We start from the raw sequence: 129,288 nt of genomic DNA, 5'->3' as shown, positions 1-129,288 counted from the left end.
AATTAGGATTTAATGATAATAACGTACGTGCGATAATATGTTGGGAGTAGAAGAATGCAATAATTTGGGGGTGATGTGTGATAGTTGATAGATAAAGGATTGAAAAGACCTGAGATGCAATAATTTGGGTGGGTTGTGGTTGATGTGATGGTCAGACGTGATAAGCCTCTCACATTTTTACACCTTTGTAGTACTTTGATTTGTAATTTTATAGATGAAGTGACGTGAGCATCTGTACTCCGTGTGTCTAGACGTTTTTGGATGTCCTTATCTCTTTGTCACAGTGATAATTTATAGTGTTTGGGTATCCTCTCCATTTACCTTACAGCCCCATCCCACTCTCAATTGAGAACATCTTTGGAGCTAAATAGTAATTAATTCCTCCACCGTCTCTATCTTGATCAATAGCTATTCTTTCTCTAACATTATTAACCCATTTTGCAGAATGGGAAGTTGTTGATAGTCTTCTCTCTTACCGGTTGTGAAGGTTGTACTCTTTCGTTTGTCATTGTAAAATAGTAATTAATTCTAATGCGTATTGCTAGCATTATTTCTGATGTAGTGCGATTTGGTCACTGTTAGCTGATATTCACATGATTCCTAGAGGTGCTTGAGATGAAGAAGAAAAAGAATCTCTAAGGAGTTTATCTGACGAGGATATGATGATGCTTAAGTTAGTACTCTGTAGGAGAAGCAAAAAGAGAGACGAAGGCTAAGAGTGCAGATAGCACGTTCTCATTATACTCAAGAGATTAGAGGTTTCAAGAAGAAGTTTCTCTTCTGCCCTGAGGGCTTTTATAAGGACACTTACATCAGGTCGGGCATAATTGCCACTAGGCTCCTGCCACAGCCGTTACCTGCCAGGGCTGCGCAGGTGGCCGTTGTGGCATATGCCTCGCCCGGGTGAGTGACACATTTTCAAAGTGGAAGGCACGCATTTACCTGCTAAGAGACGTGGATGTAGACTGCCAAAAGGACTGGGATTGTGCCATCAATAAGGGATATGGCGCAGTCTAACCGGTACGGTCTGTCAGTTAGAAGCTTCCTGATGAGCGCTTGTGCGGCTCATTCGCGAGCTATTTTGTAGCGAGCTTGGAATACTCCAGGATTACCCTTAGTGGAATTGGTCCTTGAGATGACTTGTCTGCTTGGGAGCTTGGACGAGCTAATAACTTTAGCTCACGAGCTAAAATTGCCTCGGAGTATCTCTTCAAAGGTAGCTCGGGGAGCCCGGGGGTCGCATTGCGGCAAGCTTCTCCTTTCGTGAGCTACAATGTAGCGAGCTGCTTCGTAGGCCTGTCACTTGGTTGTACCAGGCTACAACATTGAATTGTCGCTTACACTAAGTCAGTGTCCATGTATCACCGTTTCATAGGTTGGGTTAAATCGTATTCCATCAATTTCTAAAGCCAATATACTATTGTTTCATGATTTCTCCTTACTAATGAAAACCTAATTAGAAATTAATAACTATACAAATAGATGATCAAACTTCCAAGTGGCTAGATTACAAAGAATTCCATAGAAAGGGTCAGGTCAATGAGGGCCTCCACCATTTCCTTTTGTCTAATTATCATGGTTGAGAGCCACTTGACCCAACAACTACTATCAAGGAAATTAGAGGTCGATGCCACTAAAAAGTAAGAATGATGGTAACAGTTGTTGGTTTCTATGATAATTAATAAAATAAACAAACAGTGATCAATGATAGGTAAGCTTATAAAAGATAAACCACCTTTTCAATTTATTGAATACTTTTTTGGGGGGGATGGGGAGCCATTATGATTTCGGAGCTCACTGTGGCTCTTTTTTAAAAATGAGAAAAAAGAAGGAATGCTCCTTTTCATGATGGATATTAAGAAATTATAAAACTTTTAAAATTTTATGAAAGTTGGGGGACGTGGCTTTGTTATCTGCTGTAGAAAGAGGATTTCGTCCTTTTTAGAACAGAAAAAAGTTTTTTTATTTAAAAAATGCCATGGACAATATGATTTGCTTTTATTTTGGAAAACAAAATCATACAAGTTGGCCAACACCCCACAAATTCTATTATCGTTTGAAGAAGTTTTTTGTATCATTAATTATGTGTTTTTTACTAATGAAGGGCTGTCCTACAACATGAATGCTTTTAATTTTCATTTTTTTTTGAAATTGCCACATCAGGATAAAAGCAAAAAAAAATCATTTACTGTGTTTTTTTTTAAAAGAAAAATATTGGTTTTGTTTCAAAAAAAATGTTTTTGAAACTATCAAAATAATGGGTTTAAAAGTAAAAATAAACTTTAAAATATAAAAATTATATAATCCATGCAAATATAACCTATTCTTGATATTAAATAACCAGATGAAAACATATTCTTTAATCCAGAAATTCAAAAACTATGTTTTAGGTTTTAATACCGGAAAACAAAAAACACATATAATCAGAACATGGTTTTTTTGTGTGTGCTTTTTCGTTTTAAGAATTGATTTATTTTCAAACTGATAACATGAAAAACCATTCACATTGGAGAACACCCCTCCCGAAAGTTTAAGAGTTGTTTTGAAATAAGATGGAAATCCATTCTTTGTATTAGAATGTAAGGGAAAATCTATCCTGTTAGAAAGACATGATACGGGAAGGGTTTTGACTTGTCAAGCCCCATGTGAATTTTGATAAATACCCCCTGATTGGTTACCACATTTATGATGCTGGTTCATCAGTTACAAGGTTTTACAGTATCATATAATTCTGGTATCATAGTCAAACCCAAGAATAAATGAAAACAGTGTTAATGTAGATGAAGAAACTGAAAAAAAAAAGACCGTCAAAAAATCTATATCTATATTATATAGAGGAAGGAGGGTAGGTGAGGGGTCCTCTTGCGTCACACAAGCCTAAAGCCTCATTTTCCCCTCTCTCTCTCTCTCTCCTTAATAGTTAATTTCTTTACAATCTTAGCCTCACCCATTATATCCATCTTTTCCTCTTAAATCTCTCTTCATCCCTTTTGGCTCTCTCTAATAAAGTATGGGTAGTGTAATTAGATGGAATATTGGATTAGGTTAAGGGCCAAACTAAATATGAACCTTAGCTTTCACCCAAATTAATGTCAAAACCCAAAACATGCCCATTAGTGCATGGGGTGAACCAATTTTCTTCTTAGATAAAAGTCTAGAGAAACCATGCATTTCTCCTTCACATGGGTTATTAAGTTTTTCTTGCGATCATTTATTAATAATTTAATGTATATATGTGTGTGTGTGTGTGTGTGTGTGTGTGTGTGTGTTTCGTGGACTGTTCTGGTTGGATAATAGAATACAATAAAAAGCATTTAAATAAGCTTTTGGTTATATTTGTCATTTCAATTTTGAAATTGTTTGTTTTTAACTTGGTTGTTGATCTCATGGTAAGCACATTTTTTGACTTTATGGGGCTACATAACCGAGAGGATGGGTTGCAGCAAGATTTGATCCCAAATCTCCACTACTACTAGCCAAAGAACCTATCAATAACTAAGCCACCATCAGTTGATTCTCACGTTAAGCATTTGATTTATATACTTCTTGATGCTCTATGAATTAACGCTCCCTGCTGGCAGACAGTTTGGACGTCGAATTGAGTAGGTCGCATGGTCGAATTGCAAGAAAATAGATATCAAAGTGTTCGAGTTGCTTGACCCAGGGTGGGCACTTCAATGCTTAAGTTAGCGAAATGGTATTTGATTGCAAGAATGCAAGAAAGCTAGAGTGCTTAGAGAGTTAAATTGCATGTACCTTGTAAGGTTGAAGGAGAGGCCTTTATATAGGCAAGCTGTTGTGAGTCTCATGAAGTGCGTTCGATATCTTTGGCCCATCTGGTTCAGAGGTGGTTTCACGCTTGGAGGTGGACTCCGCGTAAATGGGTATGTTTATCCAGTTGCACCAGAAGTGAGCGAGATGATAACTAGCTCTTCTGATGTGGTGTCGTGATCCCGAAGAAGTTAGAGACGATAGTCCACTTAAGGAGGAGATCGCCCGACACATCAGGCAGGTTGCTAACTGAAGTTGGGTGAAATTGGCGGAAGTAGGTCGCCTCTTACACTGACCCGATGTCTTGCCAAGTCGTTCACAGTTCAGCCTACCGAAGTGGTATTGATGTCGACAAGACGGGTGTGAGGTGTTTGAGGTGCTCCCGAGGTCTGCTTACAAGGCACTAAGATGGTGCTTAGCTGTCATGAGATGCCACGTGTCATCACGTAATTGGTGAGCCAAATCACCCCTCATCAATTGCCCTCACTCCTGAGTCAATGTTGGTTTGACGAAGGGAGTAACTCGTTGCCAATCTCCAATCCGTGGTGACTCGTCCGATCAGTCCACAACTCACCTGACCTATCTGCCCGACACGACTCAAGGGCGGACTAGTGCGCACGACAAGTTAAAATTTTAAATTGAGCACGCAAATTTTAAAATTCAAATTCACCCGTGAGTAGCATAATCCTCTCAACTGTTGATCTTCTGCTGTGAAACTTCATCGATTGATTTTCTGTGCACACAGGGGTCCCATTCATACTATTTTGAGTTTTCTAGCGAGATATTGGAGGTGAATTCTACTATGAGGTTACTGTTAGTTCGGTGGGCTAATTTAGTTCAAGCAAAGTTGGTATCTTTCTCCCTAAAAATCTAGTGAGTCTTTTTCCCTCTTCTTTTAGTCATGTCTTCAAGTGAGTCTGAAGGGGGGTCCTCCTATTCTGCTCGGGCCTAGGAAGGGACTTTGGCGCGAAATTGGCAAGGTTCCAACACAGGGACCTCAACTTATCAACAAGAGCCATAGTCGAGCGCCCAATTTGGTCCCATCGAGCTTAGCGGGGAAGAAGTTGTTGGTCCGGTGTCTTCTTTCCACATCCTAAATGATTTCAACTACATTCTACTTGGCCTGGACCAATTCCCATGGAGCCATGACCAAGGCGAAGTCTGTGTCTTCGAGGAGGCATTGATCATTGCCTCCTATTTCCTCTACATCTATTCATTGTTGAGGTACTCTCTCATTATGGTATTTCTTTGGGGCAACTCCACCCAAATTCCATCTCGACCATTGTGGGACAATCTCTCTTAGCTACCATCTTGACTTCCATCTGGATATAGATATCTTCTCGGGGTTGTACAATATAAAGAGAGTTCCCAACAAGCCTTATTGTTTTTACTTGAGTTATCGTCAAGGTTATAAGCTTTTGGGAGGCTTCCCAACAAAGGTGAGGGACTGGAAGGGTAGGTACTTCTTCCTTTCTCGGGAGGTTGGCTAACCTATGAACACCATTTGGCGACGTAAGGCGAGAAAGGTTTATGAGGTCGAGTTCAATGAAGAGTTGTGCCTTAAGGTCCAACGCCTCATATGTCAACAGTTAATGATAGATCAGTTCTTGGCCGAGCCTATGCTCATTAGGGCTAGCCTAAGTCTTGTAGGTTGGTTGGCCTGATCGTCGCACGTCTTTATATCGAAGGATATCTTTTAGCTAGACTAACTCACTTTTCTTTCTGTGTGCTTCCTCATAAATGGCGAGTTCTACTTTCCACCTCGCGGCGGCCAAGAGGCCCTCAAGAAAGAAGAGAAGGGTGGCTGACTCCTTAGTTCGTTTGTCAATGGAGGGTTCATCAATTGATGCTGAGGAGAAGCCTGCTATGCGTATGCTTGAGGCCGTCAACCTCGAAGGGGACGACAACCTTATGTCTGTAGAGCCCACTCAAGTCATCATAGGTCCAGCCGCCTTATCGCCCTAGAAGTACACACCACTGGCCCCTCACACTCTAACATACCTCAATTCATCCCCAATATTGACGTTTTGGTTACTAACTGTCTAACCGATCCTTTGGTTTCTTTGCGAATGGGGAAAAGGGTCCTTCTTCCTGAGGACTTCCAGTACTACAGTGGGCTCGATCTTGCTGACATCGGCACAAGGATGACTCGGTGCGTCTTGTAGGTGTATGACCTTTATTTTTTATGTTTGCTTTCCTTTCCTTTTGAGCCTTACTGCTATTGATTCTTCTTTGCAGGCAAACTCGATGGGTCAAGTCTTGTTAAATTAGGTCTCCATGTCAAAGCATGAAAGGCAGGAAATGCAAGCAAACATAGAGGCTCTATAAGCCCAACAGGAGGGAGCTCACCTAAGCGTCGAGGTGGCCCACCATAGTGTAGAGGAGGACCGCAAACGCTTCTATAAGTTTAGTGCCGGTAGACAGCATGAGTTGGAGTAGGCCAAAGGGGCCACCGCTACTCTAACTGATGAAGTGCAAACTAGGGATCATCACCTGGAAGAGCGACGAACTAAATATAGTGACGATATTTGCCATGATAAGGTTGCAATAGTCGAGCGTTTATGCCTGTCGCCAGAGAAGATCGATTACGTCCTTCCCTCTATGAAGAGGGGATTCAAGTTATGTTGCCGCTTCCTCAAGTCCCTGCATCCCAACTTCGATTTCGGTACTCTATCGATTAGGTCGGTACTGGATGAGTTAACCATGCAGGTTGGCCAAGAGCCTCTAACTTTGGATGAGGAGGCTGGCAAGGTCGACGATGAGGCAAAGGACATGGGTACCAATGAGGTTGGTGACGGTCAAGAGGGCAATGAAGAAAAGTAGTTGTTGGTGGAGCCTATGTGCTCTTGAATATTTCTTCTTCCTTTACCTTTTCTTCTTGTTTTTTTTTTTAATGAAGAGATCAGTCTTTCTTGTACACACTATGCCTATTTTTGCACCTTTTATTTTCTATTTCTAAAAAATGGGCTAAGTGTAAAATGCTTGTCGAACTGACAAATTGTACACTTCCTCAGCTAAGTCTTGTGATTTCGGCTAAGTCTAAAATGTTGTTGAACTAAGTATCTCCTCGGCTAAGATCGAAGCACGGCCGAGTTGTCGAGCTTCCGACTTCTTCTGAGATCAACATAGGGGGCCTTAGAGCTGAAAAGCGGTTTAGCTTCCCCTTATTTGTTTAACCAGGTCGTCGTAGTGGGTGATCTATACTGCTGTTCTTTGTATCATTCATAATCCACACAGACACAACTCAAAACTCCAAACTCCTCATAAGTACTACCTCTTTAAGTTGTCAACATTCCACGCATGGGGAACCTACCTCCCCTCCAAGGTTTTGAGCTTGTACATGCCTTCACCAATCACCTTGAGAACTCTATGGGGCCATTCTCAATTTGGATCTAGCTTTCCCATGTCGGGCTCAGGTACCATAACCTTCTTGAGTACTAGGTTTCCAAATCAAAATTGGTGTCTCTTAACTCAGGCGTTATAGTACCAAGCTACTCGTTGTTGGTATAACATGGTCCGAATGTAGACTAAGCCACAAACTTCCTCTACTAGGTCAAGGTTAGTCTGTAGCTCATTCTCGTTAGCCTCCTCGTCATACACCTTAAACTACAAGGTCTGCACTTTGGTCGCAGTTGGAATGACAGCCTCCGTCCCGTAGGTCAGGTTGAAAGGAGTCTCGTCGGTCACCATCTTGATGGAAGTTCAGTAAGCCCAGAGAACATAGGGTAGCTCGCCCACCCACAAACCCTTAGCTTGGGAGAGTCAAGCTTTTAGGCCGCAGATGATTTCCCTACTAGTCACCTTGACTTGACCGTTTGCTTGGGGGTGGGCCACGGAGGTGAACTTCTGTTGGATTCCCATCTCGACACACCAGTTCTAAAACTTGATGTCTTCGAACTACTTCCCGTTTTCTGATATCAACACCTTGGGGAGTCCAAATCTACAAACGATGTTCCTCTAGAAAAAATTCTACATGTTTTGAGTTGTGATCGATACCAACGGCTTGGCTTCCACTCACTTTGAAAAGTAATCCGCCGTGACCACCAAGAACCTCCTCTGCCCGATCAATAATGGGAAGGGATCAAGGATATCTATCCCCGACTATGCAAATGGCCACGGACTGCTAAGGTACATCAGGTTTGTTTTAGTAAGAGAAAATCTATTTTCCAAACAAGCGTGCAGGTGCAATTTCCCCTGTAATTTAACAATCAAACCCATTGAATTTAATCTCTAATGAGATTAAAATCCAACAATCTCCCACATTGATTGATCAATTACATAAGTCTCTCTCGATCCAAACTACTATGACGTAGTTATGCATACAAAAGGTTCAGAAACGCCAACGGTTCAGACCGTCGCCTTATATAACTGGTCATTTTTTGGCAAAACCTAAGTCGACGTTCAGATACGTCGGCACAAATGTAAATTTCAATGTAGCTGGCGGTTCATACCACCACCTTAAGTGACTAGCCAATTTGGGCAAAACCTAAGCCAATGTTTCTGAACCACTAGCAAAAATGGCAATTTCAAATCTATCCCGTGGTCTACTTTTATTTGTACCATCGATTTCCAATACCAGTTTAAAAAAATTCTTTTTTTTTTTTACTTTTTCCCAACAGTGTATAACTGCCGATATAGGGAGGGATAAGCCGGCATTTTTGACAAACTGCCGACAATTCTTCAATTCAATGGCCTAAGTTAGTGCCATCTACGCTGGCGGTTTTATGTGGATATTGCAGCGGTCTTTATTTTTTTCGACGGTGGCTATACTGGGAAAGAAAGACCACCGGCTTAAGTCAATGCCGATAGTTTTATGTAGATATTTTGGCAGCCTTTATTTTTGCCAATGGTGGCTATATCGTGAAAGAAAGACTGCCGGCTTAAGTCAATGCCGATAGTTTTATGCAAATATTGTGGCAACCTTTATTTTTGCCAATGGTGGCTATATCGTGAAAGAAAGACCACTGACTTAAGTCAATGCCGACAATTTTATGCAGATATTGTGGTAGCCTTTATTTTTGCCAATGGTGGCTATATCGTGAAAGAAAGACTAGCAGCTTAAGTCAATGCTGACAATAATGATATTTGTGCCGATGAATCAAGACCATCGGCTAAAGCCTGGTTTTTTGTATTGAGTTTTTCAGATATCAATTATTTTCGATATCATAGTTGAAGGCATTATCAATACTAGAGGGTCTTGAGATGAAAATATGAGGATTAACCATCCTGATGGAGGTAAGGATATGATTCGGGGTGCTAGAAATCGAGTTTTGTATAATAGATTGAAATGGTGTAATCCAATATTTTCAAACCACCATTGGCCCGGACGGTCGGACCGTTCGGCCCGAGAACCGTCTAGGCAATCAGTTCCATTTTACCCAAAGCCTGGTCTCTAGCCAAAAACCATTGAATTGGTCAACCACTCATTGACCCAGGCAATTGAACCATCGACCCATTCAACATATTCAATGGTTTTTGGCCTTTTTTATTTTAATTATTATTTTTTATTTTTAAATTTTTTTTTGTCAGAATGAGCTGCTCGTTCAAACCGAACAATCAAAGTTGAAGGCATTATAAATACTAGAGGGTCTTGAGATGAGAAAATGAGGATTAATCGTCTTGATGGAGGTAAGGATATGATTCGGGGTGCTAGAAATCGAGTTTTGTATAATAGATTGAAATGGTGTAATCCAATATTTTCAAACCACCATTGGCCCGGACAGTCGGACCGTTCGGCCCAAGAACCGTCTAGGCAATCAATTCCATTTTACCCTAAGCCTGGTCTCTAGCCAAAAACCATTGAATTGGTCAACCACTCATTGACCCAGGCAGTCGAACCATCAACCCATTCAACCTATTCAACGGTTTTTGGCCATTTTTTTATTTTAACTATTAATTTTTTTTTTGTCAGAATAAATTGCTCGTTTGAACCAAATAATCAAATTGTCAACCCAAAAACCGGTGGCCAGAAGGGTAAAAGATTTAAAGCATTGGTGTAATACTGTAATCCACATTTCGTGATTTAAGGGAATGAGGGATTGATTTGTGAAAGTTTGAGGGTAAAAGATTTAAGCATACCCTGAGTTATTACTGATTCAGTTAAACATACCCTGAGATTTTTAAAAGGACTTAAAACTTAAACATATCTAAAAATTAAAGAGGTCTGAAGATAATTCTTTGCAGTTCCTCGAAAACCAAAGCACATAGAACACAAATTGTAAGAAAATATCAATGCATTGCACGTTGTATTTTCTTGAGAAATTGAGGGGGTTAGTTCTGAATCGTGAAGTCTACTCGTACGTTCAAAACAATCCCAGGCCATGCATTTCCGAATGTGTCACACAATTCTAGGTCGTGGGCAAAATTGCCTTTTTCCCTTTAAACCGTCTTTTTAAAAAACCCAGGACATGTTTAAGTCAATTAATAAAAAGTCAAGGGTATATTTAAGTCGATAACAATAGCTATTATTCTAAATGAAAGCGATTGAAAAAGAGGTGCGAAATCGGCTGGTAACTTTCTAGTTTGTAGTCTAAACCCTTTTTTGGATAAGCACGGCATGTTATAGTCTCCTTTATTTATAACTTTACAAATTTATATACTTTTGCTTTTACAATTACATACACTTTCTTACCATTAGTTAATATTTATGTATTTTTTCTTTTGGAATTTAAGAAAAAGAAGGCTCACAATGTATTTGCACCACAAACAGAGGCTTCTATCCATTTTATTGTATTCATGTATTATGCATAGAAGCGCATCTCAAGTCAGTCAACGTTAATCCTGATTTACTTCAAATTTTACTTTGTAAGAAGTAAAACATGAGGTAAAATGACGTGGCACTCAAAAAGAAATGAAGTGGGTGGAAGGTTGTTATTTCCTACTACACACAATTCGACGAAAGGTAGGAAGCAAATTGACATATGCGACACACAACTGATGTAAGTCGTAAGAGGAGATGGTGCAATTTTTGTATTGCTAATGGATGTAAATGAGACAAAAATACAAATTTTACATTATGTATGACTGCAAATCATAGTCACAAATAATTAAACGGATGCATTGAAATAGGTGCAAATTCAAACTTATATTTGATTGCATTACAAGCAAGCACGGCGTTGGGTTGACTTTGGAAGGAATACAAATACAAATATGTATGATGCAAATACATATAAAATATAAGATTTTGCATTCTACATATTTGTATTTATATTCCTTCCAAACTAAGCCTTAAAAAACAAAATTACATTTTCAGGGTCAAATAAGTCTTGTTTTGGGCTCCTTTCAATTTACATGCATGATAATTTATGTAAAGAAAAAAAAAAAAACTAGTATATATGATATGGGAATGAACTATGAATCATGTGTTCCCCATTGTGGCACCACATCCCACGAAGTGGGAGTTCTCAAGTTTCTCATTTGTTTGTTGACATACAATGGTTTCCACGTGTTAAAAGAACCCAACTAAAAAACTTAATAGCTAGTAGAGTAGAGATTATTTAATTTCATTCTATAAGCCCAACCCCGCTTACAAGAAAAGCCTTTAATTTGTATAATGTGTAGAAGTAGGGGTGTCAATTGGACTGGACTGGATTTGGTCCAATCCGATCCATCCAGTCTAATGTGAGTGGATTATAAATGGATTAGGTCCAACCCAATCCAATGAATATTTTGAATCGTTATGGACTGGTTCAATTTAATGTTTGGATGGTCCAATATGTTCAAATTCACTTTGATTTTTAATCTAAATCCAGTCTATTAACACTTATATACTTATCTTATATCAATGGACCAGATATTGCCTTAATCCAATATATGAAAGAATGGTAGGATCCATCTAATGGACGCCATAAAGGTTGCGGAATGGGTGGGCAAATTTCAAAAATTTCCTACCTTCTCCCAACTGGGAATCATATTCCCTAAATTTAGAATACAATATTCAAGGATCCTACTTGAACCATAATCAAACCAGATCTGTACCAAAAGATAAATGGGAGGAATATACCTGATCCGGAGAAGCAGTATCTCCCAAAGTTGGTATTCACGCCCAAAGAATGCTCCAAGATCCGTTCCTGCTGAAGATGACACAGCTATGGATGGAACAGAACCAGCAGGGTGCGTCCTACACATTGGATCCTTCACAAGAATCCTCTGGAAGTACTAAACACTGAATCTTTTTCAGTCTTTCTTGCAAGACTGATGTTAAGAACAGATTTCTTGACTTTCTTTTCTGCAAAGATCTAATCTTGCAATGGCAGATGGCGGCGGCAGGAGGAGATCTCCAAAACAAAAAAGGCTGAACTGTTTTTTCTCTTTTTCTGGAGAGTATGAGATCTGATCTGAATTCGCAGGAACCTTTCTTGCGATCTTTCTTGGTTCGAAATATGCTGTAATTCTCTCTATCTTGGTTCGTTTTTCTCCTCTTTTCTTCTTGATTAAGGAACCTCCTTATTAGGAGTTATCCCAATCCAAATCAGTATTTGGATAGGGGATAATCTTAATCCTTTCTGCAGATAGAGTTAGCTTACTCCTGATCTTATCAGGAGGTTACCAGATTCAAATCTTATTTGAATTTGGTCTCTAAGAGTGGATAAGGCTAAAGGCCCAATCCTTTTACTAACTTTAATCTTGGATTCGTCCCAAGGATGGGTGATCATATCAGCCCACCTCGAAATGGGCTTCTGGCCCATTAAGTGTTCAGTGTCTAATTACTTTCCAATCTGCTGCCCAGTTGGGCTTCTTTGTATGGCGTGGGACCCAAGCATTGATCTACACACCAGCCACATGGGTTCGGCCCAACCTCTAAAACAAGGCCCATCCGAATTCACTAAAAAACTCAATGAACCCCTTGAGTCCATCATATGGACCCTATGGGCCCAACACTTACATTAAGTGGTCCCTGGGCCAAGCCATCTTATAAAAACCCAGGGACTGTGGGCAGGTGCAAGATTAGCCCATCAGGTATTATCCTCAATGGTCTTACACTTAACCTCTCAGCCCTTAATGATTAAGCACTGCCCGACAAGAGAGGACCTCTCCCTCGGCTGCAAGGAACAGTGCCGCACTCTCCTCTCACATGGATCCCGGGAATTAAAACCATTTGCAAACAATTTGAAACCGTACATATATATATAAATATATTAATTTTTGCAAAACAAAATTCCAACGATTGAAATCAACTGACGGCAGTTTGGTTTCCATCAGAGATAGTGCATTCCCGATCATTACCCTTTGTCCGACAAAGTGGCTGATTCTGTCACTATGATCACCCACTCAGATGAATTCTCAAACTACCCCAACATACCCAGGTTTTGATCCCCGCTAAGGATCTCACTGATTGGCATATCAAAGGCAACCTGATCCAACACCTAGTGAAATGTCATAATCGAGTCTAGGGGTCAGGTGTAACTTTCCAGTTTTGCCCATCTATCTCCAAGGTCCAGAGCAATACTGGAAATCTGGTCCGGTTCAAGGATTCAAGTAATCCCATACTGCATGTGCCTCGGGTCCTACCCTGATGGCTGAGACAGGCCATCCCAACACTTGGTGGCACACCAGCATCAGCCTTGGCAGGATAAATCTCCCCAGACTTATCCAACGGTTGTGAACATTTAAAACTAACACGAATCTCTATAAATGTCCAGTTTTAGGGTTTTACACAGAACTAAACCAAACAACATGAATCAAACATACACTTTATTTATTTCCATTAAATAACAAAAATACATCAAATCAGATTGAAGCTAAGGACATACAAAAACTGTCTAACAATATAAACTTATTATAAACGAACCAGGTACAATCCAACCCAATATGTTTTATTAATCTGTCCAATTCAATCCAATATTTTGGACGCGCGTACAATATGATTAATGAATGTCCTTTGTACCACAACCATGCAGTGGATTGGATCGAATACATTGTACAACCCCTCACGGAGATTCTTCTGCTTCTGTCTGTCTGGCGCAGCATCAGCTGGTTACATACGTATCAATTGGTAACCACCAGTATCTCGTCTTCCTCTTTTTGCTACACATTATCTTTCACTCCCAAGTCCCAAACATCTTTGGATTCTAAGCCTTTTGGTGAAGCTTGGGATTGAGGCTGATTTATTCCAAATTGGCGCCACACCAATAATTGGTCGCAAATCGATTCTTATTTTTATGGATGATGTCATGTGGCATCTAATTACATGGACAGGGGTGATAGTTCCTATAAAAATAAAATCAATGTTAATATTCACTTTTAAATAAATTCAGTCGATTTTTTGAGAAAACGGCTGACATATATAGTAGTAATGATACCAAACAAATAATTTCTCTAATTTTTTAAATCAATAATATGAAAAATCAGTGATTTTTTGTGAAAATTTTCATGAGAAATCATTATCTATCCCAAACACCTCTTTTAACTCTTATTAACTCTTTATGTCTTAACTAGGCTCCATTTGGGAAGAGTGCAAATACAAATACAAAATAGTTTGATTTTGCATTAATAAATTTACTTTCTGGTCAAATGATTTTTAATTGTAATGAACGCAAACATAAATCCCAATATTAAAATATACCTTTTTAACATTGATCAACTTTGAGTTTGAATGCAAACATGTCTTCAAATTTATTGAAATTATCACTTTCAATACATAAATGCATTCTTACCAAATACCAATAAAATTGGACCGAATAGGCATTTGTGCTCTTCCCAAACAGAGCCTTAGCCATAATAGGCATGCTGAAAATGTTAGACTTGCCATCTCTATGCTCTTTGAGTGTCAATATTCTCTACCTCTCATGAAAAGGAGGGCCTTTTTCTCTCTGATCCCCCTCTAGTGTCTCAGGGGAAACAAATTAAGAAACGTTGAGCATCTCTCATCAAAACCATCTTATCTCTTGTCTCTTCCCATTCGTAAAAATGTTATCATCAATTAGACCTCTTCATGGGTCAGGCCTGGCCGGGCTTTTACTTTACATAAACAGGATTTTGTTAGGCCCGAGCCCGAGCCCGACCCAACCAATGGGCCTACAACTTGGGCCCAAATCCAGCCCTGATAAAAAGCATGAAACCCGACCTATAAAGAAGATTGATTCTGGAAATTGTTCGATAGGGTTTTGATCAAACCTAGACCAAACTCTCCACCTAACAAATTTATTCTCTCCACTCTGTTACTTGACCACTTGATGTAATACAACAAAATGGCAAAGAGGATTCATTGCCGGTGACTATGTTTGCTGGAGTTGAGTTGAGATTTTGACAATGAAAAGTGAAGTCAGTTCGTGTCTGAGAGAGAGAGAGAGAGAGAGAGAGAGAGAGAGAGGGGACTCACTGCCACCTCACCGGTGCCTAAGTTCGCGTTTGAGATTTGAGAAAGAAGAAGTGAGAATTGAGAAGAGGAACAAGAGAGAGAGAGAGAGGACTCACGCTAGTCTGTCGGAGTTTATTGGTTGTGCCGATGAGTGTTTGCCTGAGAGTGTGAGGTTGTGAGTCACTATGAAGACTGAGAAGAGGTTCAGCTAACTGGCTTAGACAAGAAACAAATGAATGAGAAGATGGGGGTCGGGTCAGGCCGGGCCAGGCTTTTTTAACAAATCCCGAGCCCGGCCCGCAATATAGTCGGGCTCGGGCTTTTAGGCCCGAGGTCAAGCCCACTGGCTCAAATGTGTGTTCAAGCCCATCCGGGGGCCATCCCAGCCCATCAGGTTACCCAGCCCATGAACAGGTCTACCATCAATACAGGAAGGCTTTTGGGACGTGACTTCTAGTGTTCCTAGATGGACCCCACGTGAGAATGCCAAAAGCTGTGTTTGTAAAGATCTGTTAAAATAGAAAGTTACTGCAGATAGCTTCTCCAGAACACGGGTGTCCAACCACCATGGTTGAATCAACGCACCTTGCCTCCCAAATGCGTTTTTATCTCTTTCTATCTCTCTAAATTCCCCAGTTAACTGATCGAGCACAGAAACATTCAGGTTTAGGTAGTTTTTCCCACCCCCAACATTGGTGCGCCACTTTTAACTCTGTTTTAGCAGTAATCGAACCATTCTCCATTAAATCTGCACGATGCATATATTAATGGAGAACATTAATTGCTGTTCCCCATCTGAATGTTTTCATTCCGAGATGGATACCAAAATCAGTAAGAGGAAGGTAGCTAGGTTCATTTCCTTGGTTTTGTTTGATTTTTCTCTTCTTTATTGTTGTTGATTTTTTTTTTTTGAAAGATTTATTGTTGTTGATGTTGATGTCATTGTATACCGCATATCATAGAATGATGAATCCATATGCTTAGGCTGTGTTTGGGAAGAGTGCAAATGCAAATACGTAGAGTGCATTTTGGTCCATGCAAGTGCAAAGTTGGTTTAATTTTGTATTGATAAATTTACTTTGTTGCCAAATAATTTTTAGTTGTAATGGATGGAAGCACAGATCACGATATTGAAATATACCTTTCTAACTTTGACCACTTTGAGTGCAAATGTTTACATCTTTTTTCAATGCAAAATTACCTCTCATTTTGAGTATAAATATACATTGAAATTTGTATTTTCTATCATTATTACACAAATATATTCTTGCCAAACACTAACAAAACTCAATCAGAATACATATATGCATTTCATTGGCATTGGCACTCTTCCCAAATGTAGCCATAAGATTTGTTACTTAATTAGTACTTACACATTTTATGGAAGATACGTCAAACACTACTTAGGCCTTGGATGGACAGGAACTTCATGGTCGAAGGAACAAAGTGAATCATGCAACCAATAGGACAGAAGGACTCCGTGCGTAGTGGTGATGGCCACAGTACGTGGTGGTTATGGTGGTGCTGATCATGGTGGGTATAGTGGTGACAATTTCATTTTCAGGTGGCGGGTATGGTTATGGTGTTGGAAGTAGCAGTAATGGCAATTATATACGGGGTCCATTTGGTTGGCAGTTGGAATTGGAATCAGAATGGTCTATTCTCAGTCTGTTTGGTTCATAATGGAATGAGAATAGGAATTGGAATCAGTAGGAATGACAATTATATATGGGGGAATGCCATTCCAACAAGAGAATGAGATTCCAATTTCGTTCAACCAAACAACTGAAATCAGAATAGCCTATTCTGATTCTGATTCCAGATCCCTATTCCCGTGAACCAAATGGGCCAATGGTGTTTCTCATGGTGGCGGTGTTGGAACATAGCACAGTGGTGACACCGAAGGTGGCATGGGTGCTGGAGGCTATGGCCAAGAGGATCCACTATACCAACAAGAAAGCTTGATGCTTTTATACAATGTTCAAGAATCAAGATATAAGAAATGGATGTATGATATGAGAAAGGCCAATGGTGCTAATGCTACAGGGAGAATTGGTCCTTGATTGTACATATACCATGAGAAATCGGTTTCAATGCTCACAAGCCATTGCTTACACCATTTGCATGCCTCTTACAGCTGTGCATTGGGAATATCTCTTCATAAAAAAAAGCATGTAAGTGAGAAAATATTCTCAATACACGAGCCTACAGGCTGTGCGAACAGTATAAGTATGGGCTTGTAAGAAAGTTTGGCTTCAATCAGGGCATGCTCTGTACGTGCACCGTTCATGCAAAAGGAAGACGCGCCACACATCCTCCACTTCGTATGACCTGATGACTGAAGCGTGCCATCCAAAGGAAACAGCGTCTCCTATCTATGTCCTTTCCTATTTCGAAAATGTCAAGACATTTGGACACTCCCCGTTCCTCTCTCGCTTGTTCAGCTGTCTCCTAGATCTCTCTCCCCCCCCCCCTTCCAACCAACAACGACCAACAACTATCACCGGTGGCGACCAACAACTATCACCAGTGACTGGGGGTCAACCTCAGGTATTGATTCTTTTCAAGCTTTTTTTTTTTCTTTCTCTTTGCATCGTTTTCATGAAAAAACTAACCCTAACCGGTTTGGATGGTTGTCATCAGTGACTATTTCATCAAATACTAGCGGCAATCAGTTTCAAGTATGTATATCTTCTTTTGTTTTCCCCAAAATCAAAACTTACTAATGTATGTAACAGAAATTGATTGTCGCCAGTATCTTATGAAACATTCACTGATGGCTGCCATCCACTTAAGATTAGATTTTTCATGAAAGAAATGTAAAGAAAAAAAAAATAAAAAGAATTAATACTTGAAATGATCGCCGGTGATGATTGTTGGTCGCCACTAGTCGGAAGGGGGAGGGGAGAGAGAGAGGAGCGGGAGGTGTCGAAATGTCTTGACATTTTCGAAATAGGAAATGGCGTTGATAGGAGACGCCTTTCCTTTGGATGGTACGCTTCAATCAGGTCACACGAAGTGGAGGACGCGTGGGGCGTCCTCCTTTTGCGCGAACGGTGCGCGTATAAAGTGTGCCCTGACTGAAGCCGAAGTCCTCTGAAGCTGATCTCATACGATGCAGTTTGCCAGCGGTCCAATAATATTACGACAGCAAATCCCAACACCATCACATGAGAAAGCCCTCTCAAATGATTTTTTTTTTCTTTTTTTTTTTTTTTTTCCTCACAAAAGGAACAAGAACTTATATTAAACTTAGAAGTTTCTTTTGAAATCGGCTTCCATGCTCAAACAACCGTATTAACACCGTTCGAACAGTACTTGCAGCCTTGCATCCAAAACATCTCTCCATAAAAAAAAGCATATAAGTATATGAAGGTATTCTCAATGCACGGGTATAAAAGACTGTGAGAACGATATAAATGCGGTCTTATGAGCACTGAAGCGGATCTCATTTCTTTTGGGGGTATAGTGAACAGTGAACTGAAGATGCATTTTGGCCCCATAGAGGCAAGGCCCCTTTTGGATACCAATGGTGTTTCAACTTGCAATGTTTTGAGTTGAAACATTGTTAATTTATACTTAGATACAAACACCATTATTTGTACTTGAGTCCTATTAATGAAAAATGCGTGTTTATCATCCATGTCAGCATAACATCAGCGTCACATTTGTCAATAGTGTTGAGATTTGATGGTGCATTTTAGGTACTTACATTTTAAAAATAATAATGTCTACCTGGTGAATTATTTAACTTGCATCCAATTACTTAAATAAATTAATTTAATGAATATCTTAATAAAAAAGTAATAAAATTAATACAAAATTACATTTATAAATTAACTCTTATTAATTTAGAAATTCATTAACATTACATTTAAAATAACAAAAGTTAATAACAATAAAATTTCTTTTACAAAAACAATTTCTACTAGTTTAAATTTCATTTAGTTAGTAAATTAGTTATTTGTTTATGTTAAATTAGTTCAGTTAATATAACTAAAATTAAGTTAAGTTGAAGTTAAATTCATTTTAATTCATTATTCTATGTTTCAGTTACAAAACTATTCTAATACAAACAATAATCCAAATATTAATTAATTAATTAATTAGTTAATGAATGAAAGTGAAAAGTGAAATTAATTGATCTAATTAAATATTAAATGTATTATTAAATGATGTCTAAGTCTAATTAATTTTGTTTATGGCAAGCAAACAATAAATCATTTATTAGTGCATTAAAACAAATTAGTATTTTTTTTTTCTAAACGTGAAAAGCTTATGAACATGAGAGGGCTCCTCATGTTTCAATTTTGTTTATCAAAGCCCATGCATAGAACGAATCTTTGTTTCATGGTTTTGATTGTTAATTAATCAAAAATCAATTTATTAAATTTCAGTTAACATTAGATTCTACATTATTCAATTTACAATTAATATATTAGTAGTAAATTCATTCTACATTATTCAATTAACGATAAATTTATTAAGACTAAATTTACTGTTAATCAACCACAAATTGCTATTAGAAATTTACTGTTAATTTAGGGTGAATGATGTTCATTTAACAGTAATTATATTAAACAGTAAATTATCAATTAACATTATTACATTTTTTGTAGTGAAATTTAATTATAATAAATTTCAATAATTCATCAGAAATTCTATTAAATATATTGAAATTAAAAAAAAATAAGTTTCTATTATTTGATAGTAATTAAAGTTAGATTAAATTTCTGTCATAACTTTAATTATGACAGATGGCCTTTCCGAGTCCCGGTTAAATGACAGTTTTGGCTATTTTTTATGGACTGAATGGGCAAACCGCCCGGTTAGTTATAATTATATTAATTTTCAAATTATTAACAATAAATGTATTAAATAATTTTCTATTATTATCTCATTCTAGTATTCCATGTAGTGTCACATACTAGTGTTTTCAAGTTTCGACAATTTTTGTGGCCCAAAACCCATGAAGACGCTTGGGTTAAGATCAATAGTATATTATTTAGACATCATCATCCTTTATTGTCACTATGAATTATGGATTAAATAGAACTTCGGCCCACTAATGACGGCCCACCATTTGCATATGTACCAGATGGCTTTCTCTTCCTTAGCTGAGTATGTGGTAGTGGTACTACATGCATTTTGATTAATGACAGTGTTTTCGTCTTAACTGCAATCAGTTGTTCCAAGTATATATATAGAGGAAACTGTTCTCTTTAATTTCTTTTCTTCTTTATATTCTGAAGACCATATCATTATTCTACTACCCTGTATCGCATATTCTAAATATGATAGTAATTGGCTCAAAATATTACTTTAGTTACAAAAACAAATGACCCACATGAAACCCAGAGACTATTTCAAATCGATCACAGCCAATACCAATTCTAGTTAGTTAGCCCGAAGCCTCTCTACAAACCCTCAACAGTAATTTGATTCCACGTGTTTAATTCCCTCCTCTTATATTCTATCAAATCTCTAAGGATCCATTTGGTTCAAATTTGGAATTAAAATCAGAATTGGAATGGTCTATTCGTATAGTCTATTTGGTTCAGATAGGAGTGGAGATGAGAATTGAAATCAGCAGGCATGGGAAAATGACATTCCATTAGGATTGGGAATGAAATTTCGATTTTATCCAATCAAACAGTTGAAATCAGAATAACCTATTCCGATTCTGATTCCAGATCGCTATTCCCGCAAATCAAACGGGGCATAAACCTTTCCAAGTTTGTTTATTAGTGATGATCCCCAGAAAACAAAGTAAAGCCCACGTTTTGTTATTTATTTCTCCAGGCAAGGTTGCCAACTATCCAACCTAATCATAGCATTTGAAATTAAGCTTTGGGGTGAAGTAGAAGAAACCCCTCCATGGCAGATCTTGGAACAAAAACAACTCTTTCAGTGTCAAATGCTGCATGATATATACAAAACTAAGAAGCATTACCAGAAGTAACTAAACGATCCATCATCTATTCTCCAACCAAACCACTTTCCTCTGTACCCAAAATATATACAATAAATTAAACCCTAGCTACCCATTTATCAGTCAAGCTCAGAAATGGTGAACCGAATCCTTGGAAACAAGGTGAGATAGAGAGGTGGTCACTGTCAGTCAAAGTCTGGTTGTGTGTTGTGTGCATATCTGCTGATTAAAGTCAGATAAGCGAGTCCAGATTCCCTACTCACTCTCTATTTGCCGTAAATTGCAGCTATATATCTCTCAATTCTAATTGACGCGCCTTGCTACTTGCTAGGTCTGATATCAACCAGTGCCAAAGCCCATTATCTCCTTTGGCTTTGGATGGTTGGGTATCAAATTAAGATGCAAATCATCTTTGAATTTGACAGAATTCATTATATAGTGGATGCTGACTCACCAAATCTCCTTATCCTCCTCCCCTTCATACATATATCATATAATAATCAAAAGAAAGGAGAGACAAAGTAAAATATACTCAATGGTGCTACCAGCAAAACAATTGCAATCATATACAAATAAAAGGCTTTGTCTTGTTAGCATGGATGCTCTAACTGCAACTGATAGAAAAGCTTTAATTTTCATCACCTTTCAATTCAAATTGCAGAGTTTTAACTTTGAAAGAGGATATTGTGGTGATTATATAGAGAATTTTGATCCATTGATTCTCCTTTTGGACGATACTAATAAATTAAAAAGAAAAAAACTCCCCACCTTGACCAGAGTTTATTATTATATTCTGTCTCTTTACTAATAGAAGATTGTTTAGCTTATTTATATAGAGCTATGGTTAATGCATTAATCAGAATTGTGTGATATCATGAGAAGATAAAGTAATAGCCAGTTAAGCTATAATGACAGGGATTTGAAGTTTGGTTGAAATTGAGCTCCCAATTTCTCACGTTTATATCAGAATCCTAATCAACTAATCCCCTAACTGGCCTGTTTTGATATGATTAATTCAGACCTATAAATGGGCCCAAAATGGGCCCTCCAAAAAGACAAATGGGGCTAAAAATTAGCTTGAATGATAATTGCAATTATATACGAGTTTACTTTTGCTCCCTTGAGGGAATGCTGCTTTTAAAGGTGGATATTTAAACCGTGACACCCATCTTATCATCAAAAGTCTAAGAAAAGGTTAAGATTCTATATATGAGACATAGGTGCTAGTAGCTTTGTTATCCACCATGAAAATGGAGAATAATCTCTTAGCATGGGTAATATCCCAAATATGAACCTTCTTCATTCGGGGTCCCAGCCCTCGTAAACATCGGATTGTTGATAGATTCATGGAATTTGGATCTGCTGAACATGATGGCTGTGAAACCAGCTGTGAATGCTAAGTGAGAGAGTGAGTGGTTGTGAGCCATATGCATTTAATGACTGGCATGGGATGTTATTACTGGTTCGGCAATCGGCAGCCTACTACATAGCCATTGTCTTCAGCTAATCTGATCTCAGATTTATAGGGCCCAAAACCATATCCCTTCTTGGAGGCCCAGATTGAAACACTTTAAACTTGCTTTACTGAGGTTGAACCCAAGTTGATAATGGGCTGAGTTTGGTGTGTACTCTAATGCTATGTTTGGTATTGACGAAATAAAAGAAAACAGAAAATTAAAAGAAAGTTCTTGATAACTATCAAAGCAAATATAGCCTAACTGCCACCTTAACCTTGTCCAGAATTGTATGTCTTGGCCTAACAGAAGAGATCATATGCAGAACCATAGTGTCCCAGTTGCAACAGTGCTAATAAATTATAACAAGTAGGAATGGTGGGCCCTAGTTGGTCGGAGCCACATGTTATTGGAATAAGATAATGATCAGTGCAGATTTTTTATTTCCACTGTAGAGTTATAAACATTCAAAATGTCAACAATTCACACTCTATGCACTAATGTCCGCCCGTGAATTGGCTTCAATTCTGAACTGGCATTTATCCCAACAGTATTTTGGGCCTACAAATTCTGACCTTGGGCTGAACCATCGTTCTCCCAAAACTAAATGCACATTACCAATAAGAAAACTTCTAGTTTATTTGGGGCCCGTTTGGTGTGTCTTTCTGTGCAGTTTTTTGACTGTTTACAATCCAGCAGACTGATTTTCGATCTATTTCCGTTTGATTTGTGGAAGATCTAACCGTCAAAAGCCAGAGTGCCAAAAAGATGTGAAAAATCCATTTTGGGCTGACTTCGAGAAGCTCCAAATGAAACTTTTCGTGTCTTTTACGTTTTATTCTTGCACGGAAAAACACACAAAATGACGTGATACTACCAAATTAGCTTCGGGCTGCTCAGATCTTCATGCAAAAGTTCAATGTGTCTTTTGACTGTCAGAATTACCAGAAGATCTTCTCAAAAAGATGCGCTAAATGGGCCCTTAATAGATCATCTCTGTTTCTAACTGCAAAAAGTTGAGATATTGAGCAGTGGAGTGGAAGATCCATTTCATTTAACTTGGACTTAGGGTCTCTTTGGCCAACATTGAGATCTCGGTGTGAGGAAATGTAGTTTGCAATTTGTAAACAAAGCATTTTTTTTTTTATCAACTACCTTAACAACTCTTTAAAGAGAGTTGTTTTGATAGCATGAAAAGAGTACAGATACAAATATGTAGAGCGCAAAACGTTTAATTTTGTATTATTTTATATGTATTTATATTGTACATATTTGTATTTATACTCTTTCAAACTGAGACTTATGTAAATTACACTTTGATTTGATGCTGATAATATTTGAAAAATGCTAAGATACGTATAGGGCTATAACCGAGAAAACTTTGGCTTTTGGGGGCAACAGCCTAGGCTGTTAGTAAAGTTTTTAGGCATGACATGTCAACCCATTCAGTCCCGTATTTTCCCTTTGGTCAACAGAATATTGTGAGCAATTTGTTCTTTTACCCTATCCATGGTAACGTGTCATCTCCAAAAACGTTCTCAACAGACCACCGACAGTCAAATTTTTTTCCCTATAACCTATTCTACAATGGTTGAGAGAAGGAGAAGGAACCTTGTTAAAAAGGGCTTTTCAGTTTCGTAGGATTTTTGGTGGGTTGCAATATTGATAGCCTGGGCTTTTCAGGCAGTCGTTGAGGATATTTAAAAGGGAAAAAGGAGAGTTCAAATCACCTGCCAACACCTTATCACCATCATCTGACACCGCACATCACATATTCATATATATTAGGTTCCACTTTTATAGTGGGTCTCAATTTCATGGTGAGATTTGTAGTGTTAGTTTGTTAAATCAAGTTGGTAGGGGGTTGGAATATGTTTTGTTGACAGGAGATCTCATCTCCGAAAAAGAAACCTGCTTTGGATAGTGATCTATTACCAACAAGATGTTTCCAACACTGTCCCAATACGCCACTGCAGCCACACATTGGGAACATCTCCCTTCTCGTTCATAGGGAGAGATGCTCCCGATATATGGCTGCAATAGCAGGTTGGGACGATGCTATGACTGTATTGGTAGCTGATCTGAATTCACCTGCTTTTGCCTGATAGGGGTACTCATGGTCCAATTTGATGCAGTTCGAAGAAGATCTCAAGCCAAACTAATAAAATACAGTCTGAGAATTTTTCAGACCAAATCAAAACAGTTTGTGTATGGAAATTAAATCAAACAAAACCATTTTATTATGGTTTGGTGTGATTTCTAATTTAGTTTGGACTATTCTATTGGGCTTTAACCCAATTAGAAAGTCCAAACAACATATATGTTTGTTTAAGGCTTAATTTGGAAAGAGTACATATACAAATACAAGATTGTACACTCTATATATTTGTATGTGTACTCCTTTCAAACTGAGCCTTAGTTTGGGAATAGTACAAATGCAGATATGTACATGCAAATACAAGGTTTAGAAATACTGTATGCAAGATTTTGCATTCAAAATTGTATTTCAACTCTTCCCAAACAGAGCCTAAATAATAAATTTGGTTATAATTTTAATCATCAAATATAGTTTCAACTTTCAAGAGTTCTTTACCTATTATTAATTAATATAGTTTGGCTTGGTTTCTTAAATTTCAGAAAGCTGAACTGAAAACAATAAACCAAAATTTTAAAGAATTCCAAACAGAACCAAACCATTTTTATGACCAGACCAAAGATTTGGCGGTCTGGACCGTTAACACCCTAGTACCAGATGCCAGTGTGACTTAAGACAACTTTGCGGAGTTGACATGGCAATTAAATTAAATACTCAACTCGGCAATAATAGACAATAATGGGCCAGGATAAGCTTGGCTACAAAATGGGGTCCCGACCAGAACTGCTCTGAGATGCAATGCGACGAAACGATGTGTCGTCCAGTCCAGTCCAGTCCAGTCCCAGTCCAGCATCAAAAGCAATACGTGTTAAACGTGCCTCAACTCAACTCCCCCAGGGGCCAGGGTCCCAGCGAAAGTTGCTTAAAAAACCGACCAAACTCCAAAACAGACACCTATAATTCATTTTCAATTGATGATGCCATGCATTTTATTCGTGACTCGGAAGCACAAAAAAGTCTTCTTCGCCTCTTCGCGGTGAATTGCCTTTGCCTACCCACCAGAAAAAAACAACCGACGAGTTTCTGTGGTTCTCTAGGGTTATCCCTTTTAGGGTTTATTTCTAAATTGCAATCTATCTTACCCACCCTCTGCGAGGACGTCAATCGATCCTGTCGAACCTAACCAGTCCCCGGTATTTGTCCTTTTAATCTTCTTCTTCTTCTTCTTCTTCTTCTTCTTCTTTTGTCGCATTTTACTATGAAATCTGCTTCGAGGTCTTGACTTTTGGGGAAAAAAAGGATGCTTGACATCTCCATGAATCAAATCATTCTCGGTTTTTCTTGAAATTGTTGAATGCTTGAATTCTTGTTTGGTCCGTCATGAATGCTGGAATTCTTGTTTGGTCCGTCAGGACCTTCGCTAATTTTTTTGTCAACAATTTCTGTTTAATTCATGTTTGCTACTTTAAACTTTCTTAGGTTGAACTTGAAACTTCAATTTGTTTGCCGGACCAGGGGTATAGCTAGTTTGATTTGAACTTTTGTATGGTGATTAGAAAGTTAGAGCATTCTTTTTGTCTGGATGTTGATTGGTTTCATCTATTTAGGTGTGAATATATGTTGTGGTTCCTTGATATATCCGATGTTCTCTATTAGCATTATGCCGATTTTGGGTCCGCTTCAGCTTGAGCTGAAACCGGCATTCTTACTACTTACTGGGTTTTTCATCTCCCAGGTCAATTCGGTGTTTTATCAGAATGAAGCCACTCTTACCTGTTTGGGGTTGACTCGAATCTGTACTGAATCCAATCAGCTACCGTCCCTACAGGGTCCTCTTCTCGTTTAAACAATAGAGGATCTATAGGTAAGCGCATTAGTTATAATTGCCGTGGAGACAAATAATGGACTGTTGTTGCTGTCCGAGGTCTTTGTAATTGACATCTTTGGTTTTGCAAGGACTAGAGTCGAGAAGTGCTACCTATGTTGTATTTAAAATGCTAAATAATATAGTGTCTATACAAGGTGTTCTTTTCTTTCCTATTGTTTTTCTTACCAAATGGTGGATGTTGAGGCTGTAGAGGAGACACCTGGGCTCGAATTCCAGCAGTCACTCCTTAATTTTAGGTTTATAAAGTGAGTAAGCTCTACTATTTGTAGTGAAATGACCTATACTTGCTGTCTTCTTTTCATCAGTACTAAAATTTGCCATGTCTTACACATTCCTCAGAAGGCAAAATGATTCCTTGAAAAAAAATGTTAGCAGTTTGAACAGGAAAAATCTGTCTGCTTATTGTTGGAAACTGCAGAAAGAAATTAGATATTGGATAGCAATTTCAGCAGGGAAAATCTCCATGGTTATTGATGGGGAATATTCAAAACTTTTGGAACCACACTTTTTGACAGACTTATCAAAAAACCATACTTTTTGACAGTAATACACCGTAGTACTTTACCTTTTAAAGAAAAAGGGGGACCCCTTAATTTTTTTTTTTAAAAGGTAAGGTAAATATTATTTAAAAGAACCAGAATACAGAGTACAATTGGCCCCTCAGTATAACTGGGGCCTAAAACCAAGAAAACATTACAAGATATTACCAGCCAAAAGCTGGGCACCCAAGACCCTTGGTTGAACCCCTTTCACAGCAGCAGTCCAAGAGACTAACTTCCCAAAAGTGAAGGAGATTAGTTGATCCACTCCATTATGCTTATTCTTGAAGATTCTGCTGTTTCTTTCCGCAGGAAAAGAGTTAGCAGAGAATACACCAGACTTTATCAGCAGGAAATTCAGCTTGAGAGCCACTTACTAGGTACCCGGCAAAAGAGTTAGCAGAGAATACACCATCAGTACTCCAATTCCAATACCAGGTATCTTCTTCCATCTGGTTCAGGTTCTGGTTGGACAACAACTCCAACAAATTAGAAACAAGGTCCAGTTCCTAATCCTAAAAGTTTCTCCTAAAAGAAGGGAACCATACCTGGATGTTGCCCCGGATCTCACAGAAGTCAGCCACCAAGCTATCTTGATTCTCTGCAATTTGGTACAACTGAGGAAACAACTCAGCTAAAGATTTCCAAAACTTTACCCTCTAACTATTTCCCAGCTTAACCGAAAGACCCCTATTTATCAGGGGGAAGGCTTCCATGGTTGCCTTCCAGATGGAGCACCCCAGAGAGGTCACCGAGGCATTTGTCACCCAATCCCCATAGTCTGTGTTGTATTTGGCTGCAACCAAACTTCTCCACCAACTCCCTCTTTCTTTACCAAATCTCCAGATCCATTTGCCTAGAAGAGCCTTATTAACAACCTTCATTTTCCTAACCCCAAGACGGCGAGACCTCCTTTTCTTTTAGGGGCACAAACCTAATCCCAACTAACTAGGTGAATCTTCTTCTCCTCCTCCTACCCTTTCCCACAGGAAATCTCTCTGCAGTTTTACCACTTTTTGGGCCACTTTCCTTGACATTGGGAAGAGAGACAGGAAGTAGGAGGGCAGATTTGGGCCACCTAAGGATAGGTATTTTGATTTCCATGAAGCCAACTTCTTTTCTGATATCTCCAGCACTGGCTCCCACACTAAAGCTGATGTGCATTTAGCTCCCAACGGAAGCCCCAGGAAAATAGTTGGCAGGAAACCAACTTGAGAGGCGAGAACCTCAGCTAACTCTTGAATATTTTCTACATTTTCCACTGGAATTAGTCTACTTTTGGCCCAGTTGACTTTTAGACTTGGAACTACCTCAAACCAGCAAAGAATCCCAAAGAGCACACCCAACTGTTTGACATCAGCATCAATAAAGCAGAGGATATCATCCGCAAATTGGAGCAATTGGGACCCCCCCCCCCCCCCCCGGTGTAGTTTCAAAGCCTTGCCACAGATGACAGACCCTCATTTCCCACCCGGCCCACAAAGGCTGTTAATAATTCCATCACACAAATAAACAGGAGAGGGGATAGGGGGTCTCCTTGTTGAAGACCTCTAGAGCTCTTAAAGAAACTAGCCGATTGACCATTCACTAGGACTGAAATTTTAGGAGAAGTGATGCATACCTTTAGGCTGTGTTTGATTTTAAGGAAAAAACGTGGAAAGGAAGGGAAAGGTAGGGAATCCTTTACAAGGTTCGTAAAGGTTTCCCTTCCTTTCCATGCCTTTTCCTTCAAAGTTCAAACCAAACATGGCCTTATCCAATTCCTCCATCTTTGCCCAAAATTCTTTCTTTCCAATACAAAGTCCAATCCAATTAATGTGATCGTAGGCCTTTTCCAGGTCCAGTTTACAAATCAGCCTAGGTTTTTCTTTCCTTTTCCTTGATTTGAATCAATCAGCTCATTAGCCACCAAGACACTATCCAACATTTGTCTTCCTGGCACAAAAGCAAACTGATTTTTTGCAATCATTGAGTTCAGGACCTTCTTTATCCTCTCAACTAGGACCCTTGGCTAAGATTTTGTAAAAGCTGTTTAACAGACTTATTGATCTGAAGTCCTTTATATTTGTAGGTTCCTTCACCTTTGGGATTAAAGAAATAGAAGTAGCATTTAGCCTTCTTTCAAGAGTAGCATTCGAATGGAATTCCTGAAAATCTTTCAAGAGATCAACTTTTACCATCTCCCAGCACTTTTTATAGAATAGGTTTGTGAGCCCATCCGGCCCTGGAGATTTATCAACTAACAAGTTTTTTATCACTTGCTAGATCTCTTCCTCTGAGAAGGGAGCTTCTAACTCTCTTTGTTGAACCTCTGAAGTCCTATTCAATTCCAATTCAAGAGGGGAGGGGTTCCCTTAAAATATAAAGTTCAGTAGTTCCAGAGAGGTCTCAATGGTTCTCTAAGTGTACATGCAGCTATGCTGGAGATTCTGTTCAACTGTTTGGTTGTTCTGTTAAGAATACCATAATGAGTATAGACCATCATATGATCTGATTCTTTGTATATATATATATATATTGTTTTATTTAAATTTTTATCTATCTATTCTCAAAGATATATTATTGCTTATGTTGTTCTTTCTGGTCTAAGTGCATCAAAATCTCTATCTATAACTTGTAACATTCTTTCCCCTCCCTTTTCTAGGAAGTTGGCTGGTCCCTTGCAAACATCTCCTAAATAAGCAGGTTCGACTTGAGATAATTATATACTCTTCATTTCTTCTACTGAGAAGAGAAGGTGACCATGGCAGGACACCTGCCAGGGGATCCTTCTCAGCATGGGATTACAAGAGATGGAGCTTATATGATTTCACGGAACACACTTGAAGTGCCTGAGTGCAGTGCGCCTAGATGGTACTTCACCAGACAAGAATTAGAAGACAATTCCCCATCTAGGAAGGATGGTATTGACTTTAAGAAAGAGGCACAGCTAAGGAAACTATACTGTTCATTTATTCATGATTTGGGCAAGAAGCTTAAAGTGTAAGCCCTTTTCTCATATTTACTTTTATTTGAACCATGTCTTTGTGATTGTCTCTATGTATCCTGGCTCAGTATTACATCTTTTGTTGTGCTTGAATATTTTTTCATGGCTCAATTGCATGTTGTAAAATATGATTTTGTTTATGAATAACTATAAGGGGTTTGACTGTGATACTGGAAAGAGATGATACCAGAAAACTTATAACCAATCGACCGGTATCATAAAAATGATATCCAATCAGGTGGTATTCATCAAAATTCACAGTGGGTTGGTCAAAGCTCTTCTGGTATCATACCTTTCTGGCATCATAGGTTTACTCCAAGTCCCTAACTACAAGTTGTAGAAGATGCCTGAGAACTTATTTTCCTGTTTTCAATCGGTTCCCCCAAACCTCAATGCAGGCTGTTCTGAAGATCTAGGCATACTTCTACATGAAATTTAAACTATCAAAGTGGAATTCAAATTTAATAATACTTTTTTTTTATCTGGAACTCAAGAAATTTTATTAAGGCTTAAAGAAAAAAAAGAGAATACAACAAGAAGTTAGGAGAAAACCCCTTTGCCTCCACCCTATTAACATTGAGCCCAAAACAAATGATGTCTATGTATTCCTTGCTTAGCTAATCCATTCGTCAAACCGTTAGCAGACCTCCTAATATTCAAATTTAATAGTACTGGAGTTTCATTTGTAATTAATTATCTTACAATTGTGAGGGAATTCTTTAAGAGCTGAACTGCTTGTTCAAGGCCTCAGTCCTCAAGATAGCATACTTTTTCAGGCTGGAACAATCTTTTCATAGAGGATTATCAAGTGGTAATATGATGGATATCATCTTCTGAGGATGGGCCTTTCTCCAAGATTTCTGCTCAGAGAAGAGAAGTCTTTTAGCTTGTTCCCCAACGATCTCTCTTGCTAGAGATTGTGTGGGTAGATTGGATCTTGTATGGGGCGATCTTGGTCCCCCGATTCAGCTGTTGAGCTTACACATTTTTGTAGCCTCTGTGATGCCATGTCAGCTATATGTTGTCCTTTTGATTGTACTCGGTCTGTTCGCTGCCATTAATCCCTTCTAATAAGAGGGTGGGGTTTATTTTCAACTTGGATTGGTAAAGTTTTACTATTGATTGTCCTAACTTATTGTTCTGGACTACAATCTTTTAAAGAAAGTAATCTAACTTTGATTTAACTAGAAAAAAGGAACAGTGATGCATGGGATTAGATCAACCCGTGTAAATTGAATGTTCCAAGGGAACAGAGAGGAAGAGTGATAGGGCAGGATATTTGATAGAAAAGTAAGTCCAAGAGAGACAATCATGGCTTATGATGGTGGCTACTTTATTTTTGTTCTGGACTATAATATTTTAAAGAAAGTAATCTTACTTTGATTTAACTAAAAAAAAAGGAAAAGTGACACATGGGATTAGATCAACCCATGTAAATTGAATGCTCCAAGAGAAAAGGAGGAAGCCTGAAAGGACAGGATATTTGATAGAAAAGTAGGTCCAAGAGTGACAATCATAGCCAAAGCAAAGAGTCTCCTCATCCAATAGACCTCTATTTTGAAGGAATGCCCACACTTTCGAAGACAAATGTCACCTACTGAGAACTTGTGCAGAAAGTTTGAAAGAACTCTTTTGAACTGAGCCTTGATCAACAATCTCTTTAAGGGTTTCAAATTGAAACATTTCTCGTATCATTGGTTTCCATCGTATTGGATGATAGTTTTTCTTTGTAATGGCTGCTTTTAGTTGTTGTCCCCAGTAGACCGTGGAGGAACCCTCTTCCTCTGCATCTTTATTTTATTTATATTTACATCAGTAATGAATTACAATCACCTTACAAAAAAAAAAAAAAAAGAAAAAAACTTGGATGGCAGTATAGGAGGATTCATGTGACCGAGCAAAAGTAGTTGGTTAAGGCTTAGTTGAGTTGTACTGGCCTACTGGGTTGTGTAATAATGTACCCTTGATTTATTTCATAAAAATTAAAAATTTTGTTGAGCAATGTTTGGTCATCTGCATTCTAGGAATGTAAAATGATGTATTTCTTCCAAGAACACACTGAGCTTTCCAAAAATGTCTAGGGTAATTGTCTACAGCCATCTGACTGTTATTATCTTATGTTACTTGCTCTTTGAAGCAAACATTCTCCATCATACTTGAACTTGTTTCTTAGTTAGTATTCACGCTGTTTATGCAATGAACAAACTGATAAATGTTTCTTTATATTGCAGACCACAGTTAACAATTGCAGCAGCTTTGATGTTGTGCCATCGATTTTATCTGCGCCAGTCTCATGCAAAAAATGAATGGCAGGTTTGTGCTATATTTTTGCTCTTACAATTTCTTGTGCAGTTGTTTGTGGTTAGGACTTAGGACCTTAGGCTCGGTTTGGGAAGAGTACAAATACAAATATGTACAGTGCAAAACCTTATACATTGTATTTCTAAACCTTGTATTTGTACTGTACATATTTGTATTTGCAGTCTTCCTAAACTGAATTTTGTGTTTTTAGGAACAGTCACATTTTACTTCATAAAATAGCTATGATGAATAAATGATTTAGGTATGAACATTCTATTGGTTTCAAACTGAGAAATACCTGTGAGAAAACATAGGCTGTGGAAAATCAGCCAGGCACCTGCATCATAGGATAGTTTTTTTTTTTTTTTAACTCATAGAAAGTTGCTTCACTTGCTCAAAATGTGATGCATAGGTTTAGACAACACTTATTTTGTAACAAATATAGCAATAAAATATATTGAGCGTTTATTCTGTATTATTTGGTAAGCATGGTTTACCTTATACACCAGCAGTACTTAAATCGAAAGGTTACAAGGATAAAATGGATGTTAACATTATTCTTTCTTGAAACTTCTCTCTTAAAGCCATATGAAATGCTCATGAGGAAAGAATATCTGCCTTCGAAACATGCATCGCTTGCTTGTACTTCATTTATGCCTAATTAGCATGGCACACTTTTGGCAATGCCTGGTTTCAAGACACATTGAGGCTTATGCTTCAAATACCTTTGAGATATAATACATCTTCAGAATAGTATGTAAAATTTAGTTTAGATATTGGGGGCAAGGCTTCAGTGATGATGATGAGATCATATTTATGAAAGCTGCTATCTTGATATAACTATCACACCCTTTTCATTGTCATCTTCCTTGTTGCGCGTAAATTGGCTTCAGCATCATGGATTTTTCTTTCTGCAAAATCTTTTCTGTATCAAACTGTTGCTGTCTGTCATGTTCAATGTCCCTATTTATGTTATATGTTATCCAGACTATTAGTTTCTGGCGGATTAGTAGATTTGTATTGTTTAGATGGCTATCCAGATTTTTTTCTGTTTGGACAAGAAATTCATCATATCCAGGAACGAGTCTTTATGAAGTATTTAGGTCTCCTAAATTATGGCTTTTTTCTACTCTATGAATGCCTAGCCTTTTCAAAGTTTTGCAGAGGATCTGAAAATGGCTGTGCTGCTACCCTTCTTTAGGTAAGTTTCTGCAGCAAGTGGAAAATTAGGTCACCATATATTACAAACCTAACACTTGAATATTTTTTAAACTATTAACATAGAAATCTGAGAAACAAAGTGAATAACTATTTTACTTACAATATGTAGCTTTCTCACATCATAAATTTTAATTTCCTTCACTATGAGATTTTATAAGAATTTAGATAAGATTAGAAGATCCTGGGAAAAAAAAATTCCAGATTATGGACCACTGGTTGAATGAAATAGCTAATCTCATACACTAGTGGGTTATTCATCATTTCTCAAATAGTTGAATTAATGATCTAGCAATGCACATTTTTGCAGACAATTGCAACGGTGAGCATGTTTCTTGCTTGCAAAGTGGAAGAAACACCACGTTTACTGAAGGAAGTTGTTATTGTGGCTTATGAAACCATGTATAGAAGGGATCCTGCAGCGGCACAAAGAATTAAACAAAAAGTATGGCATATGAGTGTTTTTCTATATTGTTGGATGCCTCTCTAATGAAATTTGAGATTGGCTTATAGTCCCCCTTATAATTATTATTATAGGAAGTTTATGAGAAGCAGAAAGAATTGATTTTAATAGGGGAGAGACTTTTGCTTGCTACTATCGCATATGATCTTGACATCCCACTTCCATACAAGCCACTTGTTGCAGCTTTAAAGAGATTGAAGATTTCTCATAATGATCTTGCCAAAGTGGCATGGAATTTTGTGAATGATTGGTAAGCTTTCTCTTTTCCTTGCCCATTGAATTTCTTGTTCTTTACTTTTTGCCTAGCCTTAAATTCAGCTTGTATGCTTCTTCATCATTTTTTATCTCTGAAAATTCATTTGTTGGGATGTGTAGGCTTTGGACAACTTTATGTTTGCAGTACAAAGTCCATTATATTGCAGCTGGTTCAATGTTCCTTGCTGCTAAATTTAGCCAAGTGAAGTTGCCCTCAGAAAAGGGTAAAGTTTGGTGGTTGGAGTTTGATGTTTCCCCTCAACGATTAGAAGGTTCTTTTCCACTTCTAACTTCACAAGTTTATAAAATAACATCATATTTGTCATTATGTAGATGATGCTTGATGTGCCCAAATTGATCCATCAACTCAAAATTCTAGTCAAATTTATGTAGTCTTAAGAGGACATCCTCCATTATAAATGTTTCATTTGTAATGTCTTTCTGATTTGTCAAAGGGAAAAATTTGATAACTAGAAATTCCTCATGATTTTTTTTGTCCTTTCAGAGGTTATCCAGCAGATGCTTGTGTTGCTGGAACAGAACAAACGACCAATAATGCCTTCTGTTCATGGGAAAGAGACCCAAACTACTGTTGTCATGGAAAAAGCAGTATCGGATAGTCCACAATCATGTGTTTTAAGTGGGTCTGTCATAGCTTCAGCTTCAAGCAATGGCTCAGATAGAGAGGCTGGTGGAGATGCTAACCTTGATGGCCAGAAAGGCACCTGTGTTGCTGGTAAAGAAGAGGCATTACAATGGCGGACAAGTGATTGTGGAAGCATGAACAGTGTTGTTGAGGATGGAAGTATGTCTGATGGAGAGGTTCAGGCAAAGATAGAGGAATCCAATAAGACTTTGAGTTGTCAGATTGTTTCGGTTAATAGGGGCCTTGGTAAATTTGACAAGGATAGGATCAGAGAGGCAATAAAGAAGAGGAAATCTGAAAGAGCTGCAAATAAGGTTGCAGTTGCTGTAGATGATGATAAAAATGAAGATGCCTGGATAGTGAGAGAGCTGGAAAGGGGGATAGAGCTCGAGTCTGCACCCATGGAGAAGAGACAAAGGTCGGTGTGATATGTGGGCTGCACCATTTCCTTCGCCTCGCTTTTGTTTAGTGACTATCGACTGGAAAAATCTAGTCATATGGTATACTAAGGTCAGAAACGGAGCCGATTCTTATTCTTATTCATCATTTCTACTGCTCGTTTAGTTTCAATTGTTGTATGTATGTAGGTTTGGTACAATGCTATGTAATTTGCCTTTGGCCCTCAATTTATTCAAGTCGGGAAAAATTTCCCTTTGTAATTGTTTGGATATCATTCGATCTACTGGAAATCCCTCGTTCTTTGTTCCACTGCTTTGCACTTTCCTTGTGCGTTTGGTGCTCGTTGGTTTGTGCTTGTATGTTCATTGCATCTGTTTTACAGGGTTTACGTAGAGAAAATTGTCAAAAGAGAATCTGATCTATGATGCAGGAAAGGTTTTGACCAATCAAAACAAAATCCACCTGATTGTTCACCACGTAAATGGTTTAGTTTTTCCGGTACGGCATCATAGTCAAATTGTTCGGTACAGCTTCAATGCTGGCGTTTTGCCATGCCTATAAAATGATTAATATTAATCCTTTCTCAGTCTCTTATTCTCTACGTGGTAAGAAGACACTACATCTCGGAAAAGAGAAACCTTTTATCTGTCCAGTCTCTCTCCATGTGATACGTTGGTCTGCAAAGCCATGCTTCCAGCACTGGTACTGTTGCATCCAGTCCGAAATCCGAAATACAGAAACTAACATTGTAGACAGCACAGGCTGTTGAAGGAGATTTCTTCCACGGCATCTGAAGTCCTCACCCCTTAGGGTGAGCACTATTCCGTTAACATCGAAAAATCGAACTGAAAATTTTGGTTTTAATTTTTTAGTTAAATCGGTTCAGTTAATTTGGTTTTTGGTTTCAATTTTTATAATTAAAAATTTGGTTAACCAAATTAAACAAACTTTCTACTATTATTAGATAATATATAATATGTAATATATTATATATTTATATATAATCAAATAAAATTTGATTTCATAATATATATATATATATATGTAATAGAGTGTATATTATTAAAATTCGGTTTTAACTGAAATAATCGAAAATCAAATCAAAATTTTTGGTTTTTCTATAATTCAGTTTCAGTTTGATTTTTATTTTTTTTAGTTTGGTTTTTAAAATTTTGATTTCTAACTGAATAAACCAAATGTTCACCCCTACCCACCCCGCAGAGTCGAGTCTATACGTGAATTGATGAATTGGTTACCAATTTGTGACATCTTGTCGAGTCCATAAATATTTATAATTGCTATGATACTTCACATCAAACAAGGCAGGGGCTCACCTTAGAATGTTCATGATTACTTGGGTATTATTTTCATTTATCGGTATGTTTTGGGGAGTTTGTTGAATGGGAAAATTGTCAAGTTTTCTGTATTCTTTTTTTTTTTTTTTCTTTTTTGATTAATGTTGGATCCAGGTAAAACAACTTTCCCTCAAACAAGTTTTTGGCAATTACCCGTGCAGTCTTACCCTCCTTCCCACATGGAGGAAAAATTGTTAAAATATAATTGGACAATAATGTCTATCAAACAGACACTATAAACAAAAAAAACTAAAGGGATAAAAATGGAACCAAGAAAAGCTTACGTGGACGGAAAAGAACACAGGTAGAAACAAACGGGCCTAAGAGGAAATGCAGTACCTTTGTTTTGTAACTTTTTAATATACGAAAAGGTTTGAAAAACATAGGTTACAGAATGCACCATTTTCCTTTCTTTATTCTCAATGTTCAATTTGCCTTCTCGATGAATCAGAATCAAATTAATAACATTAAACACGAAAGGCTCAGTAAGTTCACAGACTTTTTTAAATTAATTCAATCGTATAATTTTTTACCCGACTGTGTATTGTAATGTTACAGAGGAAACTGTTTAATTCAATCCTAGCTCTATAAAATGGACACATATACAATGGATTGATCTCAAAAGGAAAAGAATTGGGTTAGAGACCTCCAAGGCTTGGTAAATTCACTAATCCTTCTTGCAAGACCTAGGAAAACAGGCAAAATTGATGCATAATTCCTCAACTCGGCATACAGCTTTATAAATAAACAGAAAAGCTCAGACCCCTGACCCTGTCCTGAAGCAGCAGCATAATCAGGTACAATGAATCCTGACAGGGATGTCAGATTGGTGCTTATCGTTCAATCACATATACGTGTGACTGGACAAAGTAAATACCAGGACAAGGCCCCCCAACCTTCCTCTATCTGGTCAGATCTGAAACAATCGTTAGTGCCAAGAATTGCAAAATCAACAAGACTATCGCTGAAGATGGATTAGTCACTTGCACTACTCCTTGATGGTCTTTTTCCTTCCATGGCTTCTTTCTTTGCTTGGCAGCTTTCACAGAGGAAGGGACCATCCCATGGACGCAATTTTCCTGGATTTGATGAACTTCCGTGCACTGAAATACCTTCTCCAGGTTTCATCTCTAGCTGACAAACTGCACATATGAACAACTTGAACAAGTTGCACAGCGGATATTCAATATCCAACCTGCAATCCATACAAACACATCCCAGGTAAGAACCCAAGCCTTTGATGGTTACATTTGTCTATACTGTAGCCAAACCATCCAGAATGGGTTCAAAGAAAAATATATGAATCAACAAAGGAAAGAGATCCATATAAGAAAAACAATAAATGAACAAGTAAACAAAAAAAAAAAAAAAGAGCATGCAATACAAACCTAGACCATATTTTTTATGCATTGGGGTAAAAAAGGATCATCACCCAAATATTGGTCCCAGCAATCCCTCTTGGGAGGGGTGGACTGTATATGGACTCAACCTTTGTTGTTATTGTTTCTTTTTTCTTTCTTTTTGTTTCTTTAATTTCTTTTTTGTACGAGATAGCTACTCTCAGACTAGATACCACATTCTCATGCATGTCAGCCTGATTTTTTTTTCATTGCACCTACTAATGGCTTTTGTACCTGAACGTTAACATCAAATTAAGTTAGTTACAATACCCTACTGAGTACAAACCTTTCTGCAAGCATAGCAGATCCTTCCTCAAATATTTCCTCCACAATATCTGGTTCTAAACAAGAAGTTGACTCAGCTGACTTTCTGCGGAACATGGACTTGAAGACTCCTTTCCCCTGCTTCTTGTGTGGTGGAAGAGATGTTTGCTTCTCCTGTGGCAGTATATCAACCACAATGCATGTTGTATCATCCCGAAGCCCCTTTAATTGTATTGCCTCCTAAAAAAAGAAAGACTAGTTAAATGCTAATTTCAATAAAATGGAAAAATCATCAGCACATGAGAGAGAGAGAGATGTACTTTGACAATTTGGGCAGCTGCAGCATCTGCTGGCATCCCACGGGAACAATTGAGAGCCATTTCTGATGACAAAGCATCCCAAACACCATCACTTGAGATGATAAGCCTACCTCCAGCTGTAGAAAGCTGCAGAAATAATGATAATACACCATTTAATATATGAAAGCCAGTGTTTAGTACCAACAAATACATGCATAGTTTTTAATTGACATAGACCACAAATTATAACTGAGGTTATCTCAAGACCAGAATCAATGTCTGGTGCCAAAAACTGATCAGTGAAAAAACTGGAAATTGCAATCATTTCAAAGCCTGAACTTATATATAAAATTAGTCAAATTCCATCATTTAGAGATCCTTATCCCCATGCAAAACAGTTGCGGAGCAGCTTTTTTGGTTATGCACAGAATGTGAAGGTTTTCAAGATATCTTGAACTGTCTGTAACAAAGAAGTAACAACTTTTTCTTTTCTTTTTTCATTCAGTATAGGATGATACTGAGAGAGAAAAACATATGGCACAGAAAATATAAGTAGAGACTAAATAAATTATGTATAAAATGTAGGAACTATGTATAAAATGTAGCAACCTTGCCTTCTCAATATCATTCATTAGTAGATAAAAAAAATGACATTCATTAGTAAAGGAATACTGGAATACTGATCCCACTCTCTAGAGTAGGACAACAGATCTATTCTTATCCTTTGCTTTACATGTGCCCATATAAGGATATGTAATTATTAAAATCCATCCATCAACTGCATATAAAAGAACATCATCGCCCTAGACATGGACCTGTGTATAAAGAGTAAGAATTTATCTATTCTTATTTTGTGGAGTAGGAAAAGCACTCACTCTAATCAGTATGTTTTTAATTGTAAGAATAGAAGGAACATGAGAAGGTAATAAGAGATCGCCCAGGAGGAAAAGTAAACAATATAAAAAACAAAAAAATAAAAAATAAAACATCCAATAGAAGGCAGCGAAAGAGCCCAACCTCAAACCAAACCAATAAAACCAACACCCTTCCAAAAAACACAACAAAAAATCCAAACCAAAAAGGTCTTCTTTGGCCACACAACTTTCTGCAGCTAAACAACAACTTCAACCTCCCCCATACTCGCAACACAATCCTCTTTGCTAAGCACAGACACATGAAGTTAGAGGCTTATGCAGATGCTAATTGGGTTGGTAGAATAGATGGCAAGAAATCCACATCTAGTTATTGTGCTACGGTAGCAGGAAATTTTGTCTTTTGGAGAACTAATAAGCAGTCTATGGTAGCTGGATCTTTAGTTGAGGCGAAGTAAAACTATACAAGACCATGGCCCATGGAGTTTTGGAGTTGTTATGGCCCAGGTCTCTCCTAGAGGAGATGGGCAATGTTTATGATAAACACTTGGTGTTATATTGTGACAATTAGGCTGTCATTAACATTGCTTATAACCCAATTCAGCATGACAGAACGAAGCGCATTGATGTAGACAAACATTTCATAAGGGAGAGAGGAGCAGTTAGCAGATGTTTTGACCAAGAGTGTTCCTAAGGCAAAGTTGCAACACTATGTAAGCAAGTTAGGCATGATTGACATCTATGCTTAACTTGAGGGGGAATATAGAGACACTGGTCGAATGGACCTTAATTCTTTTCTCCTTATTTGTCCTTTTAGTACTCTTTATTTTAGGGCTAGTGGGCCTTAGTTATGGGCCTGCTATTTGTTTTATTCATTATACTACTGAGTCATCTGCCCTACTGAGGGTATCCTTGTAATTATGCTAAAAGGGAAGCACAACGCACAATGCTCCTGCCAATGAGGGTCTAGAGAGGGGCAGGTGCACACAACCTTACCCCTGCACATACAAAGAGATTGTTTCCAAAATTTGGACCCTGGTCACCTAGGTTGCAATGGAGCAACCCAACCGTTGCACCAAGGCCCACCCTCATGCACTAGGCTTGAGAGAGGAATGAACAACTGTCTTATCTTCCCTTCTTCTATTCTTTCCTTTCTTCTGAGTTTTCAACTTCAACTAAAGAGAACAGTCCCCTATAGAAAACCAACAGAGCTCCACAACCACAAAATCCAAATAATTAGAACAAGCATAAAAGATCACCCTTCAATTCCTATCAACTTAACCCTCAACCTTGATGGAAAGAATTAACAATCAACTTTCAATAAAGCTCTTAGTTAGACATTAAAACTCTGAACCCTAACCCTTTTTGTAGTATTTGTCCTTTTTCCCATCCCCTTGTAGACCCTTCATTCATGATCTTATGGCTTCAGCTTGAATCTCCAATTGGTACTCATAAACAGGGAAAAAGAAACAATACAATCCTATAAATACATGCCTTGTTTAATACTAGAAAATAGGTTCAGATGGTTCTTAGGGATAACAAGTGTCTATTTTCCTTTTCGAAACTTTGCAAATAGCATCATTCTACTGTTAATATTTCTGTCTCTGCCCCTTCTTTTGGAGTAATCCATTTGCCCTATAATGGGCCTGTATCAACCTTGCCTACCCCAGCCACCAGAATGTTAGCACATATGTGTGTATATGTGAGTGAAGTGTTTGTGTGTGTGTGCGGATGTGCGCACGTGAGAGAGAGAGAGGAAGCAATTCAGTCCAATGAAATGTGGATAAGAATAGAGTACATTAAAAATAATATTATCAATTTAATGTGCATGTAGAACATGTTGACAAACCTTCACTTGTTTCACATAGGGGACAGGGACAATAAACTCGCCAACATCCATATCTCCAATAGATCTTGAGAGACATAAGCCACCTGGCCAACATCTCAGAGGGCCAATCTGAAAATTTAGAGTTGAAGCATAATCAAATATCTTTCTTTGATCAACAATATTGAGTCAAACATGATCGTTCTTAAAGGTAGGGAAATAAAGTACATCTATAAAACATTGGATCCTTCAAAAGAAAATATTAGAAAGATGAGCTAGTAAAGGACAGAAAACAGTTGCAGGGGATTAGCAACAATTCCATCTCTTTGTTTATGCATATGCAATTCCAAGATGAGTCTATAGACATACTGACAACATAACCTTCAAAGCATCCATAAAAACATTTCCAACTTCTATTGCAATGCAATAGGTGGTAATGATAGTCCTAAAAGTATTATTAATGTTGCAATAATGTCTGATGTCTAAAAGCCTCTGAAACCACAAGAGACCATGGGACCTTCAACAGTAATTGTAAACTAGGTAAATAGTCTAGAATAGATCTCTGGCATCTATGGCACTTGAAATGAAAATTTTCTTTGTCTTTTATCTTCGATGGTTTAATCTCATTTTTATTTCTGATCATTACAGGTTGGATTCAAATAGGATATACCTAGATCCAAGTTGGAAATGAAAAATTCTATAGCTATTTGAGTAAATAAGGTGGTGAGCCCATAGCAATTTGGAAATGAAAAACCTTCCCATTTTTCAAAGGTCGAATTTCTCCATGGTCAAATTCCATAGAAATTTGAGTTTTGGTTTCCAATAAGAATGATCAAGGCCAAGTTGATGGTTGTAGAAGAGGGTGAGGCCAAAATGACAAGAGTTGAGGTAGTAAGAAATGTTCTTAGGTCTCACAATTTGACAAAGTAAACTAGGAAAGATTTGGTTGGACTCTTCCAATTTTCTCATCTCCAGATTCAATGATTCTCCCAACCCAAGTTCAAGTCTTACAAGGATAATCGTGAAGAACTAGACATACTAGTAGTTGGAAATGAAAAATGAGTCAACAATATCAGGGAAGAAAGAATGTCTAGAGTCTACAGCTGCTTGGAAAAAAATATTAAATCAACAAACTGACATTTTGCACAATATGTTAGTATTCAATTACTTAAAAACAATATCTTTTTATAAGCCAATTAAAAACAATAATTAAGTAGTACGTGTTATTTGCAAAGAAGCATACCTCAGCACCACTACCAGTACTAAGTCTACTAACCTCACCACCACTTGCAGTTATACGCTCCCTCCTGTTAAAGTGTACCAAGTAAAACTTCAAGGAAATAACCAAATTTGGGGTAAGACATCAAAAATATAAAATTTACACTTACTCTTCTTCATTGCATTCTAGCCTATGATCTGCTGACAAAGAATATATGTCACCTTCAGCAGATTCAAGTATGCAACGAGAATCACCAACTGATGCTACAGTTATGACCCATCCATCTATTATTACAAAAGTGACAGTTGTTCCTGAGGTTTCTGCTGAAAATGTAATCAAGTGATCATTTTACATTAGCAGATATCACTCACAACTGTAATGCAAATAAAAGCTAATATTGCTGAAATCAAAGCAAGCTCACAATATTCTGGAACACCTTGCATGCAGGATAATATAAAAATCATACGACTATTATCCACACAATCCCTGACAAATAGGAAATATAAAAAGGAAGGAGATCCAGAAGCGTGTGACCCCTCTCAATGTAACTATTTTCCAGCCAGATTTGATCAAGGCCAAAAAAGACCATGAAGGGTAACAAACTAACTATTGCCCAAAATGTATTCTCTATGCCTTTAAAAAGAAAAAGAAATGCAACAGCAGGTGATTTTTTCAGCTAGGAAGTCACACAAAAAGCATATGTTTGTTATAATCCTCCATGGGATTAGACGATTTATGGTTGGTCGTAAGAGAACCTCAATCCATATTAAAAGAAAGTAATTTTTTGGGGGACATATGGTGATGATTGATATTCAGTTTCAACTTAAGGAATCATGCTCATTATGGTAAGCCAACTAAACCCTGTCTCCATTCCTCGAAGTGATATTGGAATGGTCTAGTTGGAAAGAAGTTGAACAAGGCTGTCCACCTCCTGTCCATTAACTATTCAGAAGAATCTAGGATGCAAAATTACATCATTTACCAATGCTTCATTAAACAGTTCCCTTAGTTTTAGCCATCATATCGTAGGAAATTAGATAAATCAGTTTGGAGTGCTTGTACTAATCCAATGCATCCCCTTGAATGGACCATAACCCACCTACCTTCTCACTATTTTTTTTATCAATAACAGAACCTTTTATTAATGAAGTAGGGACAGAGTACAAAGGAAGCTAGGAGACGGGTAAACTCTCTTAACCCTCCCCTAGAAAAACAAAACTCAAAACCCACCTCACTATTACCAAAAAAAAAAAAAAAAATCTCACCATGGTTCTCCCTGTATTATCCTCACTACTATGGTCTAGAACCATCCTAAACTCAAATCTAGCAAGATGCCTTGTTAAAATGAATTTGTCCTACACAAACACCAATGAAACTAGGTTACCCAGATATGGAAAGGATATGGCTGAACACAGTGTTGGAATGTAATTTATGCTACAATTAGAGTATCTGACATTATATAGAACCTAGTACAGGTATCGGGGTATCATAGCAGTGTATGTGCACCATTTATAGCAATTTCCTTTTCTTCTACATGTCAAACCTGCAAAGATAATTACATGAAGGTGGATGACATTATATGAACATGAAAACTTCCTCAAGATGGTGATTGTAACTTCACTACCAATGCAGTTAATGACACTGTCTATGAGTTCATCAAATAAAAAGACAAAAATATAATTGCACTTTGGTTACTGGCAAGTAGTGGTAATAGAATAATACAGTAAATACAGTAATGCACTAGTGGTACCTTTCTCTTGAAAACCTTTATCCGTTTTAACAAATCCTGCAACCAAGGCCCTTGGCAATGTTGCTAACCATTCATCTCTGCTTATATCTGAAGGAATTGCACCCAAAACATTGTTTAGTAAATTCTCCCTAGCATATATAGCAGCTTCAGACCCATTGTGACCATCAAATATCTGCAAATAATATGTGGCAGTTTGATCAATGTACAAAAATATAAAAAAGGTGAATGGTATAATTGCAACAGGAGGCACTTGCAGTTTAAACTCTTATACAAGATAAGATGCAATGAAATACACGTCAAAAGAAATTTAAGCAATAGACCAACAGTTGACACTTCGATGCACAGTGCCCAAAGAAATCCAGAAGGAAGGCATGGAGGACAAAGAACTGAAAACAACAACAGTTTGATCTTTTTTTTCAATTAGTAGAAATTTAAAACTACAGAGTTAATGTCAACCTTTCCTTTCACAAATTTCTTATGATACTAAAACATAAATCGCTGTGTTTGAGAGATGGATAACAGATGCACCATAACCATACAAACCAACAGATAAACAGAAGTTGCAAAATCGGTAAAGTAAATTCACTAATCCAGTACATAAAACTGCCTCTAAACTCCTGGAATATTCTCCTTGATAGTTGACCATGAACACATGAGATCTTATTCCCCCCCCCCCCCCCCCCAACCTCATCCCCCCAAAAAAAGATCCTTTTGGAGTCAAAGATAGGAGGTTTACGCTCATCACTTCAAAAATACACCTACAAACAAAGGCATCTTTGTATTTGAATACATCCACCACAACTTTGAAATTGGCTGCTTCTAATTCTACCAACTTCCTCATTAAATTTTCAGTAAATGTCAACTGTAATATTTTACTCCTTTCGTTGTCTTGAAATAACTCAATGCATGTAAGGCTTCGGAGAGATGAATATCGTATTTCTTTGTGTGTGTCAAGCAAAACAGAACCAGGTAATGTGGTTGAAACAACCAACAGATGTGCGACAGTAACAGATGATAGTATAAAGTAAATAGGGAAGTCTTCGATAAAGAAATAGAGAATCTAAACATGCAGAGTAATGGTGGATCAATTCTTTTGAGTGACCCAGGGAAAGTAGCTCCCCTACATTACAGCGCCCATGACCTTTCAAAGACATTCTAATTAATTTGTAAATGCTCAATTTTTCCAGTCTAAATGACACAGATGTGCACAATGTGTTCAGCAATAATTAATTAATTAAAAATACATCATAATCAGGTGACGGGGTTTGTCAAGCATCCCGAAATAAACAGATTAGATGCTTTGCGGTTCCTAAACCTGTACTATATTTGTCCTGCAGTGGACCCATTATAGTCCAAACCACCTTTTCATGGAAGCACCGAACTAAATCCCAACCTCACAACTCTAGTGTCCCTTCCAAAATGCATTCATCTCTCAACTGCTACTTGGAACCTCCCAAGACATAAAGATGTTTGTGGATGCTGGTACTGAAGGGGATAAGCAATACAGACAATAAAGCAAGGAAATTAAACAATAAATAAAAATAAACTGAAAGGAAAGAGATGGGTAAAGCGAAAAAGCAGATATATAGACAATAAACATACCGCGAAGACTGAGAATGTGGTAACCTCGTCTCCTGGCACTCTTTCGCATTCCGTCTTCAATAACGTAAAGTCCTCCCCCTTCTTACTTTGATTGGCCTCACCGTGTATGATATCTGGCTTTCCGATCTTCTCATTCGACAATTCACGCTTGAGCAGCACCGCTAGCGGAACCATTTGATGTTCCTGTTTCGTGGGCATCGTTTCCTCCCGAAATTCACGCTTGAGCAGCACCGCTAGCGGAACCATTTTGATGTTCCTTTTTCTTGCACAAGTTGTTCACCTTTAGTCCTCCATGCCTCGCAATTCCATTAAACTAGATTCAATAGAGGCCTGAAGCAAAAAGTAAGCAAGTATAAGATATGAAACGATCAAACGACCAAGACCTCTTATGTCTTCTTTTCCTTACTTTCTTGTCCTCTTCAATTCTCACTTCTCACATTCAAAAGGAAGAAAAGTAGATTGACTGACCGAGTCAACAATGAGAAAAAGAATCTAACAAAAATACCAGTAACGGACCCAGAATTATCAAAATTTCTGCCGTGATAACAGAAACCAGAAAAATAATATATAAGAAACAAAAATCCAAACACGACAGGAATTCAACGCGAAAAAATCACACGATCAACTACGAGCTCAAGATCCAAACTGCAACCCAATCTAAAACCGTAGAATGTTAAAAAAAAATCAAGACAAATTATGAATAATCAAGTCAATGTCAACAAAACCAAATCCGTGGAACCGAATTTCGTAATCGAAGTAATCAATGACCGATAAGACAAACAGCTGAATAACTAGGTGAAATTATAAATTATACTTTACACAAGACAAGCAATGAGAAAAAAAAGAAAGGAAGGTATTGAATTTCTCACAGGACTAGAGATTCGTTGCGATGATTGCTAACCGCGAGAGAGAGGTGAGATTATAAATAGATTTTGTTGCAGAAATCAAGAGACGCGGATCCCGGCGCCCTGCAAAAATTCCATTGGAGAGAGAGAAGCTGGACTCTGGAGGTAGGAAGAGAAGAGAGCTGTTCGTCTTCGTCCCCTCTTTTTCTTTCATCTGCTGTCTGCTGTGCTGACATGCCAACGACGAATCCATTTGAAGCTGAAAAAGGGCCGGATTCTAGCGTGCGCCTCGGGTCCACTATTTCTATTTTAAAATAAAGGGAGGCGAGTGGTGGGCCCACAGAAGAAGCTAAAGTCTGGAGTATGGACTGGACTCATCTGGAGTTGGGTGGGCCCAGTGAAGAAGCTAAAGTCTGGAGTCTTAACTGGACTCATCTGGAGTTTGGTAGGTCCAATGAAGAAGCTAATGTCTTCTTAGACGTTTACGTGAACGTCCCGTATCCGTCTTCCTCCAAAAGGAATCTCAATGTTATGTGATTTGAGTGTTGCTATGAATCTACGTTTTGCAATCTGTACACGGTAAATCAACACAACACCCATGGGCCATTGCCATGGCCCATCATGGCCCATGGTCGTGAATAAAATAATCCTAAACCATTCATTCATTCATTTTTTTTTTGTGCTTATATAAACGCCAGCAGTTGCTTCAGTCAATATACCCTTTTTTGGTTGCCTGTTTCCCGGCTTTAGTGGACTGTACCTTGCAAAGATGAAATGAAACGTGGAGATGCTGATGGGTGCCGGTTAAGAGAATCAAACAAGGATGCTCACGCTAGCGCCTAGCGGTGCCGGTGCGCTTTGAATATACACAATAACGCAATTGTTTTGTTAATTTGTTCCGTTCGTATATTGGCATGGCATTGCAGAGAAAGGAACCGCGTCAACTCCTCCTCCACGCTCATGCAAGTTGGAAATTGGAAGTTGTAAGGAAATTTGAGAAAGATCCATTAATTAATGTTATAAAAAAAATGATGCAAGCATCGGGTACGGAGCTCCGAGAGCCAGTATATTGGAATAAAAGTCTATATTGGATCCCACTTCCCAGCACTGATTGGGTTATCTCAAGCGATTGATGAAAAAGAAAGCCGATCACAAAAAAAAATAAACAAAAACAAAAAAGAAAAAAGAAAAGAAAAATGATGCGGTACTTATGACAACAATTAAATAATGTGGTAAATGTGGACCCCAGTTATCCAGCGCGTCTCTCTCTCAATATCTCTGTATATCTAGCTGGTCTACCTTTCCACCCACCTCGTTCCATTGACTTCCACCTGGACCAGCGGTGAGTCACCCGAAGTTCTCGGCGCCAGTTAATTCTTTTTTCTCTGTGAGTTGTGCTGTTGTGACTTGTGATTGCATGCGATATGCCTCAAAGGCTGCAACTTGGTCCGGCTTGGCCCAAATCCAATCCGAAAAGATCGGGTTGTGTTGGGTCGGGTTGATGCTCGGGTAAAGGTTAGGGTTAAAATTTATTACTTTGGGCTAGGTTAGAGTTGACCACTTACATAACCTAAATCCAACTCTATAATACATATCATATATACATACATGTTATATATGATATGTCATACATTGACTTGGTTAGATGCATGATAGTTGTATAGCCCCTACCACATACTATCGTTTATTTCTTTTAAAATAACCACTTCACTTAATCTTAATTAGAAATACTAAAACCTTAATAACATATTTTATGTTTTTTGAATATTTTATTCTTTCTCCTCTATGTTGATTGCCACCCTTTGTTGCCCATAAAAGATCTATTATAAGGCATAATTCATAATAAACTATAGTCATTTAAAACACATTTTTTTTCTCTAAATTTTGTACTTAAGGATCCGTTTGTTTGCAATACAAATGTCAAACCGGGGTATTTATGTATTGTTGTTCGTGTTTGCGAGCATTGGTTTGACATGTAAAAAAATAATAATTATTAGATCAAAAATGTATTCTCGGTCATTTTTGTACTCTAAAAGAGAGCATTATTGTACCTTTTTTTTGGATACAAATTTGTATTCTTTTGATAATCAACTTTTTAACCAAAGTTAAGGCATTGGAGGATAAGGTAGTTCGAGGATTTAATGATGGCGCCCACACTTAGCACCGATTTCAAACAAACAAGATGAATGCAAAAACGGTTTAAAATTTTGTATTCTTTTGATAATCAACTTTTTAACTAAAGTTAAGACATTGGAGCATAAGGTAGTTCGAGCATTTAATGATGGGGCCCACACATAGCACCGATTTCAAACAAACAAGATGAATGCAAAAATGGTTTCAAATTTGAACCGTGTTTGCATTCATGAACTGAAAGGAGGGTAAATATGCAACGTACATATTTGCATTTGCATTGCAATCAAACGCAACCTAAGGCTTAGTTCGGAAGGAGTACAAACACAAATATGTAAAGTGCTAAACAAGGTTTTTAAAACCGACCCAGAGAACGAACCGGTCAGGGGTCCGATTCTCAAGTCATTTTGACAAAAAATAAAAAAAAAGTAAAATGGTCAAAACCGGTGAACGGTTTGAACGGTTCAAACGTCCAATCAGCGATTTGCTGACCAAACCAACATTTTTTTGCAAATGTCCGGTTTTGAGGAAAATTGGAACCTGTCACCTAACCGGTTCCCGGTTTTTCTAGTTTGACTACCCGAGCCGGTCTGGTTTTGAAAACCATGGTGCAAAACCTTGTATTTTGTACTATTTTGTATGCATTTGCACTGTACATATTTGCATTGTACTCCTTCCAAACCAAGCCTAAAGAACCAATAAAAGCATCAACAAACAAATACTAATAAGACGTAGGATTAATATATGTAGTGAAAGTTGAGTTAAGATATGAGATTAAGAAGCTTGTATGATATTTTAAGGGATGGGAAGAAGGTTGTGTTGGGCCCAACCCAAAGTCTAGGGTTGAAGGAATTTAGTTAGGGTTAGGGTTAGGGTTAGGGTTGGGTAGGTCAGGTTGGGTTAGGGGTTTAGAACTTATGGTTGGGCTAGGGTTGGCCTCAACCAAGTCTACACTTCACTAACATCCCCAACTAATACAAAGATGAGGGCGGATTCAGTGGCCAAACAATTCTGCTCACATTGTTTCCACAACCACTTTTAGTTGTGCATTGGGAACATCTCCAAATTTGCATCCTTTTATTTATAGGGAGATGTTTCAATGTACGGCTGAAAAGGCTATAAGAACATTGTGAGCATAATTTTATAAGCACAAAATCTGATTTCTACAAAGATTGCCCATAAAAAAAAATCTCACTCAAAGATGAATCTATATATTAGTGGGGACCCATGCAATGCACGGGCTTTTATTAAGAGAAGGTGAAACAATAAAAACACATAAGATTAAACAACTTTTTTTTTTATATTTTAACTTTTGAAATAATTAATAATTATATATATTTTATATACTATTTTTAATAATTCTTTATAAAACAGAAATAGCAATAATTAACTCAGCTAAATTAATAGTCTATTCTCTAATAAATAATGTTTAATCTCCAATAACTATTTTATAGCGAACTCTAAAATTATTGAAGATAAATTTATAACAAAAAATACAATAAATAACTAATAAAAATACAACAAATCCAACAATTACAAAATACAATAAAAATATATTAAATTAATCAATAGATAGTGTAATATGCAATAATAGTTTAATCTTCAATAATTATTGAAAATTTACTATTAAATAACAAAATGAAAGAATATTTGTACATAACTATTTAAAATATATTTATCACAAAAATACAATAAATATTAATTTTAGTATATACAAATATATAATAGATATAGATAAAGATTTTAAAACTATTTTTAATAAGTATTATTTTTCTGAAAATTATTCTCTAGTATTAATTGATATAATTGAAATCATGGTTTTATTATTAGTACAATAATCATAATTATTATTCTATTTTTTAATATCTATTACAAAAATATTTTGAAATTAATTACATATTTTTGTTCAGGGGTGTTCACGGGTTGGGTTGGGTCAGTTTATGTCATTTTGTTCAACCAACCTGACCTAGTCAGGTTACTTAATCACCAAACTAAAACCGACTGAACTTGAAGCAAAACTAACCCAAACATGAAGGTTTGGGTCGGTTTATCAATATTTATTTACTAAATGTTTATTTCTAATATTACCATATTAGTTCAAGATTCATGATGAATGAGTTGTAATAAGAAATAATGAAAAACAATGAGCACCAACCTCACAGAGCATTTCTACCGAAAAAACCCTCACACAGCATAAAGAGAGGATATGTAGACTCTCATTCTTTCACACAAGTCTATACTCTATAGATTTTAAACACATTTAACATGCATTCAAAAATATTAAATAAAATAAAATGCTAACGTGTGAATGTGATGCTTGAGACTTGAGAAGAGAGTTGCGCAGACTTGCAAACATGCAGCTTGAGGTGGTAGAGACTAGAAAGTGGAGAGTAGAAAAGTAGAATGATGAAAATGAAGATGGGAAGAGAATCAAAACTTCAAGACTCGAATCCAATGTGTGTTTACTGTTTTCTATTCGGTGTAAAGCAAGCCTTAAAGAGTAAAACCTCTCTAACGTGTCCACTGTCCAAGACTCCATGAAAGCAATTTTCTCTAAGTTTGGTAAGTTTAAAGGTTTAGGGATCTTGTGTGCAATGCTTGCTGATCCCAAAAAGGTAATAAAGAAAGGGCAAATAAAGTGTGGGTTTTATACTATTATTTTTAATTAGTTTTTGAAATTGACTCAAAGTATGACTTCCCCCCATATCTCGTGTTTCCTATTTGGTATAAAGTTTTCAACTCAAAAAAGAAAATCAATCCCAAAGCAAAACCAATTCCCCATTTAGTTAATGTTTTTTCATGTTACTTAAACTTAAAGCTAACTAGAAACTAGGATAGGGATTAGGGAAAGACTAAGGAGTAGGGACTAATTACTTAAACTTACATGTTCAATTCGGTTTTCATGTGTGAAAATCCAAACCGAACCAAAATGTCAGTTTATTTACTTACACAAGCCGAAACCGACCAGTGGTGTTGAAAAAAGAAACCAAATCGGGTTGGGTCGAGACAATTTTGTTAGTTTGATCGGCTTGACATTAAATATGAACACCCCCTATTTTTGTTATTTGAAAGTTTCAATACCTCTAAATTATTTAGTCTATTTTTCATTATTTTAATAATATTTAATTTTTTTAATATTCTATATTCTTATTATCAAATATTATAAAATCTATTATAATTATTTCATGTTTTTAATAAAATTTTAAACTTATTACTTAATTTCATTATTTAATCTATTTTTGTTATTTAAATAATATTTAAAATATTATTTAGTTATTTAAATAATTTATTTATTTAAATTTTAAAAATAATAATTATTTATCAAATTGAATAGTTTGTAAAATTATAATTTATATTTTTATTACATAATTTTTTATTAAAATTTTAAAATATAAAATTATTATTAATTCAAATACTATGAAATCTATTTTAAATATTTTTTCTATTTTATAAATTTTTAATTTATTACTTAATTTTATTATTTTAAATATTTGAATAATATTTAAAATGTTTAGTTATTTAAGTTTTATTTGTTTTAAAGTTACAACATTATATTAAGTATGTTGTTATATAATTATTTATCTAATTTTAATATTTTTATTGAAAATAATAATATTTTAATTTTTAAAAATTTTGTAAAAGTATTATTATTTCAGTAAAACTTAGATAATTTTTTTATTTAAATTGAACAATCTATAAAATTATAATTTATATCGTTATTACATAATTTTGTTATGAATTTTGTAAAAATAAAAATTATTAATAATCTAAATATTATTAAATCTATTATAATTACCATTATGTTTTTAATAAATATCTTTAAGTTGGTACATAATTTCATTATAATATTTAAATCGTTCTTAATTTTTTTAATTCAAACTTTCTTTAACATAAATATAGATGAGAAAGTGGGAAAGAGGATAAATAGGAATTAGATGTAATTTAGGAGAGAGTAATGAGTGTGTTGGGAAAATGGAAGGGAATTGGAATGGACCTCTAGTGAAGGGGATAGTGTTGCCATGTGCTAGACATAAGAATAGCAACTCTCTCTTTCTTTATATACTAGTGGTGACCTGTGCAATGCACATGCATGGGCTTTTTTTTTTTTTTGCTTCATGGGGCTACACAACAAGGGGTAGCCCATCCCCCTCCCTTAACCCCCAACCTTGGTGGCAACGGGATTTGATCCCAGGTCTCTACTTCGATGAGTCAAAGAACCTACCAACTAAGCCACCATCAGTTGGTGCACAGGCTGCTATTTTAAAATAAGAAAAAAGATAAATTTCTTTTCCTTCTTAGTTATTAAGTTTTAAATTTATACCTTTATATATAACTTATATATTATGAAAAGTACATAAATCAATTACTTAGCATGGGAACCAATTGATGTTGGTTTAGTTGATAGGTTTTGTGGGGGTTTAAGGACTTGGGGGATGGTTTCCCCTTGTTGTATAACCCTATAAAGCCAAGAAAAAATGTGCTTAGCATGAGATCAATAGCCAAGTTAAAAAAAAAAAAAAAAGAAATAACAATTTCAAATTGAACAAATGAAAATAACCAAAAGCTCACATTAAATAATTTCTTTGCATTTTATTATTTAATCTGAACAATCCATGAAACAAGTATACATTAAATTAATGAAAAATAGAGAAAAAAACACAATATGCCATGGAAAGGAGCAATGGTTTCTTTAAACTTTTATATAAGAATATTGGTTCACCCCATGTACTCGTGGGAAAATTTGGGTTTTGACATTAATTTGGGTCCAAGCTAGGGTTTATATTTAGGTTACTCTTAACCTAATACAATTCATCGAATTTACACCCTTATTTTATTAAAGAGAACAGAAAGGGATTAAGAGAGATTTAGGCTCAGTTTGGGAAAAGTACAAATACAAATACAATTATGTATTATACATATTTGTTTATACTCATATGAAACTAAGCCTTAGGAGATGTTATAAACATTGACTATTAAGTGTGTGTGTGTGTGTGTGTGTGTGTGTGTGTGTGTGTGTGTGAGAGAGAGAGAGAGAGAGAGAGAGAGAGAGAGAGATGAGTGAGTGAGTTAAGAATGCTTTTATCAAAGAGTAAATATGGATTTTTTGAGAAACAATTAAGACCCATAAGAGCTTTAATAGGAGAGGAGAAAGAGATACGTGTGAGCTTTGTGGTGTGAGGATCCCTCCCTTCCCCTCCTCTCTCTCTCTCTCTCTCTCTCTCTTATATATATATATATATATATATATATATATATGTATATATGTATGTATGTATGTACGTATGTATGTATGTATGTATACATATAGATTGGTTGTTAATTTGTAAAAGTGACATGGAATAAAATAAATTAAAAAATGAGAAAAAATATAGACTTCCTTGTTTTAGTTTCATAAGTTATTGAAGGAGAGAATTAATGACATATATGTGGGAAATTTTCTTAAAGGGAAAATTCCCGATTAATACCCTATACTTTGGGCCTAGTGCCGTTTTGGTCCCTGGACTTTAAAATGCGACAATTCAGTACCTAAACTTTCAAAACTAAAACAATTGTTAGTTTTAAGACAATATATAAATAGTAAGGATAGAGTTAGTCGATTAGGTAAACCATAAGGGTAGTTTAAGAAATTTGCTATTTCTGATCATTTTTTGAGAATCACTTATCTTTTTTTGGTTGTTTTTTAGAACAATTTATCTTTTTTCCTAATATATATATTTTTTATTTTTTTATTTTAAAATTGAATAGAATAACTAAAGTGGCCAATAAACTTTAAGACTTTTATGTCCTCTCATTAACTCATCATTAAGTCCCTCTCATCTTTCTCATTAACTCTTTTAATCATCTATTATCAATAATTATGTCATAAACTCTCTTGTTTAATAGCCCATGCCATTAATTCTCTCTCCTCTTCATTACTTCATTAAATTTCATAAAATGCATTAACTTTATCTATATCTATATCCATTCCAATTGAACTATAATTCTATATACATTAGATATATTTATATTAAATTATAATTATTAATAAAAATAATTATATTGAAGTATAGATATTCAATGATATATTATTAGGCCAAATAATCTACTTGAATTTAAAAGTTAATTAATTAAGTAATTTATATTTTAGAATAAATATTGTTTAATTCAATCAACAAATTAAACATGTTTTTTTTTTTAAACCGACTTGGAGGTTAAATAGTTTTTGCCTCTAGGTCACGGATCAATGGTTCAACTATCACATTGAAACATATTCAATTTGTAGTTTTTATTTTCCCTTTCAATTTTTTTTTTTATAAATTAAAGAGACAAAAATTTATATTTGAGACCACAAAATTAGTTTTTTTTTTTTGTATTGTGTGGTTGCAAAGATGTGAAAAGTTGTCCAAAAAAAAAAAACCATCCCAATCATACAACTAAGCACAAAGTTAAATCTTCTAGAAGTTTTCAATACATTGTATACCATAACCCGATGACCTAACTAGATCAAAAGGGTCAATGGTTCAATTGCCTAGGTTGATTGTGTTTTAACCAAATCAAGAGTTTTTAACTAAATAGTAGGCTTTAGGAAACCTAAAATTAGGAATAGGGCTGAGAATGGTTTAACCATCTAAGTCAAAAATGAGTTGAAAATATTGAAGAAAACATCATAAAAATTATAATCCATTTATATTCCATTTAAAATAATAAAAAATTAGTTAAACACTGTAAAAATACTTTATTAAACTACTTAAATAAGATAAAAATAATCATTCATTATTATTATTGATAAAAATAATTTTATTAATATATTAAAAAACAAATAAATGTAATAAAGATAAATTAAAAACTATTGTCCATTTAAATTTTATATAAAAGTAATACAAAATTATCTAACAATTATTAGTTTTATAATTAATTTTTACTAACGAACTTAAATTCTATTGAAAAAAAAAGTTTAATATAATTAATTAAATTTAATAAGGATTAGTAAAGAAAAATTAATAAAAAAATTATCAACCTTAAATGTAGTTTTAATTAATTCTATTTTAAAAATAAGAAAAATTATAAAAATATCCTTGGATTTTCTAACAATCCTATGAACCTCCTCCATATATGTTTTGACCTTAACAAAAACCTCCCAGGTTGTTTGAAAAAGGTGCAGATATTTTCCTTATGTTAGCATTCCAAATAGAAAATGTTGATTAATGCATTAGTTTTCTTTAAATACTCAATTTACCCTTAACCAACTTTATTCAGAAATAATTATAAACCAAAAATGTTTTGATAAAAAAAATTATTTTACCTAAAAATAATTACAAATATAAAATTTTTAAAAGTAATAAAAAATTAGCATTAATATACAAAAAGTAATACAAATTTATCGTGAGCATAGAAAATAAGCCATTGTCACTAAAGTGCAATTTGAATTGTGATCAAATAAATTAGACATAACCCAAAAATGCTTAAATTGGATTCAAATAATCATGACAAACGTAACCGCCATAATATTTATGCTAAATACTAAGTCCTCTCCTCTCTTTTTAAAATGGGCTACAACCTCCCTTATTGCATGATGTCATTGGGAAAAGAATTCCCCTCCGTTAATAATCTGTCATTATCCAATTGCATGTGAGGTCATGTGGCTGAATTTTTTGAAAAACCCAATTTTACCCCTTAATGTACCACCACCTTCAACAGTGTCAAAATTGTAGTCACAGGCTTTTTTTCCTCACTCCTCTCCATTTTTTTCCTTTTATTTTCTCTTCTTTTTCCATTGCACTGTTGCAATGAAAACAGAGATCAGCTTCAGTGCTCACGAAATCGTGCTCACACTGTTTGTACAGCCTTTAAAGGAATATCTCCCTACTTGTATACTTTTTTTCATGGGGAGATATTCCCAATGCAAGACTGCAAAGAATTGTGGGAACAATGAGAGCATGGTCTTATGAGCACTGAAGCCGATTTCATTAAAGGGAAAATCTATGATGCAGAAGAAATATATTATGGAAAGAATTTTAACCAATCAAAATCCATCCATGAATTTTGATAAATAACACTTTATTTGCTACCATGTTTGTGATTTCAGTTTATTGGTCAATTGTTTTTCGATATCATATCTTTTCCATATCATAGTTGAACCCTTAAAACAGGGCGGTATATAATTCTAATCACCGGCTTTCCATTCTTCTCTCCTCTCTGCCCCAGATCCTGCAGCTCACAAACCAGAATGGTTCAGTCATCAGCAAGCCGAAGTACACAACTTCTTTGTCTATACCTGTGTATTAAGGCTTGTTTGTTGTCCTTTTCATCCTTGGGGTTGACAATAGGAACAACCTGCAAATTGAGCCCATTCAAGTTTGCCTTAGGTCACTCATTTTTACATTGCATTTATTTCATTGTCTTTGTCTTTCTATTTTGTGGACCAATGAAGACGAGATTGAAATGCTAGAATTCTTTATCAAACACACGATGCGGCTTGAATGTCCTCTTAGATGTCTTTGTGTCTGTTCTCAGAACATAAATGGAGCGAGAAATGGGAAGATAGAGAGCAGAGTTGGGAAACGCTTTGACAGAACTAAACCATGGCTATTGGTGGTTTCTAACGAGCCTGGATCTATTTATTTGGTTTGTTGGTCTAAATTACATAAGAAATTCAATTAAATGTTGTTTTCGGTATCTTATATAATTTTTCTTTTTCAATTAAGCAACCGACCTTTCTGGGGCCTAGCTGCCTGATTTCCACCATTGGCCTTTTACAACTTTTATCAAATCAAAATCTTTGATAAAGTTGAAAGAAAAAGTAAGATTGATCATAATTTATTTTCTGTGCATATGTTGCCTTTTGGCCCAGATGATCCACTGTAACTCTACAATGCAAGACCGATAAGCCCTTATAAGGAAGAGTTGGGATTAGCTACCAACACACCTATGAATGATATAGGAGATCGTTACCTATAGATAGGAAGAGTTTGGATCAATTATAGCACCATGCGGTTCCAACAAGCTATTGCAGCAGCTGTATAGGGGGAACATCTCTGATCTCCCCATGAGTGATATATATCCAATGTACGGCAGCAATAGCATGTTGGACCAGAGTTGGGAGCATTTTATTGGAAGCATTTTAGGAGAAATCGTATTTAGGGATGTCAATGGGTTGGGTTCAGCATGGATTTGCCTCAACTCTAACCCACCCGACCCAATCCTATAGGGGCCTAATCTAATACCAACTTGACGCAACCTGTACCAATTCAACTGTACTATTTTAATACATTTTGAAAACCAAAATTCCATTAATCTAAGTTAATAAATTGTTTTATAGATTCTAAGGTGTCATTTTTCTCATTTAAAAAAAAATCAAAATTAACATATAAAAAAATGTTAAACTTTAAGGTTACAGTGTTAGAAATCACTGAAGAATAAAAAACCTTAATCCGATCCTAAAGCCGAATATATCCGACTCTAACCCGACGGGTCAAATCGAATTTACCATTTAAACGACCCCTTCGAGCATTCCAGTATTTGGTCCTCTCACACGGTGGATGTGCCGGCGAAGCGCCCATGCGTTAGGAGCAGATCCCGTTCCCCAACTCTCTAGAGACCCCGTGTCAGGACTCAGGATACCACCAGCTTGGTGCATTTTTAGCGCCAAGTTCAATAAAAGAAGCAAGGTGGGTGGGGAACGGGATCTGCTTCTCACATGCACATCACCGTGGATTGAGAACATCTCCCGTGAATAAATACGGAAGCATGGTACGATATGCGTGTGAGGCGCGAATGAGGCGCCCTGTGTATGTCAGGATCCGGTCTCGGTGAGTGGTGGGCTCTGAGCTGATCCGTGGGCCACGAATGGGGGAATTTTGCGTATTGCATTGTAAATTGCAGTGTCGGGTACGACTTTGAGCAATAAACCGCTGCATCCGCTCTGGCAAATTTGTTATGATAAATATGAGGATTGGGGGCTGCCAGAAAATCTCCTGCCTGTTGTCGTTCACCGACCACGAGTATGCAGCTGGATCATGGATGCCCCAAAACTAAAACTGCCTTTTGTTTAGTTTTGGTCAATGGGGGAAATGCTACGTGTTAAGATGATGCTTAGGCTACAACAATGAATTAGGATATAGGATTTTGGATTCGACTTTGGAGTTTGGAGTGGCAGTGGGTATAATAATAAATTGTTTTAGGTATCTGATTGTGGTCCTTCGTTATCAACGTAACACAATCCATCTTTAACACCGTGGATAAGGAATAAGGAATAAGGAATCCCTCTGTTCTGAAAGGTCAAATTTGGCATAGTCTTCCCTACACTGCCCTCACGCATGATATCATTGGGTTTGACTATGGAACTAGTTACCAACAATGAATTATGACGAAGCATTGTGGATATGGCGGGGTGCAAGCAACTGTTGCAAGGTGGCAGGTGGCGGGGTGCAACCTTGCCCAGCAAGCAAGCAATACCAATTTTTTTATTTTGTTTAATTTAATTAATAAATGGTTTTAAAATAAAATGGAGAATAAGCTCTCTTTACGTGAGAAGTGAGAACTGACAAGGAACTGGTCCTACCACAAGATTGGAATAAACGAAAGGTGTGTGGGTCCAACCAGTCTTCCAATAGTTAAATTGCTGCGTAAGGGTCAGCCACATCGAATCACAATTACTTTCACTCCCACTCCCACTCCCAATCCCAATCCCAAGGTCTTTGTTTGTTTTCTCCACCGAGAGAAGATAGGATAATATCAGGAGGATACTGTATTGCTGACACAGACAGATTATGGTAAATGGAAGCTAAAGTCTGGAAAACACGACTCCCCAGCTGGCAGTTACCAATCTCCCTTCTTCCCAACTTCATCCGTCTTTTTGCCTTTTAAATTGGTTTGCTTTGGTTTAGACTTTTTGTTGTCATCTTGGTTACTTCATCCGTCTTTTTGCCTTTTTTTTAAATTGGTTTGCGTTGGTTTAGACTTTTTGTTGTCATCTTGGTTAACGTTGTACTTGTATCACAACACCGCACCCCCCCCCTCCTTCTCTCTCTCTCTCTCTCGTTATGTTTTGCCCGGTCTCTGTGACCGTTGTGTTGCTAATCTTGCTCAAGGCCTCTTTCATGGTTCTTCATTTCTTCTTTGCCTCCTCTGTTTCTCTCATCTTCCTTGCGTCCGCATGTCAAACTCTCTGAAACAATGGTTGAACATCATCTACGTGGTCTTTGCCTTCTGCTCTGCACTCTTTCTGGGAGCTCTCAAAGGTTGTTCCTTTCTCACTCTTTTTATCCTTTAGCACTTCTGCATTCAGTTTTTGCTTTCTAAACGTTTCCTACCTGTTTTACATGTAAGCTCGGCTATGGCCATGGTTGATTCGACTTTATGGTTTATGTATATAATGTGTATGCTCTTCTTTTTTTCCCATATTTCAGGTATATTAGTGGGTCCGGTTGCTGGGTTAGTGGTGATAATTGGGAATGTTGGGGGTAATCCTGGGGCTCTTCCCTGCTCATGTTGCCTGGACCATCTATACCCTTATTAAGTCAGTGCCTCTGACCTCTCATCCTTTCATTTCTAGCATGATTTCATTTTTCTGGAGCTGTATTTCCAAATGGATCTTCAACTTCAGAACCAGATTTTCAATTGACTGATTTTGAAATGCAGGACCAATCGGTTGGATGCACCCCTTAAAGTCGCTTTGCTGTTTGCTATGCCTGCTCTGTTTTCCATTTGGTTGGGTCTCGGAATTGTTGGAAGCGTTCTTGTAGGAGTGGGTTATGGGTTCTTCACTCCATGGGTATCGGCTTTCGAGGCCTTCAGAAAAGACACTGAATGTAGGAAGTTTGTGCATTGCATTGTGGTAAATTTTCAATTTGCCTTTACTGTTTTCTCCTCATTTGTTGATTCTACACCCATGTACACAAGTAGCTAGCGGTGACAAAAGAATTCTCTGTGTGAAAAACACTAGGATGGAACCTGGGGAACCATTAAAGGGAGCTGCACTGTGGTCCGAGATTTTGCAGACATATGCTACCATTCCTACCCAATCTACTTAAAGGAGTTATGTGAAAGCTCTGAGTGTTCAGATGAACCTCAAACTCTGAGGTATGGTGTTCTACTTGGTAAACAAGACCACTGTGCACCAAATATTTTATATTTGCTCTCCCATCTGAGGAAGCAGAGAGCTTCCATGGTTAAATACCACTCCACTCTCAGCTCTCAAGGTAATCCATAAAATATAGAATATGAATTATTAATGCTATTAGATAATAAATAGGTGATTCTGTAATGTGATTTCTTCTGTGACATATCGTGTTGTAAGAACATCTATTGAGGGAAGAACATCGAACTTTCAAATAGAAGCTTCCCATTGAGAGGTAGAGCCTTAATATGTCTTTATGAAATATTAGTAGGATTCCTATTCCTGAATCTCATCATTGTTATGCATGAACTAATGGAGAAAATTACTAGCTTTGGAAGATACTTGTCTCTCATGAACTGGGCAATGGGATAAGACAGTCACAGAAACATTACTAGCTTGCTTTCTACTAAAAATAACAGCTTCATGTTTTTTCTAATTATCAGCAACAGAAAACAATGCCATGTTAAAAGGATAGGTGAAAGTGGTACCAAACAGGTATCGTGCCTAACAAATTCATAACCAATCAAAGGGTATTTTCATTTAAATTCATGTGAAATTTTTATTGGTTAAAATGTTTTAGGTAAGGCATCTTTTCTATGTAATAGAAATTACTTCTACTATTAGCACATATGGAATGATTTTGTCTATTCCCATCCAACTCTTGTGCACTGTATTTTGGTTTTCAACCAAACTCTTGGATGCTTATGAAGAACCAACATTCTTAAGAAAGTGAATAAAGAATAATGAGAACGAAAATACAAAGAAATCAAACAGGGATGACTAACATATATTGAACAGTTTTCTTTATTTCCATATCTCTTATGAACCGGAGCTTGGTCTTCAATCAACCTCTCGGATATTTCTGAAGAACTAACATTCTTCCTAAAGAAGTTAAAGAAGCATAACATGAAAAAAATACAGAAGCAAATGGAGATGACTGCCATATCTAGAATAATTGTCTATTTTCTGATCCAGCTTTTGGATATTTTTAAGAACTAACATTCTTGACTTCTCTTCAAAAGCAGGGAGACAATATGAGAGTCCTAATCCAAGATATGTAAAAATGACTATAAAAAATGTATGACTTTAATTCCTACAGGGTGACAGTCTTAGTTCCATTATGTGGGTGAAATAGGGGCAACATATATAAAGTAAAAAGGGAGGATGGGTTACTGGTTTGTTATGGGAAAACAAAGATGTCTCAATCTCAAAACTGTTCTGCAAATTCCTGCATGTGTCATTTTGGGGACAATGAAAACCAAAAATGCTACTTATGCCAGAGAAAAAAAGAGATAATGCGAATCTCAAATCTGTTCTGCAGGTTGGTGCACATGCCTGCTTGTATCATTGCAGGGCTGCTAGGACTAATTGTGGATATTCCTCTTTACACTGTCATTGCAATAGTGAAGAGTCCATACATGCTTTTCAAGGGCTGGTACCGGTTGTTACATGATGTAGTAAGCCGAGAAGGTCCATTTTTAGAAACTGCTTGTATCCCAATTGCTGGTTTCACAATCCTTCTATGGCCAATTTTTGTCATTGGGAGCATCTTGTTAGCTATTTTCTCCAGCTTCTTCATTGGGTTGTATGGCGCTGTTATAGTATACCAGGTGACCCGACTTTCAGATTTTTATTCAACTCTCACAAACTTTCTTCCAAAAATAACTGAAGATTCAGTTTTCACATTGAGGCAGGAAAAATCTTTCCAGAGAGGTGTAGCTTATGTAATTGCCATGGTGGCAGAATTTGATGAACACACAAATGACTGGCTCTATCTGAGAGAAGGGTCTATCCTACCAAAGTAATATTCTTTCACTCATCTAATTATCTTAGTTTCATTCCCAAATGTGCTAGTTCAAGCCTATTCAGTAATACTTGTTCAGCTGTCATTTCTTGGTTCTTCCTTGATGTTATACATCGTATTGCTCACAGCCAGGCCCCAGTATAGAAGGAAGAGGGTCTCTCACTCGGCAGAATTTTCCATTAGAGGAAATCAAGCAGCAGGAGGCAAATTTAGCTCTGCTTCTGTTGAAGCACCTGCAATGCACATGCCAAGTTTGGCCCCATCAAGATCCGTTAGAGAGGCAATACAGGAAGTGAAAATGGTGCAGGTCTGTTTTACATTCTGAGTATAGATGGATGTTCTTCCTAATTTTTGCATACCAAACATTTTCTATTACAGTTGCAATTGTTGTGTGATGTACATGAGCACTTTTCTTTCTAAGAGATTAATTACATTTTGGTTCCCCCCCCCCCTCCCCCCAAAAAAAACTATAATAAATAGACATAACTACACAGATAAATTAAAATTGGCATGAAATATGTCACATTTAATGGGCAAATAAGTTACTCAAAAATTGAAAAGTTAAAATGCAAAATACCATGGCAGAACCTCTGCAGTCCATATTCTGTAAATAAAGAAGAGAACTTCATCATTGAAAAAGCCCACAAGAATGAAATATTTAAGACTTACAAGAAGGTAAGCAATGTATATGTTGTATTAGGTTAATGAAGCACAATTCAAACTTTGGCTTCTAAGCCTACAGTTTCCATGATTTTTCTCATGAAAAAGAAATCAAGGCAAAGAAAGAAATGGTTTTTAAGATATGGAGAACAGTAGATGTTGTACCAGTACTGTTAGTTTCTGTTGTAAACAACTTTACATTAACATTTAGCAAGGTAACAATCTGTGATACTACATGAATCTTTTAGGAACCAAGTTGGTTCCACAGTGCAAGACGTATCATCAGCTAAGCCTTGTCCCAACTATATGGGCTTGTCTACATGAATCCAATTCTTCCATTTCATAAGTGCCATATCCATTGTTAAATATTTTTTACTACTTCAAACCATGTCCTATTTGGTCTGCCCCTATCTCTTCTAGCGCTTTGAACATGTAACAGATTTCGGATCAATTTTTCTTACTGGTACTGTAGATGGCCTTCTCTGCACATGCCCAAGACATCTTATGCTACTTCCCCTCATTTCACCACTTGTTAGAGCTACACATAGATTCCTTAAAATAAGTTGATTTCTGATCCTATCCTTTCTATTTTTCTCACTTATCCATCTAAATATTTTGCATGTCCACCATGCTTACTTTTGGGACATGCATGTTTCTTTCCTGCCAAACACACTACTTAATACAGCATTACTAGCCTTATAAACAGTGCACAAAATTTTCTTTTAGCCTAGGTGGTATTCTCCTCTTACATAATACTCTAGATGCACCCCTCCATTTTCTCCATCTTGCTCTAGTTTTATGGGTGACATCCTCAATCTCTCCCTTGATATGGATACGCTCGATACCAACAATTGGGTATCAATGTGTATCAATAAGACCAATACGCTTGTTTTTTATTTTATTTTTAATTTTTATATCATCAGCATGAGAAAGGTTTCTTCTATCATCCCAAAATTTCAAACCCCCCATTCCTATGTGAATTGGTGTATCCATGTGTCTCCAATGTAGTGATACGGGCACAATACACCTGATACGGGGCGTATTGTATCAATATTTTGATCCTTGTTATTAAATTAAGGTAACAGAAGTGTACCTTGATATCCACAATTATTATTATCAAATTTTCATTGCACATTATTAGTTTATGAAAAAGTTGTATGCACACTAATATTAATGTATATTGTGTTATAAGCCATTTATGAGTCACAATAGCTTAATTGGAAACTTGCATGCCTCACTGTGGATGCCCCCATAACAGAAGGAAACTTATACTATATCTGAGATAAGAAATCCTACTTAGTTCCCTTTCTCTGAGAAGGTGACGCTTATATCTTATCTTCTTTTAATTGAAAACAAATAGAAGACTAATTAGTCATATTTATTAATAATTTTCTCTTATACCTATTGAAAGTAAATTTTCTGAAGATTATAACTTGAGCTAAAATGAAACTATACATCCTTTGAAGAGCAACACCATAAAACTCATGGGTTCTAATATTCCTCCTCCAGCTGGAGTCCTTAATAGAATCTTTTGCAGCTTGACAATAAACAATCCAAGCTTTGTATTTCCTCAAGGAGTTAATACAAATATTCACAATTTTATACCCTTCTTTTGGCACAACCAACATAAGTTCCAGTTATTAAACTATAAGTCATACAACCAACATAAGAGAATCAAACTGTAAAAGAAATGATTTGGCTTAATAAACATCATATATTTTAAGATACAATGAAAGTGGGAGCCGCCTCTTTCATGGCAGCATCAACATCTAACCTCTTAGACTAGACAGGTTAACTTAAAATTCCAAAAAATAAGAATGTCTAACTTAAAACGCAGATTTTCTTACAGAAGAAAATTACAGTTCTTTCATTGTCGTCTCCTGAGTTTTTTCTTTAGATTAATTACCAGTCAAAATGTCATCTTCTTTTCACATGAACTAGAAAGAAAATAAAGGGCAAATAGTCATAAAGATTCTTATATCTAATTGAACATACAACAGATATGGGGAAACATGATGAAGTCTTGCGAGTTAAGAGGCAAGGAGCTCATAGATGCAAATATCATAACAACAGCTGACCTCAACGAATGGTCCAAGGCAAAGTGTAGCAGTGAAGCAACCATGGTTGGTGTTGGTTTGCCTTCTTACTCATTCTTGCGTAGTCTGCTTTACTCCATTAAAGCTGGATCAGATGGTTTGTTGCTTCTTGATGGAATTGAAGTCACCCATCTGAACCGACCACAAGACCGGTTATTAGACTGGTTTTTCCATCCTATAATGGTTTTAAGGGAGCAAATAAAGGTCATAAATATGGGAGAATGCGAAATGAGATTTCCGGAGAAGATTGTCCTCTTTGGTGGTGATACCCAGCGCATGAAGGCTAGGGAGCATGGCTCCACAGTTCCCCAAGATGCTCTCAGAGCTGTTCAAATTCAGGGAATTGGCAGAAGGTGTGGGCTTCATCCCTTTTGTACAAGTTTGTGTATTGTGTTTTGAATCTCACTAGTCTCTAGAGTAGAATACATATGCTTTCATCAAGGACTACAAGCCTCAGATTTTTCTAAAACAATAGCAGAAAACTTCCAAAGCATTCTCTGAAAGTATGGTATTTTTTATTCTCTTGTAGACAATGATAATACATTCTGAAAAGCCTCTGTCCCATGCCACAAGAAGAATGTTGAGCTAATCTGACCAATCTGGGGTATCAAAGAATTGGTACCACCGGATCTTGGCTACTTATATCTGACCTAAACAAGTATTTGAATTGGTACCACTGAATCTTGGCTACTAAAAGAATTACTCGTTCTCTTTTTTTAACATATTAATAAAATTTGAACAATTACCAATCAAAACAAATTGCCCCAATACCTGTTCTTCTTCAATAAGCAATAAAGTAGGTCTTCAGTTGTTGGAATGCTGAATGGCACACTTTTAAATTTGAAGTCTTTTAAGAAATATGCTTTCAGCTCCTATTTCAGTAATTAGCAAGCTTTACAAAGTCTGGGATGTGGATATTAAGATTTTGTATATTGCCCAGTGTAGGATTTCTGTTTGATCAAAGCTCAGAAAGAACACGACTTTTTTTTCCTATTTCTTGATAAAGAATAGAATAATCCTTCTGAAAATACTACATGATTCTTTTTCCAGGCTAATAGGAATGACAAGGTGTATATCAAAGTTTCCAACTTACAGAAGGAGATTTTGCCAAGTTGTGAAGGCTTTAATCTTATATTCCATTGAGGAGGAGGGTTCAACAAGATTGAGTTCGATCAGATCAGTTACTTCCATTGAAATTGTATAGGGTGAAGGTTAAGTTCAGTCTTTTCTATTCATGTTTGTGCTAATTCTTGTTTTTTGCTTGCTTGTAAAGTTTATTCTCTTCTAGTTGCACATCAAGCAAATTTTCATAGCATGTTTGATGTAGAACCAGCTCAGTTCTAGTCCTTAGAGAATGTTGAATGGTCTTATTGAACAGAGTTTTATGGCTGTCAATGGCTGTAATGGCTTCTCGAAGGAATAAGAGAGAAAATAGGAGAGAGAAAGAAGAGAGAAAATACCTGGAATCACTCACAAGGTGCCTAGAATCACTCTAGGGCATTGGAATCACTCATCATGGCTAGCATAAGCTGAAGAAAACTCAATAAACTTCATTGCCTTTGTGTAAAACGTCCATACATATTTATAGACTCTAAACTCATAATAATCCTAGGAGTAAAACGTCCATACATATTTATAGACTCTAAACTCATAATAATCCTAGGAGTCAAACTGTTAGACTCAATAATCCTAGTATGACTCAAACTAAGCTGTTATATCCTATTTCAATTCAAAGAAGACTCAATAACTCTAATCCTACTTATGCAGTGACTCTAGAGTCTGAAATTTCAAATATAAACAAACTATAACTAGACAATCAAACCTATTATTGGACCTTATAGAAAAATTACAAAATGGCAAAAATACCCTTGGTGTTCAATTCAGTCCAAATCACAAGTACCATCACTATGTCACTATGCCATATCAGGACCTGTTGTAAGGCCTTCTTCTTTCTAGAATAAGTCTTCAAGTGTGTTGATCAATTCCTATCATCTCTCCCCAACTTGAAAGAACTCGGCCTCGACGAGTTAAAAGCATTGTACCTTTCATAAAGATCTGGGTTGAGATGATGAAGGTCTTCAGAAGTGATCCAAGAACTCTCAGACATAGGCTTGCCTTTCCACTTGACAAGGAATTTCTGATACCCTCTTTTAGCAATAGATATTATTTCCTCAATGATCAACGACGAATTCCTAAAGTTAGCAGTGAGGTTGTGCACCTCCCAAGCCACCCACGCTTCAACAATGCTTATTGACGAGCATCCCATTGAGTAACCCTTGAAATCCACAATGTAACCAAAATGATCTCTGGCCATAGTAGCAACCGCACACATCCCATTTGACGTTTAGATTCCTTAGGGGGCGTCCAGATTATATTCTTCCACTATTTAATCTCAGATTGACGTTTAGATTCCTCAGTTAGTTCAAGATATTCCAAGAAACCTTTTGTTTCTTTTTCAATAATAGAAATTGGGGGTTGATTTATTGGAAAGAATTTTGGAATTCCTATTTTTCCAAACTTGCCATAGAATATAAACACTTCTTTCCTTCATCTTAGTGTTAAATTTCACGTCAGCCTCATGAACTCCATAACACCACTCACTCAAACTATCACATTCAAGGGAAGACACTATGCTTGTTGTTCACAGTCATCCAAACTTGTTTAACCATTTTGCATTTTTTAAAAATGTGGTCAATGTCCTCTTCCTCTCCACAGAAACAACATTCTCCATCAATGTTCATCCCTATTTTCCTTAAGGCTATGTTTGGTTTGAAGGAAAAGGTAGGGAAAGGAAGGGAAAGGCAAGGGACCTTTCCCTACCTTTTCCTTCAAACCAAACACAGCCTAGAAAACTTTGGAGGGGAGTTTATTGTTTAGGAATAGAAATAGGAGAACCCTTAATCTCGGTTGACATTTAAACTTCCACACCATATTGTTCCAGCTAAATACATAATCTCTATTAGAAATTGAGTTGCACTTAATTATGTAGGCCAATTTAACAGAAAAAACACCATATGGATTCATCCTCCAAATAAGCATGTCCTCTTTATCCTCAGTTGGAATAAAAATAGCTCTAATTTTATTCCAAGTGCTTTGGGAGACCATCAAAAGGATCTTGTTTTCATTCCAGATCTTCCTCTCATGGTCAATGAAGTCCAAAGTCCCCCACATTTAAGGGTCCGTTTGGTTTACAGACAGGACCAGAATCGGAATTAGAATCACCTATTCCTGGCATCTGTTTGGTTCAGTCAAGAATCAGAACCGGATTCCAATTCCTGTTGTTTGGTTCAACTAGAAGCTGGAATTGGAATCAACCAAAGTTTCCAATTCTGCCCCTGCTAGAACTTAAAAGAACCTCAAAAAGATCCACTAATTATATATTTTCAACATATACACACATTGGCAACCTGCTACCAAGTGCATATATGGAGAAAATATTAAAAAAAAAAAGAAAAGAAACAGATAAACAAACAAAAATCACAAAAAATCATTCTCCATAAAAAATGAAAAGAAAAATCACAAAAAATCAGGTAGTGGAGCCCCTCACATCATGCCTCCACGTTTTAAAACTTTTCTCAAGAGTATGATAGTGTCCCACCTCCAATTCATTTCATGAATGTTTGACACTTTAGTGGAGGCTATAATCCAAGGATTCCACCGTAAATTCTGCTAGGCTGGTTTCCCATTTCTTCAAAATACAACATCCAGACCAAACAAATCTATCCTCCATAGCATGTTTTAAACAATTAATCTACCTCAAATAGAGGCAACAATAAGATGGGTATCTAAGCATCCAGTTTTCTATATTTCATAACAACAACTTCAAGTATCCCATCTGATCTCAAGTCTGGTAAAAACAATCTCGGGTCAACAGGCCCTGGAAGGCTGAATGAAATTGTGAATGGTCCAGGTGGGTACACAGCTAAAAATGAAACATGGTCAATAATACAAATCACCCTCAGTTCAATGCATTTGATGACCAAGCATAAACACAGTGCATATTCATACATAAGTTTACAATTAAAGTTTTCACTGATTCTCTCTTAAAAAAAAAGTGGAAAACAATGAAATAACCACAAATTTTGAAGAAAAAGAAGGAAACACACCAGCAATTTGTCTGCAGCTGAAGCTTTGACCACCTTGCCCAGCACTACGACGCCCATTGTGCTGTATTAAAACATGCATAGGCAGGCCTAAGATTGTTATACACATAGAGGCACTTGAAGGCACAGATCCTAACAAGAATCCCACTACATCAGGCTAAGGAAAAAATGGGTTTCTACTTTCTACATGGAGAATAACAACCAAGTATCCAACCCAAAACATGTATCTGTCAGTTATGCATCAAATGTAGTAAACTTCGAATACAAACAACCATGCTTAATTTAACCCAGCAATGTAAACCTTCTATCATTTTAAAATACACGTCTCTAAGGTGAAACTCCAGCACATGTCGATGTGGTACTTATCTGATTTAGAATAGATATAGCTTATTAGTATTGACATGTTTGAGGAAAATATCAAACAAGGAAATTCTGCCAATCAATATTATTGGGATAAGGCTCCACTGAATTGAGTTGAAAGAAAAACTTTTAGTATACATCCCTTTTTCTGCTTACATTAAACCATCATGGACATTTCAAACTTCTTAATTTCAAGAGTGTTAAACTAAATCATCTTTTTGCCTCATGAGTTATCAATTTATAGAACAGATAATTCATATTATTACAACTGCAGCATCACTACATTAACATGAAGAAATCCAAACTAGAGATGCATTTAGGTTATGAACATCCCTGGTCAGAAAACTATACAAGAAACAACTGGTCAGAAAACTTAAAGTTCAAAAAGTAATCAAAAGTCAGCAAATCATTCTTATGAACATCCCTGAATAAACTGTGATTTGTTAGACATGATTGTGTAATCTCAACACTGAGATTGATAACAGCTTCTACAAGGTGCTTTTTCTACTCAAAGATACAAGTATTCCTCTGTAGCCATACTGAATACAGTTCCAAAGCACATTCCCTTTCTTATTCAATCCCTTTAGATTCTAGCAACCCAATGACTCCATTGAATCTGGATTCTGTAACAAACTATTGGACCTTAAAAGTCTTGAAATGGTGATGCCAAGTTCTGCTTGTAAAGCTACAGTCAATGAGAATATTGTAGATTCCAAGGGAACTTAATTAGGTTGTGTTTGGTTTGAAAGAAAAAGTAGGGAAAGGAAGGGAAAGGTAAGGAAACCTTTACAAATCTTGTATAGGTTTCCTTTCCTTTTCTACCTTTTCCTTCAAACCAAACATAGCCTTAATGTTTGCTGATTATTTTGCTAGAAATGGGGCAGGATGCAGGATAGAAGGGTAGCAACTGTTTCATGCCATCACAGAACCCTACCAAGGGCCTTCTCTTTTCCACCTTCATATGTTATCGAGGCCCTTTTTGTTTCCTAATGAAACTATACGAGTACCTGTTAAAAAATCAGAAATTTGTATGCAACACATAATTATAATCCATAGCTAGGCAAGAAAAACTGATAAACACATTTATGGTATTTGGTGTGTGTTGTTTACTGATGGCAAAGTATTATTTATTCTGTTCTATTATTTTTTAATTTATTTATTTATTTATTTTTGTTTGGGTAGAAGATGGCATAGTATTGATTAACAAAACTAGAGGGGGATTAAATGCAAAATATGATTTATGGATAAGTGCCCTTAAAAACAACAGGTTTTAGAACTGCATAGGAGGCAAGATTTCATTGTAAAAGTTCAACACCCCCCCCCCCCACAAAATAAAAGAGTAAAAAAAAGACTTTAACAACTAAGATATTTGACACCTTTAAATAAATGACATTAAATTATTTCACCAAAACAATTAAACATTCTTTCTTGACTGGTAAGTACTAAGTTGAAACTTTACTAAACTGTGTTAAATAATAGGGATACAAAGTAAAAGTGCTAAGCACCACTCCTCAAGACTTCAAAATAATCAAACATTTCATATCTACTAGATATAACTTCAGCCAAAATTATTATCATCTCCTTAAAAACACTAATTCAGCTATAAGAAAATTGTTTTCTCCCAATAAATTAAGAATCCTGATAATTCTGACACTTGGGGGCCATTTGATAACAGCTGAAGTGGCTGAACTGAAAAGCTTATTGATTTTTTAGCAAATAAGCTTTTTAGGAGGTTGTGGGCTCCTTAATGGCTGAAGCTGAAGTTGGGCAGATCATTATACCCTTAAAAACTCATCATTTAATTATTTTATCAACTAAAAGACAAAGCAATATATCTTTCAGTTCAGCAACTTCAGCTGTTATCAAATGGCCCCTTGGGCAAAAATGTATAACTAGGAGATAATGTAAGAGATATTTTCCCACCTTCAAGAAAGAAAGCATGGAGGTGGGGACATTGCAGGAAATTATTTGTATCCATGGAAATCAAGACCATGGTCTATATGCATCATCCAATGGGATTCAATTAAGAGATCCTCCATAATCATCCAGAAGAATGTGATAGATCAAGCATCAAACTGTTAAAGTGCCATTTGATAAAAGAATTCTTACAAGTGGACTCATTGTCCCATTCATTCCACATGTTAAATTGCTAGTGTGCACTATGCTTAGCGTATGTGGTTGCCAAATTGCTGTTATTGCCATTTAATGAGAAAATAAGAAAATTATCAGAGATCAAGTCCAGGAATGCAGAGAACTCCAATAGAAGAACTCTAAACAAAAAAACAGCCCAAGACACGGCACTACAAAATAAAGCCCATAAGCCAGCAGAGAAGCAGGCAAACAACAGAATAAAAGGAATTACTTCTCACAGCATTTCAAGCAATCATCGTGGTCTAGTCTGGTCTGCAATATTCTACTATGGCTTATTCAGTATTGTCTTCATCCCTATAAACTGAGCCGATCCGTGAGAGAGAGAGTGTGAAATCTAATAGCAAAAAGAAATCACCCTGGTCTGGTCTGGTCTGCAATAGAAAGGCAGGGGGGGAATGAAAAAGAGTGTGTGAGAGAGAGGGGAGGAAGAAGAAGAACAGGAGAGAGAGAGAGCAAAATTGACAGTGATGTCACTGTCGTCACTGGAGCTTCAGTCCAACTCCGTTCTTCTTCAGCTGCAAGGAGAGAGAGACGAAAGATGAGTGAGAAAGGGGTAGAAAAGTTGGAATCAGTTAGTGAAAAGGGTTTGAGGGCTTTAAATGTAATTTTGTTTTTTGCTATTTTAAGAAACAGGAATGGGATTCCGATTCCCTAGGGGGTGGGCCAGGAATGGCCATTCCCTCAAATGGGAGATTGCCATTCCACTCGGAATGGGAATTGGATTCTGATTCTACCCAACCAAATGCCTGGAACCGGAATGATCCAGTCTGATTCTGATTCCGATTCCGGACCCCTATTCCTATGAACCAAATGGACCCTATGTTCTCCATCTCATGCGGAACTAGATCAAGTCCCTCAACAAGAATATCATTACCGACCCAATTGTCCTAGAAATTGACGGATTTCCCATTTCCAACAATCCAACCAATACCTTTCCTCAAAAGGTCTCTTGAATCAATAATTCCTCTCCAGGGCCAAGAAATATTTTTCTTGGCTTTAACTCTTAGGAAATCTTCTCCTTTCAAATATTTCCCTTTAACAACCCTCACCCATAAGTTATCTCTCTCTAAGAATTTTCCAACCCAATTTGGCTAGGTTGGCTTCATTAGCCCATTTTAAATTAAAAAGGCCAAGTCCACCCTTATTTTTAGGATAGCAAACCTTGTTCCATCTTATAAGGTGCAAAGGTTTCTTATCACTAGTTAGACAAAAGAAATTTTTTCTGGGATTTATTGATGTCCTCAATGATGCCACTAGGCAACCTGAAAGATTTCATGATATATTGAGGAAGCATACTAGCAAAGGCTTTTAAGAGAGTAATTCTACCAGTAAGAGGAAGAGAATTTCTCTTCCAACCAGCAAGTTTTTTGATTACTCTATCCTTTACAAATTGAAATAAGTCCTTAGTGACTCTTGAATTAATTTAGGGGGGCCTTCAAGTATAAGCCATTGTTTGATTGAATAGGAATCTTCAGAATCTTGGCAAGAATTTTTTGGAATTTATTTGGGATATTTTGAGAGAAATGAATAAATGCTTTCTTGAAATTTGGGTTCTAACCCAATGCCTTAGCAAATTTTTCCAGAATATCTTTGATTTTGAGGCAAGCATTAATGGAAGGTCCAACAAATATCAAACAATCATCTGCAAATTGCATAATAGGAATTTTGGGAGAATTCTTTACAGCTTTACATCCAATACCAGTGTTAAGGTTAAGAGATTCCTTTTCCAACTTCCTAGAAAGTGATTCTGCAACTGCACATAGAACAAAAATGTAAGGGGAAAAGGGATCTCCTTGTCTAATACCTCTAGGTGGGTAGATCGTTGTATTGGGTGTACCATTTATCAGAATTTGGAAGGCTGTTGTTTTAAGACACTTGATGAACCATCCGATCCATTTATCATGGAAACCAAATTTCCTTAGAACTGTTTCTATAAAATCCCATTCTAGCCTATCATAAACTTTTTCCACGTCAATATTACAAGCCATCGTACCCTTCTTTCCTTTTTTATTTTTATTTTTTCATAGAGTGGAGCATCTCATGAGCAATGAGAATGTTATTACTAATCTGCCTATTTGGGACAAAAGCACTTTGAAAAGGAGAGACTAAGGTGGCATTTGATAAATATGAAATTTCACATCTGAAAAGTTATATATATATATATATATATATATATATATATATATATGTCTAAAATCTGAAAAGAAGCATATGTGCTTTTCTACTTTTTAGAGGCTTTGAATCCATAAGTTTGTTTGTGTTAGATCAACCCTTAACCATCTGAAATTTATTGATTTTACTATTTTACCCCTAGAACATACTATTTGGAAATGTTGAGTTCAATTTGCATTATATCATAAAAAATAATTTTCAACCTCAAAATAATATTGAAACAATACAAATAAAAAAATTAATAATTACTAATTACTAATTAATAAATAAAATGATTAAAATAAAAAAAATAATTAATGACTATAAACATATTAAAATAATTACTAATTATTAATTTACATAAATAAAAATTAAAATAATTTTTAAAATGTAACAGAGTAATTAAAAATTACTAGTTAATAAAAATAATTAATAAATAATAAATAATACGAGTAAAATTAATAAAAAATAATTAATTTTTAATAAAAAAATATTAAAATAATTTATAATTAATAAAAATAATTTATAATTAATAATAATTATTATTACTATTCATCGAACTGCTGCTACTACAAGTTGCAGCAACGATGGCAGTGGAGAGAGAGAAAGAGAGAGAGAATTGTGCTGCAAGTTGTAGCAGTAGTGGCGAGAAGACAGGGGTGAAAGAGAGAGCAAGAGAACCGCCGCTGCAAGTTGCAACAATGGTGACAAGAAGACAGGGTGGGGAGAAAGAGAGTTGTATGAAGATGAGAGAGAGATGTCGATTGGGGAGGGGTATTTTTTACTTTAGGTCATGTCTGAAACATGTCTAAGCGCGTTAAGTGATAGGCCTGAGTCTAAAAATTTCAGATCTAAAAAAAACTTTTCAAACCCTATTTCAAATGCAACACCAAAGGTGGCATCTGAAAAGCAACATTTTCAGATTCAGACGTCTGAAAAATGCAATCAAACGCCACCTAAGTCTTCCAGAAATAGCTTGATTCCGGGCCCGTTGGGCGTGTCTTTCCATGCAGTCTTTCGGTTGTTTACAAGCCAGGAAGATTGATTTTCGGTCTATTCCCGTTTGGCTTGCGGAATATCTAGCCACCAAAAGATGCGAGAAGCCCATTTCGGGCTGATTTTAGAAAGCTTCATTGAAGCTTCCTACGCCTTCCGCATTTTAATCTTATGCGAAAATATGTGGGCAGACACATGGAAAGACGTGTGTCTGCCAGACTATCTTCGGGCTACCCAGATCTTATTTCAAAAGCTCAATGCGTCTTTTGACCGTCATAACTACAAGAAGATCTTCTCAAAAAGACACGCCAAATGGGCCCTCTATTAACTAGGATTTTTGTGATTGTAAATAACATAACATAGGTTGATTGGTTTGTAATTATTTGCAATTTCTGGATTGTCAAATTTGGGGATAACAACAATGAAGGTTTTATTCAATATGAGGCATAGCCTTCTAGAGTGAAAAAAGGCTCTAATGACCTCGCAAAAAAATTCTTTTAGAATACCCCAAAACTTCTTAAAGAATAGGGCATTAAACCCATCAGGACCGAGTGCTTTCAAATCACCTATCGACTGCAAGCCTTAAAAATCTTAGTGTTGAAGACTTCTATAGTAATAACCTTATTTTTGCTCATCCATGACACACTTATCAATACCACAAATGAAATCTTCAATGCCACTAGTGCCCTTAGTTTGGAACCTCTTCTCAAATTCCTCCACAAAGTGATTAGTAATGCTCCAGTGCTCTTCAAGCCTCTCACCCATATTATTTTTAGGGTAAATCCCTTAAACATCCCCTACTATTTGGCCTAATGACACGCGGTACCCCTACCGTTTAGCTATTGTCTTGTGGTACCCTTAAGTTTTCTGACAATTGTCATTTGTCGTTAAATCGGGATGGAAAAGATGATTTTACATTTTTACCCTTCCATTAACTCTCACTCATATTGAACTCATTTTGCACCATTTTTCAAATTATGTTTTTGCCCTCCCTTAATGAGGGAGGGATTAAAGTATTACTCTCGCCCAAACACTGTTTATCATCATTCATTGGAGAGAAATACATCATCATTCATGCGGAGAAGAACCACAGTCGTCTTCCACGACTACCGCTGCAAACTCCGGTAGGTTGTACGACAGTGCACAACAAGTTTGTATAAAAAACATGCATTTCCATCATGTTTTTTTGGGGGAGGGATGACATTTGTCGTCTCTCTGAGTTAGTTGTTCTTGGAATATTTTTCTTACAAATTTTTACTGTTTTGCAATGGAATTCGAATATTTTTCTTACAACTTTCTTTGAGATAGCCTGCGTTTTCTATCATCATAGAGGTATGGTCCAGCTTTTTATGTGTATTTTAGCTAGGTTTTTGGGGACCACTCCTAGGGATTCGTTGACAAATTAGGGTAAAATGGCACTTGGAGGTTTTGGGGGACCACTCGTAGATCTGGGTATATGTGGTGTGTTGGAGTGTGTTGGGACCCATGTGTTTGCTTTAATTCATACACATGCGATCAACACATGGGTCCAAGTGCTCGACAAAATGTCTGAAGCATTGTTTCAGCATGAATCTGTCAATATCGCATGAATATGTCAATACCAATGTATGAAACACTATTTCAAGTGTAGGGCCCATGATTGGAATTGTTCTAGCTCATAGTGTAGCTTATGTTTTTGGTTGTGGTGTAGCTTATTTTGTAGGTTATGGTGCTTAGGGTGTTGCTTATTGTGTAGCTTATTGTGTACTTATTGTGTAGCTTATGTTGTAACTATATTTGTCCTTGTCTATGATGTAGGTGATGGATGGGAGTAGATACATGTTCATCATCAATTATGGTGGCCTTTGGAAGTCCACAGATGGGAAGTTATCATACGTAAATGGTCAAGTTGGACATGTGGATAATGTTGATAGTGACAGAATTTGTTATCTAGATATCTTGAATGACTTCTATTCATTGGTTGCTATACCTCCTGGAAGCATTGTGACTATCAACTACAGGATACCAGGTTGGGATTTAGAAGAGCATTTAGGAGTTCTTGGTTGTAAAAATGATGTGATGGACATGTTTGCCATCCATGAGGACCTCCGTAAGATAATATTCTATGTTACTTATACTGAAGCCAAGTGTGTTAGTATGGATGATGGGTGTAGTGGCAAGGGAAAGGAACAAATGCAAAATGATGATATTGACTATTATGTAATTGATGATGTTGCTAGTCATAGCCATGGTAATGGTGAGGGGTTGGATGGTCATCATGATGTTGATGATGGGGAATTTAAGGGTTTGTATGATGATGGTGAGGATTATTCTTATGATGATGGTAAGGATTATTCGAATGATGATGATGAGGGGATCAAGAGAGTTCGGATGTTGGGGATCATGAGGGTTCGGATGAGGATGATGGTAATGAGGGTGTACATGATGGTGGTGGTGCTGATTTGTCTGATTATGAGCCTACCAGTGAGTATGGTAGTCCAAGGGAGAGGGGCAATACACTAGACTTTGACTTTTCCAAACCAAGATTTTGGGTTGGTATGGAGTTTACCAATGTGAAAGAGTTTAGTCAAGCATTGAGACAATATTGTATGGTAGAGGGTATAGAAATTAAAAGAAAGAAAAATGAGAAATGTAGGTTTACTGGAGTGTGTGTTGTAGTTGATTGTGGCTGGAGAATTCATGATGGAGGTAGCTTCATAATTAAGATCCTCAATGATACACATGGTTGTATTGGGGTGACTACAAATAGGGAGGCAACAAATACATGGCTGTCAACAAAGATTGAATTGTTGTTAAGGGTTGATCCTATCATGTTAAGCAGTGTGCTTAGGTTTGAAATTATGATAATGTTTGGCAGATTCATATGCAATACTCCCTCAATATTGTACAGCCTTGCTTACAAGCAACCCTGGGTCTGTTGTGAAGTTGTATGCCCCACTTGCAATAGAAGAAGACACATATGAGCTTTCAAGAGAGTATTCATATGCCTTATAGGTCCAAGGGATGGGTTCTTGAATTGTTACAGAAAAATAATTGGATTGGATGGTTGCCACACCAAGACTGATGCAATAGGAGGTATAATACTCATAACTCTAGGGATTGATGGCAATAATGGAATTTTTCTTATTGCATATTCTGTGGTGGAAGCTAAAAGTAGAGACAATTGGACATGGTTCTTGGTTGAGTTAAGAGATGCTCTAGGTATTGATGACCCACACAGATGAACATTTATGTCGGATAGGTAGAAGGTATGCATATATTTGTTTGGTTGAGTTAATGCATAATTTCCTTTGTTTTGATTACAAATAGCACTAATAAATGTGATGCTTGTTTGTTGGGCATTGTTGAAGTAGTGTCGTGTTGCATGCCTGGTGTAAATCATATGTTCTATCTACGGCATCTATATAGCAACTTCAAAAATCTATTCAAGGGGAAGGCATTGAAAGATGTTGTATGGGCTGCTGGGAAATCATATACCCAGTCTGACTTTGTTCAATACATGGAAGTAATCAAAAGCACGTCCAAAGATGAACATTTATGTCGAATAGGTAGAAGGTATGTATATATTTGTTTGGTTGAGTTAATGCATAATTTCCTTTGTTTTGATTACAAATAGCACCAATAAATGTGATGCGTGTTTGTTGGGCATTGTTGAAGCAGTGTCGTGTTGCATGCCTGGTGTAAATCATAGGTTCTATCTACGACATCTATATAGCAACTTCAAAAAGCTATTCAAGGGGAAGGCATTGAAAGATGTAGTATGGGCTGTTGGGAAATCATATACCCAGTCTGACTTTGTTCATTACATGGAAGTAATCAAAAGCATGTCTAGAGATGAATTTGAATGGCTTAGCAGGATTCCCCCCGACACATGGTCTAGGCATGGGTTTGATCCATCAGTTAAGTATAATGACATAACAAACAACTAGAAAGAGTCATTTAATGCATGGATTGGAGAGGCCAAAGTAATGTCGATTGTTGAGATGTTGGAGGACATAAGGAAAAGATGGATGCAGAAGATTTATTATAGACACAAGGCATCCACTACACTTAGGCCTGGTCTGTTGCCTAAAATGCAATCAATCATTGATAGGAGATCAAGGGAAGCTAGGTGATGTTTATTGCCCATATACTTATTGTATTTTTTGGCTTGAGCAGTTCATTACACATGTACTTACTTATTGTGTTTGAATAGGTCTGTTAGGGTTTTCCAATTAGGGCAATATGAGTTTCAAACACTAGGAGCTGACTTGGTTGAAAATGTCAATGTCATGTACATGTAAGGTTTGGGACATAAGTGGCCTACCTTGTGCTCATGCACTTGCAGTGCTTACCTTTACAAGAGGTAAGGTGGAGGACCTATGTGACAAGGCCTTCCACAAGGCAACATATGAAAAGGTGTACAGTCATTTTATTCATGCTCTCCCGAGACAAAAATACTGGCAACAAGTGCAACACCACCCGATTACACCCCCCATAGTGAGGAGGAGGCTAGGTTGACACCCAACCATGAGAAGAAGAGAAGAGGATGAAGCATCCCCATTATACCGTGCCCCACTAGAACGAAAGACAGCCAGGTGTTCCATTTGTGGTGTAATAGGGCACAACAGAAGGAATTGCAAAGCCCCTTCTCCGGATATGAATAGAGAGACTCCAGTGGTAAAAAAAAAATCACTCAAGACTCAACATAAATGAAGTTATGAATGGCATTTTACTTGTGTATTGTGTACTAACCAGGGTATTTGAATTGTAGGGTGGAGGGCCTGTTGCTGATCATGATCATACCCAGTCTGCAAGAAGGAAAGTCTTGCCACCCAAGAGAGGGGCTATTTCTACACAAGTTGTTGCTGGCTCATCATCAAGAGCAACAGGTGGTAGTGGAGCAGCAAGTGGAATGTCTGATAGGGGTGGTAGAATAAGGGGGAGGGGGAGGGGGAGGTCTGTTAGTGAAGGTATAGGCGGTAGAACTGACATGGGAAACTTGCAACATCTAGACATTGCTTGATTAGGAAGACAGGTGAGGACATTTTTGTTTTTTCATAACAGTTTAGTATGTCAGTTAAAGTTTGTACTGACTTTCATTTTAATTGATGTGTGTAGGTAGGGGAACAGAATAGCTAGGATTTGAGATACTCCCAACCATGAGAGGTAGAGGAACAGTTGTGTTCTTATTATTATTATTATTATTATTATTTTTTGAACTTTGGAATGCTTTGAACTTTGATATATTTTGGCACATAGAACTTGTTAGTGATTATATTTTGAACTTTGGAACAATGATGTAGGAGAGAGCATATGAAATTTTTAGTGATTATAGAACTTGTGTATTGATACAGTTGATATAGTTCTTACTTTTTGGAATTCTTTGGAATTCATTTGAATTCCTTAGATTTAATGCATATGGATACAAGTGTTTGATGCAAGTTGGGTTTGATGTAAGTGTTTGCTTCAGTTGATACAGGTTCTGTATATCAGCTTGCATATGGACCCAGGTGTTTGATTCGGTTGAAACTCCAACTAAATGGACTGATTTCATATGGATGCAGGTGTTTGATTCAGTTGAAACCCCAACTAAATGGAATGATTTCATATGGATACAGGTGTTTGATGTAGACTGATCTCATAACTGATAGTCTATCTTTGAATATACTAATTTAATGTATTTGATTGGGTTGGGTGCTATTCCTTCAGTTGAGAAAGGAAGAAAGGTTGTTGCTCTACATTGTAGCAGGAACTTGATTGGCCCACCAATGACATAATTGTAGTAGGAACTTCATTGCCTCACCCATGACTGTTAAATTTGACAGTCTTGGTATTGATCTCAATACAAGGGTAAATACATTGTAGTAGGAGTAAATTTGATAGTGCTGAACTGATTCTGTGTATGTTATAGAACCAGTTATGGAATTAGTCTGTATATGAAAAAAGGTGCAACTAGTTCATGAATCTTTCACAACTACTTGATTAAACGGACGCTTCCATTGTTTAATAAAACATATGAGAGAGAGAGAGAAAGAGAGAGAGAGAGAGACAGTACAACTGCTACTAGTTCATGAATCTTTCACAACTGTTTGATTAAATAGACACCTTCAAACACTAATGTGAAAATTAGAAATCCAGATCATGAATCTTTTATGCATAAATCCTTGATATGCTTCAATAACTTATCACAAAATTTGGACATCCTGTCCAAACTATCCTTCTTAGATTGTACAACTGCTACTACTTCATCCAATGTGTCCATAGATGACCTTTCATTTATTCTAAAAGATCCTGAACCATCATCTGCTTTCATGGTTATATTATCCACCGGTGTTGCCCATGAAAAGAATTTACAGTCACCTGCATCCTACAAAAAAAATTGAACTTTCATAAGTCATTAAACAAAATAATTATGGAATAACAAATTTTTTTCTTACCTAAGGCTTTGCGCACACCCAAAACCATTTTTCTTGGCTACTAGGATTTTTTGATGTGAACACTCGACATAGCCCAATGCCACAGGGACACATCATTGCTTCATCTTTCCATAAGAAAAAGGTGCATCATTTATCAGGGGCAAACTACAACAAATACATGTTATTAAACTTAGACCATGTTGGGCAAACTACAACAAAATTACCTAACTGATAACCTACTTACATAGTAGTGGCACCCATAGAACTGTCGGTCAACGTTCTCAGGCTTTCCATTCCTAGCCACGACTATGACACACTCTCCACTGCATGGCCACACCACATTCATGGTGCCCACTCACATTTTTTGTACCTGCAATCATTAGAACAGATTAGAGGTCACATACGGGTGACTGGGCATACGAGGTGGAAGGGGGGGAGGGGGGCTTGGAGGTTGGGGGGCTAGGCATGCGGGGGGGCTAGGCGTGATGGGTGGGGACTGGAAGGGGGGTCTGGGCATTTCGTCGAACAAATGACAGTCAATGACTGCATCTATTCTAAATGGAAATCCCACCGCCGTTCTCATCTCTCCTCCCCCACACCACATTGGCAGTGGTGCATCGCATTGGGGTCACTGTCGTTATCCTCCCCCACATTGCGAGTTTCAAAACCCTTTTGGGGTCACCAATGATGGTGTCGGCACTACCGACACTGTCGACACCCCCAATGCTACAAGTTAAAACGGGTTTCAAAACCCTCCATGGGGTCGTCGTTCTGTAAGAGGATGTCGGTGATTGATAACATACTCTACAAAAAGTCCACCGCACCGATGATGTCGATGCTGACAATCAACGCCAGTGAACCTTAGTTCTAGTGTTGGTGACAGGTCCAATCGGTTTAGTGTTGACATAGCCAACAATCCCGAACTAAAACCAAAAGGGTATTTTCGACCGTAAAAGGGCAGTTTGGGAATTATGAAAGAAAGTATCAATCATGTGGTGTAACAGGACCCAAGGGTCGAGTAACAACAGGGGAGGAATTGGACAATTGTCAGAAAACTTAAGGGAACCGCAAGACAATAGCTAAACAGTAGGGGTACCGCATGTCATTAGGCCAAACAGTAGGGGGTGTTTAAGGACTCTCCGATGCTTAAGTTAGAACTTGATAGCGAGCTGAGAGAGAATAAGTTTGTAAGAATATGAAAAAGCTAAAGAGCGGTGAATATGCGATATCTCGATCCCTGGGGAGTTGAAATGTCTATATACCGATGCTCTGACGAGTTCGGCTGAGTCGGCCACGTATCCCTGTTGTGGCGGGATATGCTTGTTAGGCAGTGTCTCGAGGTGGCTGACTGTTATTGTCAGGACTGAAGGCAGGCGGGCTACAGTGATCGTTGCTTGGTAGGGTCCCGCCAATCAGGAGACAACCCGCAGGTCGCGACACCACCTGTCGAGAGACATGGGTACAGCCTTCTGAATCGGCAGGCGTTGCGCCGCCTGTCGAGAGATGTGGGCGTAGTTCTCTAAATATGCAGGTGCTGCACCGCCAGACAAAGGACGTAGGAGCAGTGCGGCAGGTACGGTTTTTTCAGATAAGAATCTTCTTGCTGGGTGCCGCGCTACCCTACAGCGAGCTATCCCGTAGCGAGCTACTCTATAGCGGGTTACTCCGTAGCGAGCTACCAATGACGTGCCGAAATGATTCTGCTTGAGGCGAGTTGTCTTCGGGATGACCCACTTGCTTGGGCCTGGAGTGAACTAGTTCGCGGACTGAGGTGAGCTTAGCTCGGAGTGTAGCTCGGGACGCTGACACACTCGAGCTCGCTCTGTGGCGAGCTGCCTGTGGCTAGCTCGAGTTGTCTAGTTGTCAAGAGGCTGCACATTTGGCATGAGGTGCCAGGTGTCATAATTTCACTAGAGGGCCAAATCCGCCCTCATCATTTGCCCCCCACTCCCAAGTCGAGAGTAACTCGACGAAGGGAGTAGATTTCTCCTTTTGGCCTGTAAGTCGATGAGCTCATAAGCGTTGATTCAATTTCTTAGGCTTTGGGAGTTGCTTGTAAGTGGCGAGCTGCCTGTAAGTGGCGAGCTGCCTGCAAGTGGCAAGCTGCCTTATAGTGGCGAGCTGCCTTATAGTGGCGAGCTGACTGCAAGTGGTGAGTTGCCTGCAAGTGGCGAGTTGCCTGTAAGTGGCGAGGAGGTCTCTACTAGTTTAGTATTGTAGCCCTTAGGCTCTGGGGGTGACTTATAGTCAGCTTTTGTTGATTTCTCCCATGCCAACGAGGTGGCTGGGTCTTGAGCAGTAGTGTGGCCCATGCCGTAGAGGCGACTGGGTCTTAAGCAGCAATGTTGCCCATGCCGTAGAGGCGATCGGGTCTTAAGTAGTATTGTCGTCTTTAGGCCTTAGGAGCGACTCATGATCCACTCCTGGACTTTTGCCCATGCCGAAGAGGCGACTGGGTCTTAAGCAACAGTGTTGCCCATGCCGTAGAGGTGATTGGGTCTTTCAACAGTAGTATTGTTGCCCTTAGGCTTCGGGGAGCGACTCGTAGTCCACTCCTGGACTTTGCCCATGCTGTAGAGGTGAATGGGTCTTAAGCAGTAGTGTGGCCCTTAGGCTTCGGGGAGCGACTCGTAGTCCACTCCTAGGCTTTGCCCATGCCGAAGAGGCGACTAGGTCTTAAGCAGTAGTGTTGCCCATGCCGTAGAGGCAACTGGGTCTTTCAGCAGTATTGTGGCCCTTAGGCTTTGGGAGCGACTCATAGTCCACTCCTGGAATTTGCACATGCCGAAAAGGCGACTAGGTCTTACACGGTGCTGAGGTCTTTGCCAGTTCGACACTTTAGCCCTTAGGCTTTGGGAGCGACTCGGAGTCCACTCCTAAACTTTTCCCATGCCGAAGAGGCGACTGGGACTTATGCGGTGCCGAGGTCTTTGTCATCGTCTCTCCTCCTCTTCTCTGCTGGAGCTTTGGATTTTTTATTCATTTCCTCCTCGGTCTCGATGAATTGGCTAGCGATCTTGAGGAATGCGGTGATGTCCTTATGCTTGCTCGCTACCACGTGCCACTTGAACTCCCGGTGAGTGACTCCCCCTTTGGCCACGGCGAGTCTAACGGTGGGGTCCAAGTTTGGGATCGAGAGGCAGGTGTCGTTGAAGCGCTTGATGTAGCTCTGGATGCACTCTCCCTCTTTCTGGATGATGCTGAGAAGGCTTTCCTGCGACCTTGGATACTTCTTGCTAGTGATGAAGTGTGAGGTGAACGCTTGCACGAATAGTGCCCAACTCCGGATTGTCCCAGATGGGAGATTTCTATACAATGTGCGCGCTACTCCTCTGAAGGTCGTGGAGAAGGCGACGCACATGCAGGCTTCGCTAGCTCCGCCGAGGTGCATCTGGGACTGAAAGGAGTCCACATATGGTCATTCGGATCGAACGACCCATCGTACTTGTCCAGATGGAGAATTTTAAAGCCTTTTGGCATGGGATCCATTAGGAGGTCAGGAGAGAGGGGAGATGGTACCTAAAGGAGGGTGTGGCCTTCGTAACCCTTGGGTCCGCTCCTTCCTTACCTTCGATCTGCTCGGGCTGGTCAAGCTCCATGAGCTGTTCAAGGATTAGTGCACGGCGGGCTTTGGGACGCCGCCTCCGCTGCCTTTTGGCTGAGTCTGCGCTAGTGTTGGTTATTTCGGTGTTGTCGGGTCAGGCCTTGGCCTGGTGAGAGTCTTACTGGAACTGACTTTCACGAGTTGAAGGACTTCGCCCAGAGTTTGTCACCAGGACTTTGAACCGATTGCTCGCCAGCGAGGCTTCCGGATTCACGTGCTAGGACGGACCGACCTTGGTGGGGTGGGCGCTCCCCGACCTACATTGTTGCTGCGATGTGGCGGGGGCTGTTGGTCCTCTCCTACTGTGGGACAAGGCCTGGGAGGTCTCCCCCCTGCGGGGAGGTCGGCCACTTCAGTGGTGATCGAACGGCTGCTGGTTCAGCAGTGTTATGGGGCACCGCGGTTGGGCTGGCTGCTAGCTCCGTTGCAGCGCTGGGAACTACTGCTGGTAGAAGTGACACAAGACTTGTTGTTGGTAATGCTGAAGTTGCTGGACTTGATGCATTTAGGCTTGCATGACTCGTACGCACTGCACTAAGTCACCAAGCTGGCATTGCCCCACCGCGGGGGGCCCATGGCGGGTTTAGCAAAGGTGGTGTTCACCGCAAAAGGAAGTGGGGAGTTCACAGCTTCGACGACCTGGGGTAGGTCTAGCGTGGAAACTTCGAAGGTGTTGAGGGGTACAGTAAATTGTCCAATACGTACAGTGGGAGCTTGGAGTTGCCACCTAGAGGTGTTTTTTCCATTGTTAAGCCCGGCATTGCTAGAAGATGCCATTGATGTTGGCGAAAGTTTGGTAGAGAACCCTTTTGAAACGATTCCCACAAACGGTGCCAATTGATGATGCGCAATCCGACCACTCCTAGCTGGAAGTGACGAGGCTTCTAGCTGGTGATGGACAAGAGGTACCTGCAAGAAGGACAAAGGGACCCGAGGTTGAATACCTAGCGAGGACTCTCCGATGCTTAAGTTAGAACTCGGTAGCGAGCTGAGAGAGAATAAGTTTGTAAGAATATGAGAAAGCTAAAGAGTGGTGAATATGCTATACCTCGATCCTTGGGGAGTTGAAATGTCTATATACCGATGCTTTGACGAGTTCGACTGAGTCGGCCACGTATCCCTGTTGTGGCGGGATATGCTTGTCAGGCAGCGTCTCGAGGTGGCTGACCGTTATTGTCAGGACTGAAGGCAAGTGGGCTACAGTGACCGTTGCTTGGTACAGTCCCGCCAATCAGGAGACAACCCGCAGATCACGACACCACCTGTCGAGAGACGTGGGTACAACCTTTTGAATCGGCAGGCGTTGCGCTGCCTATCGAGAGACGTGGACACAGTTCTCTAAATCTGCAGGTACTGCACCGCTAGAAAAAGGATGCGGGAGCAGTGCGGCAGGTACGGTTCCGTTAGATAAGAAGCTTCTCGCTGGGCGCCGCACTACCCTGCAGTGAGCTACTCTGTAGCGGGTTACTCCGTAGTGAGCTACCCCCCCCCGGTGACATGTCGAAGTGATTCTACTTGAGGCGAGTTGTCTTCGATATGACCCACTTGCTTGGGCCTGGAGTGAACTAGTTCGCGAACTGAGGTGAGCTTAGCTTGGAGTGCAGCTCGGGACGCCGGTGCACTCGAGCTCGCTCTGTGGCAAACTGCCTATGACGAGCTGCCTGTGGCTAACTCGAGCTGTCTAGTTGTCAAGAGGCTGCACATTTGGCATGAGGTACTAGGTGTCACAATTTCACTAGAGGGTCAAATCTGCCTTCATCACCTTAGACCCCAATGTTTCTGTTTGCCACGCTTGATTAACCAGCTCTTTGAAAGAGGGGTCAAGACACCACATGGCTTCGAACTTAAACGGCTTTGGTCAATTTGATTGAGGGGCGTCAGTAATTCTGCCATTCTAACTCAAGTATATCATATATTCTTTTATCATTTATAAACTTTAATTTCTTAATTTTTGAGTCTTACCCCTTGCGACACCTTCAGATTCATTCCTCACCTTATTGGGCCATTATACCTCAACTATTCCTTCATTGCACCTTAATCAACTTCAATTGGTGGTCCTAGAACAGTGGTGGAACTACTGTATATTGAAAGGTGAAAAGCCTAAATAAAAGAGGTGGTCAGAGTCCTGTCTCGACTCTCGAGTATCATTCCTTCTTGTGTAATTTGGATAGGGTGGGAAAATGATATTTAAGCATTTTTTATGACAAGGTATCTACAAATGAGATGGCAACTAGGACAGTAGCAACCAATCCAATATTGGATTGTGACCCACAACTCTTTTACAGGCATTCCCCAACTGGCATTCTTTGATCAAGAAATGCTGTTTTGAGCAATGGTGATGAAAGTGCAAGGTCCATCCATAGTTTTCAAGGCACCAAGACAAGGCTAGGTGACTGGGGGGCGCCTTGTCACCTAGGCAATGGATTTTTATGTTAAAAACATAGATCCTAGGGTAGTTCCCTATGTACCATAACCATATTTCTTTAATAATTATTCATGATTTTCATAAGAAAAATATAAATTTCATATTGAAGTATGGAAAATCAACATATTCATGAGAAGAAAAGGAAAAAGAAAAATAAAATTCAAAAAATATAGGGGCTGAACCCTTACTTTTGTCATAGGAAAAGAAGAAAATAAAAAGTATTAGTAGTAGTGGTAGTAGAAGAAGAAGAATATATGAAAGAGGAAAATGTGCTGATTAGATAAAATTTTTAGTTCTTCCTTAGGTATTGGTTCAGGTTTTCAAGTTTTTGATGGTTCAATACAGCATTTGGCAATGTTTGTGTTGATTAAACCCTAATAAATAAGAAAATAATAAAAAAATTAGTAATATAAACACACAAAATGATTATTTTAGTTTAATAATGTCTATTTTATAATTATAATCTCAAAAAAGAATGAATAAAAAATTATTTTATAGTAGGAAATAGAAAACTGTTAGGTGATTAGGCGAGGCGAGCCTCAAAGGGCGCCTAGGCTTTGCCTTGACAACTATGGGTGCACCCACAACTGAATTTCTTGTGTTGTTGGAATCATGTTTTTTCATTATATAGTGGCTCACAGTACTCACTGTGCTGCATGAGCTACACTTGTATACACCCTCACTATGCTGCATGAACTATACTTGTATACACCCACCTGCTTTTGTCAGTTAATACATAATACAATACCATTTTCACAAAAAAAAGTCTTCTGATATTTACAAGTAGAATGCGCCATAAATGCAAATCAAGCACCTCAAAGGGAATAGGGTAGCTGCTACATGGACCAACAGAGATAATGTAGACATTTATAGGAAAAACCCCCACTATGCACTTTTAGGCCTAAAGCAGCAACAACAATTATACAGACTCAACAGTCCTTAATATTTTATGAGGCCCAAGTTCTTCAACCATGGAAGCACCTCCCCAAGACCTTCCTTTAAGCTTCTAGGGTTATATCCCAACTCCACTTTGGCCTTCTCACAAGAATATGCCCATTGATGCCTCAGCACATATACTGTCTGCAAGAGACATGCATTGATAATTCTGAGTTTGATTGAAGTTTTACGTCAAGAACTATTTGATAGAACATTAAAGGGCAACACTCCAACTCCAAGCATTATAGATGGTTATCACTATTATTAATTGCATGATATCAGGTCCCAAGGGATAAGGATGCCACAGTAGGGAAACAACATCAATTCAGCCAAAATCTGGTTCACTGGGTGCCCTTAAAAATCCAATTTGCAAAATTTTATAACACTCAAGTTGTAATGTAATAGTACTGATCAAAAAAAAGTTGTAATGTAATACAATAAAGGTTACCTCTACCTTTACATTCCATTATGTTAAACTTCAAAACTTGTAGTCTTAGAAAGCGTAACAGATTGGGTATTGGTGGGATTAAGGACCATCTAGGCAACATCTTGATGATTTACTTAGGCCCCTTAGGTGTTGGAGATTTCACGAGAGATGAGTTCCTCTTGTTCAAGGTTTAAGGCTAGGGTGCCCTTAAGCTGTTTTATGTAAGAGGGGGAATATCATACACAAGATCTGTATTGCCCCCACAGACCATTAGCTGTTTTATGTTTTGAGGGATATGTATGCTATTTAGTGAAGAGTGGCATTATTGTTAGCTCTTTTTTTGCTATATGTAATGTTGCAGGGAGCATAGATCATACCGGAGGACTGATCAGAGGAAGCCTTCCTGTAATTCGAGAGAAGAGAACTGATATCCATCCATATATCTCCACCAGCCACAAAGGGATGTGAAACCAAGGCCTTTTTGTTTCAGTAATGAAGGAAGAAACATTGAAAACATGCACAAATGAGGCATTTTCCCCCGTAAGAAGGTATCTTTCACCTGGGCGACCTTTCTTCAGTGCTGCAATGTGTCCATCAATTACATCTTCAACATGGCTAAATGAAAACTTATCTTGCCCAGAGCCAATATAACCAGGTAAGCCCCCATTAAAACGTTCAATCAACTGAAACAGCAAAAAGATAACAACTCACAATGAAAGGAATGGACAAATACTGTATTGTATATTCAAGTAGTCAATTTCATTAGACAAACAAAACAGTTTCCAAGTATTTGCTCCAAATAGAGAGAAAATATGTCATCAATGGGACCAACCAACAGTGTCTTGTACACATGTTAATATGCTATATTATCATTGACGAATTGTAACTTGGCATGAGACCAGCTCATAAGCATGATGAAATGATACCACAAATCTCTAAAACTGAAAATCATTCAGTAACCTGAGATCACTCCTAATGAGTACAGTGGACACTCTAAGAACAAGAACAATATCTGATCTACAATTCTACATTGTAAATGTGTCAGAAAAAAAATTGACAACCATAAACACCAAGGGCATGGGTTCTGAGAGGATTGTGGCCTTCTTTCTTCAAGGCCTATGACCACTAAGAGTCATGGATTTTGAAAGAATTGAAATGGAAAGAGATTTTCAAGTGGTCATTGGTTGCATGAGGGATAGCTCCAATGGTTCAGTCATCAGACTATTGTTGTAGCTTCGAAAGTGAATATCCCATTTCAGATGGACCACAACATGCATGACTTCTAGAGTTCCAGTTCAAATGAAGTCGACAGGGATGGGCTTTGGCAATTGTTGAGTTACAATGGGGATCGACTCTGCCAGGTAAGTTTGTATTTTTCTGCATGTTGTGCTGTTGTGCATATCATGCAATTCTTAAACACCACCTGGTACTTCAAAATAGTACACTGATAAAAAAAAAGCAAATCTAACATGAGACCATTATGTGAAAAAAAAAGGTATGGCATTACTTCAAATCAAATGTACCATTAATATAAAATAGAGTTGCCAATTCTTTGTTCATTATGTTATATCCTAGTTCATCATTATACTCATTAGTGCGATTGCTTCATTTTAATCACTAATAAAATACAGTTCATATTTGGCAAGACTTAATTTTTATCCAAGTATACTGAAGCAATTCTTTTTTTTCTGCCAGAATTGTCTTGCCCAAAATTTCAGATCATTTAATTCAGATAATTCTCACATAGAATAGATAAAAAAAAAATATTTTCTAGTTTAGTATACTTTTCCAAAGTTAAATTACTTAAGATTGCCATTTCTCTAAAGCATAAGCCATCTAATTAGACTAGTCAGTAAGCTTTAGAGATCCAAAATCTTGAGACGTATAGTTAAGATTTAAAAGTTTACAGTAAAGTGATACGTTCATCCAACACGGCAAAACTTTACAGGGGCACGTCAGTCAAGGTGCGATAGTTGGACCAGACAGTCATCATTAATGTGTAAATCCCACAGAATTTCTACTGATCCACAATGGACAATAGATAAACATACATTATTACTCATCATCATCATCGCATTCAGGAATAATGGAATAGAATAATGAAATTACCAATTTGGCAACCACATTTCCCGCCGTCAATTTTCCGGAACCATAAATAACTCCGGGATAGAGAACGATAATCGGCAACCCGTCGGACGCCGCCTGTAGAGCAACCTTATCGGCCATGGCCTTTGATTTCTCATATTCCGTACAAAATGACTTCTCCGGATGAGTCTGTTTCTCATCTGCTATGTAACCGTCTGTTGGCCCGAGAGCGAAGAAGGAGGATGTATATATTATCTTCTCCACAGTCTTCATCTCTCTGAATGCTTGTAATACGTTTTTCAGGCCTCCAACGTTAACCTGACAACAATTAACAAAAACGATCAAACAGAGGGAGAATCCAGAAGTACTCTGGGCATCAGTCGAGTGTGGGGAGAGGAAGAAAGGTTGCTTACAGAGAAGAACCTAGACGGATCAGGAAGCCATGGCTCAACCAGGGCAGCGACGTGGAAGATAACCTGGCAACCGGAGCAGGCCACAAGCAGAGAAGGGAGGTCGTTGACGTCGCCGTAGACGAGCTCCAGGGAACCCTCCCCGTCCCGTCCGTGGGTCGCCGATGCCGGTCCAAGGAGAGAAACGTCGCTTGTTGGCCGCACAAATGCTCGGACGGAGTAACCTTGCCTGAGTAGGGCTCGGCACAAATTCCCACCCAAGTAACCGGACGCTCCGGTGACCAATACCTTCATCTCCTCGGTCTCCCAGTCCCCAGGTTCAGGTATCTATGCCCAGCCTCTGTCCCGAGATTTTTGTTCAGTTACAGTGCTTGTAGAAGTCTCCTCTCAGATAATACCCGCATTGGCATGCCATTGACTGGAATTCGGAAAGGTCCAGTTCAACGCCCTACCCTAAATCCTATTCCTATTCCTATTCATCAAACCGGTAGATTTGCAATAAAACCTCGATTTTTTATTAAAAATTAGCGGGGATCCGTGCGATGCACGGGAAAATATGAAAGATTTAATAATTTATTTACTATTAATTAATATTAAATTAATAATTAAAATTTATTGTTAATTAATTAAAAGTATCCAAATTTATTGTTAATATCCAAAATTTTAATTATTGTATTTTTATTTAATGTTGATTTACAAAAAAAATAATTATTGTTAATTTAATATAAACAAATATTTTTTAATAAATTTAGTTTTATTAATAATTTATAGTAATTTTAATAATTGTTATTATTTTTAAATGAAAATTTGGTTAACTTTAAATAAATATAAATAATTATAAAAGTTAACATTTTTATTAATTTCACTAATAATTAACAATTATATATGAATGACAACGAGATGGGTTCAGGGCGAGGCACCCCATCCCCGCCCTGTCCCCAGTGTTAAGCAGGTTCAAGGCAAGGCAACCACTCCTTAATGTCAAGGGCAAGGCACCCCACTCCTCATCAAGGGTATAAATAATTATTAGTTGAATTTTCAAACTTCAAAACGTGTCGTACTTGAATTTTCAAAGGATAAACTAGCAAGGACCCATGCGATGCATGGGAAATCTGAAAGATTTAATAATTCTATTTATTATTAATTAATATTAAGTTAATAATCAAAATTTGGTTTTAATTAACTAAAAGTATTCAAAGTTATTGTTAATATTTAAAATTTTAATAATTGTATTTTTCATTTAATGTTGATTTACAAAAAATAATTATTGTTAATTTAATATGAATAAATATTTTTTAATAAATTTAGTTTTATTAATAATTTGTAGTAATTTAATAATTGTTGTTATTTTAAATGAATTTTTGATTAACTTTAAATAAATAAAAATAATTACAAAAACTAACATTTTTATTAATTTCATTAATAATTAACAATTATATAGGAATGACAACAGGGTGGTGGGTTCAAAGCGAGGCATCCATCCCTATCCCTGGCTCCCTGCCCCAAAGTCAAGACACTCAACTCCATCCCCGCCCTGTCCTTAGTGTTAAATGGGTTCAGGGTAAGGCAACCACTCCCCAATGTCAAGTGAGTTTAGGGGTAAGGAACCCCACTCCTCATCAAGGATGGGGAATCCTCGAATTTCCCAGCCTCGTCCCTAGTATTGGGCGGGTTCAAGTAAAGGTGTAAATCAGGTCGTGCTGAGCCAGCATGGCATGACCTGCATGTGGCTCATACAAAGTGTGGGTTGTGCCGTGTTGGCCCACGAGGCGTCTTGGGTTGTGCCTCCCTCCCTTGGGATAATTTGGGGGGTTGGTTCGGCATGAACATAGCTTGAGACCGTGTCATGCCATTGGTCGAGCTAGTCCATGGGCCGAGCCTTGGGCCAAGCCAAGCCGTGGACCGGGCCAATCTATGAGACGTCAATGTTTAAAAAAATTGAAAAGTTTGTTTAAATTTTTATTTCATATGATTTTTTATGTATACAATTGTTTATATATACAATTAGACATATTCATGGGTCGGGTAGCCAAACGGCCTAGCCCGGCTTGACCCATTATTTTTTAGGCTTGGACAAAATTTTAAGCCCGTGGGCTCGAGCTCAAGCTTTCTCAAATAAGCCCAGGCCGATACTATTACATATATAAAAAAGTACTTATATTATATAATACATATATATATATATATATATATATATATATATATACTTCTTAAATTATTAATAAATATTAATTTACTATTAGGAAATATAAATTAGTTTATTAATTTATTAATTTATTACAAAGTTAATATAATATTTATTTTATAAAATTATATTGAAAATAAGACATTTTGTGTATAGATCGGGTTTCAGACTTTATATAAGGGCTGAAAACTTGTTATTTAAATATTATATATATATTACCATATATGCATATAACTTCCAAGTTGAGCTTATTATATAGGGGTTATTTAGCTTGGGCCCTATCCACTAAAGCATCATTGAACTCCAAAAGTTTGATACCCAATTAGACTTCAAATTTGACTATTCTTGATAATGTGTGGGCATGGTGCATATCCCAGCTAAACGTGACTCAAAAGAAAATAGTTCCTTGAGCTTGAAAATTTATAGATCTAATAGGTGCTTAAGTTATAAACGATTTGTTACTTTTTATTAATTATTAAAATATTATTAGCTATTAAAATATTGTAATTATTAAATTATTGTATTTATTTAAAATACAATAATTCTTGGAAATTATCATATTTTTAGAAATATTACTAAACTCTTGGCTAAAACTAATTAAATGTAATTTTTTGGTCATTAAATGTAATTCTCTACTATTTATAGCTTATATTATAATTATTGTTAATTACAATTTAAAAATAACTATTGTTAATTATATTACTATTAATAATTAAAATGCATTACTTTTTCATTATTATTCAGTATTTTTTGCAATAAAATACAATTGATTTATTTTTTTAATTATTTTTAGTATTTTAATTAAGCTTTAGGTTTTCCAGAATTTTCAGAATTTTTTGTGCTTTTTCATTATTATTCAGTAATTTTTGCATATGAGTATTTTTCAATAATTTTCGGCATTTATTTTTGCAATTAATCACTATAAAATTAAATTGCATTTGCTTTTAGTAAAAATAAATTAAATAACTAAATAAGTGACATAGTTAATAAAAATATAACTAATTTTCAATATTATTATTTTTTAATAATAAAATACTATTAATTGTACATTTTAATTATTTTCAGTAAATATCCTTATTAATATAAAATATTGTTAAGTTTCAATATTTCTTAATTATTATTAGTATTTTAATTATGTTTAGGTTTTTCAATTTTTTTTGGGTTTGTAACTAATTGTTGGTATTTTTTCATTATTATTCAGCAATTTTTGCAAATGAGGAATTTTGCAATAAAACACTGTTAATAAAGCATGTTCTACATTTTAAACTTTGATTAATTTTTATATTTTTTAATGAGTTCATTATGCACAATAAAGGTCTCTACTCATAAAAATTATTAATTAATTAAAAATGCATTAATACAAAGTTATCTAATAATATTATTAAAACTATCAATTAGTATTTTTATATTTAAATTTCTTATTTTTAATTAATTGTTGTTATTTTTCATTATTATTTAGTAATTTTTGCAATAAAATACCGTTAATAAAATTGGTTCTATATTTTAAAATTTCATTAACTTTTATCATTTTTAATGAGTTCATTATGCACAATAAAGGTATCTACTCATAAAAATTATTAATTAATTAAAAATGCATTAATACAAAGTTATCTAATAATATTATTAAACTATCAATTAATATTTTTATATTTAAATTTCTTATTTTTAATTAATTGTTGATATTTTTCATTATTATTCAGTAATTTTTACAATAAAATACAATTAATAAAATGGGTTCTAGATTTTAAATTTTCATTAATTTTTTTTCATTTTTAATGAGTTCATTATGCACAATAACGGTCTCAACTCATAAGTTAACTAATAATATTATTAAAAGTTTAAAACTATCCATTAATATTTTTATATTTAAATTTTTTATTTTTATTAGTGTTTATTAAGTTTGATTTTTAAGTGGAATTGAAACACATTTTAATATTTACTAAGTTTTGTTAATATTTATTTTTAGTGAAAGTTTAGTGGATTTTTAAATTAATAATTTTTTGATTGTTTAACCTCAACCTATTTATTTTATTTGATTTATATTATTAGTATTCTCTATTTTTCTCTCTCTCTCTCTTAAAATGTCTTTTTTAAATGTAATAATAACATGCATTAAAATAAGAAGCCTTGGAAAACCTAAAGGTCTCTCTCTAATAGTGTGCAACTTTATTAATCTAATCAAGATAAAGAATGATTACTGTTTTATATTTTTAAAAGAAAAGAAAATAAGAAAAAATGCAAAAAATGAAGAAAATAGATAAATAGCTTCTCTCAAAGGAGAGTCAGGCTAACATGGACAACCACATCCCACCCTGTATTGGGAACATCTTCCTATAAATATTAAATATAAGTACGGAAATTGTTCCCAATGGCAGTCCGGACATGCTATGAGATCAGTGTGAGGTGCACTTTGAAGCAGATTTGAACTCAAATTTCTTAGGGTTGTTTTTGATTCCATGAGCGTTTATTGAAAAAACACCACCACATCAGTGCCACATAGGCATTGACATGTATTACATATAAAGCATGGTTGTGTTTGGTTCCGTGTGCGTTTATTAAAAAAATGCCACCACATCAATGCCACATAGGCATTGATATTTATTGCATATGAAGCAAAATGAAACAACTTTTGGGTTTCACTGTTTATCAAATAAATGATAGAAAACTGAAATGCTTTGACTTTTGTGCATGGGGCATTTGGGTAAACGTCGAATTCTTATTTCCCCCAACGTCCCAGCGTTTCTTGAAACCAAATGCTGATGTGACACACCTTAATGGGTATTAATCTAAGGGGAGAGTAAAAAATGTTTAAAGTGAAGTCCAACCAAACAACAAAAACAAGAAACGTTTAAAGTGAAAAAGTACAAATAAATGACCTATCCATAAATGCCCATGGAACCAAACACATATTTGGTTTCACCATTTATCAAGTATATGTTTGGCATCGATGCTGATGCAAGAAAACGGTGCTGCTGATGTGTGGGTTGGAAGCACCGTTTTCTCAGAAAATGGTGCATGTTTTTTATTGGAATCATTGCTGCAAGGTAGGACGTTTGCTGGAGCAACAACAACTTTTTATATTTGGTACCAGTGCTCCAGGAATCGTTTTCTACACTTCTACCCATTATCAACTGCCACATCATTGACACATCACTACCCTGTTGGCAGCAATGAGCTACAGCCCCAGGAAATGCCAAATTTGGTGTTGCTCTAAGCCATGCCTTCTTGATTTCCAAGGCATGTCTTGGAGCACGGTTTTTTTCCTACATGGTGCTGATGTGGTGCCGTTTTTTGGAGCAACAACAATGGTTCCAAACAGACACCAAATAAATGGTAGAAAGCTAAAATACTTTGATTTTTGTGCATGGGGTATTTGGAGAAAAATCAAATTCTTGTTTCCCCCAATGCCCCATGTTGATGTGGCACACTTTAATGGGTATTAATCTGAGGTAGAGAATAAAAAAGTTTAAAGTGAAGCCCAATCAAACAACAAAAACATGAAATGTTTAAAGTAAAAAGTACAAATAAACGACCTATCCATAAAGGCCCACAGAACCAAACACATACTAAATTATTTGAATGGTTTAATTAAGGGAAATTTTCACTTTAGTACCCTAAACTTTGGGGTAGTGTCAACTTGGTACTAGAACTTTCAAATGTGTCAATGCAATACCCAAACTTTCAAAAAATGTCAATTTAGTCCTATCATTAACAGTCCATATATCTTATCACATGATGACCTGTACAACTTAAAATTTTTCAAAATGTCAAAACTATCCTTCAAAACAAAACATTGTTCATTATCTTCTACATTGAAAATAAAACACTCTTCATTGTCACCTTCTCCCATCTCCTCTATCCCTTCCCCTTCTTCCTGCCACCTCAACCATCGCAAGCGTAGTGCGTCATCTTTGGACAATGGTGCTTCCACTTAGTCATATCAGGTCTCACCACTTGCCATGGTCGGCCACTTCTGTTTTTGTTTAGACCTCAGCTATTCTTCTACAATGACTGTTGCGACTTCCTGTGTCACTACGGCTTTGCCTCCACCTTAGTAGCCGCATGTGATGTTGTCGGGAGGAAAGGAGGACTTGGGTGCTCTCACTTGATGGTAGAGTGGCCATAGGCTTTCATTTAATCATCAACATGTTGGAATATCCAGTGGCCATGTGACAAGCCACATGTTGATGGATATAAAAACAAATTTATTTGTTTGTTTATTTGAAATTATTTTTATGCATGGAGATACCAATATTGTTGGATTATTTGGATCCATATTCCAGCTCTTATTGGGTCAATGGATATCCATTTGACCCAGTGTAGACTGGATGACCAAGTGGTTAGATCCTTAGTCAACATGAGACACTTGTCTCAAATCTGATGGAGCATGAATTTTACTGTTGAGGAACACTTATCTCAATTGATTATTCTAGTTACTATTTGTTCCTATTAACAGGGAACTTAATGTTGGAGAAGCAACTATATAAGGGATCAGTCCCAAGTGCTTCACACACATGACATAAGTTCTTTATTGAGAAGGGAAAAAATCCTCTTAGCTTCGTCTCTAATCAGATTAAGCAGTTCTCTCTTACATTTCGTTCGAGAGGTTGGTGTCTCGGATCCCATATTATGTGGCAGCTACATTTTTCTCTTTGTATGCAGGTTTGAATACCCAAGCATCAGCCATGCATCCTTGCATCTTCAAGGTCCTACACTGGTATCAAAGCGCTGCATCGGCTGACATAGCGTTTAAAGTATAGTCATGCCACACCGGATCTTACCTCATCATTTAAAATTCAGAGGAGAGGAGAGAGAAAGCTAAGCCATTTCGAGGGTTTCCTCTCATCTCTGCATTTCAGCCTCTCTTCTCGTTTCTCCCATCTACGCACCCTCCATTGCGAGAAGGAGAACTAATACGAGGGTTTCCTCTGATCTCCACAGAAACCCTGCGACCTTCAAAAGGCTGTTCGAAATCGACGCCAGCCTTAGTTCCAACATTGCTGCAACCTCTGAAGCACCTATTCGAATCCTTTTTTTTTCATCTCCAAACGAACACAAGCTCCGACGACTTCCTTTTGTGATGGTAGACCCTTATTTGAGTTTTCTCAAATGAATCTGCTGATCAAGGAACTACAGAAGCTTCATCCTCTCTTCCTTTTTTTTTCAATAAGAAACCATCTACAAAATCTGGATTGGTCACGGTCATCTCAAAAACTTCAGTCATCTCCACAACTGCTCAGATCTGAAGTTTGAGGCAAGAAACCCTAAATAAATTTAGGGCTTTTTATTGTTTTTGACCAATGAGCCGAAACCAAGCATTTCAAATCGAGTATTAGAGTTTTATTTGTTTATTTATTTCTCTTCTTTCATTTTTTTTTCGTTTTTGCATTCGTTGATTCTTACTATTTACTGCCATTCTTGAGGATATTTCAAATCGGGCTCCAAGCCACATATAAGCATCATTGTCGAATGCATGATCTGCTCCTGAACTAATAGGAGCAGTGGGAGCTGGACAGATTAAATCTGATTGCTGATTACTTGAGCTGTGGATTAACAATTTTTTTGTGCATACAGCTAAGTGCTCTCTCTTCATTTACTTTTTTTTTAGCCTCCGAACTTGAATGTCAGTCTCGTAATATACAACCAACTGATTTTGCACTTGCTTTATTTATTTCTGGAATATTGTTGCTATTTTTTTTAATCATGTCTGCTACTGCCTTATCCCAAGAACTCAGTAAAACTGAGAAACTGAATGGCACCAATTTTTCTCTCTGGAAACGTGGATTAGAAGGATAATTGATGAAGAAAATGTTGACTATGTTTTAGATAAATCTATTCCTGCTAAACCGGCTGATGATGATACCTTGATTGTAATTCGTGAATATAAAAAATGGGAAAGGTATAATAGGAAGGCAAGAAATTGTTTGTTAACTTTTATGGAGCCTGACATAGAAGTTGTGTTTGAAGAATACAATAATGCTAAAGATATGTTTGAAGCCATTAAAGAAACATATGGAAAAATAACTGAAACCTATGTTCAATTGTTAATTGAAAAATATTATGGCTGTGAAATGAGATAAGAGGATTCTGTATTAGATCATGTTAGTAAAATGAATGTGATTGCCAAAGAGTTGGCAGCCACTGCGAACCCTATTCCTAAGAAAATTCAGGTCTCCACCATTCTTAATAGCCTCCCATCTTCTTGGAAGTCTATAGTAACAACTTTAAACCTACCTGGAAGAGAAGTTAGCATAAAAAACTTACCTACCTTGATAGAATTAGAGGTTGAAAGGAAGAGGAAGAAATCCCAACCTTCATCCTTAATGGTTACTCCCAAACCAACTGAAACTTCTCAAATGGCTGAAAAGCCTAAGGGCAAGTTTTTCAAAAATAATAATGGGAAGAAATTTAACAAGAAATTTAAATTCCCAAAAGGATTCAAGAAGACTAAGGGTAAACGTTGCTTTAATTGTGGAAAACAAGGCTATACAAAATATAATTGCCTTGAATGCAAGAAGAATAAATCAAATAATGAAAAAGGAAAAACTAAAAAGAAAGACATAGTCTATGTAGTCTTTGAATCCTACTTTACTGATTCTGTTTTTTCTGATAGATGCATAGATTCTAGTTCCTCTAAGCATATTTGCAAAACTAAAGAGATGTTCTTGGAATTGAAGGAAATGAAGACAGGAGAACACACAATTTTTATGGGAAACAACACCTACACTAATGTACTTGGAACCGGAAAAGTGAAGATCCCCATAAATGAGAACACAAATTTAATCCTTAATGATGTATTGTATGCACCTAATTTTAGGAAAAATTATTGTCTGTACCTCTATTAGATGAGAAGGGTTTTGATGTACGTTTTAGGGGAGGAAAAGTAATCATAGAAAAGCATGGTAGAGTTTTATTATTTGGGACTACGTCTGATGGATTGTATCGTTTGACTATTAATAAAATTGATGCTCTTTATAGTTATGATTGTGCTTATCATGTGAATGAAAATGTGTACATATGGCACATGAGACTTTGTCACATAAACAAAAATAAAATGATGAGAATGAGCATCACTGGCTTAATTCCCAAAATAGAAATGAATTTCAATTATTGTGAACCATGCCTTAGTGGAAAAATGACAATGCTCCCTTTTAAGAAAGGAACGAAATCAGAGGAATTGTTGGCTATAATACACTCTGATGTTTGTGGCCCTTTGAGCATAAAAACACAGGAGTATGGAATATTTTGTAACTTTTATAGATGATTTCTCCAGATTTGGCTTTGTGTATCTAATTAAAAGAAAATCAAAAGTCTTAGAGAAATTTAAAGAATATAAAACACTTGTAAAAAACCAATTGGGTAGAAAAATAAAAACTCTTAGTAGTGATAGAGGTGGAGAATATATCTCTAACCTATTTAATGATTTTTGTACGCAAAATGAAATAATACACCAATTAACCATGTCTTTCACACCACAACATAATGGAGTGGCTGAACGGAGAAATAGGACTTTGTTGGATATGGTGAAATCAATGTTATTTCACTCAAGTCTAGGAACACACTTTTGGGGAGAGGCCTTAGGTACTGTTGTATATATTCTAAATAAGGTTCCAACTAAAGTTAATAGCTTAACACTCCATGAAATATGGACTGGCAAAATACCAAACCTAACTGACATCAAAATTTGGGGGGCTAGTGCCTATGTAAGAGTGCCAAATCAGCAAAGAAGCTAGTTAGATAACAAGAGTCTAAGGTGTACCTTTATAGGGTATAGTGATAATAGCAAAGGGTATAGGTTTGTTAATCATAAATCTGATGGAACAGTTGAATTAATAGAAAGTAGGGATGCTGTTTTTCTAAAAGATCAAATTGTAGATAATAAACAATTACCTAGCTTATTTGAATTAAATAAAAAAATTATAGAAGCTGAGACTGCACCTGATAGACAAGTTTCACTTAACAATGACACCTTAGGTAGAATTCAAAGAGAAAGATTCCCTTCATCAAGATTAAAAGATTATTATACCTAGTTTAATGAAGAGTCTCTTGATAATCCAATTGACTTTGGAGATGCTATGGATGCACCTGATAAAGAAAAGTGGTGTGAAGCTATAGAAGAAGAGTTAGACTCAATAAATAAAAATCAGGTTTGAGAATTAGTTGATTTACCCAAGAATATAAAACCTATAGGGTGTAAATGGATATTAAAGAGAAAACTCAATGTTGATGGGTCTATAGAAAAATATAAGGCAAGATTAGTAGCAAAAGGGTACACCCAAGTAGAAGGGATTGATTATGAGGAGACTTACTCTCCAGTTGCCAAGTTTACTTCTATTAGAATCTTAATGTCCTTAGTTGCCTTTTTGGACTTAGAGTTGTGCCAATTAGATGTTAAAAATGTTTTTCTCAATGGAAAGCTGAATGAAGAAATATGCATGATTCAACCCAAAGGTTATGTGATAGAGGGACAAGAAAATAAAGTGTATAAATTAAAGAAATCATTATATGGTTTAAAATAGTCCTCTAGGATGTGGTATCATACCTTCTATGAAGCAATTTCTAAACTTGGATTTATACCTAATCCGTTTGATCATTGTGTTTACTCTTTGAATAGTGGGAGCAGTTTTGTTGTTCTTTCATTATATGTAGATGATATTCTTATTACTGGAAATGATGTGTCTATGATTAATGAAACTAAAGATTGGTTAAAAACCAACTTTGAAATGAAAGACATGGGTGATGCAAGTTATGTACTTGGAATTAAAATAGAAAGAGATAGAAACACTAAAACCTTAACTCTTTCACAAGAGCATTACTTGGAAAAAATCCTAAGAAAATTTAATATGGAAGATTGTAATAGAGTTAAAACTCCAATTTCTAAAGAAACCAAATTAAGTAGAGATATGGCTTCCACTAATGATGAAGAAATAGAGAAAATGAAGTATAGACCCTATGCTCAAGCTATTGGTAGCTTGATGTATGCCATGCTTTGCACAATACCAGATATCTCGTATGTTGTAGGTCTTGTTAGTAGATACCAAAGCAACCCAGGTAAAATACATTGGAAGACTGTTAAAAGAATATTTAGATATTTGTAGTTAACAAAACACTTCAAATTAACCTATCATGCAAACGATTTAGAGTTATTGGGTTATTGTGATGTAGATTTTGTAGGTGACCTGGATGATAGAAAATCCACAACCGAGTACATATTCCTCTTAGGAGGAGGTGATGTCTCATGGACAAACAAGAAACAAAGCTGTGTAGCTAACTTCACCATGGAAGTTGAGTTTATCTCTTGTAGCTCAGCGACATCTGAAGCAGTTTGGATTAGGAGATTCTTGGAAGAACTCTGAATTCCTGATGTGCCAATAGAAGCTGTGAAGATCTTCAATGACAACCAAACTACTATTAAGACAATTAAAAATGATGAGATCGGCCCTAAAGGAAAACACATAGATCTCTATTACCGGTATTTATATGATATCTACCAACGGAATGAGATCCTGGTGGAATATGTGCCTACAAAAGATACGATTGTTGACCCTTTAACTATACCCATTGAAATTATGGATTATGTAAGGCACGTTAAAGCAATGGGGTTGGTTGACACTTATTCATATTGGGCCTAACTGACTAAGTGGGAGATGATGGTAGAGTGGCCATATGCCCTCGTTTAATCCTCAACATGTTGGAATATCCGATGGCCATGTGACAAGTCACATATTGATGGAAGATGACTATTTTATGGTTATCTCCATGCAACACTCTCACACACAATCATTTATTTTAAATTATTACCTATTTATTTATTTTCTATAAAAACAAATTTATTTGATTGTTTATTTGAAAATGTTTTTGTGCATGGAGATACCAATATTGTTGGATTATTTGGATCCATATTCCAGCTCTTATTGGGTCAATGGATATCCATTTGACCCAGTGTAGACTGGATGACCAAGTGGTTAGATCCTTGGTCAACACACTTGTCTCAAATCTAAAAGAGCATGAATTTTACTGTTGATGAACACTTATCTCAATTGGTTATTCTAGTTAATGTTTGTTCCTAATAACAGGAAACTTAATGTTGGAGAAGCAATTATATAAGGGATCACTCCCAAGTGCTTCACACACACGACATAAGTTCTTTATTGAGAAGGGAAAAAATCCTCTCAGCTTCGGCTCTAATCAGATTAAGGAATTCTCTCTTACATTTTGTTTGAGAGGTTGGTGTCTTGGATACCATACTATGTGGCAACTACATTTTTCTCTTTGTATGCAGGTTTGAATCCCCAAGCATCAGCCGTGCATCCCTACATCTTCAAGGTCCTACATCACTATGCTGGAAGGCAGCGTAAAGACGCTCAAGAGTCCCAAGGCGTCTCTCGACCTGGCACTTAGCAAGAACTAGATTGACTCTGCCTTCGGCCTCCTGCGGTGCTGTCTCCTCTAGTCTCGAGCACCCCAAGTTCCAGGTTTTCCTTAACCAGGTAGGCTTGCCTCCAGTATCCCGTCGAGAGTTTGTGGGGTCCAAGCTCGACACCAGGTTTGTAGAAGCCAAGGCCGAGTCAGAAGCGATAATTAAGGACTCCATGTTCTTTCAGGTTGCGTCTAATGGGTGGAAGCCGAAGGTTTTTGGCAGTTATGGTGGAGAAAACGTGGTGAACTTGATAGTAAACCTCCCAATGGGACAAGTTTGTTCCAGAGGGCGTTGTTCACCAACGGCTCCATTCCGTCCAAGTACGCGGAGGAGATCCTCTAGGAGATGATCACCGGAATATGTGGGAGTGTGGTGCAGTGGAGATCCTCTAGACGTGGGGTGGATATTAATCAGAGTAAGTAGCGGTCGTACCTGAACTGAAACTCAAAGATCATCATTCAGAAGTGCCCAGATGTATGAGTTGGAGCCACCCACGGTGATGGGAAGCCGATCACGGCCCACGACCGATTTGACGGCAAGGGAGGCCAAACAACAAAAGTCCAATTCTATGAAGTCAACAGCAGGATGATGTGGGATGCCCCTGCCCGTTACTCCTCTTCGGTAATTAACCTTGTTGGTGACAATATCCAGTTCTTCGTACACTTGCATTTTATCAGAATTTATAATCTTAGCAGTGAAGTGGGTAGCAAAGTCAATGGAGAACTTGGATTTTCCGATGCCCGAAGACAACCTTGTCTTTCGGGTAACAAACATTGACTGATTCCATTCCCATTCCGGTGCTCGGAAAATTTTGAAAGGGACTGAAAAGCTTGCTTATAGTTGGAAAATTTATACTATTATTGCATAATTTTATTATTAATTTTGTAATATATTAAATTATTATTAATTTCAATATTATGTTATAATTATTTTTTTACTTTAAAGAAAATTTTTAAATTTATTACATAATTTCGTTAATTTAACTATCTAAAATCTAATTATGATAAATATATAGTTATTTAAATATTTAAATCATCTATAAAATATTTAAATTTTTTTTGTTATTTGAATTTTATTTATTTAAAGATATTACATATTATTAAGTATTTGAAAAAAAACATTTAAATTGATGATCCAGAAAAATATAATTTAAATTGTTAGTACATAATTTCATGATATATTTTGTAAAAATATAAAATTATTTATTAGATAATTTCCTTATTTTAGCTATTTAAAATATAGTTATGATAAAAATTTAGTTATTTAAATATTTAAATAATCTATAAAATATATAAATTTTTTGTTATTTGAATTTTATTGATTTAAAGCTATTACATATTATTAAATATTTGAAAAACATTTAAATTGATAATCCAGAAAAACATAATTTAAATTGCTGGTACATAATTTCATGATATATTTTGTAAAAATATAAAATTATTTTTTGTGTTTTTAATAAATATTTAAAAGTTATTATATCATTTTGTTAGATTATTTAAATAATTCTTAAATTTTTTAATCCAAACTATTTTTAGGTAGATATAGATAAAAAGTAGGGGAGAGGATAAATAGGAATTAGAGATAATTTAGGAGATAAATTCTCCACTAAATTAAAAATAATTGTGTAGATAAATAGGAATTAGAGATAATTTAGAAGATGAATAGGAATTAGAGATAATTCTGAGAAAGTGGGGGAGGGAGTTTAGTATAAATTTTAGGAGAAGAGATTATTTAGGTTATTCGGAAATTGTGTCTCATTGGTTGTTTCAAAAATGACATGGAATAAAAAAACAAAAAATTCAAAAAAAAGAGAATTTTTCTTGACCGCATTGTTTTAATATATACTAGTGGGGACCTGTGCGATACACGGGAGTTGTTAAGCAAAAACTAAATAATAGAAAGGGTCATTTACTAAAACATCCCTTATAGTTTTATGGATTTACTAAAATCTACCCTATAGTTTGTATTTTACTAAAACACCACTTATAATTTGCTATGGATTTAATCAATCTTCCATTAGATGACAGTGGAAAATGACAATGTCAACCATAATGTTCATTTAAATAAATTTTATTAAAAGAAAATAAAAATAAAAATACCATTTTTGTCCCTAATAAGACACGGGCAACCACTCTATTGGCTATATTTGGTCAATTTTGTTTTCTATACAAAAAAGTGATAAGGGTATTTTTGGAATAAAAAATCATGGCTCTAATGGAAAAACAAACACTCCTTAATGAAATGTTGGTTAAGTAAATAAGCTGTAAAATATATGAGATATTTTATTAAAATGAAAACTATAAGGTGGGTTAAGTAAATATGTAAAACTCTACGGTGTGTTTTACTAAATGACCCTAATACTTTAATAGTAACACATAAGAGTATACAACTATTTTATATTTTCAAAATTTTAAATAATTAATCATTGATCAAAATTTATATACTACTTTTAATAAATTTTTTATAATACAAAAGTAACAATAATTAATTTTAGTTAGGTTTATTCATTAAATTAATGAAACCGACCAACCCGATCAACTTGACTTGACCATATTGGATCATTTTCACTTTGGCCATTTGTAAATCGACCAAAATCGGATGACTTGACCATTGATATATATTAATATTTTTATATTTTAAATATAATTTTTAATGTGGAAAAGTGGGAAAGTTCTCATATATTCTTAGTCTAAAATGTTTTATATCATAAATTTTATTTTTAAATTTATTTTTTAATAATTACACTATATTTTTTAAAATAAACTTAATTTTCATGTTTAAATCTTTTGAACCAATTGACCAAACCAAAAAATCGACCCAAACTGATACAACTTGAGTGGGTCGGTTTTCACAAATGATCAGTCATTTTCAACTTACCAAGCTAATTTGGTTGGCAAAACAACCTACAACCGAACTGAACCAACTCATGGATACTCATAATTTTAGATAAATTAATACTCTCATCTTTGATAAATAACAATATTTTAATCTCCAACAATTGTTGAAAATTTATAATGAAAATACACAATTCTTAAAAAAATATATTGTTAATGAAAAAAATACAATAATTGCAAAATTACAATAAGTACTAAAAATATATTAAAATAGTCAATAAATAGTATAATCTCAAATAATAGTTTAATCTCTAATAAATATTAATCAATAAGTTATATAACAAATACAATAAGTACAATAAAGAAAATTTAAAAATTTCAATAATAATAATTTAATCTCTAATAATTATTGAAAGTTTTTTGATAAATAAAAAAACAAAAATAAATTTATACATAATTATTGATAATACATTTATCACAAAAAACAATAAATAATTACTGAAATACAATAAATATTAATATTAGAAGATATCATTATATAATACATATATATTAAGAGTTTAAAATTATTATTAATAAATATTAATTTTTGTGAAAGTTATTTTCTTTAATTATTAATTGATATAAGTGAAATTAGTTACTTACAATATTATGTAAAAATATTAAATTTATTTAATTATTAATTTTGTAAAATATTAAATTATTATTAATTTTAATATTATGTTATAATTATTTTTCTACTTTTCATATAATTTTTTTTAATTTATTACATAAATTCTTTATTTTAACTAATTTAAAATCTAGTTATGTTAAATATTTTTTATTACATATTTTTTATTACATAAATTCACAAAATTATAATTTATACTATTATTACATAATTTTGTTATTAATTTTGTAAGATATTGAATTACTATTAATTTCAATATTATGCTATACATTATTTTGTTATTTTAACTATTTAAAATCTAGTTATGTTAAATATTTAGTTATTTAAATATCTAAATAATATGTAAATTATTTAAAGTTTTTTGCTATTTACTGAATTTAATAATCCATTAAATTATAATTTATACTATTAATACATAATTTTATTTTTAATTTTGTAAGATATTAAATTATTATTAATTTCAATATTATGTTATAATTATTTTTCTACTTTTATGAAAATTTTTAAATTTATTACATATTTTTGTTATTTTAACTATTTAAAATCTAGTTATGTTAAATATTTCTTAAAATATTTAAATAATATGTAAAATATTTATTTTTTTTGTTATTTGAATTTTATTTATTTAACGCTATTACATATTACTAAATATTTTGTTATAAAGTTATTTATATATTTATGATATTTATTTATTGAAATATTTGAATAAGATTTTATTTTTTATTGTTAAGTTTTTATTAATTGAATTACATTTGAATTGATAATAAAAAAAAAACAGAATTTAAACTATTGGTACATAAATTTTGTAAAAACATAAAATTATTTTTTTGTATTTTTAACAAATACTTTAATGTTATTATATAATATTTTAAAATATTTAAATAATTCTTAAAATTTTTAATCTAAAATTTATTTATATAGATATAGATGAAAAGTTGAGAAGGAGGTAAATAAGAATTAGAGATAATTTAGAAGAAAAAATCTATGCTAAAATTGATCCTGCCATGTCAGCATAGTTCTCCTTGCATTAAATCCCCTTCCTAATTTTCTAATTTTTGATTTTTTGATTTTTCTAATCCACATAATTTGCGAAAGAACCGATGAACCCGCCCTATCCTCCCTTTTGTTTTTCACCATGTGTCCAGGGAAAGGACCTGGAAGATGTCTCTCTCTCTGTTTTATTTATATTGATTTCTTCTTTTCAAGGTTCTCTTAGGGTTTGAGTACTTATTTGGATTGTGCTTCATTCAGGGATTGTCTAAATTGGCAAAACGACATGCAGAGCTATTGGTTTTTTGAAAAGTATCTTTGGCCATCTGGTGGGTACATTAATGTTTTTGTTTTCTTATTTGCCTTTATTTCGTTTAATTTTGTTCTGTTTTCTCTTACAAGGAAAAGAGGGTTTACTGATGACAGAGATGCTAAGGATTGCACGAAAATGGAGGATTATTCAGTTTTGTATAGATTTGCCTTGGAGATGTCGATTATTAATTTTTTTTTGATGGTTTTGCATCTTTTTTTCTCTAACGAGGTTCTCTCTATTGTCATGGCTGTGGTTTTTCTTGGATTTGATGGGATTGGCTTGCATGTATAGTATTTGGTTTATGCGTGTTAGGGTTAGTCATATTAATTTCCTTTTTTGTTTTTCTCAAGGGTTTAATTTGCAGGTTTTCAATGACGAGGTTATTCCCTGCTGTTGTCTTGGTTGTGACTTCTGGTGTTCAATAGGGTTTGGAGACTTATAGTTTGGTTAATCCTATTCGGCTTAGAGATGTTGATTTTACCCTTTTTTTCTGGTATTTTATTACTGATCTTTTGTTTGATTGTTCATTGTCTTTTTTTTTTTTTGCAAGATGGGTTTTGTTCATGGTTCAGCTATTGATCAAGTAGACATGGGTGTTTTTTGATGCCATCAATTTGATGTTTGTGTTGGAGTTTAGTAGTGGCTTTGTTGGTTTCAGTGGTGCTCTTTATTGCACGGTGACAATTATGTTTTATGGGTGGTGGTTATGTAGGTTATCCAAATGTTGATTGGATTAGCTATTTTGTGGTGTGAGAGTGGAGATTTGTTGTTATTTGGGAGTGGTTTGGTGGATTGTTGGATTGTTGACAAAAATGACTTTTTTTTTTTTTTTTGTGTGGGAGTGGAAGTTCTTTGGTTGATTTGATGATTTTCTACAACTATTTGGGAGTGGAAGGCGATTACCGGAGTCTGGTCTTTTCAGAGCTTGGTGGTTGGTGTTTGGTTTGAATCCTGTGGTGGTTGTGAGGGCTACTGATGTTTGGTTTGGTTAGATTTTAAAACCAATGTTTGTTTCGTTATATTTAAAGTGTCATCCTTTTTGGGGTGTTGTGTTTATTAAATATATGAATTTTTATTTTCTTTTTTATTATGATAGGAGTTTAGTCTGTTGTTATTTTTTATTATTTTCTTTTTTGTGTTGCTGCCATTCTTACCAAGTTAGTTTTGTACATTTTGGTTTCTATTGTTCTTATTTTTTTTGCCAATGTTTTTCAGGTATGTGGCTTTGCTTTTTATCTTTATTTGGTTAGGATATCTTTTTTGCTGCACTGTTTAGGATATTAAGACATTTCTTTGTTTGCCTATCTTTATGTTTGGTAAATAAGTACAGTAATCATCAGTTGTAGTTTACACCAGATTTGTTACTTCCACGGACTTCAGTAAATCAATAAAATTGCTCCCATAGGTAAAGGACCCAACCTATATAGGACACCCAATATTGAATTACTGTCTCCAATTTTTTAAATCAATGGTTAATTCTTTGCTATATATACAATATAAGTTTCATCAGTGGCAGACACACAACAAGTTGGTTGGGTTTTTGGAAATTTTAAAGGAATAACACCTCTTAATGTTGTTACTATTCAGTAAGTTGGTTAGTATTTTGTTGGTTTCTAATTTTTCTTAGTTGTGTAATTGGATTCATATTAGTGTCTTTGAAGCTTCCTATCTGGCCCAATATGAGTGTTTTTTTTTTCTTTTTTGCATTTATTCTATTTTCTTAGAAATGTGATGTGCTATTACTTGGGGATGTTTTTGAAAATGTCTTATTTTGGGTATTTCTATCTTTTACTTATTTGTCCATAATAAATTAGAAAAAATGAAAAACAAATATGAAACATGAGGTAGCTAGACTTACCCGTAATAGTTCTAAATGGACAAGATAAAATAGAGCACATTTTGGTTTAAAAATTTCTATGATAAACCAATAACCGGGTGAACACTTGCAGAGTTAGAATCTCAATTTGACGATAATTTCTATAATAAACCAATAACCAGCTTCCTTAAGCTAATGAGAAGCAGGAGTTTGGATGATTTATATCATTTTCTTTATCACATTTATTTGTAGATATTTAATGGTAATTTACAGTTTTCAGTTATTTTTCTTTCATGGCATAGATTTGCGGTGAGCAATATGTAGAATGTTTGGATGATTCATTATTATTGCCATTCTAATGCTTTATGGTTTGTATGTATTGCAATTAGCTTTCAGTAGAAGATAACCATAGACCTATCAGAGCTTAGGTACTTGGAGGATGAGGAGAAGATAATTAAAGGTGCAACCATGGGTTAAGTTGTAGGTACCATTTGGGAAACCATGCACTTGGTATTATTTTCCAGGTGTTGAGAGAACCGTTGCATTTCCTAGGTTGAAGACCATGAAGATGACGGATAGCTATGGGCTGACCTTTGGTTCAACTGGAGGAGTTTATATAGATTTGGAACAATTGATACAGAATTACAGGATGAAGAGACTTTGATAAGGAGCAGAGATGGTGGTTTTGATGTTGGAGTTTCTACTTTGGGTCAAATATAATCATTTATTCCCTCCACAATTGGTGTGTAGTCTCCAATTTGTAATGTACAATAAAACAGTATAATCCAAAGTAAGTTGCTCTAATACTAACTTTGCACATCATCAATTTTCTTTTATTTGTCAATTTTATAGGAAATTGCACATCATCAAGGAAATTGGCCTCTCACCAGGAGCTTGGATCTCTTGAAAGCAAAAAAAACGTACTAGCACTTTAAGAGCATGAACATTCAACCACACATTGGGAATATTTCCAATACACATATGCAGCTCTCTTAGTTTAATGCTTGGATTGTATTCAAATTGATTTGGTTCAATTGAAATATAATATTTGTTGACTTAAATGGATTTATGGTTTTTTCATTATTTTTTTCGTATGATTTACATTTTCTCTTAATCCCTTACAACATGATATTGGATATTGGGCCTTCCCGTGCATTGCATGGGACTCCGCTAGTTAGAGGTAATTTGAGATAAATAGGAATTAGAAATAATTTAGAATATAAATAGAAATTAGACATAATTTTGGAGAAAGGGGGGGATAGTGGGGGAGGTAGTTTAAGAGAAATTTTAGGAGAATAAATTATTTAGGTTATTGGGAAAGTCTTCATTGGTTGCTTCAAAAATAGCATGGAATAAAAAATAAAAAATTTAAAAAAAGGAGAATTTTTTTACTGCTTTATATATATAGTGTTGACCTTGATGTTCATTTAAATAAATTTAATCAAAAGAAAATAAAAATAAAATGCCAATTTTGCCCTTAATAAGACAGACAACCACTGTATTGGTTATAATTGGTCAATTTTGTTTTATGTGCAAAAAAGTGTTAAGGGTATTTTTGGAATAAAAAATTATGGGCTTAATAGCAAAACAAACACTCCTTAATGAAAGGTTGATTAAGTAAATAAGTTGTAAAATATATAGGATGTTTTAGTAAAATGAAAACTATAACGTATGTTTAAGTAAATATGTAAAACTATAAGGTGTATTCTAATAAATGGCCCTAATAGAAACACATAAGAGTATATAATTGTTTTATATTTTCAATTTTGTAAATAATTAATAATTATTTATATTTTATATACTAATTTTAATTAATTTTTATAATATAAAAATAAAATTAATTTCAGTTACGTTTATTCATCAAACTGATGAAATCGACCAAGCCGATCAACTCAACCCGAAATGGTCAATTTTCTAATAGTTTAGGTTGGCTTTGGCTCAAAAAATTTTCAATTCGATTAAATTGGATCAGTTTCACTTTGGCTATTTGTAAACCAACTAAAATCGAACGGCCTAACCATGGTTATATATTATATATTAATGTTTTATATTTAAAATATAATTTTTAATATAGAAAATTGAGAAATTTCCCATATTTCTCAGTCTAAAATGTTTATATCACAAATCTAATTTTTAAATTTATTTTTTAATAATTGCACTATAATTTTTAAAATTAAAATTTAACTTTTAAGTTCAAATCTTTTGAGCCAACTGACCAAACAAAAAAATTGACTCAAACCGATACAACTTGAGTGGGTCGGTTTTCACAAAGGTTAGTCAGTTTTAGCTTACCAACTCCCCAACCAGATCAGGTCAATTTGGTTAGCCAAATAGCTTATGACCGAACTGAAACAATTCATGAATACTCATAATTTAAGCTAAATTAAGTCTCTGATAAATAACAATAGTTTAATTTCCAATAATTATTGAAAATTTATAACAAAAACACATAACTATTGAAAATATATTGATAATGAAAAAATACAATAATTACAAAAATAAAATAAGTACTAAAAATATATTAAATTAGTCAATAAATAGTATAATCTCAAATAATAGTTTAATGTCTAATAAATATTAATCAATAAGTTATAACAAAAATACAATAAATACAATAAGTACAATAAATTAAATTTAAAAATTTCAATAATAGTAATTTAACCTCCAATAATTATTGAAAGTTTTCTATTAAATAAGAAAACAAAATAAATTTATACATAAACATTGAAAATACATTTATCACTAAAAAAAATAATTACTGAAATACAATAAATATTAATTTTAGTATATATAATTATATAATAAATACAAATTAAAAGTTTAAAATTATTATTATTAATAAATATTAATTTTTTTTGAAATTTATTTTCTTAGATTATTACTTGATATAATTGAAATTAATTGTTTACAATATCATGTAAAAATATTAAATTATTATTAATTTCAATATTATGTTATAATTATTTTTCTACTTTTCAGAATTTTTATAAATTTATTACATAATTTCTTTATCTTAACTATTTAAATTATAATTATGTTAAATATTTTGTTATTTAAAATATTTAGTTATTTAAATAATTAAATAATATGTAAAATTTTAAAATTTTAAAATATGAATTATTTATTAAATTTAGTTATCCATGAAATCATAATTTATACTATTATTACATAATTTCATTACCAATTTCGTAATATATTAAATTATTGTTAATTACAATATAATGTTATAATTATTTTTCTACTTTGAAGAAATTTTTTAAATTTATTACATAATTTCGTTATTTTAACTATTTAAAATCTAGTTATGATAAATATTAGTTATTTAAATATTTAAATAATCTATAAAATATTTAAAATCTTTTGTTATTTGAATTTTATTTATTTAAAGCTATTACATATTATTAAATATTTGAAAAACATTTAAATTGGTAAGCTGGAAAAATATAATTTTATTAGAATATTTAAATAATTCTTAATTTTTTATTCCAAACTTTATTTAGATAGATATAGATAAAAAGTAGGGGATAGGATAAATAGGAATTTGTGATAATTTAGGAGAGAAATTCTTTACTAAATTAGAGATAACTTAGTAGAGAAACTCTCTACTAAATTAGAGATAATTTTGGAGATAAATAGGAATTAGAGATAAATTAGAAGGTAAATAGGAATTAGAGAAGAAATTATTTAGGATAAATTTTGGGGAAGAGATTATTTAGATTATTGGGAAAGTGCATTTCATTATTTGTTTAAAATATGACATGGAATTAAAAAAATAAAAAATTCAAAAAAAATGAGAATATCTTGACCGCTTTATTTTAATATATATATATAGAGAGAGAGAGTCTTTAAAGTACCCTTAAATATTTTAGTAATTGATTAATTATTCCTCTATCTTTAGTGTTTGCCCCTCTTTTGGAAATAAAGTAGTGATCCCCCGCAGTAGCCATGATCTGGTCGTAGAAAAGATGTATCTCATACCTCAAATTACAGCTAGGCCCATCGCAGTAATTGAACGAGTGGTGAATGTCGCAGCTACGAAAACCAGCTTCCCCAAATACTACAGAACTCAGCTTGCTTAAACAAGATTTTTCACTGCTGAGTGCTGACGCCTGATAGAACCCAACTGAACAACAAAGCCAACGGAAGAAGCCTCTGGGCGTTCTTTTGCATATCTTGAACCAAGTTGCATCTCCATTTCTGTAGTCATGACTTTGTTTAAGCTCTCATTTCTTCATTATCTTATTAGGGCAAGCCCTCTAACTAATTAATAGGTCAAGCAATTGGAATTTCAACAGATAATCTATTGCTTTTGCATATCATATGAGTTTTAGCAATTCTCTCATCACTTACCCAGATTTCTTTCAACTGATTGCAGAGGCTTATCTCTCTCCGTTTTTGAAAAGTAGCATCTGTATTCGTTGGCTTTGCGGGAAGCCAATGGAAGAAGCCTTTGTATCAGTTCCTTTCTTTTTTTTTTTTAAATCTCCCACAGCTCTCCTTGCTACAACGAAAACCGGGCGGTAAAATTTGAAGGAACAAATTTCTTGAGAACCCCTTAACCCAAAGCACTAAAATGTTTGTTTCATAAAGACTGAATTAGGATGAAATTTATCAAACTCGGGCGGAAAATTTTGAAGTAACAGATTTGTGGGGAATTCTTTAACTGAAAGCTCATCAACAAAAGGACAAAATCGGTGAAGAACAAGGTAATCATGATTCCAGACGTTTGATGGACAGGATAATTACTTACAAAAAATCAAGAACCTCTTTTTCTTTGTATAGTGTTTATGTATTTATTTCAGATTCTTACCATTTCCTCTTGGCTTCGGCAACTCCACACTACGTTCTCAATTTCCTTGTTTTTTTTTTTTTTTTTTATAGTATTTATGTATTCACATCAGAATTTTACCATTTCCTCTTGACTTCGGCAACTCTACAGTCTTCGTTCTCCTCAATTACGGAAAACGGAGATGGAGATGAAGGCAAAGATAGAGATGAAGAAGGAGATGAGGCATCGATTTGCTTTCTATCTTCTTGAAAATTTTTATCAATTGGGTTTTATTTCGAAAATTTGAAGAATAGTGAAATAAATTTGTCAATTGTCAAAAACAATAGAAGTACTTTAAGACAATACGTAAACAATAAGGATAGAATTAATCAATTAGCTAAACCATAAGGTAATTTAAGAAATTTGCCCATTTTCAAATTGTATCTAATAAGTCTTTACTGTTAATTGACTGTTAGTCAACATTGTCACATGACATCAAGTGTGCATTAAATAATTTTAAAATGACAAAATTATCCTTTGTGATATTTTTGTTGATCATTTTACCCATTTTACTTGAGTGTTAGAAGAAAGGTAATGAGATTGGACACCAATCAACTGTTGAAGTTCCCGCTCTCCTTTTCAAGCTCCCCCGTTCAACGATCAACTATAACCAGACGATCACTGGTTCGATTTCATAACCCTCCTTCCCCTTTCCTTCTTTTAATACTCAAACAAAATGAGTAAAATGGCATAAAGGGTAATTTCATCATTTTGAAATTGTATAATGTGCACCTTATGTCATATGACAGTGTTGACTAATGATCAATTAACAGTAAGAACCTATTAAACACAATTTGAAAGTTTGAGTATTACAAAGACATGTTTTGAAGTTCTGGAACTGACTTGTCACAACTGTTCAAAAACTTTGCCTATTTTTTAAGGCATTGAGACATAGAGAGCTGTCAATGGACTTTAAATTCTAATTCCCAATCCCACGTCCAAATGTTAGAAGTTAAAACCTACATCATCTGATCCGATAAAACATGATAATAATATGCATGATAAAACAGTAAGATGTACGCAAAATTAAAATAGAAAGATCATCATAACATTTCTAATTGAATCAAGTCAATCCAAACCAACCCAAATAGTATATTCTGAGTTATATTTAATATTATTCTGACCATAATCCAAATTAAAACCCTAATAAGAGTGGTTACTCACTCCTACATGATCTATATGATCAGATAAGGGTCAGACTTATTAGCGTGTAAAGTCAGGTTAGAGTTTTCCCTTATTTTTTTTTTCGGTGGGGGTGGGGTTATTGTATATTCTAACTTCTAACATCACTTTAGACTTCAGGCTTGAACGCTGAACCCCCCCTCTCCACTAAACTCTAGGTTGCCTGTACATTTCAGGCCTTTGGAAAGATCAGGAGCACAAGCCTTAAACCTCAAAGTTGTGGTTCCTTATATCTCCATCTTTAGTTTTCAATTATGCATTTCTAATCAAATGGGGATACAAGGATTAGATTCACTTTCAAGTAGCATGGACATCTTCATTCTGAATGAGATCCATATTTTCATTCTGCAAATTCATAGGCAATATCAAGATGTTTATTCTAAAGTCTTGAGCGCCGTATGCATTTGATGGGATTAAAAGTTACATGCCTGCCTGCGGAAGGTGGCTGCCCATTCAAAGAACCAGACCTTATGTCCCAACCTTCAATGTTCTTGGGCACACACACATCAAAGAGGATTTGACCCAGAACACCATAAGCATTGATGCTTGGAGGGTTCTGCACATGGATCAATCCTTCCTTCTGTTCATCTTGTAATGACCCTACGTCTCTACCCTCTTGATACTCCACTGAACTCGGCAAGAAAGAGTGGTCGCTCAGCCCAATAGCAACTCTGCTTAACCTCTGGCTTGAGCTAGCTGCTGCTTTCCAAATGGTGCAGATTGACTTGGATATCCCATCATGCAACCTTTCAACTCCCATTCTCTCTCCTTCAAGTTGTTGGATTCTCCGAGAATAAACTAAAGCAGCTTTCCCAAGCAACTCGGTCAGAGAAGCCTTATAATCAGTTGGATAATGTCTGTAATGACCTACAAGGACAGCAATACAGATGACTATGGTTAAATACAGAAGCACCATGACAGTATCAAGGCTTCTGGGAAATAAGGAATCATATAACAGTGTTTGGCATGCTTTCAGAAATCATTCTGGTGATTCTGGGGTATTCAAATTTGAATATGCAAGAATCACCAGAATCAGTTTTTCTTTTCCATCGCAAGATTCATCCACAGGAGTTCTCTTACAGAGATAAAGAAGTCAGTTTCCTAAAAGAATTGTTTTCTTCTCAAATCTCATCCCTTAAGTACTCATCCTGGAAATAAAATTGATGCCAAGGACCACCTAGTGCTAAAATAAGGAACACTCAAGTACAACGGTACAACACCTGAATAGAAACTTCCTGTGTTTATCCAAAACTGAAAAACTGTATCTCAGTTTGCTTTGAAGAAAAGGATATCTTTTTTGTCCTATTTGAAAAAGGATTTAGCAATATGATAATAAAAAACACCAGTTAAGTTTGTTAATAGCATACCTACATGAGGTGAGCCATTCCATTTCACTAGTTTCACATCAGCCCCAAGGTCATGTAGACGCTGAGCAAAATTGCAGATGGTTTGAAAGGGAGCAAGCTCATCATCTTCTGAACAAAAAATTAGAAATGGACCCCCAATGCTCTGCAAAATAAATTAGGATTTATTAAAGCAAAAGAAAGAAAAAAAGAACAATGATTAAATGGCTATGCTTCGTATAGTAACTTACAACTGAGGAGTAGAGAGTTTGCCAATACTCAGCACGTTGTGATTCAAACCTATTTAGGAACAGGGCATCTAGACCAGAAGCAATTCCATTTGCTATCCACGATACAAATCTAGGTGGACTAGGCATTTTAAGAACCGTAGGATGAACAACAAATCGAGCACCCAAATCACTGGTAAAGTCTACAGGACTAGAATCATAAATATGACCAGAAAGACAGTTTCTGACAAGGTGGTACTCATCCTAAACAAGAAAAAGGAACAAAGAAAGATGACACAAAATTAACATAAAAAGTTTATTAAATCACAAGCATACTAACCAAAACAAACCAAAGAATTATCAGGCACCTAAACAGTATATACCATTGAATCATAGGAAAATTTCGAGAGTCTAAAGATTGTGAGATCTACAACTTCCAGATGCAACCGGAATTGATCTGATCACTTTAACATATAGCACAAATTCAGAGGTGAGGAAAGTAGAAAACCAAATAAAAGAATAAAACTTACCAGATTGAGCAGTCCTTCACACTTCCCATCAATTATCTGCAATAAAAGAATGGAAAATTATTTATACTGCCATAACATAAATAGAAACACACAACATTAATGATCCCTTGAGATTTGACCTTGGCTTAGGAATCCAAGCAACAGATAAACAAATGACCTGTTTCAACTGAAGGACATGAATTATAAAAAAAAAGAAATTATGGTGTACAAGACCTCAAAATCCTTACCTGAAGAACCTTATACATGCAAGCCTTTGGGCCCCCAGAAAAAGCTGCAAAGACAACAGGGGATGGCCTAACCTTTAGCTCCTGCACTTCCAAAGCGAAAAAGAACTTATAAATGGATATTACTCCATTTGTTGAACTTCAATGGAAATTCTAAGCTAATCTATTGCTAGGACTTATTTCAAATTGAAATGAAAATTCTGAGCTAATCTACTGCTAAGGCTTATTTTTAAATGGGGAAACAAGATTGAAAGAAGCATCTCTTTGTCATTGCTATCCCACATGCTTTTCCCAATTATTTGCATATATAAATAAAATAATATCTTTCGATGAAAAAAGTCTCATGGCATTATCAAATACATTCTTTGGCAACACCAGTTCCTGTCAAAAACAATCCATACAAGAGTGGAGAGTTTATCCTAGAACCCAACAAAATATGTTGGTTAAGAATATCAACAGATGTAAGCTTTTCAATATCTAGAACCACTCAAATTATACGCGTCTTACTCTTCCAGCACCAGAATGGGGACCTGCATCAGATTGTAACCTAAACAAGTTCATTTGGAAGATCAAGTTAACTACAATAACACTAACCTTGGCCAGCTCATTGAGAATGAGAAATGCCAATGATGTTGCTCTCTCAGGGAAGAAACTGCAGAATAAGTCAATGTTGAAACTCGTAAGTTTCAGGAGAAAACCGTCTACATTCAGAAAACTGCAATATAAGGGAAAAGGGGGAAGCAAATGCCTTGTGCAAACAATAAAATAAAAGGTTACCTAAATCTTATTTACTTCCAATATGATAAGATTTGTAAAAAACTAACCAGCCACCACCCCCTCATCATACACTTATATGCAATACAATATAAGAAGACAATCACATTTACCTCACTAAGGCATCATAGTTAAAATTGTTAAAGGAAGTTGAAATTATCTCCCGAGTTTGATCATGTTAAGTCAAGCTCCTACAATAGGTAGAACATCTGTTGCATGATAAGCAAAAATCCACGCAAGGCCTACCAAAGCATGTTATCTGTGCCATATTGAAGTCTCCTCAAGCATTATAGGCTTCTAAAATGAAGTCTCCTTAGTAAGGCCTATCAAAAATTAAACAAATGAAACTACACTGATAAATCTCAGTTGCTCATCAAGCTTTCTTCCCTGGAACATGGCATAGATTTATATGGCTTTAAATTTTCATGGGAAATTGTAATCCTCTTTAAGGTAAAACACAGACATTCAAAATTCCAAAGTCTTTATAATCCTACAATCCTTTCTCCATGCCCACCAACTTACTAATACAATAGTAAATTCATTTAACAGAATATTGATCATCAATATCTCGATATCTCCATCAGTATTCCAAAATTCTCATGCTGAGCCACTTACAGTATTAGAACCACATTCAAAATCCTATATCTGTTCATTTATTTTAACCTAGAATTTAGGAGCTGCAACAGATGCATAAGCACATTTCATGGCGAAAACAACACTGCAAAGAACTAATGTGATCATCTTCAACTAGTATTGTGATGTTTTCTCATTAAAGGAATACACATCCTACATACGTTCTCATACGCATTTAAGATGAATTCGGTTCTTTTCCAGCTCCATGTAAATACTTGGGTCCCCAGCTGAGTAATGAGGGTCAACTTCAAAACTATACCCCTTGGGAATTCGAATAAAGGGCCTGTTGTTGGTTGATCAAAATTTATAGTTCTGTACCTTACTGCCACTTTCCTAAATTAATTCCGAAGCCACATTTTTATAGAAATAAACAACCAAGCAGGTCCACACAACTTCAAATTGTGATACTTACCCTTCAATTTTATCAATTCCAAACAAGCTGACACCAAAAATGCAACTTGGGGAATTCAGTGGAGCTTAATAGAGCAAACCAATACCAAAAAATCAAAATTAAATTCGAAACCAAAACGAGGCGTTAGGGAAATCCATCCAAAAAAAAAAAAAAACCAAAGCAAAGGAGAAGAAAAGAAAAAGGACCAATTAAGGGAATTGGACTTACAGGTTGAAAAATTCGGAATGACAAACAAGGGAATTCCATCCGAGGGAAGAGTAAAGCTGAACGTAGGACCTGACGTGTTTCTCCTGACTTGAAATCCAAGCGAATACGACGACGATCCCTTCGACCTTCCTACCCTCCTTTCTTCCCCAGTAAAGCCTGCCGCCATCCCCCCACATCTCCTTTTCTCAAACCAGAAAACTTTTTCTTTTTGGGTTTTAGAATTTTGTCCACTTTGAGCTCAAATCAAAACCGTATCTGCTCCCCGGAAACGCAGAATTGATAGCAATGCAAATTGTAAAAACGCCGACGGGACGGCCAACGGAGGAGGACTAGGACGGAAAGCCTTTTCTCGCCTCCCTCTCCTCCCTGTAATAAACTTCTCCATTTTTGCTTGTTCTTAATTTTTATTTAATAAATGGAGATACTAACGTGCGCATGAATGCGGACGAAAGGGAAGCAGGAGAGTTGTTTCGTTTTCAATCTGTGCCACCATCAGAAGACCACAGAAGCCGGTATTGGGGTCTGTCTCTATCCCAACTCCCAACTCCCTGAGGCCCCGAAACCACTTTTGCAACAGCACCAGTCGTAGAGCAGCGCTCAAACAACGAAATCGAAGCCTTTCAAGTATTGCTACGGCCCCACTTTGAATTAGATGAATTGAAACCACGTTTTCTTGGTGGGCCACAGCAATACATCTAAGGCAAGATAGTTTACAAATTATTGGCTTTATCTGCGAAGCTTTGCGCAACAAGAATTACAGGTGGATGCTGCCAGTGGGGGTGCGCATGTTAAAGAGGTTACGCACCACGAGCACGACAAGATGGTTTGCTTAATTATTGGCTTTATTTTCACTTCAGCGAATCAGGGGGCACTGTAAGAAAGAGACCGGATCTGCTCCTCAGACCTGGCGCCTTACATCTACATTGGGAACATTTTCGGTACTTATTAGTTATTTTTTACGGAAGATGTTCCTAATATACGGTGGATTTGTGAAAGGCGCAGTAGATCCCGCTTCCGTAAGAGATGTTAATTAAACCTCACAGTGTCCAGACGGGATCTATTCTTCATAAATGGGCGCCTCACATATACATTTATCATGTATCGGAAACATCTCCTGTGAAGAATTGTGAGGAGCTCTGTGGCTGCTGTTTACTGACCACAGTCCACGTTCTACTCACGTGACATTATGGTCCCTCTCCCGCATTCCCTTCCTACAAGATTCTGCACGCATCCTCAAACATTGAAATCCACTCACATATTGAAAATATCTCATATACATTGTGTATTAAATTCATGGAGAGATAATTTGGGGGTAGGAGTGGCAATTTACAACCCAATCCACCCATTTATTAGCAGGTTGGATTGTATTTATTAATTTGGGTCTTTAGAGGGTGGGCCAATCCAATAAAAATATTTTTAATAAGTTGGGTCATGAGCATCCAACGGCCATCCATAAGACTATTTTCAGGCTATTTTCTTTTTTATTTGGAAATTATTTTCTCTCTATGCCAAGACCTACATTTCTTCGTAATTACTAAAGAACATTACTTTCGACATGAACAGTATTGGTGTTGTTGCCTTAAGTCATGGAAGACGGAGGTTCTACTAATATATCGGTGAAATTCGGATTGAGTACAAGGAGTTCGATACTAATGTGATAGTTGTTTATTGAAGTCGCAGTTCATGCCGGAAATCTGATACTGGTGCAGAAACTATTGGTAGAGGTGTAAAATTCTCGTGGGTGACCCATGCAAAGTGTGTGTCGAGCCGTGCCGCCCTAACTTGGGATAACTTGGGGGTTGGTCCGACACGGCCCACGGCCCAGGCTTGTGTGGGCCCATGCCATGCCGCGAGCTGGGCTGGCCTGTGGGCCAAGCCTAAGGCTAGGTCGGGCCGTGCATCAGGCCAAAGCTATTTATTTGAAAATTTTGATAAAAAACTTAAAATTTTAATTTTATATGAATTTTGATGTATACAATTGTTTATATATACAATAATTAAATAAATTAGTATAATAAAATTTTAAAAAAATATTTATTTTATTCATATATTATATACTATATATTATTATATAATTATAGTTTATATAAATATATATAAAATATATATAAATAATACATATGGTCGTGCTGGCATGCGGGCAGCACGGCTTGCTCGGTAGTGCCATGTTGGCCTGGCCCATGGACCTAAAACTCCAGGCCTAGCACTACCCACATGATCGTGCCGGGCTTGGCATAGCCCATGGACCATCGTTTGGGCCGGTCCAAATTCATGTCGGGCCATGGGCTGCATGGCCCGATTTACACCTCTAACTACTGGTAAGCCATTCACATCTCTCAAACTCATTGCAACTATTCATTTATCACTTGTATATAAGTAGAGGATTTTGGCGAGGTTGGAGCATTTCATTCCTTTTCTACTTGTTTTTTTTTCTAGACAAAAATTCATTCTTTACTTCTACATATTTTGCTGAAATTAGGATTTTCACACTTGGCATTTTTAGTTGAGGTTTTTCTACTTAAATTTTAAAATCTTCTTTTAATCCCAAGAGGAATTATTCCCTTAAATTTGGAGACAAGCTGGAGGGATTTGGACAATGAAGTTGAGGTGAAATTTCCTCTTCATTTTCTGGACATTTTTTTTTGTAATTTATGTTATTTTTCCATGTATTTCTTTGGTTTATGTAATTTATGTTATTCTTCATGTATTTATTTGTTTTTTTTTTGTAATTCGTGTTATTTTTCTTCAATTTCTGGGTTTTGCATAATTTATGTTTTTTTCTTAATTTTTTGGTTATTTTTGTGTAATTTTCATTATTTTATCTAAATAGGTTGGGTTTGGGTTGAACCGAACCCATTTAATTCTATCTAATTGGGTCATTAATGGGTTGGTGGGTTAGATGGGTTGGGTTGAAACTCAACCCAAACCGAACCCAACCCAACCAGCCCAATTGCCACCTCTAATTGGCGGGGGGTGCAAGTTGGGTTAGCCAGAGTCAACAGTTTCATTATTTTGGAACTCGGATTGAGTCCATTAGGTGTCAATGCTTTCTTTCAGGATGCGTACATAGTTCTTGGGATGAAAAACTTCATGATGGGTGATCATTTTTTGCCTGTCCCATTAATACATATTTATATCTATATTATTTATACATATTTGTTATATTTTATAGTCATATTGCATAAATTCATAAAATAAAATTTTCTAAATATTTTATACACATATTATCTATATCTATCTATCTATCTATCTATCTATCTATCTATATCTATATCTATATCTATCTATATATATATATATATATATATATATACTATTGCTCAATCCGAGGTGGTGCACGAACTGAGAGCAACCAGATAGTCCTTGCTGGCAGGGTGGGGCTAAGCTACAGGGATGTGGCCGCGCTTCAAGACCAATGATCAAGAAAGGAGAAGTTAGAGGCCCAAGGAGTTATCCCCGGGTAAGTACTCCGATGCTCAAGTCAGTAGGCAGTGGTAGATGATCAAGTCGAGCTATGAGGATGCTAGTCCGAGCTAAGATGCAATATTTGTGTCAGAAGTTGGGTCCCTTACCTTGAGCATGGAATGCCTTTTTATAGCCAAAGATACGTGTCCTGGTCGAATTAGGCTTCCAGGGTTGTCGGTCGGGCAATGATTGGGCAGCCACATGTCTCTCAGGATCAGCTCAGCCATGACCCGAACACCACTCCCCCAGTTCTGAAGTCAAGGAATGAAGTGCTCCCAATTCGTTCCTCGGCTGAGGAACTTCCAAGTTAATCTAGTTGAGCATCTGGTCCCTTTGTTGTTCCTCGGCGCCTACCATAATCCTAGGGTCTGGGCAATATGGGATGTGGTCGAGGAATCCTTCCATCGTTGGCTGCAAAACTCCAAGAATCCTAACTTTGGAATCCGAACACCACTCCCCCAGTTCTGGAGCCGAGCAGGGGGAGTGCTCGGTTTGAAGTGTTGCATGGTTGCATAGCTCGGTAGAGCGCCGAGGTGTCAAGTTGAGCTTAGAGGTCCGTCTTCTTGGTGGGCCGAGGAATGACTCTGATTCCTAGTGGAAGTTGAGCTCCAATGTTGAGATCATTATAATGCTCGGCCATGGTATGCCGAGCTCCGGAGTTGGAGTCTAAGCTTCGGAGTTGATGCCGCTGTGATGCTCGACCATGATGTGCCAAGCTCCAAAGTTGGGGCTTTAGAGGTGTAAAGCTATAGGGCTTAGGCCATGGTATGCCGAGCTTCAGAGTTGAGGGTCTTAGAGGCACCAAGCTATGGAATTGATGCTCAGCCATGGTATGCTGAATTTCAAAGTTGTGGGCTTCAGAGGTGTCAAACTACGGAGTTGATGCTCAGCCATGGTATGCCAAGCTTTAAAGTTGGGGGCCTCGGAGGTGCTGGGCTTTGAAGTTGGGGGCCTCAGAGGTGTTGAGCTACGGAGCTGATGCCTAGCCATGGTATGCCGAGCTTTGAAGTTGGGGGCCTCAGGGGTGCTGAGCTTTGTAGTTGGGGGCCTCGGAGGTAATGAGCCATGGAGTTGAGGTCCCTGGTCTTCGATTGAGGAACTTGTGCTTGAAATATCGGAATCCAAGCATCACTCCCCCAGTTCCGAAGTCGAAGGGTGGGGTGCTCGGCTGAGGCACAACGAGGCCTCATTTGGTCGGTATTTGTTGTTGGGCATCCTAGAAAAACTAGAGAAATCAGTTGATCCAGTGGTCCTGGGCCAACCTCAAACATATGTGACGTTGGTTGGACCGCTGCTATAGGGTGGACCGGGGCAATTAATGCCCTGGCCATTGTTTGTTGAGGTCATTGCTTTGGTTCCCGAGGCCTTGCGCATGCGGTATTTGTCAAAGCGGCGCTTTATCCTCATCATAGATCTGGCGTCGATTCGCGTTCCTACAGTTATAAGTAGGGATGGATGAGCATTCCCCCTTTGCCATTTGCAAGATGAGTAACTTGGATAGCTCGACGGGGTGTTGTCTATGTTGCTCGGAATTTTGTTTTTATTCCTCGGCTTCAAGCTCGGTAAGATGTCTTCCTCATCTTCCCATTCTTCTTCCGCTTCTAGCTCTTCTGGTTCTAGTGAGTCTGGTTATGAGTCCGAGGTTGGGGCTTTCGAGGATGCCGAGGTTGGTCCCTCTAGGGTAGAAGTTGAGCTTCCCTTGTAGGCTAGTCGCCGGTTTGAAACCACACCCTACGTGTTGAACCTTGAGGACATGGCATGGATTTGAGCTATGTACGACATCCCAGAGCAATTCCGAATGAGGTGTCGTAGCATGGTGAGATGGTACCGATGCTCGACCTGGAAAAATTTGTGTGTACGAGAACAATCTAGAAGCCGAGATGAGGTTTCCTCTAAACGAAGGGGTTGTTGAGGTACTTGCATGGTACCGAGTACTGCCGGTGTAGTTGATGCCAAACTCCTTTAGCTTTTTGGTTGGCCTTCTGTCCTACTGCATCGTTCATGATATCGAGTTGACCCTGGGTATGGTGAGCTTCCTTCTTCAGCTCAAACATCACCAACAGGGCTACTACTACTTCTCGACTAGGAAGAACATTAGAGTGTTGGTTGGGGTCCCCTCTTCTCTGAAGCACTGGAAGGAAACTTTCTTCTCTGTCCACTATCCCTATCCAGGGACCTTCCCTTCTCGGACGCGCTTCGAAAATCGAGAATGAGAGTACCCCAACCTCAATGGTTTGCACTTACTTGGGAGAAAAGGTCGGCTCTGAGCATGATGCACGGGATAGACGTAGCTGCGTATACATGGTCGGAGATGTTGATGCTCGGCAGGCTGATGCATAGGGTGACTGGTCCGTCCTTTTCGTAGCTTTATTTGCCTATACTTTCTTTGCTTCTATGATCTAGTACTTACTATCGTGCTTCCGCGATGCAGGTGTAGAGATGGTGAGTGAAGAGGAAATCGTACATCGGATGAAGGAAAATCGCTAGAGGCAGAATCGGGCAGGCGCAGCACCGCAAGTTCATCCCGAGGTAGTCCCTCCTTCGAAGTCTTCCAAGAGGGCACCACGTTGGCAAAAAAGAGCTCGGCGATAGGGGAACGATGATGAGGACATCGTGATTATGGAGCCCAAGGAAGCTCACCAGGCCACCTTCCCTCTGCAGGTTGAGGTGGGGATCAGTAGCTCGGACATCCATATACCGCGCTGGTGTTAGACAGTTTTGTATGCCCTTAGCTCCAATCAGTTTGATGTACTTATGACATTTATTGTAAATGAATAAAGTGCATATTTGATTCGTGTTATGTGGTGTGTTTCTATGTAATACCCTTAAAATCGGACACTTATGAGACTTGTGTTGGTTTAGAATGTTCACAATCAGTGGGTCGGTTTGGGGAGACCTATCTTGATAAGGCTGACACTGATGTACCGCCAAGTCAGTTGGGGTGGCCTGTCTCTGCCACCAGGGTGAGACCCGATGTACAAGCAGTGTGGGATCAGCTTGAGACCTTGAACCGGACCCGCATTCCAGTATTGCCCTGGACCTTGGCGATTAGTGGGAAAAACTGGAATATTACACCTGACCCATAGACTCGATTATGGTACCACACTACGTGGCGGATTGGGCCATCTTTGATATGCCAATTAGTGAAACCCTTAGAGGGGGTCAAAACCTGGGTATGTTGAGATGGTTCATGAACCCATCTAAGTGGGTGATCATAGTGACAGGATCAGCCCCTTTGTCGAACAAAGGTTATGATCGGGGAAATGCACTCTCTGATGGAAACCAAAATTGTCGGCAGTTGATTTCAATCATTGAAATTTTGTTTTGCAAAATACATTTATGCAATATAATATATATTATAGGTTTCCGAAATTGTTTGCAAAAGGTTTTAATCCACGGGGTCCATGTAAGAGGAGAGTGCAACACTGTACCTTGCAGTTGAGGGAGAGGTCCTCTCTTGTCGGGTAGTGTTTAATCATTATGGGCTGAGAGGTTAAGTGTAAGGACATTGAGGGTTAAACCTGATGGGCTAATCTTACATCTGCCCATAGTCCTTGGGTGTTACAAGGTGGCTTGGCCCAAGGACTACTTAGTGTAAGTGTTGGGCCATAGAGTCCATATGATGGGCTCAAGGGGTTCATTGGGCTTTCTAGTGAATTCGGCTAGGCCTTGTGATAGAGGCTGGGCCGAACCTTGTGGTTGGTGTGTAGATCAACGTTTGGGTGCCATGCCATACAGAGAAAGCCCAATTGGGTAGCAATTCGGAAGGCTTAAGTGAGCACTTACACTTAATGGGCCAAATACGAGCTGGGCTAATTAGATTGGCTTGAATGGGGCGAATATGAGATATGGATCAGCCTTAAAGGATAAGGGAAAGTCCCTATCCACTCAGTAAGAGTCCAAATTTGAATATGATTCAAAACTAGAAACTCCCAATCAAATTAGGAGGGCTGATCATGATCTGCATATTAGATAAGGACTCTACCTTATCACTTAAAGGGATCAACATCTCCTAATAGGATTAAGAGCTGATCCCTTTAGGATTATATAAGGAGGAGGGGGCGGAAACCTCTAATCAATCTCATCTCGTATACAGATACAACACAGAAGAGAGAAATTAGCATACAGTGAGACTGTGCCAATTTCTCACCTGCCACCTCCTTCCTGCCGCCACCTTTAGCAATTCATCTCCTCTCATGTGGGAGTCATCAAAAAGCATTCTTGATTTCAGTTCTTTGTGAAAGAATTGAAAAGAAGTTATGCTCACCTACCATCCTGTGGGTTCTTGCGAAAGATCCAGTTCTTGTGAAGAACGTTACTGATTCTGCTTAGTCCTACATCGCGCCATCTTCAGTGGGAGTAGTCTTTGGTGACTTTTCTGGGCGTGAACACCTTCGTTGGGGGATACTAATTTTTCGTATCAAGTATTTCCCTCTCCTACTATTTTTTCAGATCTGGTTCGGTTCTTGATTCAAGATTGATCTTTGAAAATTAGTTTTATAAAATAGGGAATGCGATTCCCAGTTGTAGGAAGGAAAGAAATTTTTGAAATTTGCCCATTCTATTCTACTTTATCCGGGGCATCCATACGACGGATCTTTCCATTCCTTCAATGGTATCAGAGCCATGGTTCAAATCTTGAACTGAATTGGATCAAATCTGAACCTATGCAAATGGGAAGAAGGCGTTCTACCCGATTTGCACAGATACAAGGTTTTTCTGAAA

At 36.5% G+C, this 129,288-nt stretch overlaps 4 protein-coding genes, 2 long non-coding RNA genes and 1 pseudogene across 20 annotated transcripts; 2 read left to right on the top strand and 5 right to left on the bottom strand.

The window, feature by feature from the left end:
- The first annotated feature begins 25,432 nt into the window (after positions 1 to 25,432).
- On the top strand, positions 25,433 to 35,555 carry LOC148876457 (cyclin-T1-3-like). 7 transcript variants are annotated; one of them, XM_088966886.1, is made up of 10 exons: positions 25,507 to 25,744; positions 26,287 to 26,415; positions 26,630 to 26,684; positions 27,291 to 27,416; positions 29,623 to 29,960; positions 32,196 to 32,277; positions 33,794 to 33,928; positions 34,021 to 34,196; positions 34,322 to 34,473; positions 34,707 to 35,555. In XM_088966886.1, exons 5-10 carry the CDS (start codon positions 29,722 to 29,724, stop codon positions 35,273 to 35,275), a joined length of 1,353 nt encoding a protein of 450 aa, XP_088823012.1. In that variant the 5' UTR covers positions 25,507 to 25,744; positions 26,287 to 26,415; positions 26,630 to 26,684; positions 27,291 to 27,416; positions 29,623 to 29,721; the 3' UTR covers positions 35,276 to 35,555. The 7 variants fall into 7 exon arrangements, with proteins under 7 accessions (XP_088823016.1, XP_088823014.1, XP_088823010.1 ...); XM_088966887.1 differs by having other exon boundaries at positions 26,623 to 26,684; XM_088966888.1 differs by lacking the exon at positions 27,291 to 27,416 and having other exon boundaries at positions 25,443 to 25,744.
- A 1,704-nt stretch (positions 35,556 to 37,259) lies between these two features.
- On the bottom strand, positions 37,260 to 47,100 carry LOC148876456 (putative protein phosphatase 2C 12). Of its 6 annotated transcripts, none has more exons than XM_088966879.1 (9): positions 46,734 to 47,100; positions 45,833 to 46,162; positions 44,231 to 44,402; positions 42,650 to 42,800; positions 42,505 to 42,568; positions 41,286 to 41,393; positions 38,586 to 38,711; positions 38,288 to 38,505; positions 37,260 to 37,796 (listed from the first exon to the last, which is right to left on the bottom strand). In XM_088966879.1, the coding sequence occupies exons 2-9, from the start codon at positions 46,076 to 46,078 to the stop codon at positions 37,577 to 37,579; spliced, it is 1,305 nt and encodes a 434-aa protein (XP_088823005.1). In that variant the 5' UTR covers positions 46,079 to 46,162; positions 46,734 to 47,100; the 3' UTR covers positions 37,260 to 37,576. The 6 variants fall into 6 exon arrangements, with proteins under 6 accessions (XP_088823005.1, XP_088823002.1, XP_088823004.1 ...); XM_088966876.1 differs by having other exon boundaries at positions 42,650 to 42,803; positions 46,702 to 46,959; XM_088966878.1 differs by having other exon boundaries at positions 46,702 to 46,959.
- Positions 47,101 to 59,596: 12,496 nt separating this feature from the next.
- On the top strand, positions 59,597 to 66,736 carry LOC148876455 (putative membrane protein At3g27390; annotated as a pseudogene). The gene is made up of 9 exons (XR_016110469.1): positions 59,597 to 60,026; positions 60,195 to 60,304; positions 60,427 to 60,622; positions 60,731 to 60,867; positions 62,226 to 62,514; positions 62,599 to 62,705; positions 62,841 to 63,015; positions 65,369 to 65,817; positions 66,515 to 66,736. The product of XR_016110469.1 is annotated as a putative membrane protein At3g27390 (transcript).
- LOC148876454 (uncharacterized) lies at positions 61,692 to 72,648 on the bottom strand. 2 transcript variants are annotated; one of them, XR_016110475.1, is made up of 3 exons: positions 72,290 to 72,648; positions 69,571 to 69,631; positions 61,692 to 62,941 (listed from the first exon to the last, which is right to left on the bottom strand). It is a non-coding gene; the product is annotated as an uncharacterized LOC148876454 (long non-coding RNA). The 2 variants fall into 2 exon arrangements; XR_016110479.1 differs by having other exon boundaries at positions 61,821 to 62,941; positions 69,571 to 69,699.
- An 8,498-nt stretch (positions 72,649 to 81,146) lies between these two features.
- On the bottom strand, positions 81,147 to 81,987 carry LOC148876453 (uncharacterized). The gene is made up of 3 exons (XR_016105930.1): positions 81,868 to 81,987; positions 81,645 to 81,788; positions 81,147 to 81,574 (listed from the first exon to the last, which is right to left on the bottom strand). It is a non-coding gene; the product is annotated as an uncharacterized LOC148876453 (long non-coding RNA).
- Positions 81,988 to 88,337: 6,350 nt separating this feature from the next.
- On the bottom strand, positions 88,338 to 92,001 carry FLDH (NAD(P)-binding Rossmann-fold superfamily protein). The gene is made up of 4 exons (XM_088966891.1): positions 91,514 to 92,001; positions 91,125 to 91,418; positions 89,393 to 89,698; positions 88,338 to 88,732 (listed from the first exon to the last, which is right to left on the bottom strand). The coding sequence occupies exons 1-4, from the start codon at positions 91,802 to 91,804 to the stop codon at positions 88,592 to 88,594; spliced, it is 1,032 nt and encodes a 343-aa protein (XP_088823017.1). The 5' UTR covers positions 91,805 to 92,001; the 3' UTR covers positions 88,338 to 88,591.
- Positions 92,002 to 116,952: 24,951 nt separating this feature from the next.
- LOC148876451 (uncharacterized) lies at positions 116,953 to 121,771 on the bottom strand. Of its 2 annotated transcripts, XM_088966868.1 has the most exons (7): positions 121,099 to 121,771; positions 119,667 to 119,724; positions 119,076 to 119,156; positions 118,849 to 118,884; positions 118,343 to 118,582; positions 118,116 to 118,257; positions 116,953 to 117,615 (listed from the first exon to the last, which is right to left on the bottom strand). In XM_088966868.1, the coding sequence occupies exons 1-7, from the start codon at positions 121,272 to 121,274 to the stop codon at positions 117,128 to 117,130; spliced, it is 1,221 nt and encodes a 406-aa protein (XP_088822994.1). In that variant the 5' UTR covers positions 121,275 to 121,771; the 3' UTR covers positions 116,953 to 117,127. The 2 variants fall into 2 exon arrangements, with proteins under 2 accessions (XP_088822994.1, XP_088822995.1); XM_088966869.1 differs by lacking the exon at positions 118,343 to 118,582.
- Positions 121,772 to 129,288: the final 7,517 nt, after the last annotated feature.

Source organism: Nelumbo lutea, chromosome 1 (genome assembly GCF_056320005.1).
Source record: "Nelumbo lutea isolate HS-2025 chromosome 1, American lotus-T2T, whole genome shotgun sequence".
In the NCBI taxonomy this organism is placed as follows: Eukaryota; Viridiplantae; Streptophyta; class Magnoliopsida; order Proteales; family Nelumbonaceae; genus Nelumbo; species Nelumbo lutea.
The sequence above is the reverse complement of the archived record's forward strand: the minus strand, read 5'-3'. Positions and strand labels throughout refer to the sequence as shown.

What these genes read in the sequence shown, in the direction of transcription:
- LOC148876456 (XM_088966876.1), bottom strand. Translation starts at nt 46,078, where the DNA reads ATGGTTCCGCTAGCGGTGCTGCTCAAGCGTGAATTTCGGGAGGAAACG. An exon ending in GTACTGGTAGTGGTGCTGAG is followed by an intron (nt 41,394 to 42,504) that starts GTATGCTTCTTT and finishes CTAAATTTTCAG; the next exon opens with ATTGGCCCTCTGAGATGTTG. An exon ending in CAGCTGCCCAAATTGTCAAA is followed by an intron (nt 38,506 to 38,585) that starts GTACATCTCTCT and finishes TTCTTTTTTTAG; the next exon opens with GAGGCAATACAATTAAAGGG.
- LOC148876451 (XM_088966868.1), bottom strand. Translation starts at nt 121,274, where the DNA reads ATGTGGGGGGATGGCGGCAGGCTTTACTGGGGAAGAAAGGAGGGTAGG. An exon ending in AAACTCTCTACTCCTCAGTT is followed by an intron (nt 118,258 to 118,342) that starts GTAAGTTACTAT and finishes TTTATTTTGCAG; the next exon opens with AGCATTGGGGGTCCATTTCT. An exon ending in GAATGGCTCACCTCATGTAG is followed by an intron (nt 117,616 to 118,115) that starts GTATGCTATTAA and finishes CTGTCCTTGTAG; the next exon opens with GTCATTACAGACATTATCCA.
- LOC148876457 (XM_088966890.1), top strand. Translation starts at nt 29,722, where the DNA reads ATGGCAGGACACCTGCCAGGGGATCCTTCTCAGCATGGGATTACAAGA. An exon ending in TTGGGCAAGAAGCTTAAAGT is followed by an intron (nt 29,961 to 32,195) that starts GTAAGCCCTTTT and finishes TTTATATTGCAG; the next exon opens with ACCACAGTTAACAATTGCAG. An exon ending in TTCCCCTCAACGATTAGAAG is followed by an intron (nt 34,474 to 34,706) that starts GTTCTTTTCCAC and finishes TTGTCCTTTCAG; the next exon opens with AGGTTATCCAGCAGATGCTT.
- FLDH (XM_088966891.1), bottom strand. Translation starts at nt 91,804, where the DNA reads ATGAAGGTATTGGTCACCGGAGCGTCCGGTTACTTGGGTGGGAATTTG. An exon ending in ATCCGTCTAGGTTCTTCTCT is followed by an intron (nt 91,419 to 91,513) that starts GTAAGCAACCTT and finishes AATTGTTGTCAG; the next exon opens with GTTAACGTTGGAGGCCTGAA. An exon ending in GAAATGTGGTTGCCAAATTG is followed by an intron (nt 89,699 to 91,124) that starts GTAATTTCATTA and finishes TTGCTGTTTCAG; the next exon opens with TTGATTGAACGTTTTAATGG.